Here is a 144,179-nt window from a genome sequence, read left to right on the forward strand (position 1 = left end):
CACGCCCATAATGGCGTCCGCTCTTCCAAGGCGGGAAATCTTCTGGAAATGGCGGGAATCGTCTCCCAGTGGCGGGAAACTCCGTGGATGGCGGGAATCTTCACCGATGGCGGGAAGAAGGCTGAAGATGGCGCCGGATGGCGGGAAAACTTCACGGATGGTAAGTTTTAAAAGTCTCTTTTTCAGGCACGCAGTACCCGGTGGTTGCGGGCACGTGATCCTGCCGACTACGCCAAAGTTGACGCGCCCCCTGGGCCAGTGCTGTTTGGGGATACCCGGAACCGGATCAGATGGGGGTTGTAGTCTCCGAGTGGCGGCGACCCGGTCCATGCCCAGGGTGTCAAACTCAGTGTATGGCAGTCTTGATAGATGTTATTGATGTTCTTAGTGTCGACTACGCCACCCGTTGATTTGCGGTCAAAAGGCCGCCGCTGCAGAAGGGTCCGCTGAGGCTGGTGGTGTGTGTGCAGCTGTGATAGTATAACCCCCAACGGGAGGGGTATAGCCTCAGGGGGTCAGATGTAGAGGATGGTGGTTGTGCAGGTGCAGGAGAGCTAAGCAAGAAGACTCAGAGTCGGGCTGTGTAGTTCAGGGGTTTTTACTTACGGGTGTTCTTATGGTCACTCTGGCCTGAAGCGACCACCCGAGCCGTGCTGCGTCCACCAGGTCCTGGACTCGGCCAACCCCCCAAGTAATTCTGGAGCGTGGTCCTGAGCTCCTGTCTGACTTTCCCTCTCTTCTGGCCGTTCTCACTAGGGATCCACTTATGTCCGGCTCCCTCGGGTCTCTTGGTGGGTGCACCTCTTCTGGGTTCCCTGACCCTATACTTGGTATGCCCTCCTAGTGGATTTAGTGAGGGTCGTGGCAGATTCTGCCCACGACCTCCGGTCTCTGGCTGAGGATTAGTGGCCTCCACCAGCTTGGGATCCGGTACCCTGGGTGCCAACCCTTCACCCTTCTGTTTGTATTCTGGGGTCTTGGGGTTCCTTCTTCTTCTCTCTGGGTCCTTCTGACTCCTCTCTCTCTCTCTCAGACTTGGCCTTGGAGCTGGGCCCAGCCGGAACCACAACTCCCTGTCAGCCCTTCTGGCTGAGCTTCTCTGCTCTGCTCCTCAGGCTAAACTCTGACAGACTGACCCTGATCTAAGATGGTGCCCACCTTATATACTCCCTCTATGTGTGAGCTCAGGTGACCAGCACCCAATGAGCTCCTAGCCTTACCCAGACTGCTCCCCCTATCTGCCCCTACACTACTGGGATGTTCCACCCCCCTCCCACTCCAGCCAGGGACAGACACTATCGTACCTGCACATAAACTGGTGGGAGTACCGTCGATCTGTCCCCCGGAAATGGGATGTATGTAGTGTATGCAGCTAACTGAGCTCAGTTCCACACTCCATCCTTACCCGGGAGTGGAATACCACACCTCTGGCTTGAGGTGTAATACCCCTGTAGCAGCCGAATCCTCAGGGTGCTACAATAGCTTAATACTAATGAGCACTGGTAGACCCTCCTGGGTGTCCATAATTTGGAGAATAGAGAACTGGCCAAACTCGAATAGCAGAACAAGCAATGGTTGATAACTTTTGGCAAGTGGTTTTCTAAGGCCAATGGATGGTTTTAGATACAATTGTGGCACCCCAGGGGTCTGGTTTCCACAGCAACAGCAGTGTTATGTCTGAGAGCAGGTGGGAGGTCTCTTGGTCAGGAATCCTATGCATGCCACACCTCCTGCCCAGTCCTGGGAGGGGAAGGACTTCCCCTATATAAACCTGGGGCTGAGGCAGGGTTAAAGAAGAAGAGTAGAGAGAAGAAGAGAAGCAGTGATAGGAAAGAAAGATCAGGAGCTCTGTGGGAGTCGTGCTAAGAGGAGATCAGGGCTGGAAGCTGTAGAGCTCGCCCTGATTGAAGATTTCTTACCGGACCCGGAGTCCGAGGCTGTGGGGACTAACTCCTACCCAGCAGCAGAAACCGACCGGCAGGGGATTTCAGGTCCTCGGGCCCAGAAACCCGAAGGCTCGGTCGCACGTGTGGGACCAGCACCGCCGTCGTGGAGCGGAAGCTACTAGAAGGCCCCGAGTCACCGGCCATACGGGTGAGCACCACACGGTACACTCAGGGACGTGGGCTACCTTTACCCGCCTCTAGCAAGGTAGCCAGAAGAGTACAATTAGTTGGGGAGGCCTACAACTCCGCCTGGCCAAGGGGGATCCCATCTGCTCAAGGACTGACCAGGCCCCGACCGCTAGCCAGTACTCCGGGAGGGTCTATCTTTGTCACCAGTAAAGACCCTGAACTACACCGTGTAGTGCCGGCGTCCCTGCCCTCTGCTAGGCAGGGACGCTGCTCCCCTCACCGCTCTGCCCCGTGCCCGGCGTCCCTCTCCCGCTCTGCTGTCAGCGCGAGCTCCTTCCCGGCGTCCTCCTCCCGCTCTGCTCTCAGCGCGCGCTCCTTCCCGGCCCCTGTGCTTAGGGCGCGCGCGCGCGCGCTCCCCTCCTCTTAAAGGGGCCGCGCGCGCCGTCCTAAGGAGTCCCCGGCCAATGGCCGGAGGACTTCATCATATATAAGGCACCTCCTCCAAAATGGAGGTGTCCGAGCAATGTTGTTTGCACCTGTGTCTCACCTGTGCTTCAGCCCTCAGGTCCCGTTGCCAGTTACCTGCCAGTTACCTGTCAGACCCCCTGGTGTCCAACTTGCCTGCTTTTCTCACGGCTTTCTGGAAAGTCTTCGACGAACCCGGACGGAAGACTTCATCTGCATCATCGTTGCTACGCCTCCGTCAGGAGAGTCTCACCGTGGGCCAATATGCCATACGGTTCCGTACCCTTGCCTCGGAGCTGGCCTGGGATAACGACGCTCTGGTTTCCGTCTTCTGGGAGGGTCTGTCCGGCCGTATTAAAGATGAACTTGCCGGTCGGGACATTCCTACCACTCTCGATGACTTAATAACTCTTGCCACCCGGATTGACCTACGGTTCCAGGAGCGTGCCAGAGAGGTCACCCGTGAGAGGAGGTTACCACGTCTAGCTCCTACTTTTCAGAAACCCGTCACTCCTTCTGTCTCTAACCAGGTACACCCTCCTGAGCCTATGCAGGTCGACCAGACCAAGATGGTCAAGACCCGTCAGGACTTACGCCGTGCCGAGGGGACCTGCTTCTACTGTGGCAGTAAGGAGCACCGGATCCGTGCCTGCCCGGAGAGGTCGGGAAACGCCTGTGTCTAGGTTCGCTCAGAGAGGTCCACCTAGACAAGAATAAATCCTCTCCATCCCTGCTGTTGTCAGTTTCGATCGTCTACGGGGAGAACCGTTATTTCGAACTAGCCCAACTGGACTCTGGAGCAGCCGGGAATCTTATTTCACAGTCCCTGGTAGAGAAATACCGCATCCCCACCAAACCTCTGGCTGTACCCTTGTCTGTGGCTGCCGTGGATGGGGGGCTCTTACCACGCCCCATCCAACTCATCACCGAATCCATTACTCTGCAGGTGGGAATGCTGCATTCTGAAAGTATCTCCTTTCATGTTCTGCCTGGACTCTCTCACGCCCTCTTGCTAGGTCTGCCTTGGCTCCAGAGACATGCACCCGTGCTTGACTGGCAAACCGGAGAAGTCCTTCGCTGGGGACAAGACTGTCATAAGACCTGCCTGGTTCCCGTCCATCCCGTCCGTCCCTCTCCTACCCCAGCTAATCTACCTGGACTTCCAATTCCTTATTGGTCTTATACTGATGTCTTTAATAAAAAGGAGGCAGAGACATTACCCCCTCATAGACCATACGACTGTCCCATCGACCTGTTACCCGGTACTACTCCTCCCCGTGGGCGTATTTATCCTTTATCCGCTGCTGAGACCCGGTCGATGTCCGAATATATTGAGGAGAATCTGGCCAGGGGATTCATCCGGAAATCTACCTCCCCGGCGGGAGCAGGCTTCTTTTTCGTCAAAAAGAAGGACGGCTCTCTCCGTCCCTGTATAGACTATAGAGGCCTAAACCAGATCACGGTGAAGAATAAGTACCCCCTTCCGCTCATTCCAGAATTATTTGATCGTCTAAGGGGGGCTAGAATCTTCACCAAACTAGACCTCCGTGGGGCGTACAACCTGGTTCGTATCCGTCAAGGGGATGAATGGAAGACGGCATTCAACACCCGGGACGGCCACTATGAATACCTGGTAATGCCCTTTGGTCTCTGTAACGCTCCTGCCGTCTTTCAAGAGTTGGTCAATGACATCTTCCGGGACCTTCTCTACTCCTGCGTAGTGGTGTACCTGGACGACATCTTGGTCTTCTCTCCGGATCTCCAGACTCACCGGAGGGACGTTCGTCAGGTCCTGCTCAGGCTCAGGCAGAATCACCTCTTCGCCAGATACGAGAAGTGCCTCTTTGAGCAGACCTCGCTTCCGTTTTTGGGCTACATTATTTCTCAGACCGGCCTACGAATGGATCCAGAGAAACTGTCTGCCATCGAGAAATGGCCCCGACCGGAGGGGTTGAAGGCCATTCAGCGGTTCCTGGGCTTCGCCAACTACTACCGCCTCTTCATACCACACTTCTCTTCCCGGACTGCCCCAATTTCCGCGCTCACCCGTAAGGGTACTAATCCCAAAGAGTGGCCGCCCGAAGCAGAGGAGGCCTTTCTTTCCTTAAAACAGGCCTTCTCTTCCGCCCCGGTGCTGCATCGCCCGGACGGCAACAAGCAGTTCTTCCTGGAAGTGGACGCCTCCTCCTCTGGAGCTGGAGCGGTACTTACTCAAAAATCTTCTTCCGGGAGGATGGTAACTTGCGGCTTCTTCTCTAAACTCTTCTCCTCCTCTGAGCGCAATTATTCCATAGGAGATCGAGAGTTATTGGCCATCAAACTAGCATTGGAGGAGTGGCGTTACCTGCTTGAGGGGGCTCTTCACCCGGTAATAATTTACACTGACCACAAGAACTTGGCTTACCTCCAGCATGCCCAGAGACTTAACCCGCGCCAAGCCCGGTGGTCCTTGTTTTTTGCTCGTTTTGATTTTGTCCTTCATTTTCGCCCAGCTGACAAAAACGTCAAGGCGGACGCCTTGTCTCGATCCTTTCTGGTATCTGATCTCGAGGAAGATCCGAAACACATCATCGATCCCGCCAGAGTAATGCAGGTGGCTCCCGTGAGTCTAAATCGTCTCCCTCCCGGAAAGACGTTCGTATCAGTACCTGATCGGGAGAAGATCCTTCACTGGGGTCACTCGTCTAAACTGGCTGGCCACGCTGGTCAGAAGAAGACCCTCCAGCTTATTTCCCGGCACTACTGGTGGCCTACCCTGCACAAGCATGTAATAGACTTTGTTTCTGCCTGTGTGTCCTGCGCCCGCAACAAGGTTCCGAGACATCTGCCAGCCGGTCGCCTTCTTCCGCTCCCAGTACCTGCTGCCCCCTGGCAGCATATTGCAATGGACTTCATAACTGACCTCCCACTCTCTGCCGGTTGTACGGTCATTTGGGTGGTCGCTGACCGCTTCTCCAAGATGGCTCATTTCGTTCCCCTGCCAGGCCTCCCGTCTGCACCCGAGCTAGCTAGAGACTTTATTCGTCACATCTTCCGTCTTCATGGCCTGCCCCTCCACATCGTGTCGGATCGTGGGGTACAGTTCACCTCACGCTTCTGGAGAGCCACTTGTAAACTACTAGACGTCACCCTGGACTTCTCTTCCGCTTACCACCCACAGTCCAATGGTCAAGTGGAGCGGATCAATCAGAACCTGACCAGTTACCTCCGGCACTTCGTTAATGCCCACCATTCTGACTGGGTGGATCTCCTACCATGGGCCGAGTTCTCTTACAATAATCACGAGAGCGAATCCTCCTCCAAATCCCCGTTTTTTGTAGTCTTTGGTCAGCATCCTCGGATTCCTTTTCCTGTCTCCACCTCGGTGGACAACCCGGCTGTGGAATCTCTCGTTAGCAAATTTTCCTCCATTTGGGAGAGTACCCGATCCGCACTCCTTCAGTCGTCCGAGCGGATGAAAAGACACGCTGACAAAAAACGCCTGGATCCTCCTCAATTTCGTCCAGGAGATAAGGTCTGGCTCTCATCTAAATATGTTCGACTCAAGATACCCTCTTACAAGTTAGGGCCTCGGTTCATCGGACCTCTGGAGGTCACCAGTCAGATCAACCCGGTGGCCTATAAATTGAAACTCCCGGCCAACTTACGGATCCCTAACTCCTTCCATGTATCTCTCCTCAAACCTGTGGTACTTAACTCTTTTTCCAAGTCTACAGGTACGCCTCCTGCTCCGGTTTCTGCTGAGGACGAGTTTGAGGTAGAGAACATTCTTGCCACCAAAAGGGTAAGAGGAAAGACCTTTTTTCTGGTAGATTGGAAGGGGTTTGGTCCTGTGGAGAGAACGTGGGAGCCCCGGGAGAACACCTCTCATCCTAGCTAAATTTCTGTCTGGCCTAAAAAAGGGGGGGCCTAAAGGGGGGGGTACTGTAGTGCCGGCGTCCCTGCCCTCTGCTAGGCAGGGACGCTGCTCCCCTCACCGCTCTGCCCCGTGCCCGGCGTCCCTCTCCCGCTCTGCTGTCAGCGCGCGCTCCTTCCCGGCGTCCTCCTCCCGCTCTGCTCTCAGCGCGCGCTCCTTCCCGGCCCCTGTGCTTAGGGCGCGCGCGCGCGCGCTCCCCTCCTCTTAAAGGGGCCGCGCGCGCCGTCCTAAGGAGTCCCCGGCCAATGGCCGGAGGACTTCATCATATATAAGGCACCTCCTCCAAAATGGAGGTGCCCGAGCAATGTTGTTTGCACCTGTGTCTCACCTGTGCTTCAGCCCTCAGGTCCCGTTGCCAGTTACCTGCCAGTTACCTGTGAGATTCCTGCCTGATTACTTGCTACCTGCCTGCTAGTCTGAGGTCCGACGGTCTGCCTTACTACTCCTGTCAGTCTGTCTAAGGACCAGCCTGCCCGCTCACCTGGGAGCGCACCTCAGCTACCTGCCTGCTTGCCTGAGGTCCGACGGTCTGCCTTACAACTCCGGTCAGTCTGTCTATGGACCAGCTTGCCCGCTCACCTGGGAGCGCTTCTCCGTTACCTGCCTGCTTGCCAGCCCGGAGGCTCCGCTGTCACGTGCTGTGACCACCAGCTACTCCAGACTCTTGCCCGCTCACCTGGGAGCGCTTCTCCGCTACCTGCCTGCTTGCCAGCCCGGAGGCTCCGCTGTCACGTGCTGTGACCACCAGCTATTCCTGAGACTCTTGCCCGCTCACCTGGGAGCGCTTCTCCGTTACCTGCCTGCTTGCCTACCTGGAGGCTCCGCCGTCACGTGCTGTGACCACCTGCTATTCCAGAGACTCTCGCTTGCTCACCTGGGAGCGCACATCCTCCATCTGCCTTGCTAGCCTACCTGGAGGTTCAGCCATCACAGGTCGTACCTACCCTTTATCCAGAGACTGCCCCGATCACTTGCCGTGTCCTCCTGCCCGTACACCCAGAGACTGTCCTGGTCACCTCCTGTGACTACCTGCCTGGTCGCCACCCGCTCCCTTACAAGGACCGCCCCCTTGTATTGTAGCCCAGAGGTTCCGCCTCCCAGACCCGTTACACACCGTATCGTCTCTGAGTGATTCCTGCTACCCCCATCATCCACGTCGGCTGCCCTGAGGCCATACCCCTCCCGTTGGGGGTTATACCATCCATGCTGCACCATCCTCCCACCGGCCTCAGCGGTTTGCCCTGCAGCGGCAGCTCCATAGCTGCATTCAACGGGTGGCGTAGTCGTTCTACATCTACTGCTAATATACCGCCACTTATATTGCAGAAGATGTTATGCTATTATACTTTATTTTATTATTATTTTTGTGGCCCTTCTTTTCTTTGTTTCTAATAATTGTTGTTTTTTGCTTTTAACATCACTTGGTGTGTGCTTTTCACCCTATTTACTTTATTTTCTTCTTATTTTTATTTTTGTCAAGATACAATCCATAAAAGAAAACAATTTGTGACCCACGTGTTGACCAAGCTGGATCTTATGGGACTGATGTCATGCATCGGAATTTGGATGCCTGCTAGATATGTGACAGCACTGTTTGTTCTAATACAACTTCTACATTGGATTGAATCATTTCATGTTGTATTTTGTTGCACTATACTCGAGATGTATGATGCCTCTCCCCTTCTGCTCTGGTCCCTGTTTATTTCCTGTGGTTCGCTTTCTCTTTGCTAGTGGCAATCTCCATTTTTGTGCTCAGTTTGCGGTGCGCATGCGCCGGAGGCACGCCGTTCTCGGCCCGGGCACGGCCGTCTTGCTCCTCGCCACGTACTTCCGGGGCACATACCAGGTGCTTCCGCTATGTGCGTTGCCAGGTGACGGACGCTGCCCGCGCCGACGATGCCTGGCGTCCGGCGCATGCGCCGCTCGGCGCTGATCACTTCCGGACTTCCGGTCACGTGGCCTACGATGCGGTCACGTGACCTGTTACCAACCTTTAAAAAGGTCCTGATCTTTTACCCATCTATGCCTCTTGAGAAAGCCCTCTATCCAGGGGCGAAACGCGCGTCGAGGCTCCAATTAGGGCCACCTGGTATCTCTGTCTCTCCTGGTCCTTGACCTTTGATACCCGCACCTCAGCCGAGATCAAGCTTAGATTCTACGGGTGCAAGCAGCGAGCACAAGAGAGTATAAGGGACTATGCACTAAACCTACAAGAGGCCCTGAGAGCCATTAAGCAGACCGACCCTGACGGCGTGGGAGACGAGGACCGGCTGTTGACTGAACAATTTATAGAGGGTTTATATTGCAATGCCCACCGAACCCAGTTGCGGGCAATGGCCTTACAGGACCCTCATCTGGTATTTGCACAGTTCAAGGACAGAGCCATCCGGGTGCTCCGAGAACCGGCACCAGGTGGCGTTGTGACCCACAGACGCCCCACTACCACTTACCACCAAGAGGCGGCGCCCTTGTCGGCAGGGCCTGTGGGAGCTGATGCGCAGGCTTTGAACAATGACCCGGCTCCCGACCTGCACCATCAGGTCCAAGAGCTAGCTAAAAGCGTTGCTGCGCTAACCCGAACTGTGCAGTCTTTACAGGTTTCTACTCCAGGGAAGATCCAGCTGGCATCCGGACCGGAGGACATCCCGTGGCGCCGACCAAGGAGGACCCCACCGGCCAGAGGAAGACCCAGCGACCGATACAACGAGGACGGACAACCTATCTGCCGCCGCTGCAATCAACCCGGACATATGGCAAGGTACTGTCCTTTAAACTGGCACAACCTAGGGTAGAGGGCCAACCCCTAGGAAAAAGATCATCAGGCCCATCAAACTGGCGTGACAAATATGTGGGAGGACGTCCAGTCTTGCCTGTGGTACTGGATGGCATTCCTATGAGTGCCCTACTGGACACTGGGTCACAGGTCACCACCATCCCGTACGTGCTCTTCAAGCAGTACTGGAATGACTCGGATATAACCCGCTACCCTGACGACGACTTGAGTATCATCGCCAGCAATGGTCAGCCCGTGCCACAGATCGGATTTAAAGAGGTGACCATTAAAATCGGTAGAGTCGAGCTGGCAGCCCAGGGACTGATCATTGTGGACATTGATAAGCGCGAGAGTCACCCTAAGATAACTCTAGGAACTAATGTAATTGAAAATTGTCTTGCAGAGGTGATTTTTATTTTACAGCAGGTTGCCAAGAACGCCAGCTCCGGCCAGCAGCGAGTGCTCCAAAAAGAGATCCGGGCACTGATGCGACGGCAACAGGTGGAACTCTCCGGCGGTGAGATTGGTAGCGTGAGAATGTGTGACCCTTTCCCTATTGCCATGCCCCCAAAAAGTGAAATGATGATTTGGTGCCGGGCGGCTATTGGTCTGAGAGGTAGAGATTACCAGGCAATGGTAGAACCAGTTTACTCAGACAGTAGGCCCACCATTTTGACAGCACGGGGGGTGGTCAATGTACGCCATGGGAGGGTGCCCGTTCGCATAATAAATATCGGGAAGAGGGAAGTGTACCTGCCCCGGTATGCCACGCTAGCCAAATTGTATACCATCAATCAGAATTCTATACAGTCCGTAGAACCCTTGCCTCCATCTTCTCCGGAGGAAGGTAACGGCTCTAAACAACAAATGGAGGATTGGTGTCAGCAACTACATTTGGGTACTGACTCCACTCCCTCCCACCAGAAACAGGGAGTCTACCGGGTGGTTCAAGAGTACGAGAGAGTGTTTAGTAAACACCCGTTAGACTTCGGGCGAGTCAAGGGGGTAGAACATCACATCCCCACGGGAGACCATCCTCCCATAAAAGAGAGGTATCGACCCGTACCCCCTGCACACTACCAACACGCCAAGGGGATGCTTAGAGACATGAAGGAGGCTGGGGTAATCAGGGAAAGCTGTAGCCCTTGGGCAGCTCCACTAGTCTTGGTCAAAAAGAAAGACAACACCATGAGAATGTGTGTAGATTACCGGAAAATAAACCGTATCACACACAAAGATGCGTACCCCTTACCAAGAATAGAGGAGTCTTTGGCTGCTTTAAAATCTGCTAACTTCTTCTCCACCTTGGATCTCACTAGCGGGTACTGGCAGGTTCCTGTAGCAGAGGCGGATCGGGAAAAGACCGCATTCACCACCCCGATGGGACTTAGTGAGTTTACCTGCATGCCGTTTGGACTCTGCAACGCACCAGGAACCTTCCAGCGATTGATGGAGTGCTGTCTGGGACACCGGAACTTTGAGACGGTCCTGTTATACCTGGACGATGTCATCGTCTACTCCAAAACCTACGAGGACCACCTGAAGCACCTGGCGGAAGTGTTTGAAGCTCTGGCAAGTTACGGCCTAAAGGTGAAACCCCCCAAGTGTCACCTCCTGAAGCCAAAGGTGCAGTACCTGGGACACGTGGTGAGTGCTGACGGAGTGGCTCCCGACCCTGATAAGATCACCGCAATTAAGGAATGGCCAAGCCCCTCCAGTGTAAAGGAAGTGAGGCAGTTCCTCGGGTTGGTAGGCTACTAACGAAGGTTCATACCCGGTTTCACCAAAAAGGCAGCTCCTATGCAGGACCTCCTGATAGGCCAGTCCAGGAAGGCCAAGAACCAGAAGCCGCCCTTCAGATGGGAGAAGTTGGAAGAAGAGTCCTTCCGCCAGCTGAAGATGGCCCTCACGGGGGATGAAATCCTGGCGTACCCTGATTATAGCCAACCCTTTATCCTCTACACCGACGCCAGTAACATCGGGCTAGGAGCCGTACTATCCCAGATCCAGCAGGGGAAAGAAATGGTAATTGCTTACGCCAGCCGAAAACTGCGACCCACCGAAAGAAATCCTGAGAATTACAGCTCATTTAAGCTAGAGTTCCTGGCAGTGGTGTGGGCAGTCACCGAACGCTTTAAGCACTACCTCGCTTCTTCCCGGTTCACCGTGTACACGGATAACAACCCGTTGACACACCTGGACACTGCAAGACTCGGTGCCCTAGAGCAGAGATGGATGGCCCGCTTGTCCAACTATGAGTTTACAATCAAATACCGGGCAGGACGCTCCAATACCAACGCGGACGCCCTGTCCAGGATGCCAAACCTACCGGACGAGGGTGAGGATTCAGAAGATTTGGAAGAGGTCGAACTCCCTGCGTTCCACCGTCATGGGACTATCCAGTATTCCCACCGTGTAAGGGGTAAGCAAGCCGCTACGTTCAACCCCTTACCTCACTACAACTGGGCGGAAACGCAAGACAGTGACCCTGCCGTCCGGCTGGTGAAGGAGATGCTGACTCAGCCAGAAGCTCGCCTTGACCCAGACGCTCCGGAGGAGGCCAAGCAACTGTGGGCAGAGAAGAGTCGACTGTTCCTTTACAAGGGGAAGTTGTGCCGCAGAATGGTTAACTCCCGGACGCATGAACTGATCTGGCAAGTAGTGGTGCCAAGAAGGGACGCAGCTATGGTGATGGAGGCATACCACGACGGGGCTGGGCACTTCGGATGGAAGAAGCTGGAGTTCCTGCTGCGCGGGCGGTTCCATTGGGTAGGCATGAGAGGAACCATCGAGAGGTGGTGCAGAGACTGTGGCCCATGCAACCTAAGAAGGAAGGACCGTGCCAGCCAGAAGACCCCCCTTCAGTCCATCGTCACCCGGCAGCCGTTGGAACTGGTAGCCTTGGATCATGTAAAACTGACCCCAAGCAGAAGTGGCTACGTCTACGCATTAACCATCGTGGATCACTACTCCCGGTTGTCGTCCCCGTCAAGGACTTAACGGCTCAAACAGCAGCTAGAGCCTTCCAGCAGCACTTCTGCCGTCCACACGGCTACCCAGAGCAGGTGCTGACGGACCAGGGACCTGCCTTTGAAGCGGAGGTCTTCCAAGAGTTCTGTACTCTGTATGGCTGCCGGAAGATCAGGACGACACCCTATCATCCGCAAACTAATGGACTTTGTGAGAAAATGAACCAGGTGGTGATAGATATTCTAAAAACATTGCCCCTGGAAGAACGCAGTCTGTGGCCTGAGAAGCTGCCCGACCTGGTGGACCTATACAACTACATCCCTGTAGGTTCCACCAACTGTACCCCGGCTTACCTAATGAGGGCAAGACCCGGTAAGCTACCTGTTGACCTGGAGATGGGAGTCCTGACACCCGAGGACACTTCACCGGAAGCAGACTGGGACACAGAGAGGCAGCAGCAGTACCGGAAAGTACAGGAGAGCGTGGAGCGAAGTCTCTGTCAAGCTAGGGAAAGACAAGAGAAAACTTACAACCAGTATGCTCCCGCTGTTCCCTTGGTACCCGGAGAGCAGGTCTTGAAGAGGAAAAGACGGCTCCACAAGTTGGACGACCAGTGGGAGAAGGACCCGTACATCGTACTGCCCTCAAGCCACGACAACCCGAAGGTCTGTACCATCAGTAAAGACGGAGGGGAAACCACAACCATTGTATCCCGGGATCACCTGAAGAAGTGTCCCGAACAGCTACGGAATCCTGAAGAGGAACAAGAAGACCCTCGACCCGTAGAGGAAAGGGAAGATGTGGTTAGTACTGTGCTCGGAGACTTCCCTCGGTCCTGGACTCAAGTCAATGGTGTAGTTGTGGTACCCGTCCTCACGTTCCTCCAACCAGCATCCCAAGTACTCACGGAGCAACCGGTAGAGCTGGAAGAACAGCCGGTCCAGGAGGCAGAAGACTCCACACAAGCAGATCAGGAGGATCAACCCTCTGCTTATAGTGAGCCTGCCATACCCCTAGTGAGCCAAAGAGCCTGTAGACAGCTGCCCAGTTTACCCTTGACAGCTCCTACACCCTGTAGTTCAGGGCCAGACAGTCAGCTCCGTAGGTCCACTAGGGCCACTAAAGGCCAGTTACCCGCACGTTGGAGAATTTGAAGTGTTTAAATTGTTTTATTTGTGGTCACCTGTCTGTTACTTGTAAATAATTATGTGTTTCTAGTTATTTTTAGGAGTCCTTGGTGGATTTACCGGGAATCCTTGTACAATTGGTTGGAGCGTAACTTAGGAATGGACTAAAGACTGTTAAGGACTCGGGGCAGGACAGACCCCTACCTGGTTACGTCTCCCTGTTTTGGTGAAATGGACACCTTGCTTTTCTTCAAAAACTGCACCCGGTTGCGGACACGCCGTGACCATTCTAATATGTTTTTTTTCTATTGTACCCTTTCTGTTTGTATTGGTTATGTTTTTCTAAAATATGTTTAGTCCCGGAGTACTAAATTTCACTAGGGGGGAATGTGGCACCCCAGGGGTCTGGTTTCCACAGTAACAGCAGTGTTATGTCTGAGAGCAGGTGGGAGGTCTCTTGGTCAGGAATCCTATGCATGCCACACCTCCTGTCCAGTCCTGGGAGGGGAAGGACTTCCCCTATATAAACCTGGGGCTGAGGCAGGGTTAAAGAAGAAGAGTAGAGAGAAGAAGAGAAGCAGTGATAGGAAAGAAAGATCAGGAGCTCTGTGGGAGTCGTGCTAAGAGGAGATCAGGGCTGGAAGCTGTAGAGCTCGCCCTGATTGAAGATTTCTTACCGGACCCGGAGTCCGAGGCTGTGGGGACTAACTCCTACCCAGCAGCAGAAACCGACCGGCAGGGGATTTCAGGTCCTCTGGCCCAGAAACCCGCCGTCGTGGAGCGGAAGCTACTAGAAGGCCCCGAGTCACCGGCCATACGGGTGAGCACCACACGGTACTCTAGCAAGGTAGCCAGAAGAGTACAATTAGTTGGGGAGGCCTACAACTCCGCCTGGCCAAGGGGGATTCCATCTGCTCAAGGACTGACCAGGCCCCGACCGCTAGCCAGTACTCCGGGAGGGTCTATCTTTGTCACCAGTAAAGACCCTGAACTACACCGTATCGTCTCTGAGTGATTCCTGCTACCCCCATCATCCACGTCGGCTGCCCTGAGGCCATACCCCTCCCGTTGGGGGTTATACCATCCACGCTGCACCATCCTCCCACCGGCCTCAGCGGTTTGCCCTGCAGCGGCAGCTCCATAGCTGCATTCAACGGGTGGCGTAGTCGTTCTACATCTACTGCTAATATACCGCCACTTAGTCTGACTCCCTGGGCACGGACCGGGTCACCGCCACGAGACTACTACCCCTATCAGATCCGGCTCCGGGTAGTCCCTGCGTGCGCAACGCTGCATCACATAGGCCCAGGGCGCGTCACAATCATGTTCTTGACAGTTTTTCTTAAAAAAAAAAAAAAGTGTATCAACTTTTTAGTGCAAGCTGTTGTGTTGAGTGTGAATAACTTACCCAGGGGTTCTACTCGCTCTCCCAATTATTTTAACCCATGAATAATTGCACAGATGTGTGCGCTCATCACAATGAACAGAGAAAAGGACTGAGGGGGGCTGGTAAACCAATGATTAATTGTCTGCACTCAGAGCTCGCTTGTGTTTTCTTTTTTTTTTTTTCTCTTTTCCAGGGATTTCTAAGAAAGAAACATTGTTTTCTGTCACTTTCCTTCCAGCTTTGGCTGAGACGCTGACAGATCTGAGATGCCCCTCCCATAGACATTGGCTTTAGGGAGGTAGAAAACTGAGAGAGAATGGGAGGAGGAGATAGAAAGTAGGGTAAACTGGGGAGAGGAAGGAAGAGAATGGAACTAAGAGGGAGTTGAGAGAAGTTACATCGAGAGTATTATATTATTTTATTATGGGAGGCATGTGTTGGTCTCATCATGGCAGTAAAAGTAGATTGAAAGGGGTTGTCCAGGCTTGGGGTACAAGTCTTCTCTTCAGTCGCTCTAGGTCTCTGCTGTTCCTCTGTATGCATCTGATTTCTGTTTTGTCTCAATCCCTAGGATCTGATAAACAACAAATTCAGTCTGGAGTTATGTAGGAAACCTAATTAACTTCATTTTCTACTTCCAGTTTAAAAAGTTTTAAAAAAAAGTTTAAAACAAAAAAATCACAATCCATGTCCACGCGTTTTGCTTGGCTTTGTGGCTCAGCCCCATTGAAGTTAAACTGCATGCCACACACAGCCCCTGGACAGGTGCGGGGTTGTTTTTTAGGAAGAAAGCAGACATGTTTTTCTAATCCTGGACAACCCCTTTAAATAAAAGTCACCGCAACAACAAAAGGCAGAGAAATGAAAGGAAGACTGTGAAGAGCACATCACTCAGCTGAAGTGATTTCCTATTCTCTCTGTACTAGGACTATGCCTTGAAATCCCCCTGAATATCTCCTTTACTTCCCATTATTCCCTATGCATACAGTATTTACCACATTCTTATAATCCCCCACCGATTCTCCGCTCTTCCACGTCTCTCATTTCTGAAAACATTGACCGGTGTCATTATCGTAGTTCGAACGTTACGATGTTAATCACTTCACAAACAATATTTCCAAGTCACTGTCCATCGTTAGTCATGGATTGGAGCACATCTCTACTATATTTTATGCCACTTTTGTGGTGTAAATTATAAAATAAGTCCAAACATGGAGGAACATAGGGGGAGACCGCCATGACAAGGTTTTGGTGTGACTTGTAACGTTTAGGGGCACTTTAAGGGAGTTGGGGGGTCAGAGGGAAAGCAAAGTTTAAAGAGAACCTGTGATATAAAAAAAAATTCCATTAACCTTCAGATATGGGGTTAATCTGCAGGTTAATAGCGTTCTGAAGCTGCCCGGCGCCCGCACTGAGAGTCCCACTGCCAGGAGGTAATAAACTTAAAGTCTCCTGGCAGCCTTGGGCTTTCAGTCATAGAGGCAGCGCTGGCGCGCCTTCAGTCACCGCTCAGTGCATAGTTATAAGCAAGTGTAACCGGTTACAGCCACCGCTTTCTATACACTGAGCAGTGACTGAAGCCAATCAGTGGTGGGGGCGGGTTACACAGATTAGCTGGACTGCCTGGCATGAGACACCTAGTCCTCTAATGATAATATCCAGCTGATAAAACACTGATTGTATTGAAACTACAACAAGCTCCTGAGCAAGTGACAGATCACTGAAATCAAGCTCTCTGCCACTACATCACCTGTTTACAAGGAGCAATGTGATGCCGATAATTACTTTAATGCTGGCTGAAAACCATCACCTGTTCGTCATGTGATTACCGGCCAGTTTCGAATTCTCGTTCCTACAAAAGCTCGTTCCCCGATGATCGAATCGTCTAAATGGACCCATAGACTCTTACATGGCAACAGTGAACATATTCAGGATGCTGTTTTATTGAATTCATATATTTTCATTAAAAATCAGAAGCATGGTGGCTCAGTGGTTAGCACTGCAGCTTTGCAGCACTGGGGTCCTGGGTTCATATCCTGGATGAGAAGATGAAAATACCCCTTTAAATATTCCTGATAAAGAGCTATTCCCATCTTTTGACATTATCACTATCCATACCATAGCTTATAACTTTCTGATTGTTGGGGGTCCAAGCACTGGGACCCCCACAGATCCCAAGGATGAGGCTTTGCCAAGCCAATCTGAATAAAACAGTAGCTGGCTACCGCTCGTTACCTAATGGACTGCTGGAGTTATTTAATACAGAGCTCACCTTTTTCGAACAGTCCCATAAGAATAAAGGAATGTGCACTCCTGCGATCACTCTATGACAACTACCACTCTGCTGAGCCACGTTTTCAAGATCCGTGGGGTGCAAGTAGTCATACCCCCACTGATCAGCAAGTTATCACAATGGATAGGTGATGATAACTTCTAAATATAGGAATAAACCTTTAAAGGGGTTCAATGAAATTACAAAAACACAGATTCTTTCTTCCAAAAAGTGTGCCACCCTACACCACAGACAGTGTCTTGTACTGTCGATAGGTCTAAGCTGCAATAGCAGAAATAGCCAATGTGTGTTTTTCTGAAAAAAAGCAGATGTGTTTTTATGATAATTTAGCTCTTCTGAGATCATCAGATTATTCAGACAATGGAACTACATGGCCCTTATATATAAATAAAAAGAATATGTATGCTTTCTAGCAGTCCTATTTGCTGGCACTGTGACGCAAAAAGGACTGAAAAAGGACAGGGATGAAGCTGCGTTCACATTTGCGTTGGGAGGTGTTATGCGCTTTGCAGAGGGACCCAGCAAGACTGGCAGCAATCCAGCAAAGGCACAGTCACAGACGCACTTGGCGCAAGCTGCCCAGCTAGGTGAGCCATTGATGGTCGAGAATACTCTTCACCCAGCTCCCAGTAAAGGGAAGGGGGACTTTGTTAGAGCCCTTCCCGTGCCCACTGTCACCGGACAGCTGGCACCTGGTGACGCAGCTGGTGCCTAGTCTAGAAACAGGTGAGTACCTCTGCAAGAACCCCATGGAGTAAAACCAGAAGAGAAAATGAGAAAACACCAGAAAACATACCAACACTTTGCTAGCACCACTCAAAGCAAAGCACATAGGAACTGCAATAAACAGCAAAGGACTGAGTAGGGAGCAGGATTAAATAGCCTGCCTAATGATCAGGTGTTGAACACCTCCCAATCATCCATAGACAGCTACTCCCTGATAGTTTGAAAAGCAGAATGGACAACATCCCACCACTGCATAGTGCCAAAACGCGATGCTCCATAAGATTGGAACAGTCTCAGTGCACGCGTGGTAGCTCCGCCTGCAGGGTCAGGACAATGGCGGCGCCTGCGACTGGAGTAGCGTAGCACCGGACCTGCTCTATTCCCAGGTGGAAGCACAGAACCACAATTTTTAACAGGAGGCACCATTTGAGATTCTGTTATATTTTCCAGGAAAGAAAACAGAGCAACATGCTGCAATTTGCTTCATGGTAACATGACCGATACCATTACTGAAACTGAACGGACCCCATTATAGTCAATAGGGTCCACCTTGTGACACGTGAAAAAATGTCAGTAGATATCATTGTGCAATAATCCTCAATTTTACAGTCTTGGTCAACTAGGATAATATGAATCAGCCATGCTGACCTTGTGCATTTATGACAATCAGTATTTTATATGATGAATATAACTTCCACATGATGATTCACATGGAGCTTTACTGACTTTATCAGACTCTTAATCCATTTTTATGGTACCTGCATTTGCTAAAGCTGCCTAGTCATTGAATGATAAGTTTAGATTTCGTGCTTCTTTTCACATTATGTTTACAGGATCAGCAATCAACTAAGCAAAACTTACTACTAATACCACTGTCCAGAAGAAAAAGAAGAAATCAGCGCCGAAGTGGTGACCATACACTTTAGACAGCTGATCATTCAGTCGACAGCTACAAGTACCTCTCCCAACACCCCCATACACAAGAACTGCTTCCAAACCTTTCTGGCAGCCCCTTATCTCCCCGCCAAACAAAAGGATCGGGCGATCGAATTCCAGCTGCCTGATTCTTATTTCGGAAGTCTCACACTTCTGGTATTTATGGTATGTTCACACGTAGGGTTTTTTATGTTGTTTTTTTAAGCTGCAACATTTTACAGTACCAGCAAAGCGAATGAGATTTTAAAAATCCCATGCACACTCTTGTTTTTTTTTATCTTGCGTTTTTTGAGCTCCTGGGCCTTTTTTTTTTATAAAAGCCACAGCATGTCAATTTTTTTCAGCATTGTTCACCAATTTTAATGAATGGCAAAAAAACACAAGCAAAAATACACTTATTTTACTCAGCATTTTTCTTGCCAACAGAAAAAAATGCTGCAAAAACACTGTATGTGAACGTAGCCTTAGATGATCAGTCAATCCTGCTAAAATCTTAACGCTTGGTCTTGGTTGACTCTTATGTAATGTGTATGGGGGCTTCTAAAGGATGCCTAAGCTTGTAGGGTGCCCACAAATGCATGTACAGTCATGGCCAAAAGTTTTGAGAATGACACCAAAATTATATTTTCACATGATCTGCTGGCCTCTGGTTTTTATTAGTGTTTGTCTGATGTTTATATCACATACAGAAATATAATTGCAATCATATTATGAGTACCAATAGGTTATATTGACAGTTAGAATGAGTTAATGCAGCAAGTCAATATTTGCAGTGTTGCCCCTTCTTCTTCAAGACCTCTGTAATTCTCCCTGGCATGCTCTCAATCAACTTTTGGACCAAATCCTGACTGATAGCAGTCCATTCTTGCATAATCAATGCTTGCATTTTGCCAGAATTTGTTGGTTTTTGTTTGTCCACCCATCTCTTGATGATTGACCACAAGTTCTCAATGGGATTAAGATCTGGGGAGTTTCCAGGCCATGGACCCAAAATCTCTATGTTTTGTTCCATGAGCCATTTAGTTATCACCTTTGCTTTATGGCAAGGTGCTCCATCATGCTGGAAAAGGCATTGTTGGGCGCCAAACTGCTCTTGGACGGTTGGGAGAAGTTGCTCTTGGAGGACATTCTGGTACCATTCTTTATTCATGGCTGTGTTTTTAGGCAAGAGTGTGAGTGAGCCGATTCCCTTGGCTGAGAAGCAACCCCACACATGAATGGTATCAGGATGCTTTACAGTTGGCATGAGACAAGACTGGTGGTAGCGCTCACCTCTTCTTCTCCGAATAAGCTGTTTTCCAGAGGTCCCAAACAATCGAAAAGGGGATTCATCAGAGAAAATGACTTTGCCCCAGTCCTCAGCAGTCCACTCCCTGTACCTTTTGCAGAATATCAGTCGGTCCCTGATGTTTTTTCTGGAGAGAAGTGGCTTCTTTGCTGCTCTCCTTGAAACCAGCCCTTGCTCAAAGAGTCTCCGCCTCACAGTGCGTGCAGAAGCACTCACACCAGCCTGCTGCCATTCCTGAGCAAGCTCGGCACTGCTGGTAGTCCGATCCCGCAGCTGAAACAGTTTTAAGATACGATCCTGGCGCTTGCTGGTCTTTCTTGGGCGCCCTGGAGCCTTTTTGACAACAATGGAAGCTCTCTCATTGAAGTTCTTGATGATGCGATAGATTGTTGACTGAGATGCAATCTTTGTAGCTGCGATACTCTTCCCTGTTAGGCCATTTTTGTGCAGTGCAATGATGGCTGCACGTGTTTCTTTAGAGATAACCATGGTTAACTGAAGAGAAACAATGATACCAAGAACCAGCCTCCTTTTAAAGTGTCCAGTGATGTCATTCTTACTTAATCATGACTGATTGATCGCCAGCCCAGTCCTCATCAACACCCACACCTGTGTTAATGGATCAATCACTAAAACGATGTTAGCTGCTCCTTTTAAGGCAGGACTGCAATGATGTTGAAATGTGTTTTGGGGGTTAAAGTTCATTTTCTGGGCAAATATTGACTTTGCAAGTACAGTAATTGTTGTTAAGCTGATCACTCTTTGACATTCAGGAGTATATGCAAATAGCCATTACAAAAAATGAAGCAGTAAACTTTGGAAAAATTACTATTTGTCTCATTCTCAATACTTTTGGCCATGACTGTAGAGCCCATGTTAGGCCACGGTCCCGCTATCAGTATTTAGTCAGTATTTTTCTCAGGAGTGGGAGCCAAAACCAGGTGAGGAACAATCAGAGAAAAGGTATAATAGAATCAAGTCACCAATTCTGCATTTATCACCCACTCTTGAGAAAAAATACTGGCCAAATACTGACTAAATACTGATGGTGGGACCGTGGCCTTATAGAGGAAATTGAGGACAGAAACTGAAGATGGAAGACCAAAGCGAGTCAAAGATGGACACAGACAAAAGTCAAAGATGTGACTGAAGGAACAAGATAAGCACAATAGAGTGTTGTCCAGATAACAATATTGTTACAACGCGGATCCGCTCACCTCATTTTGTTGCGAAAGACACAACACAAAAAGGCAGAAAACTATGTTCCAGCTGCGGCAGCCCTACAGGTTGGAGGATCCAACACAGTATTATGGGTTATTGGAATGTAACGGGTCTTCTGCGCTGCTCGTGTACTCATGTATAATTATCCAATCAAGGAGTCAAATCAAACAAGAGTAGTAACAGTGCGGTTTATTCTCTAGACGTTTCGAAGTAATCCAACTTCTTCAGGAGAACCACAGAGATATTGTGGTAACGAGTCTCCTGCGTTGCTCGTGTACTCATGTATATCCAATCAAGGAGTCAAATCAAATGAGAGTAGTAACAGTGCGGTTTATTCTCTAGACGTTTCGAAGTAATCCAACTTCTTCAGGAGAACCACAGAGATGCTGTGGTATTTCTGTTGTTCTCCTGAAGAAGTTGGATTACTTCGAAACGTCTAGAGAAGAAACCGCACTGTTACTACTCACGTTTGATTAGACTCCTTGATTGGATATATACGAGCAATGCAGGAGACCCATTACCTTCCAATAACCCATAAAGTCAAAGATGGACACAGGCAAAAAAAGACGAATGTTTTGACTCCCCAATTCTTAAAGTGTCCATACACATGAGATAACTGCACGATCGGCAGACAGCTATCTCTCACAGCTACACAAAGCATATACCAGTAAATGTTTGGCTCACCCAGTAAAAATATTATATATTACTGTAATGGTATAATAATTTATTAGATGCATAGCTTATTGCATATTTACTGTTTACATGTTGATGATGAAAAACGTGATGGCATCATTTTCCTGTAAGAAAAAGTATTACTTTTATGCCTAAGCTACTTAAAAGTATAGGAGCCAGAGACAGGAGTGTGGACAAATAGAGTCAGAAGTTTGGTTTACTGTCTCCACAGTCCTGGTTTGTAGTTCTATGATAGTAAGAATAATTTCAATCTATAAAAAATAATGATTGCAACAATAACACGCCCCTAGCGAAGCTTGGGCCAAACGTGCGTTGGGGCACACAGGACCACAGCTCTTGTCAACGTAAGTACTAGTTCGCACTTTTTTTGCTTTGCAATTATGGTCAAACAGTTTATTAATGAAGAGTATGAGTTAGTTTAAGCCCAGAGCTAAAGAGCAACAAAAACATTGACAGTATAGGTAATAACCAACAGTAAGATTATGTCATGTGGTCCTCCATAAGATTACTCTGTTACTGTATCTACTGTATGTTATCTATTTATTTTTGCAATAAAGGTCATATTTTATGAGATGTTATGCACCTGTTTGTTTTCTTGATGGTAATTTCTATTGGAGGTGTGTCTCAGAGTACATAACATTTTTTTTCATTATGCTCTTTAGTGTTTGGTTTAAAAAATAAGGATCGCAACTATAAGTATTGCAAGATTCAATTATTAGAATTTTTTAGCCACCTTCTTGGGCGCAAAGGTCCAAGCATGATATTTTTCTACTTCTGATCCTTCCACGATCACTAGCATGATGGGCCGCCTGGCTCTGTCGACCACTGCACCATTTTCCAGCAAGGTAATGTGCACAATATTGGAGCTCAGCTGCAGTACCTGCATTTACCTGTGACAGGAGTGGCACTGTTCATGATAAAAGAAAATCTTCAGTCAAGTCATTAGGGTTCCCATTAATTTCTTTGGTGGGGAAAGCTTTTTTAAAGCCTGGCCGTAGTCCATAGAGGTTAGTCAGCTGCATCATGGACAATGGTTGTGTGGAGTGGACAGCCGCTCATTGTGGGAGATTCATTACTGAAATTGCTCTAGGTTTACAATGCTTTGTTACAGAACATCACATTTATAGAAGCCCCCACCGTCTCTTTTACTGCCCAATAAACAGTTGACATTTGGGTTGGTATAAGTTGGCACAACTTTCAACGTGCATTATTTTTTTAAGTTAGAAAATTGGCAAACAACCTGGTATGGTTCAGGCCCCCACATCTTATTCATGAAGTTACAAGCCATACTGTAAATACTAACTGGCGTAACTTGCGTGCGGTATTCTAGATTTTTAACAGGAGGCACATTCATGTCATCCATCATCATCATCGTCCATAGTGTAGTGATATTCTTGCTGTCAGATATGACCGACCAGTCATTGGAACATCTGACACGTATGTTTATAGCCTTTGAGCTCGTTCGGACGAGCGTATTATACAGACGTGTGCTGTTTGTGCGAAAATTGGACAGCACACTTATCAAAGTAATTCCAGCCCTATGAACTGATGACCGATTGCCCATGTGAAAAAAATTGCAGCGTGCAGAATTCTCTTCCGCATATCAGGTGAGACTCACCTATACAAGTCTATGGGTACGGAAAAAAAGATCCCATACACAACATCTGTACTGCCTCCGATTTTTATAGATAAATTGTCATTATTAGGGCTGGCGCAGACCAGCGTATATTCTCTTGTTCAGAGAATCGGGCCAGTTATGCAAATCACACTCTGATCAGAGTCTGATCAGAGTGTGATCACGGTGGGATCCGATTCTCTCGGATGAGTAAGAAGATGGAGAAAAAAAATGTCTCCATCTTCTCCATTATGTCAGTCTGTAGAAATCGGACTGCGCTCAGATGTCATCCACAGACTCATGTCAATGTTTTCCACGGACTCATTGACTTGCATGACTGAATGCAATCCGAATAGCAGATGCTGCAATTTTTTTCCCCTGACCGGCTTGACCATAGGAAAAAATGCTGTCCAATAGCATAACATTGGTCCGGGTGCGATCTGATGTTTTGTCAGATCGCACTTGGACCGAAAATACGCTCATCTGCACCTGCCCCAAACCTAGGAAATTGTGTTTGATCATGTACATTGTGAAATGTTGCTGCATGGATATGAAAAAGGGACACACGGATGGCACATGGGTGACAATATGGATGAAATTCGTACAAGCTTTCTGGATGAAAATCAGACTATTTTTTTATACTCTGAACTTTGCAAACCAGTTATATTGGCAAATTTCGGCCATGACTGGCTCTCTGTGCTTGTCCGCAGAGCAGATGGGTGCAGAAACTGCCTGTTTACCTGCACTGGTTTGGTCCATTAATCTGGCCAGAATAGCGCATGCTGCAATTTTTTTTCCATGGACCAGAGGGCTGTGTGGAAAATAGCTCATAGGCTAACATGGATCCGTGCGCGGTCTGTTGCACCTATAGACAACACACGGACCGAATATACGCTCGTTTTAGCATCCCCCGGGGTGTTTACACATGCAACAGATACGCAGAATATTTTCCAGGTGGATGCATTTTGGATGAGATTTTACAGATTAAATATTTATAATATGTCAATTATTGCTACAGATTTTGCCGCACATTTGAATACGTACGGTAAAACGAAACCCGCTACAGTTTTTGCTGCTGATTTACGTCTGCGGGAATTCCACAGAGAATTAGTCCTGTCTGCAAATATCCTTACATAATCCCCGAGGAATAGGACAGATCTGCTTATATACATGCACAATAGTGCTACAGGGTCCACTATTCTGCCACCACGTGCAAAAAATGAAACCAAGATACCAATATGGACATAAAATTAGCGCTTGTCCAATAAAGGTTGACACTGTATAAATGTAAAAAAAAATACTGTCCAATTTTTTTATTTGAGGGGTTCAGTTCATACACACCCTTAGTCAATCAAAAACACAGATTTACTAATTGCGACTGATTTTCACCTGTAGTCTACAGTCAGATTAAGGGCTCATGCAGACGACTGTACTTTCGGTCAGAGTGAAATCCGAAAAAATATTGCTATTATATAAGGCCGTGCACATGTCAGAATGTTAAAAATTTCAAAAATTGCTGAATACCAGAGTTTGAACCGATATTTGGAAGTCAATGAGTCCATGGAAACCATTGGACTGCACTTGGAGGACATCTGAGTGCAGTTCGATTTTCATGGACTGACAGAATGGAGACGATGGAGAACATTTTTTTTACCATCTTCTTCTCATCCAAGAGAATCGCATCACACTCTGATCACACTCTTATCAGAAATTGATTAACATAATCGGCCCGATTCTATCGGATGAGAGAAAATACGCTGGCGTGCATCTAGGATTAGTGGCATTTATAGGTTATGTGCCCACGATGAGTTTTTGACTCTCCGTATTTTCGCTGCGTCAAAAATGCACATCAAGATCAAGATGAAAACACATGTAAAAAAAAACTCAAAAAAGTAATAATAGGTGCAGAAAATATGCAACATCAAAAACTATCGTGGGAACGGAGCCATATAGTCAACTATCTGCAATACATCACCAAGCATATAGAATAAAAAAAATAAGAAAGAATCTTCCGTATAGCCGGAGACTTCTAGGAATACAAGAAAAATAAAATGGGAACATTGTAAATTCCACTAAGAGCCGGATAAACATTTGTAATACAATGAAAATTATTTATGGATTCTCCATTAACATTGGATTGCAGCTCTGCATTAAATTGCCGGAGACATACTGTACGTGCCAAAACCCTGCATATACCTACTAGGCTTGAGCTTAAAAAAAATGTAAAAAAAATTAAAATAAATTGTAATGGCAGTAAGGGAGTTAATGTACACCCCCACTCAAGAGGCAGAAGGGTTAATCTTGGCCCCATTCCCTCAATTGTCCATTGAGCAGTTCTTTTTAAATAAGTGTCAGTTTGCATGTGCAGACTCCTCCCCTGGATTCTGGCTGGGGATCCTGCTCTTGCAGGTCCTCATTATAGTTTACCCAGGGAAAGGAGCAGGATCTCGACCAGATCCTACAGGCTTGGGGGGGCATATGTAGTGCCCCCTCCCATCTACTAAAAAGCCAAAGACACAGGAGACCCTGATAAGAAGACTGGAGCTGGCTGGGAGGAAGCTGGAAATCTCTGCACTTCTTCTGGAGCTGTGATTTGCTTTTTTTTTTTTTTTCTTCTTCTTTGTTTATGCAACTTTCAAGGAACTTCACAGTACCCCTGGATCGTAGAGGGAGGTGGCAGAGCACACAAGGGGCTTCTTAGCTTTATTTTAGGGGCTCAACTTGTTGCCAAGACTGAGGAGTTTGGATTTTTAGGGGGTCTGGGCTTGCAGATTTTTTTCTTTTTGGGTCTGAGTCTTTTGTTTGCAATGCTGAGCAGATTGTAACATACAAAGACATTCTGTTAGGGAAAGAAAACATCTCATTCCTTAGGAGGCTGCAGGAAGTTTGCTCTGAGAAGGAGGGGGAGGCTGGCTGTGCATTGTAGTGGGGGGGAGGGAGGCTGTGCAGTGTAATGGGGGGAGAGGCTGCTTGTGCACTGGGGTGGGGGGGCTGAGACCCTGCTTCTGCATAGAGGGGGGCTTGTATGATTGTATAAGGGCCTGCTTAGGAAGAAGTTGCTGCAGCTAGAAAGTTTCTCTGCGAAGTTTGTTCCCCCCTGATTATGTTTTTATAGCAGCCTGGTGCATTAGGGAAAAGTTAGCTGGTTGTGACTTAGGAAGGGGGCTCGGTGTTATTGGGCATTTTCTGTCTAGGGGGGTCTAGCAAACATGCCTCAACTAAACAGCGGTGGGGGCGATGAGTTGGGGGCTAACGATGAGCTGATCCGGTTTAAGGATGAGGGGGAGCAAGAGGAGAAAAGTCCCGGGGAGGGCTCTGCGGAGGGGGATCTGGCCGATGTCAAGTCCTCCCTGGTCAATGAATCGGAGAATCACAGCAGCGACTCAGACTCCGAGGTAAGAATCACATTCCCAGACTCTCCTAGGGGTTGGATGACCATTGGATACGATTTTCATACGATCGAATGTTGCATTCCAGTGTTAAACATGCCCGAACTATGTTGCAAACCTTGCCCGACAAATGTTGCAATTTGTCACTAGACTTACTGATAATTTGTAGTGATTGGTTACTTGTTTATAGTCTTATATTTGAGTATTTTCTGCATGTGTAAGACTCTGTACTCTCCATGAGTATTTGATGTTGCAGATTTTCTCCACCTATTGCGTTTTTGTTTTTTTCTCGAAAATCTGCAACATCAAATACTCATTGTGGGAACGTAGCCTTAGTTTGCTCCATTGACTATTACTTTTAGGACACGTTCAGTATTTGGTCAGTATTTCACATCAGTATTTGTAAGCCAAAACCCAGGAGTGGGTGAAAAATCCCAAATTTGTGTACGTTACTGTTATTCTTTTTTCCTCTGATTGCTCCACTCCTAATTTTGGCTTACAAATACTGAGTGTATGAACGTGGTCTTATGTTAATGATCAGTTGTGGTCACTCCAACCATAGTCTACATATCTATGGTGACAATTGGTCCAAGTGATCTGTACCTCTTCTGCCAATCATCTCTTATTGTAAGATGTTCCATATGTTCTCAGCACTCAAAGGGGGGCCCTAACAGAAGTAAGGAGCCCATGCCCTGGTGAACTCTTGCCAATATGTTATCTCATCAGAACAAATGTCTCACTGAACTTTACTTCATCTTCCCTCCCTTGAAATAAACATGGGGCAGGATGTCCATCTAGTCTTGGCCAAAAATAAACTGTCTCTTCTTCAATTTTCCAGGTGGAGAGACGTCCACCTCCTAGAGAGAGTTTTGAGAAACCCAGGGATTACCTGTCTGAAGGTGAGGCATCTTGTTCTTCCTTTTTTTTTCTGTTGCATATTTGGAATTATTGTATGTATTTTCTTTGACATATTTCCTTTTTTTAGGTCATGATGTAACTACTTGAAATAGTTTCGGTAGTTTAACTCTTATTAACCTGAAATTGCATTATAATTGGTGAAGAAAAAGGAATTGTAAGCTTTTGTGACCCCTACATAATTCCAGTCTCTAATGGATCTGTGTATACTCTGTTACTTTGCACTTTGTGTTTGTCTTACTCTGGTTTTGTTTTGTTTTTGTTTCTCATTATTTGTAAACATCAGTTGACCTATGGAATTTCTTTGTCAATTTTAATGTTTTTATGCCACATTTTGACAAAATATATAGAGCATGAAAAAAAATTCTATATGTTTTTTTTTTTCTGTATTGTATATCCCGATTAAAACAGCTATACTATCTGTGCCAAGCCCGAACATGTTAGAATTTTTAGATGATACATTCTCATTTAGTCCTTATTTCTTGGGATGTTATGAATGTATTTGATACATATTGACTATTTTTTACAAATCCTTGTATAGTGCAATCTATAGTTTGCTGTAATAAATACTTTGTACTCCCCCCTATATCTGGGTAAAATGTTCATTTTCGGTTGTGGTCCGTTGTAGGGTTAAGACCTAATTCTGTACATGAGGTCTCAAATGTTATTTTCTTCTACCATAATAACGTGATTATCTTCACAAGAACCATTGTATAATAAAAAGGATGTTCTTGTGTGCACTTGTTCCAGTGTACCTACTATGTGAGTGCAGCCATGTTGTAAGCCATTACCTCCATAAAAAATAAAAAAAAATAATGAAGTAAGGTTGGGCATGCTCTCCATACAATTGGCAGTCAAAAATATTGAAAGGATTAAAAATGTAATATTAAGGATGGATGGGTATACTGGTGTGAAATATGGCCTGTACATTTTTTTATTTTTTTTCTGGAATAAACTGGCCCTTTAAATTCTGTACTGGCCCAAAAGAAAAACAGGTTTAAGAATAATTAGGCATCCAGTTTTACTGTCAAGAACGTGCATCCGGTCATGTGGTGGAAACTCCATAATCACTGTCAGAAGTCATAATTTTAGATATATTGCTAACACTTTCTCCTCTTTTACCCCCCCCCCCCCCCCCCCTCAGCATTTAGGAGGCAGCACCAGGATGCGGCTTTCTTTAAAAGCTCACCCTATGCAGGCTACCCATTCTTGATGATCCCTGACCTTGGAGGCCATTACTTGCCCAATGGTGCCCTATCGCCCAGTGCCCGCACGGTAAGCATTTCTCCAGATATATTATGCATGTGTCTTGTGGTGACTTCTTATTGGAATCTAGTTTTTGGAAACCACATGTTGTGATTGGCATGGCATTGTGAGGGTTGGCTTGTAAGGGTCACACAAGGGCTGAATTGTTGTGCCTGCAGGAACGTCAGTCTCTGACTTGATATATAGTCTTGTGTTGACCCAGTCTGTGGCTGCCATAGTAGAAAAGTGACTCCAATGTTGTGTTCTTCGCTGCCCTGTGGTGTGACTGGTACAGGGTTGCTGTTCGTACTATGGGATGGGGGCGCACTTTAAATAGTGCGGTCACCTGTCACCATCTGTATACCAGTGGAGTGTCCACATTCCCCCTTAGGTAAACATCTAACTATTTATAGTTCTGCCCTACAAGGGTGTGCAGTTGGATCTTGAATTCAATCTTTTATGTGTATATTTTTATTTATTTTTTAATCCACCATCTTGGAATATTCTGAGTGGTAGAATTACTGCTGTTTGTTTGTTTTTTTATATCTGGTGGCACTAAACGAAAAGTTGACAGGTAGACGCCATCTATATAAGGCTGGGTTCGCATTGCGTTTGGCACGCGTCAGTGGCTCCATTAGGGCTTCCGCCTGAAAAAAGCAAAAAAACTGGAATGACTGATCCATTGACAGGGTCATTGACTTTAATGACACAGACTGAAACAGTCTGTGCTCTCTGAGCTAATTTTTCACCTTTTTCCAGGGGGCACAAAATAAAAGTGCAGTCGACCACTTTTTTTCTGCCCACCTGATAAAGGCCCATACTGCTGAAAAATGAGGTCAGCTCAGAAAGGGACTGGCTACTTCGTTAAAGCCAATGGGCCCATCAGCCGATCTTACTAGGTCACGTTTTTTAGAGAAGCCCTGACTGAGCCACTGATACATGATGTGAACATAGCCTTACACACAAGACCTACCAAGCTGATTAATTTCTACCTAAGAGTAGAGGTGACTTTACCCTATAGCAACTATGGTATTGCCAAAAATGGAAAAATGGATCCAGACTAGCTGGAGTTGATGTTGGTTGCTACTATTTAACTTTTCTTTTTTTTTTTTTTTTTTTTTAACATCTAAATTGATCTGTTCACTCTATCGTGGCCTACAATCTCGAGTTACAAAACCAGCTGTAAAGTGTATCCTTGTGTGCATATTTGCCCTGTCATATCTATTGTGAGCGCTGTTTACAGACAAGGTACAGAATGTTGTGCCATTCTATAGAATTAAAATGGCACATTTCAGACGTGTAATCTGATTGTGAAACCACTAATAGGCTTGTGTGCAGGCAGCGTGGAATTCTTCTGTTTGACTTACGGGTACTTTATGGTTTTTGTTTCTGGATGGGGCTTCCAGGGAAGAGTTCTGCGAACTCCATGTTACCGACTACTAATTGTGTTCCTTCTCCATTTGCCAAATGTAACCATCACGAAAACGAATTAAAAAAGAAAAATAATAACAAAAATATTTTGTATATCCATGACAAAGGAAAATAAAAATATATATATATATATATATATATATATATATATATATATATATATATATATATATATATATATATATATATATATATATATATATATATATATATATATATATATATATATAATATATCTTAAATCCATCTCAATGTTTGTAGCGTCAGAGACGATACTTGTTGTTGTGGTTGTTATTGTGGGCAAAAAAAATTTGCTGTTTGTACAGATACTCAGTGCTTCAATTATGGTAAAGTTACTCCAATCATCCCTATATTTTTGGTTGGGTAAAAAAAATGATTTGAGTCATTCTCTCTGGTTACAGCATTCAACAATCTGTAGGTTTTTTTTTTTCCATTCTTAGTAAACCATAATACTTTGGTTGGAATAACTTTTCCTTCATCATTCTGACCATTATTTCTTAAAAAAAAAAAAAAAAAAATTTGCCTTCAATTATTAGCGCAGTGGCTTAGTTCTGGAAGTGTTTTGTTCCAAATCAATGTAGACTTTTTTTTTTTTTTTTTTTTTTTTTTCTATTTGCACCTAAAAAATGTGCCAGATTTATTTTCGGGGCATGCACTAATTAAAGGTAGAGAAAACGAAGGCAACTAATTAAAATTGACAAAAATTTTCTAACTTGTGCGAAGATGCGCTTAATCTTTCACATGTGCAAAATTTGGCGCATCTGCAGACTTGTCAATGTGGGCCATTATTTAGCTACGTATGGCCATTTTTTTTTTTCCTGCGTTAGGCCACGTGCACACGGAGTATTTGAGTTTTTAACCTCAGTATCTGAAAGCTAAAACCAGGAGTGGAACAATCAGAAGAAAAGTATAATAGAAACACGTCACCACTTCTGGATTTATCACCCACTCCTGGTTTTGGCTACAAATACTGAGGTAAAAATCTCAAATACTCGAGGTGTGCACGTGGCCTAATTGGACATCGGCCTACATGTTGCCTACCAATGTGCTCTGACTTGGTGATGCCACAACTCCACGTGAAATTAATAGGTTGTATATGACTTCCCTCACGTGGTCTTTACTGTACGTGGACAATGGAGCCACCAGACGTTCTAAAATTGAAATTGCCCCTTTAAAATCCAGATGAAGGCCTGAATAAGGCTGTTTCTTGGTGTTTGCCTGGGGGCTGTGCCCACTTGGAGCCCAGCAGCGCAGGGCTAGGTGTTTCGCTCAATGCACAGACCAGGCTTTGTTACTCTACTCTTGGGCCTGTGTTTGTTTTTGTGCGTGAATAGTGAATTATCTCCATGCAATGGATCTGGTACCCCAACATGGGGGGAGGTGGGGGACAAATGGGGGTTTGTCTTGTGATTCAAGTCCTTTAAAATGGATGCTTTATTATGAAACGTGTGGATGAGCACATGGCTTAGTTGAGGTTGGTAAATCTAAAATTTTAAATTTTTTTTTCGCCATGGGGGTGGGGGGAATTGTATGGTTTCATTACATTTTTACTTATTCTGTTTTTTTGGGGTGGAATGTTTGAAATTCTGATACTTCAGGCATGACTAAACGATATTGAGAATGATTCGCGCATGAGCGATGACTCGATCGACCAGATGGATTGGAACTTGTTCCGATGTTTTGTCTGTTCGAGCCACGTTCTTATTGGATGTGATGGCGAAATACGGCGTAGTTTTCATTTCTATAAACTAGAGAGAAGGATTTAGATCACATCTGACAAATCTGGTGATGAGCGACCCCTTTTTAAGGCTATGTTCACACAATGCATTTTTTTTTCTCTTGCGCTTTTTTTATGCAAATTTTAAAACTGAGATTTCATCTCATGCACGCTTGTTTTGTTTATTTTTTAAATTTTTTTTTTGCTGATTGGATTGAAAAACTACAGCGTGTCAATATTTTAAGCTTTTTTTTTTTTTTCTTTCCAGCATTTTTTCACCAATGAGTGCAAATAATGTAATCATGCGTATCTGGTGAATAAAATTTAACTAACTGATAAACATGTACTGCAGACAAATGACAGAAATAATCCGTACCAAAAAAATAAGCTGCAAGGTGTGAACGTAGCCTAGGTGTTGGCTGTGGTAAGTAAATTGCTGATGGTTTATGTGCATGTGTAATTGGTGTAGATGTGTTATGGAAATGACCCTTTTTTAGTAGTGTCACGTCTCTGATTGCTATAATGGGTTACGACAAGTATTTGCGGACATATAAGTTTGTTCTATGAGGATCCTTTCTGCAAATCACTTTTTCTGTGTGTTCCTCCATTTGAATGTTATATGGTGGTTACCAGACAATGGAGCTGTTGGTGGGATTATTGGACCCTCTGCTTTTGTCAGTCTTTCTTTATTATTCAGATGCCCCCTTAGCTACCCCCGAGTGCTGTTAATGAGCTGGCATTGTGTGCTCTGTTTTGGGAGGTGATCAGGGTGAATTGTCTGGTTGCAAATTAAATTCCTCTACAGACACAAATGATGCATTCCCCTCCCTGTGTGCATTGCAAATTGCCTCGCCCCGAGGGACAGGAGGAGGGCCTATAAGTCATCTCAAATCTACCCCAAACAAGACTCCATTACAACACACGGCTGGGAGCTAATTAAAACCTCATACCTGTCTCAATTAACTGAAATGTGTCCCACATCAGCAGGGGAGGTCAAGTCACTTCTGTCATTGTTATAGGGAACTTGACAATGTAACAACGGTCCATCCCATACAAGGATACCTTACATGCTGTGTTCTAGTTATACGGGGTACGGGCTGGTGGGGGGTCTACAGAAACATCGCCTCATGATGGTGACTTGATCTCACGGATCATTCGGATGCATTGAGGTGAGGGTCACGCAATCAAGATGTGGGTGCGAGCTTCTATAATGGGGGACGCGGCACTGCCTTATCTATCCGCGCATGCGGAGAAGTGACTGTGCCAGACCAACTTTTATCCTGGGCCTAAACCAAGAGAGATTAGTTTTTGTACTGCATTTTCAGTATTTTGACAGATTTCACTTTTACATTGTTTTGTATGTTATAGCCCATTGAAAACTTTTAAAATGGAAAGCCACACAAAAATATGCTGCTAATATTTTTTGTTTGTCAATTTCTCTGTAAAAGGCTTTTGGTGGCACACAAAAATACATGCTGACCTACAAAACAACTAGTAGAAAACCACTTAAAGGGACTCTCGGAACAAAATGACTGTTCAAACCAAGCACAGATGTTCAGTGCACCTCTTCATGTGGCCAAGCAGTTCAGTGCACTTTTCTACTAACCTGTTTTGCCGCTCTTCCTTGACTGACTGCTCTGGCCTATTCAGGAGCCAAAGGACGGATGAGATGGATGGAAAATATAAGTGGTGGACTCAATGGTTCAGCCATGCCAATGCTGCACAGAGCACCTTGGCTTGGTTTGAACAGTCATTTGTGCTTTTATACTTTGTAAAATGGCACATTTTTGAAGGTAATCGCGTTTTATATGAATACAGCCCAAAGGTAAAGCCATGCATAGACTGTGTGTAGATATGAGTAGAAGGGTAACAGTCTCGTCTGGGACTTAAGACTCCTATACCATTTTAAGACCTCGGTATTATAAATGTCCCTGCTACAGACCTTTCTTTGGGGTCCAGGAGATTCGTCTTGCGCTTTCTGCATACAAACACAAAACTCTGAAGTGGACCTCATAAAGAAATAATAAGGTGAAAAGGGCATCAGCTGCCACACAAAGACTCATGTATCTATTAAAGGGCATAATATGGTATGAAATGGGGGTGGGAGGATAATTCAAAACGCAGTGTAACCAGAGTACTGTCACATTAGGAAACTTTTATACGAACTAGAGCATGGGTTACTGAAACTATAGTGGAACATGTTTGCTTTCTTTGGTATAGCACACTGGTATGTAATATTATGGACCCCAGAGACTGGTTGGGTACCATGCCAGCTGACACATTGGATGGGTGGAGCATGCTGTTTTTACAAATGTCACGACTTTAATACCCGTGGGTGTTTTTTTTTGTTTGTTTTTTTTTGGGAGTAGATTAGTCTTTTAAATATGCAAAGTTTTTTGATTTGTGATTTATTTATTTTTCTTAAGTTGTGATGAAGCAGAATGGTGTGGCAAGGGTTAACACTTGACGCTATAGCCTTTCCTCCTTGCAAGCAGATATCACAATTCCTCTGTACATGTAAAAGAACTTTGTTTAAGGCCCAAAGCAGTGCTGGATTTACTCCCCCATGAATCTGTGCCAAGTCAAACCCCAACCCTCACTCCGGTTACATTCTCAGCCTTACAATTGTACAAGCCCTGCCATTTTCCTCACCTCCTGTCCTGCTCCGATAGCAGCTGTCCTCTGTCTCTCACCATGTGTTCTGTTTCTTCCTTTCATAAGTGGTAAGCTCTAACAAGCAGTCCTGGGGTATTGACCTTCTCGTATACACCACTGCTGAATATATTTGTGTTGTATGGGGAACGCTGTGGTGCTTTTGCATCATGGAGGCGGGTAGGGGGCCACTACTAAAATCACTTTTCTGTACCTTTTTGATTATATTTATGTAACTCCCATACCATACCCTGACCAAAATGAGCTAGAATCTATCTGACATAGGGGTTGTCACAGCCTAGGCTACCAATGTCCTCTATGATAAATGGGCCTAGTAATGCAACCATATTAGCTATCCATAGCTTTCCAGAGTAAGGTATAACGATGATATATAAATGTTAGGAGCACATTTCATGCTACAGTGGATTATGACACTATTTTGGATCTAACGAGGGCTATTTAATAAGTTTAATTCCTATACTAAATATGTAGACAAGCCTAAGAGGAGAGCATTGTATTCCTCAGCGCTGTCCTATTTTTCATAAAGGGCAGCGTGTGTGTTGCCGGTTGTCCTGCATGTTTTTTATCTAACTCTTCCTTCCCAGAGCCCAGTTTCCTTCCCGCTTTCCTTCCTACAAGTCATTTTTTTTTCTCCGTGTGGGTCCAGTTGACACTCCATGTATAAACAGACATGTAAACTCTGCCTGTGCGGCCTGTAGTCCGCGACATTGTATTGTGGCATATCCCCTTTGTCTGTGTCTTATCCTTTCAGCTCTGGTTGGGTTGGGCAGTATGAGACCTGTCTCCAGAAATGGTGTTTATTTTCTTCTAAGCTGTTAGCTCTTGGGTCCACCCCTTCCATAAAGTCTGTATTTGGCGCCTCTTATCTGCTTTAGTTTCCTGCGTGCGTGTCCTGGGCACAGGCCTCCATGTATCTACAGAAATTACATCTCAACTAATTGGGAGATGGAGGGGCGGTGGTAAAACGTAGACCTCCTGTTCTGGGATTAACAATAGGTGTTAAGTGAATGAGAGCAGGGGGTGGCTGAGTATACAGGGTCTAAATTTTACGCAAACGGCACCTTTTGTTACCTACCATTTACAAATCTGAGCGGGGATTTAGAGAGGTTGCACCTGTTTTTTTTTTTTTTTTTTCCCCTTGTGACAACTATATTTGTATTAACTTTTTACATTTTATATAAAAAATCAACTAAGCTGTGTAAATTGTTTTTTTTTTTTAACTGACCACTTGAGCGATCTTATGGCGGGAAACCATTGATGGTTATCCAACTTTTCCAGAAAAGATGGAAAGTATGAATGCAAATCAAGGATTTTTTTTTTTTTTTTCTTCTCGTGGATAGAGGACAGATGTAACTTATTATCCGTCTGTTTCCATGTACTCTACAAAGAATGCATTGTGGTTATGTGGTTCTCTTCCAGCCATGGAGTTATGCTTTACCTTTAAAGGAATTAATGACTCTAAGAATATTTGGCATCCCATGGTAGTGCCAGTATTTTGGTGTATTTTTATAGGTTTCAGTCAATGAGAAATGATTCTACAAGAGTCTTAACACTTTTTTTTTTTTTTTCCTTATACTTTTCATATGAGTGCCAAGAAAAGGATTGTCCATATGGTCATCTTAATATGCTCTTCTTGAGATCTCAACAAAATCATGGTTTCAGGATGAAGTCCATTGTTGATTATGGGAGGCAACTCAACTACTCAACCATGGTTGATAATGTGTATGTGTGTGTGTGCCAGCAATGTTGAAGGCTCTGAAGTGAACATAAGGTCTTTGGATCTTCTAGTTTGGGCTTGTATCATTCTAAGACCACTTATTCGAAAACCATAATTTAGGGACAAATCCTAGAATAAGAATACTAATTTATCGTTCTCCCTTTCATAGATTTATTTGTGCACTCTAACAATACTGGCATTGTATGATGCCACCGGTTCAAGCTCAACAATCGCCATGTTGGAAAACCTAAAACTGTTCTTTGATACTATCAGAATTTATAAGGTATAATGGAGGGCTCCAAAGGATTTCTCCATATGGGATGAATACATTGCAAAAGGGAAAAATCTGGTTATGAAGGTGTGCGTCGTAATAAAATCTTGAAGATCTGGGTGGTGCAAATGTTCTTGGATAGGGCAGTACTTGAGGCTCAAGAAAGGGGTGAGGGTGATGGCAGCACTCACCTGTCAAGGTTGTGTAAGGACACCATGGATTAGAGTATCGTTCAGAAAACAGTTTGGCAAAGTGGAGACTATCACTATGTGGGCTGCGCTCACGGAAAGTATGAGATTCGGAGAGTATAGACAAGGTGGTTTTTTATTTATTTATTTTTTTCCCCAACATGTTTTGGCGCCGGACTGGAGCCTTTCTCAACGTAAAGAACCAAGTGTGATAACATAATCTTAGACTCTGTATAGATCATTGAGTTTTTTGTTTTTTCTTTTTTTTTTTTTTTCCATTCGGGAATGCAAACTACTTGGTTATGGTTCATAAATATCCAAATGGCTGTATAGGAAATTGAGATCCTCCAAATGTTGATTAATATGGTAAATGTATATGTAGTTTCCCTGTGCAGGATGTCCTATTGTAATCTGGAATGACAGTTTATTGGAGTGAATTCCTTCGGGGCTTTTCATTCAGTGCACACCTGTTTGGAGATCATTTTACTTTCTTAACTGTTTAATATATATATATATTTTTACCCTTCATTTACCAATGGTACACTGAAATATTTTATACTTGTCATGTGGTTCAGGATGTGGGTACTGACTGCTGTGGAATGGAGAAGAAGAATAATTAAGGATAATTCCAAAACAGGAAAGTTAACCCTAAAGGCATTCTGGGATTTTTTTTTTTTTTTTGTTAATGACCACCCCTCCACACAATAAGCTGACCTAGCATTGTCCAAAAAGACTTTGCCAGATAATCTAATCATTGATTGCATCCTAAATGACACTTAATTCCACCCTTGAGACTAGCTGTAATTTGGGCCGTTGTCAGAAAACTTGCCTTGTGCAAACATTTCAGAATAAATAGATCTCAGCAAGTATGTGTGTTTTGCACATCGGTAAATGAGATCTGTCTGTAATATTTAATTAACACTTTAGTTTGTAAAAGCAACACACACAAAAACCTAATTTAAATTTTGGAGGGCTGGGCTCCTTAGTAAAATGTGCATGAGGCATTAGTGCGCAAGTTCACTTAAATGTTCTGGTCGATGACTGGTAATAAAGCAACACCCACTAGCAACTGTTGCTTTATCTGTGCTGATCCATAGGAGCAAGGCACCAATATTGTCCCCATGGATGTTCCCATTTCTTGGGTATATACATAAACTATTTTGTTTTTTTAATTCCTTGGCCTAAAACTTTTGCATTTGGGAGCCAAATTTTAAAGAGTGCTAGAAATTGTGCATATTCTTTTTGATCACCTTCAGGAGTATCTAATTTACTTGTACATATTTTAGAAAACAAAACATTACAAAGTCGTGTGTGTATTATTATATTATCATTTTTTTTTTAAATTTATTTATTTATTTTTTTGCATTTAGACATTCGGACAATATTGTCGGGGCTCTCCTGCAATAAAAAAAACTTGGAAAAAAAGACATTTCGGTGCCTGTGAGCATGTGCAGTAGGAAGCTCCTTTGCTTATGACCGGGTGCTAATCTACAGGTCAAAGCTGCATTACTACTGCACATGCTCAGACAACCGATATGTCCAAACACTCCTGTAATTTAGCGATTTATCTCCCTAGACAAAATTAATGTGATTTTGCTAATTATAGATTTGTAGGAATTCATAAATGCACTTTGTGTTTTTTTTTATTTCTCTCCCCATGGATCCATTTTTAATGCTTTTTCAGTTATTCATAGATAGTAGTGCAACACCTTCTTGCCATTGTTGAAACTGTTTTCTGGGGTGAGAGGTGGGAACAAGTCTTAACTGGAGTGGCGCCCTGAGGCAAAATGCAGAAAAACACATCCTAATCCTTTCCCAGAAGAACCTAGCATTACCTCTCCAGACAGGCCTGGGATACAAAGGTATAGGTATAGGACAACATAATGGCTTCATTAATTACTTCTCCAAAAATCTTATCTCTGGCCACTGTCCCTCTGGTTTAGGAAAGTGCAGAACTAGGTCAGTTAAGATAGTGGGAGGTAGTGAGGGGTTTTTACACTAGTGACCACCTGTGACGCTCTGTAAGCAAAGAGCTTACGTGAGGTGAAACACTGGCATGATTACAATACCTTAAATTTTCTTTTATATACCTCCATCTAATGCTTTATTAGGTGGAAATCCACAGTAAATGATAGTATATTATATATGCAAGTGTGCTGGCAAGACCATAATTTTACTCGTATAGTGCCATTAATTCCACAGCGCTTTACATACATTATCATCACTGTCCCCATTGTGACTCTCAATCTAGATTCCTTATCAGTGGGTCTTTGCCCTGTGTTTGCGTGTGTTTCCTCCCACACCACAATCTCCTTACAGATGTTTTCCTTGATGGGATTTGAACCCAGGACCCCAGCGCTGCAAAGCAACAGTGCTAACCACTGAGCCGTCCGTACAACTCTTTGACAATCACTTGCGGCCTAGGTTGTGCTCAGCCACGTTTTTCATGGTGACCCATCAATTTTATCGGCCTCCATGTAATTCTTTTTCTTTTGTACTGCTACATTAAGAAAGTGGATAATTCCGATAAAGGCCACAATTTTTTTTTTTTCATGTTTATTTGGATTCAAAACCAATATGGCTGCCCTTACAACACCTATGGTTATTGTAACTAGGTTTCCAGACTTATGATTGGCATTGTTGCTTAGATATATGGCTTCGTTGTTACTGAGCAATTTTATTGATGTGTGACTTCATTACACTGACTTATGAGAAACTTTTGATTCAGGATTTACTATATTTCTAAGTAAGTTGACCTAATGGGCCTCATGTAAACAGTCGTGTTGGACAAAGTGGGAGCATTGCCCATAGCAACCATTCATATGTCTAGTGTCGATTTATCAATAAAGCTGTGATTTGAGTGGTTGCTATGGACACAGCATCCAATATGTCTACTCTAGTTTTATATAAGGGCTCATGCAGGTGGGCGTATAAATCAGACATGGACTATCTGATTTTTTACCGGATGGCATACTGACCAATGTTATTCAGTAGGGCTGTTCGAACGATTTTTCACCCTGGTGAGGAGGGAAACCACATCATGCCCTACTGTCTTACTGTCTTCCAAGTCTCGGATGAGACTCGACCATTCAAGTCTAATGGTGCATTGAGAAAAAAAAAATCTCACAGAACATCCAATTTATACAGATTAATTTAGATTTTAAACCTAGAAAACTGGATTTGATCATTTTACAATTTTTTTTTTTTAAACGTAGATGTATAAAAACGGATCACCTGGACATCAAAAAAAACAATGAAGATTTTCAATAAATTTTCGTCCTTGTGTCTAACTTTTCAGGATGAAACTTTTTTTTTTTTTTTATACACTCGTCTGCAGCCAGCCGTAGGCCCATATTTTGGAAGGATAGATATGGTCAGCCATTTTGTGTTTTAAAAGGAAGGGACTGTCGGCACAGAATGACTGTTCAAACTAAGTGTCATTGCTTCATGGCGGAGCCAATCCTTTTAAATGCACCTTCCCACCTGTTTGTTTCCCCTCTATCTCAACCCTCCTCCTCTTGACAGCTCTGGCTTCATGGAGCCAGAGAATCGCAGAGATGGAGGGGAAACAAGCAGGTGCAAGGGTGCGCTTAAATGATTGGCCCCGTCATAACGCACAGAGCGCCTGTACTTGGTTTGAACGGTCATTCTGTGCTGACAGTGCCAGAATCCTTATTAAACTGGTTTAATTTGTCTGTTCATCGGACTGGCATCAATGGCCATCTCCTTCTTGCTTCCCTTTTGCCTGCATTATCTGGTATAACGAAGGGGGAGCGGATGCTTGCCATTCCAAGAGGGTGGGCGCCACACAGGGCAATGCTTACATTTTTTTTTTTTTTTTTTACATTGTGAAAGGCAACTGGCTAATAATATAGAAGCTTTTTCTTCAGTATCTGAAACTGGCACCATTCTTAGATATTTATGGAGCAGATGGGCTCTGCATATTTTCAGGCTGGCAAGTGACTTGGCCCCATTATAATATATGGGTCTACCTAGAAGTTTTGAAAATTTACATTGTCTAGTTGGCTTTGGAGTGTGCAAGGTAGTTTCCAAGCCTTGTAACTGCAGCAGGGAGACACTTTTAAAGGAGAGGAGTAAGCATTCTTTGCCTAGGAGGTTTTTTGAGGTTTATTTTTAACTTTTTCAGCAGCGTAACATAAATGCCTTATACCTATTAATCATATGCCCGACGGCTACAATGGTAGCTGATTCTGTCTACAAACCCCCTAATAACTTTATTTTTGAGATATGTATATGGTCAGAAGAATGGAAGGAACAAGGTGAGTAGAAAAGACCAGCAACCCTATGGCTTGATACTGTCAAGATAATGGCGGAGTAGACCCTGGTGGACCTATCTAGGTTTGCAAAAGATCGATCTTCCTACAAAATGTTCATCAAGTCGCCCTGGCTCAAGATCGAGCCAATGGCCGTTAAATAAAATTTTGTGTGTATATATTTTTTTTCTCTCAAAATCAAGCTATTATACACGTGTGTGTGTGTGTGTGTATTCTTTTTATAGTTGTGTTTTCTTTTTTTTTAACACTAACATCAGTCTGTAATGTCTTATTTTACTAATTTTATCATCTCCACACAAACGCCTGGTTCTTGCCCCTAGAAGCCTAGCCATCGGAGCTTGCAATCTGAGTGGACTGGGACGTATCCAGACGTGGCTGGTTATTGAGTGCAGATGGAGAGTATGTATGTTTTGTCCTTGCTATCCCCCCTACTGTGCCTCCCCTTCTTTGCTCCATTGCTAGGCTGTGCTCCTGGTTTGTGTTTTTTACAAACTGAAAGGGGTCTGTGTTCTTGCACCCTCCGCCCTCTCCTTTCCCTGACATGTGGAATTTCACAGCACTGCACGGCCTAAAATGAGTGTGTCACTTCTGCATCCTGTGCATGGCTGTCCAAAGTTATGTATGTGCGTGCTATTAAAATGGCGGTCAGGCAGAACGCCACAAACTACTTCTTTATTAGCTGCAGGGTTATTTACGTGTTGTCTTTTCCATCGTCAGTGAGGCCATATTTATGGGAACATGAGAAATTTTTTATTTCTCCCATTGTCTGTTCTAACTTTTTAACTTTCTGGTCTTCATTATGGAGGGGAGCAGTGTTTTACCCCCAATACCTGCACTACAGGAGTTTAGCCAATGAAAGGTTAATGGGGCAATGCTCTGCAGTGTACCCCCCTCTCTCCCTCCCCAGGCTGTGCACACAGCTTCTTGTCTCACAGGCTGAAAGGACCTATTCATTCTCACAATACACAGGGCAGACCATGAAACCAGCTGAGCAGGATTCAGAAGCTGCAAGAGAACTCCCCCCTTCTACCCTGACCCCTCCCAGACAGCCCCTCAAAACCCGAGCATTCACAACGCTCACAATGACAATCCCTGACCATGTGCCTTTTTGCCCAGGTACACGCTGGCATTCGGTGAAAGTTTATTGCTTTCGGCATGGTCAGGAAAATGTATTCTGCAAAATCATTTGTGGTCCTTTTTTAAAGTATAGGATCACTAACTGTACATAAAATACAACTAAAGATCAACTTTAGGTCTAGTGTCCCTAAATATTCAGGCAATTATTAACAATCTACTTTTTTTTTTTTCTAAAATTTTGGGAAATTGGAAATGATCTAGTGGCAGAGAGGTGACAACCTGTGTCATTTCTGTCACTAGCTCGTTCTCAATTTTGTTTTATTGAAGGTTTTTCTAATAAAACACATCTGAAATGTTGCACCAATGTTTCATTGCAGTGGCTAATTTTTATTTATTTACTTTTTTGTTGTATTATTGTGTTTAATGTGAACACAGATCTGGTAGATAAGGGGTTAATCCCCCTTCATATTTGGTCACTGCTACACGCTCACAGACAGCTGCAAGGGCACATCTGGCTCGTATTATTTTGGGGAATGAGCGTCTTGGAGGGGGGCTGTGAGCGTATGCGCGAGGTGGGGGCTGTATGAGAGGGGGGGGGGTCCTTAATTATGATTCCCATGCAGTAAAATCCAGCTGCGCTCATAACTTTCTCTGCTTTGTTTAACCCTCTCTGAGTGCTACCTTTTTTACTGAGAAGTATTGTCGGGATTGTACAATGGAGATAATATATGCGCAAGATGCGGAACAGCGCCACATTTGCCTACTTTTATATTATCGTATTGCATGGCGAATTCCTAAAGTTGGCTTGATAAACCATATGGCACAGAAGTGTAAATACTAATTAAATGTGTTCTTAAAAAAGGCAAATCCCCAATATTGGGATATAATCTATATAGGCTGCGCTTGTATGGAAAAACTTGGCGGTACACCTTTTTCTGAGTTTTTACGAAGCTCATTAGGATTGGGTTGTGATCTTTGCTCTGCACTACTCTTGTAGAGCGTCAGCTCTGTAGTTCAGCACAGCTGTATAATTCACATTCTGCATGGGTACAGGTTTCCATATGGCATCCAGTTGGCGCAGGAAGTATGCCTATGAGCCCTGTGTAATTTCACACCAGTTGGTGATGGGAGGTGGAGTGTAGGCTTTTGACACTTTAGGGGCAGCTGTGAAACTGCTCTCCCTTCCTCGTACTTCTGCCCCACTCTGAACCCCATCAGCTCATCGTTTTAATATTGTAGACCAGAAGCATTTGGCTGCAGAATACCCCCCCACCCCTTTCCTCGTCACCCTCCTCTACTCGCCCTTAGACCAGCTGTGTCCGATGTAGGGGTGATGAGGACAGGAATCTTGTTCCTGAGCAGTGGACATATAAACTGATTTATTAAGTGACAAGAGGAAGTGGTGAACATTACTTACCATGGACCCAAGTTCCAGGTGACCATAAATAGGCCAGGGCTGGAGTGAATTGCAAGACTCAAAGATATTTGACCTTTGCTGGTAACCTTTTATTTTCTCTTTACTGCTTTTTTAGATGAAGAACCTAAGACTAATAACTTTACAAATCCCGTTTAACCATTTCGGTCTTTCCATGGTGGTACAACTGAAGCTCCGATTTATTATCTTCTTGATCAAATTAGATAATTGCAGCCACACTTAACGTTGAACTTCTTGGTTAGGTTTGGAATATTTTATTTATTTTTAACAATGGTTTCTAACATACTTTGGAAATGAAGAACATTTTTGGTGTTTTGGAAGTTCAAGAGGTCCATAAAATCTCTGGTAGTTGGATGGACTTTACCCTCTATCTCATTAGCATAAAGGGGGGGGGGGTAAGAACAACATTGGGGTAATGGGTTGGCTATGGGAAGGGGGTGGGTGATTTGGGTGACACAATTGATTCAGTGTTAGAAGGCTGAAGGGTTATGGAGTATATTGCAGAGATGCAGATGGAAGAGTTAGCGGAGTACAGGAAGCGGGGATATTGGAGGGAAGCATTAAATAGCGTGAACAGCTACGGGGCATTTCAGAATGATGGGGTTCAGATTTCAGTATTGAGAGAGAACACCAGAGCGGAAGTAGAGCCCCCACCTCTCCTTCTCAATAGACCCTACTAATAACTTCTAGGAGTCTAAAGGCCTCCATACATACTAGACTCGGGTCTAAGTGGTCTGCATTTTATATTGTGAAGGCAATTAACCGCTGCAGAGCTGGGGTTAAAGGGTTAATTTTTGCCTTGTCGAGATGCTAAACATACTGAGAGAAGTGAGTTGCATGGTTAAAAAGTTCTCTTTATTCTGTGCATGTATTTACATTAATATTTCACCTTTTGGTGAAAGACTTGTCCACAGAGCTTGAAGATAACTAATTTACCATAGTGGAGAAATTGTATTAGCCAGTGTATACAGTACAGACCAAAAGTTTGGACACATTTAAAGAAATTTCTGTATTTTCATGACTATGAAAATTGTACATTCACACTGAAGGCATCAAAACTATGAATTAACACATGTGGAATTATATACTTCACAAAAAGGTGTGAAACAACTGAAAATTTGTCTTATATTCTAGTTCTTCAAAGTAGCCACCTTTTGCTTTGATGACTGCTTTGCACACTCTCTGCATTCTCTTGATGAGCTTCAAGAGGTAGTCACCGGAAATGGTCTTCCAACAATCTTGAAGGAGTTCCCAGAGATGCTTAGCACTTGTTGGCCCTTTTGCCTTCACTCTGCGGTCCAGCTCACCCCAAACCATCTTGATTGGGTTCAGGTCTGGTGACTATGGTGGCCAGGTCATCTGGCGTAGCACCCCATCACTCTCCTTCTTGGTCAAATAGCCCTTACACAGCCTGGAGGTGTGTTTGGGGTCATTGTCCTGTTGAAAAATAAATGATGGTCCAACTAAACGCAAACCGGATGGAATAGCATGCCGCTGCAAGATGCTGTGCTAGCCATGTTGGTTCAGTATGCCTTCAATTTTGAATAAATCCCCAACTGTGTCACCAGCAAAGCACCCCCACACCATCACACCTCCTCCTCCATGCTTCACGGTGGGAACCAGGCATGTAGAGTCCATCCTTTCACCTTTTCTGCGTCGCACAAAGACATGGTGGTTGGAACCAAAGATCTCAAATTTGGACTCATCAGACCAAAGCACAGATTTCCACTGGTCTAATGTCCATTCCTTGTGTTCTTTAGCCCAAACTTGTCTATTCTGCTTGTTGCCTGTCCTTAGCAGTGGTTTCCTAGCAGCTATTTTACCATGAAGGCCTGCTTCACAAAGTCTCCTCTTAACAGTTGTTGTAGAGATGTGTCTGCTGCTAGAACTCTGTGTGGCATTGACCTGGTCTCTAATCTGAGCTGCTGTTAACCTGCGATTTCTGAGGCTGGTGACTCGGATAAACTTATCCTCAGAAGCAGAGGTGACTCTTGGTCTTCCTTTCCTGGGGCGGTCCTCATGTGAGCCAGTTTCTTTGTAGCGCTTGATGGTTTTTGCAACTGCACTTGGGGACACTTTCAAAGTTTGCCCAATTTTTTGCACTGACTGACCTTCATTTCTTAAAGTAATGATGGCCACTCGTTTTTCTTTACTTAGCTGCTTTTTTCTTGCCATAATACAAATTCTAACAGTCTATTCAGTAGGACTATCAGCTGTGTATCCACCAGACTTCTGCACAACAGAACTGATGGTCCCAACCCCATTTATAAGGCAAGAAATCCCACTTATTAAACCTGACAGGGCACACCTGTGAAGTGAAAACCATTTCCGGTGACTACCTCTTGAAGCTCATCAAGAGAATGCCAAGAGTGTGCAAAGCAGTCATCAAAGCAAAAGGTGGCTACTTTGAAGAACCTAGAATATAAGACCTATTTTCAGTTGTTTCACACTTTTTTGTTAAGTATATAATTCCACATGTGTTAATTCATAGTTTTGATTCCTTCAGTGTGAATGTACAATTTTCATAGTCATGAAAATACAGAAATTTCTTTAAATGAGAAGGTGTCCAAACTTTTGGTCTGTACTGTACAAGTAGAGGAGAGCAATTCTTTCCTCATGATTTTGGCTCCACGTCCAGTCTGGTCCTCCGAGGAAGCCTTTCTTCACTTCTGCAACCAGCATCTTAGGTGCCTCTGATGCTTTTACTAGGTAACATAATGTCATGGGTCAGAGTGAGCACCAGGGCTGTGGAGTCGGTATAAAATGGACCGACTCCAACTCCTAAAATATATACTAAATTGGGTACAGTAATTCAATGCAGTTTGTGGGGAATATTTTTTCATAAGAATTTGGGAAAGTTATGAAATGTCCTATAAATGTCTGTCGTATTCCTGATCTAAGGGTCTAGACATTTAGCTGACATGAATCTGTGCTACAGTAAATTTATCACTTAAACATGAGCCATGTACGAGGGAGTGGGAGTCGTGGAAATTGAGACGTCTGAGTCGGAGGTTTGGCTTATCGACTCCACAGCCCTGGTGAACACGAGGCGCTGAGTGTGCTGGTCGAAGTGAAGAAGGGCTACCCTGGGCCTTCCTCTATGGCAGCCAATCAAGTTGCTCATCTCTACATACAAGCATTTTGTTTTTACCATCCTTTACGTACAATTTGCACTAAATTCATGAAACAGGTAGTCTTAAGCTGTCCTTAGACGTTGAATAGATGTCGGCTGAGCTCTGAGAGGTCTAGTCCTAATGACACATCCATCATTGACTTCAACAGAAAAGAATCAAAAAGCTATACGGGTAGTACATTTTGAGGTGCATTGGCTAGTGTTCGGCCATGTTTTTATACCGTACATATCATCATACTGTTGGCTTTTTATGTTACTCAAGTTTGGGAGAATACAAAATCAAAATGAGCACCTTCTCGAGCACTCCTTGCCCTCCCTTGCGTGCACACTATTTCTTCCTTTTACTAATGGTTCCTATTGTGTCTCAACGAAGTGTCTGCTTCTCTTGTGAATAGGCCTCGTTTCCATGGGAACCCAAGCCAAAGGCCTGGTTGACCTATAACCCACTGATTGCAATCACCCCCCCCCCCTCCCCTCCCCTCCCCTTTCCCCATTTGATTGTGCAGAGAATTGTGCATGTCATTTAACGCTCTGTGCGCCTTACATTTATAGGCCTCCTACATATATCAGGCCAATTCAAAATGGCTTCTGTGTGTGGAGGGGCTTATAAACTATGCCGTCAAAGTTTTCATCCCTTTTTAAACGCTCTTCGCGAATAGAGAACGAGTTAAATTCCGTTTTTGACCCACTTCTGTGATTTTTCTTACTCCTAAGGCATGTTGCCCTGGTGCCCCCTCCCCATCCTTGGGGCCCCCATGAGCTCAGCCTGTACATTCCTCCCTATAACTGGATTTGCAGCTGTTTTTAAGAAGGGAGAAAAAGGGAAAAAAAAACTTGCATGAGAAATCCTAAACAGCTTGTCCTGCTGTCAGGAGAGAAAGGAGGGGGGAACAATATGGAGAAGGAAGGGATACAAGTGAGGCAGGGAGAGGGATGAAGTAACCTGGGGCTAGGAGTGGAGATGACAAGTGTGGGATCTGTCCATAAAGTGGGTCTCCTTTAGGTACTAGTAGACTGTGAGCTCTGCTACAGCTCAAGCTTTCAGCTTCTTGGGTCTCGGACGTCCTTTCTGGTTTATTTCCTTCCATTTCGATCCCTCTCCCTCCTCTTCTCTGCAGCTGCGCTCTGTCCTTTTCCAACTCGAGGAATGCTGCAGATATTTCATCTCAGACATGTTTTATTTCCAACGGAGAACCTTCACGGAGCACAGAAAAGGAGGATCCCAATGAAACATGAATTGGACTAAGATAATATCTTAATTTATGGCCATATACAATGTCTTAAGATGTGTTGGGGGAGGGATTGCTCATGGCGTGTCGAGGTATATCTGCACAGCTAAGTCTGCCTGGTAAAATGACTACGTCCTAATTTACACCCACTGGATTGGAGTGAGCGCCATCTAATTCAAGCTTTGAGAATAAACTTGTACAATAGCGGGTTGCATGAGATTTATCTGTCTGTGGGTCACTTTTTTGGGAACAGCATATATGATATGGACTCAGTTTGTTCATACAGAGCCCATATAGAGTATTTGCTTATATTTAAAGGGGCACTGTAGTGTCTTGCATATCAGAAAGGCCATACTGATGGAGGCCTGGAAGATGGGACCCCATTTTCTGAATGTACGTGTTTCAGTACTTTCAATGTATATTAGAATTCTAAAAAAAAAAATACAAATTGGGCTTAATTCATTGAACAGTTATCTTTTTTTCGTGCCTGGAGAAAAAAAAACACAGCTTTAACCCGCTTGAATCCATGGTGTCCATTTTTACCATCCATGTGTCATATTTTTCCTTGTAACGCACAAAAATTTAAATGAAATTGAATTGATGTTTAAGTCTCTCAACACACTTTCTCAATTTTCACTCCACACAACCGTGAGGGCATACCCTCATCTTATGGCTAGACTACTGAAATATTGTTCCCTGTGGCCTCCCATTTAGTCCTCTCATACCAGTTCTTTCCATCCTGATCTCTGCTACCTGATTTAATCCAACTCTCCCCTCGTTACTCATCTCTCCCCTAGCTTCCCACTGCTTGGAGAATACAGTCCAGAAGAATACGAACCATCACTTCCAAGGCAATCCTTAAATTTTTTTTCCATTTCACTTTTAGGTTTTAAAAGTAGAAGCTCCTGCTATCTACCTACCTACATGTATAATCCCCCATGAACACAGAATGTAATTTTCCCCTCTTGTCTCCTTCTCGCATCCAAGATCTCTCCCGTGCTCTCCCTGTACTTTGAAACTTGCCACCCCAGCTGATCAGACTCTCCTGGACCTTTTGAAGTCTTCAAACCTGACCGAAAAAGCCATCTCCTCAAGAACGGGTGCGATAACCCCACCATTACCAAATTAGCAGCTCCTACCCTCACTTACGGTCTCCCCCCCCCCCCCCCCCCCCCCTTTTTTTTCTTTTTAGACGGTAAGCCCTTGTGGGCAGGGTCCTCTCTCCAATTAGCCATGTAAAGCCTAAAGTTTTGTAATATAATTATAAGTGAAATGAAATCTGCAAATACAAGTGAATCGGTGGTGGTATGGGTCCTCAAGAGGTGTGACTCTAAGAAGACTGGAACGTGCATACAGACCAGAGTATGGATTTGATAAGTTTAGGCTATTAAGTTTATCCTTCTCTATCAAATCTGTACGCTGTTTTGTCTATTCCTGTCTCCTGAGCTGAGCAATCAGTAGGGGTGTCAGGGCCCTCACCCCCCCACCCACGTGACCCACCTATAATTCTAACTTGTTTTTTGTACCTTTTTTCTTTGTAATGATAAGTGATTGTTTACAAAACAATGTTTTTGTAGGTTCAGCACCATGGAATTAAGAGGGCTAGAATAGTAGTAGCTGGAATGTAAGAAAAGGGCGACAAAGCAATGCAATGCCATGCCATATATTTTTATTTTTTCCCAGACCCATTCACTTTTGTGCCATAAATAACAAGAGTAGGACGTGTCTCCGCTTTTTTTCTCTTAGGCCACAGCCCCACTATCAGTATTTGGTCAGTATTTTTTCTCAGGAGTGGGTGATATAAACAAGTCACCAATTCTGCATTTATTATACCTTTTCTCTGTTCCTCACCTTGTTTGTTGCTCCTTCTCCTGACAAAATACTGTCCAAATACGGATAATGGGGCCGTGGCCTTATGTGGACTATTGAGCCACAACAATAGTCATGTGAATCGCACCATAGAATATTATTTATTATTATGCCATTAATTCCATGGCGCTTTACATGTTTAAAAGGGGTATACAGTTAGGTCCATATATATTTGGACAGAGACAACATTTTTCTAATTTTGGTTCTAGACATTACCACAATGAATTTTAAACAAAACAATTCAGATGCAGTTGAAGTTCAGACTTTCAGCTTTCATTTGAGGGTATCCACATTAAAATTGGATGAAGGGTTTAGGAGTTTCAGCTCCTTTAACATGTGCCACCCTGTTTTTAAAGGGACCAAAAGTAATTGGATAGATTAAATAATTGTAAATAAAATGTTCATTTCTAGTACTTGGTTGAAAACCCTTTGTTGGCAATGACTGCCTGAAGTCTTGAACTCATGGACATCACCAGACGCTGTTTCCTCCTTTTTGATGCTCTGCCAAGCCTTTACTGTGGTGGTTTTGAGTTGCAGTTTGTTTTTGGGCCTTTCTGTCTGAAGTTTAGTCTTTAACAAGTGAAATGCATGCTCAATTGGGTTGAGATCAGGTGACTGACTTGGCCATTCAAGAATATTCCACTTCTTTGCTTTAATAAACTCCTGGGTTGCTTTGGCTTTATGTTTTGGGTCATTGTCCAGCTGTAGTATGAAACGACGACCAATCAGTTTGGCTGCATTTGGCTGGATCTGAGCACACAGTATGGCTCTGAATACATCAGAATTCATTCGGCTGCTTCTGTCCTGTGTCACATCATCAATAAACACTAGTGACCCTGTGCCACTTTCAGCCATGCATGCCCGCGCCATCACACTGCCTCTGCCGTGTTTTACAGTGATGTGGTATGCTTTGGATCATGAGCTGTACCACGACTTCGCCATACTTTTCTCTTTCCATCATTCTGGTAGAGGTTGATCTTGGTTTCATCTGTCCAAAGAATGTTCTTCCAGAACTGTGCTGGCTTTTTTAGATGTTTTTTTTAGCAAAGTCCAGTCTAGCCTTTTTATTCTTGATGCTTATGAGTGGCTTGCACCGTGCAGTGAACCCTCTGTATTTACTTTCATGCAGTCTTCTCTTTATGGTAGATTTGGATATTGATACGCCTACCTCCTGGAGAGTGTTGTTCACTTGGTTGGCTGTTGTGAAGGGGTTTCTCTTCACCATGGAGATTATTCTGCGATCATCCACCACTGTTGTCTTCCGTGGGCGCCCAAGTCTTTTTTGCATTGATGAGTTCACCAGTGCTTTCTTTCTCAGGATGTACCAAACTGTAGATTTTGCCACTCCTAATATTGTAGCAATTTCTAGGATGGTTTTTTTATGTTTTTGCAGCTTAAGGATGGCTTGTTTCAACTGCATGGAGAGCTCCTTTGACCGCATGTTTACTTCACAGCAAAACCTTCCAAATGCAAGCACCACACCTCAAATCAACTCCAGGCCTTTTATCTGCTTAATTGAGAATGACATAACGAAGGGATTGTCCATACCTGTCCATGAAATAGCCTTGGAGTCAATTGTCCAATTACTTTTGGTCCCTTTAAAAACAGGGTGGCACATGTTAAGGAGCTGAAACTCCTAAACCCTTCATCCAATTTTAATATGGATACCCTCAAATGAAAGCTGAAAGTCTGAACTTCAACTGCATCTGAATTGTTTTGTTTAAAATTCATTGTGGTAATGTCTAGAACCAAAATTAGAAAAATGTTCTCTGTCCAAATATATATGGACCTAACTGTACATGGCAAACAACAAGTACAATAATTTGAACAAAAACGAGTCGCCGACTGGTCCAGGAGGAGCGAGGACCCTGGCCGCAAGGGCTCAGTCTATAAGGGATGGGTGAGGATACAGTAGGTGAGGGTAGAGCTGGTCGTGGAGCGGTGGTTACTGCAGGTTGTAGATTTGTCGGAAGAGGTGGGTCTTCAGGTTCCTTTTGAAGGTTTCCACGGTAGGGTTGTGTGCTAAAAAACACCACACTGCACGTATGACAAACGCGGACATGTGGTGTGGCCTAAGAATAAGGCTATGTTTACACATGTTGTGTTTTTCATTGTTTTTTTTGCTGCAGATTTTTATGCAAATTTTCGGCTGCGTTTTGCATTACCAGCAAAGTCTACGAGAAACCAGAATTCTCTGTTCACACCATGTTTGTTTTACTTTTTCTTTTTTTGTGTATCTTGTGCCTTGGTTGGGTTTTTGGAAAATAGAGCATGTCACTTTCATCATTTTTTCACACATAGAAAGTAATGGGTGGTGAAAAATACAAATTTTGCTGCATTTATTTTATCAGCATTTTTGATGGCAAGAGAATGTTTTTTGTTTTTTTTTCACAGAACTTTATGTACATACATAACTAGAGACAGAAGGACAGTGAAAAAAATAAACGCACCAAAACATGCTTTTTTGACGCAGCTGATTTCCTGCCACAGATCAGTTTTGCTGCAGATTTGTGACATAAAAATAAAAACCTAGCCTAATCGCTTGGCCTACTTGTTAAAAACTTCCCCCTACTCCCACATAAACCTCTGTACAAATATAACTGCTTAAATGACCCTACAGGTCAATGGTTTCTGGGTCCTCATTAAAAACTGGTTGTCTATGATCATGTGTTTTGAGGATTACTTGCTTTTTTTGCCAAGGACCGTTCTGTGAAGGAATAAATAATGGGATACTAGTCATACAATGAAATGGAGCCAATTTGTATTCACACTCTGCTGAGCCAACTCTGAGTTATTGCTGCCTTCATGTTACAGCCTGTTGCATGAACTCGCATGTCCGTGTAATTTTGAGAAGACTGAGCTGCTCTAATTTTTATTTCTATAGCGCCAACATATTCTTCAGCACTTTACATTTCAGTGGGGACCGACAATAAAAGACATTACAGAGTAACACATTCAACAGATACCAAGAGGAGTGAGGGCCCTGATCACAACCTACTATCTATGAGGCAATAGGGGAGGCACAAAAGGTAAATTACAAAAAGTGCTTGTGGTGTTTGCTCCAGCCATCAATATAATAAATGGGGTCTTCACATAACACTGCATGAACCGGTCACCAGCCAGTATCTGAATTCGTACAGAGTGCTATTAAGTGCATGGAGGGTGGGTAAACAGATGCTATGAGGGATCGGATTTGGAAGAAAATTTTGGAAGGGCAGAACTGGAATGGTTAAATAAGTGAGGTGAGGCGATAGGCCATTCTAAAGAAGTGCATTTTTAGGCCATGCTTAAAACTGGGGGTATTGGGAATTAATCGAATTGTCCTGGGTAGTGCATTCCAGAGAAGTGGCGAAGCTCGCAAGTAGTCGTTGGACACTGGAACAGGAGGTTCGAACGAAGGAGGATGTTAGTCTTGGGCTGTTAGTGTAACAGACGGCATGGGTAGGGCAGTAGACCGATGAGGGAGGAGATGTAGGGCGGTGCAGAAGTGTGGAGAGCTATATGGGTTAAAGTGATAAGTTTATATTGGACTCTGTAGCAGATGGGCAACCAGTGCAATGGCTGGCACAGGGTAGAGGCATCACTGTAACGGCCGGGGAGGAATATGACCCTGGCTGCCGCATTCAGGATGGATTGGAGAGGGGTAGAGTTTAGTAGAGTTGCAGTAATCCAGATGATGAGTAAGAGCAACAGAGTTTTTGCAGAGTCAAATGTAACAAAAGGTCGAATTCTAGAGATGTTTTTGAGGTGTAGGTGACATGAGCAAATGATTGGATGTAGGGAGTGAAGGAAAGATCTGAGTCAAATATAACCCCAACACTGCGGGCGTGCTGCAGGGGAGTAATGGTAGAACCACACACAAATGGCAAGATGTGGTTTCGGAAGGTTGGTAGAGGGAGGAAACCCAAGGAGTTCAGTTTTGGACAGTGAGGACATATTAGACAGCAGAAAGACAATCACTGGTATTTTGTAGTAATGCAGGAGTGATGTTGGGAGACTGTATATAATTGAGTGTCATCAGCATAGAGATGGTGCTGAAAGTCTCATGAGCAGCAGTGCTTTAAGAGTTGTGTTACAAGCATGCATACAACAGCGTTTTGGGTTTCCATATATTACGTTCTGTGTAGCGATTCCGCCATTAATGGGGTTTCGGGGAAATTCTGTCCTGTTGCGGGGTTGTTTTAGCAGTTTGATTTATATAGATTTCCTTTCTATCAAAGTTGTAAATTCATCTAGAGTTCTGTAATTTCATTGCACAGAATTTCTAATACATGTGGTTGTGTTATGATTGAACACTGCTTTTTCCGGGTTAAAGGTTTGTGTTTACTTTCATAGTTTTGTTAAATTGCTGGGATCCGTCCATTCCTTGCGATTTTTGCCTGAGAATTTGGGAAAACTGTGTGACCCGTGTATTTAGCTGAAGAGGAGGCTACTTTCCCTCAGGTCATTTTTGTGAATGTGGGTCGACTAGTTACATCAGACAGATTATATTCATGGGATGGTATCTCTATCACTGCGTGTATAGCTCCCTGGCTTCTTGACTGCAGGGCGACTTGATCAATTGATATCTTGGGAACATAGAATCATAGAATGGTAAAGTTGGAGGGGACCTCCTGGGTCATCTCGTCCAACCCCCTGCTCAAAGCAGGATTCACTAAACCATCTCACAGATGTCTGTCCAGCCTCTGTTTGAAGACGTCCATTGAAGGGGAACTCACCACCTCTCGTGGCCGCCTGTTCCACTCATTAATCACCCTAACTGTCAAAAAGTTAGGGACTTGCCTGTATCTCTGAAAATTTCAAGACTTCTAGTCTTGGTCTACGTTGATGTTTCAGCCTGAAAAATGGAATTCGTATGGAACCACCTGGAGCGAGCATTGACTTGGTCACTTTATGCTCTGTGGTGTGTTTTGGCAGGGTCATCCTTCTTGAAGCGGGCAGTAGTAGCCTGCCTCAAGAAGCTGGACAGTGCCAAAACAGAGGCCAAACAGAGCATAAAGTGACTCTTCAATCTCCAAGATCCTATCCCAATATGTAGTGGGTGTAGTAGTAATATTAGCAAATATCTCCAATTAAAAATGTAGTATGGTTCTTATGTTTACCCCATGTGCGGGGCATTGCAGTAGCTTGGGTATCCATGGTTACTCATATAGTGACAGTTGTTAGTGGTCATAACCATGGATATCTAATCTCCTGCAATGCCCTGCACATGGGGTAAGTGACGTAGTTCTTCTGTTTCACTATATTATATTTCTAATCAGCGGTGTTTGCTAATGTAATAAGAATACTTACTACATATTGGGATAGGATCTTGGAGATGGAAATACTGATTTTGAAAGTCAATAGTCCCATTTTGGGGGCCGCTCAGACCATTTCTTTTATTTCCAAAGCTCTGACTGAGCCTCTAACGTGTGGCAAAGATCCAATAAGAACTAGGTCTTACGGTGACGTTATGTTCCGACATTTCATCTAATGGCGCTAGAAAACCAATACTTTTGTCTAGACCTTGGCCTCAATGGATGGATGTTGCTGCACTTTCTAATAGTTATTTTCTGTTGCCATTGTTTTTTTGTTTTTTTTGTTCTGTTTATTTAATGAAGCACAATCGCAAGATTATCACAGAGCAGACCAGATGACCCTTTACACCAATTCTATCACACTATATGTGAATGCTGCTTGTGTGAGGAACCCACCAGACGTCCCCCTGCTCGTATGACCCGCTTATGTAATCCTACAATAAATGTCCCTAGTTGTCTGTCCAAGATTGGATTCTAAAAGTTGAAACTGGTGGAGCTGTCGGATTCTCACCCGTCCCTATGTGCCTCTAGGCTCCTCTGCTACATAAGATTATACACACCTACAAATTTTAATTGCGTCACACTAGCCAATGAGTAAAAATAAATCACAATCTTTATTAAAAACTATTAATCATAATAACCACAAGGTATAATAAAAAAAGAAATGAGTCACTCAGGATAAGGCGGCATCACTGGAACGACGTGTGCAGGGTTAAATATAATGTCATACAGATATAGCATGTGTTGTAACACACAGAACTGTTTGCAATGAATAATGAAGTGTGCCGGTGCCAGCAAGAATTGCAGCATAAACTGTCAAGTGGTCAACACTGTTGCTTTACAGCACTGGGGTCTTGGGTTTAAATCCCACCAAGGACAACATGTGCAAGGAGTTTTGCATGGATTTCCTCCAGGTGCTCTTGGTTCATCCCTCTCTCCAAAGACCTACTTAGAGAATTTTAGATTGAGCCCCAATGGGGACAGAGATGAAGTCAGTGAAGTTATGTGGTATACAAGAGTGTAGTTTCTCAGAGTACTGGATAGTGGGCATGTGCTTTGTGGAGGTAAACATCCACGTGTGCCCAAGGGTATAATGTTTTTTTGGAGTGCCGATGACCTGTCAAACTGCCCACACTCCCCATCCGCACATGGTAATAAATGTCATACATTACCTCCATTCCTCTCATACTTAACACAGATGTGCAAAAGTAAATTATTCTCCATATGTCTCAGGAGCCCATGTTTTAGTTGGGGTGTGTGGCTTTAACATGAGCATCCATTTGTGCGTGGTTGTGGGGGGAGTGTGCGCTAATCTTCCTGAAGGTGTAATTCCTCTGGAATGAGTTCTGTTTGCTCACCTTGTTTTCTTAGTGGAGAGGGGGGTGGGAGGAAACTCAAGTAGGGGGATATACAACTAGATTATTGGGCCTTGTCCCACCCTCCCAGTACTACTTTACACTGTTTTTTTTCTTCCTGGGAATGTGGGGTTGAGGCGCTATGTGCGTTGACCCTTAAAGTAAAAGTCCATGTGACCTCATGTGCATTGTTGATATCTCACGATTTAGACATGTTCATTCAGGTACAAAAACCAAGTCTGGGAAAGAAGCCATTGTCGTGGGCTCTTAATAAAGAGCTACGGCTCGGGATAGTCCTAATTATGGCAGCTGAAGTTACTGACAGATATATCGACGATGTGATGGACGTTGCGCACTTGTCACACATGGTTTGGCTACAGTGTAGATTGGCAGACTGGATTGTGACTTTGGTCAGACCTACAACCTAATGTTCTGTAAATGCGTGAAAAAGAGCCTTCATCCTAAAGTCCTGAAGTCATTAGTGACATCTCTAATTAATCCCATGTATGTATGGAAGGGTTTCTGAAGGATCCCAGAACTTGAGACGTTTCAGATAAAGTAGTGATCATGAGAAGACTTCTTCTTCGTGGAAGCTCCTATTCAAGGTCCTGGTGACTATTTTTTGAGTTGGTTCTTCCCTAACCTGAAATGGCTGCTTACAGGGAAGGAGCAAGAACTTGTATCCAGCTACACAACAAGTGGAGTGAAGATAGACATTACATTTAGTCTCCTTTTAATCCACACTGCATTGTGGTGGTCTTCATAGCAGCCTGCAGACTCCCTCCAGGGCCTGCTGGAGTGAGGGTTAACACTCGCCTCGTCTATTGGAGTCGTAAGGAGGGGTCTGGGGTTCCCTGTTTGTATTTTTGTCTCTTTGCCAGATTTGGGGACTCCCCCTCTCTACCCGGTTCTCTTTCATCCAGCGCTCTGTAAGCCGCATCAAAGGCTGTGCCGGAGGAAACATCACCATGAGTGGGGTCAGGGGAAGGCTGTCTGCAATCCCAAATACAGCCGCTCCACCTTGCACTTGGCTTGTACGGAGAGTATGCTGCTTTTTATAGCTTAGGGGGGAAAAAATAGATGAGAACATTTCTAGTAGTTATTTCAGTGCCTGAATTAACGTTAGCCTGTGACCCCCCCCCCAGCCCACCCCTCAGCTATTGATTTCTGACTCTTTTAGTTCTCATATGTATAGCGCTGTGGTCAGATTTGCTTGCATAGGCTTTCATGTCATTTTCCCTGTGGGAAATGCTATCCAGTACAACATATTACTACCATAAAGACCCCTGTAGGGCAATATGAAGGCAAAAATTGGTGGTGCTTTTTCAGTTTATAATTGGACAAGGATGCACAATCCCCAAATTCCCCTTAACTCTCGAATCCCTAAAGAAGTAGGAAGACTGGACATCCTGGGAGCTGTAGTTTTTGTGCCGTTATAGGTGACCTACAACAATGCCCATCATACTTTATACTTGTACTTTGGTTTATGTCAGTCTCATGGGGGTTCTCGTTAGTTCAGCTGGGTCAATTGTGAATAATCGTGATTGAGCACATTACCCTTATTTCAGTTTGGTGCAAATTACTTGTACGGTTTAACTTCACACGGAATATGTTGGCCCAAGAAGAAAGGTAAGGGAAAAAAACAACCAAGAGGTGCGAGGTAACAGCTTTGAAAAATGACTTCCTAATACTGATGGGAGTTGTTTATGCCTTGTGGTTTCGATGGGAACAGCAGCAAAACCTTTAACAAACTGCAATGTTATGAGACTGTATTAAATTTTTACTGAGACATTGGAGGCACATAAGGGGTGAGTCTGAAAAGGTAAAGGGTTTTGCCACTACTTTATTGATGGCCTATCTTTATCATCTACTTTCAGCAATTGGTAAGTTCTTCCCTATTCAATGGATAAAGACTGACAGAGGGTTGGCCACTACTTTACTGATGGCCTATTCTTAGGATCAGGGCTGTGCAGTCGGTAAGCCAAACCACCATCTCTAACTTCTCAATTTCCCTGACTTCCAACTCCACAGCACTGCCTCACTACTGCGCGTGTATGTAAAGTGCCGCACAGATTCATCTCCACTAAAAGCCGAGATCCTTAAATCAGGAACAGACATTTATAAGACATTTCATAACTTCACTAAATTCTTATGAAAACATTTACATCACATCCTGGACTGAACCACTGTACCCAATTTATTATATATTTTAGGAGTCTGAGTTGGTCCATTTTATACCGACACGACTCCGACTTTACAGTCCTGCTTAGGATAGGCTATGGATATTTGATCCGTGAGGGATGGGAGTGTGACACTGGGCAACCCCTCCAATCTGCTGTTACCAGCGCTGGTGGCGTCTAGAAGTTCTTGAATGTTACCGGAACACAACAGCTCTGTCATTACTATAGTGGCCACGGTAAAGTACTGCAGATCCACCCCCTATGCAAATGATCTGAAGTACACAGCCGTGGTCTGGCAGCATTCAAGAACTTCGGCCGCTGCTGGTAACAGGTGATCAGCTGGGGTGTTGGGTGTTGCACCCCCACCGATCAGATATTGATAGCTTGTCCAAAGGATAGGCCATAAACAACAACAACAAAAAAAAAATGTTGGCCAACCTCTTTTATTGTTCTTTATCCATTGTATAGGGTATGTCTTGCCAATTGCTGTAGGTAGGTGGGTACCTCTAGGTTTCTGGAACCCAGAAACCATTCAGAGCCTGGTCTCGTATGGAGTGGAGGTTCAGATGCTCTACCTTCATTTCATTCTTTGACTATTGGACTGCTGTGCCCTGCTTACTTTGGTTAGACAATGAATGGAATGGGGATGGGGCATACGCACCTCCACTCCATTCACGACTGGGCACTGCCCCCAGCAATCAGTAAGTTATTCTCTATCCTCTGGATAGGGAATAACAAAATTTTGTTAAAGGGTTATTCCCAAAATAAACGGGATATTATGTGGGTACATCTTCTCGTATGCTTTGGTACAATGACCTAGAATTGCCAATAATCTGTACAGTAAGGTTGTGGCCTTTATCAGAAGTCCCATTTATTTACCTGGATGACCTGTTGACTGTTTTGAAATCCAAACATCTGAACCTAAAGAGCAAATAAGAGGGCCTTAAGCTGGCCATACACATTAAATGGTTGTCGGTCTAACGATGCTTTGGCCGATTGTTCGGCCAGCAGTAATCGCGGCTGACTCTCATACATAGGAGCACGTATTCTGTTAGTCTGAGACATGTCTCAATCGACCTCTCTCCCACATATTGGCCCTTCAGCTGAACCTGTTGATATCTGCAGGTTCTGTGTATGGGGGGGCCCTTAGGCTGCTTGAGCTGAAGTCCCCCCATCGTATGGTCAAATTAAACACTTAATGATGTGTCGAAAGATATGAGGTCAAACCTTCACGGAGACCTGTCTTGACAATTTTGGCCACCATCAGTCCACTGAATGGCCAACCTGTTAACCTGAAATGAGACTTTAGCTAGGCCCAGCCTATTATGAAGGCAGTCTTCCTTCCCGTTGCTCGCTCCGTCTACTGAAGTTGGTTCCATGGATGGTGACTGGAGGACTCGTCTTTCTGTGGCCTGCCCCTCTAGGGAGTATACACCATTACAACTTTTAGGAAGACTTAGAAGCATATAGCAGCTTTGTGTAACTGCATCCCCTCCCTGGGTCTCCCTCACTCTCTCCTTTTTCCACAGCTATAGGTCTAAGCCCAGCCAAAGTAAACATCCCCAGGGCAGCAGTGACTGGGAGACTGTGCCACCAATGGGGGGTGGGGGTGAGGAGGCGGGCAGAGAGCAGGGGATAGAGGGGGAGGGTGGGAGGGGAAGCATTCCTGCAGGCTATAGCAAAGAAAACAATTCAGCATTAAGAAATCTGTCTGCATGTTACTGTCTGTATAGCTGTGTCTGTTTACGCGCAGAGCACTACTGGTTCCTGTGTGCAAATATCCACCGGTGCACGGGAAAAAGTGCAAATGTATTGAGCTTTGTTTGCAGTTTCGCTTAATATTTACACAATTTCTACATGGGACAAGTTTGCACTGCTTGCATTTTTTGGCACTCTGGATAGATTCTTGTGAGCCCTCATTAAGTTACTTGCATTACTTTCAGGTCAGTGCTTATGAGTGTTGCTGACTTAGAACAGGGAGTTTTCACAAGTTAACTAACACTACAAACTTAACCGCAGTCCTATGTAAAGGAGGAAAAAAAATTGGATTGAGAAGTTCTACTCTATGACAATCACCGATTCAAGAAATATAGAAGAATTTCAGAGGAAAAGCATTGTCGCGATGGCAGACTGATCTATTGAAAATAAAGGCACTTTGTCCTAGGAAAGAAACTTTTTAATAAAGGAGAAATATTGACATATGGAAAATGGATAAATCTGATTTAGTTGTAGCCAATGACGGTCAACTCTGCCACGTCCGTATCAATGGCAGAAATGTGTTGGGTACATTTAAAGGGGGCTTGTTGTCAAGTCAGTTTGTACTCTTATTTCCACTGCTCCTCTTAAGTGTTTTGTTTTTTTGTTATATTAAAATCCACCATATGGTTCCAGAGATATGGGCCTTTTATTTTAGTGCTATTTTCATGGTCTTTGCTAAAGGGGTGTTGCCCACAGGATTCTCTGGGGGTGTGTCTTTAGGCTGCTTTGCATAATTATTGTGAGCCCCCCCCCCCCCGTGTAAAGCTAATTAAAAATGGAACCAAATAAAAGGCCCATATCTCTGGCACCGTACGGCGGATTTTAAAAAAAAAATAAATAAATAAAAAACTTGGGGAAACACCGGGTCAATATGGTGACCAGTTTTTGCCCTTCTTTTATTCCCGCTAACAGGTCCTCTTTAAAATGAAATTGGTGCAGGTTTTTGCTCTAGGGCAGTGTTCTCCAGCCTGTGCCTCTCCAGCTGTGAAACTACAACTTCCCTCATGCCCTGATAGCCACAACTTGGGGAAAAAAGCTGGAGAGCAGTTCTGTAGGGATTACAAAGGGTGTCGTAAACATGACCTTGTGTAATAATAATTTTTATTTCTATAGCACCAACATATTCTGCAGCACTTTACGTTACAGAGGGGACCTGTACAGACATTAGAGTAACACATAATTCAACAGAGATGCCAAGAGAAGGGAGGGTCCTGCTCGCAAGCTTAGGCTATGAACACAAGTTCACTATTTTTTTGAAAATCATCTCTTTAAATTAGCACTGTACTCATATTGCTTACTTGAGTCAGTGGCATACTTAGGCGTCTTGGTGTTCGTGTCAAGATCATGTCCATATCTCGCTGCTTGACATCCTATCAGGTTTTGCCGAAATCCTTCTCACATGCCACTTGTGCTCTGAGAATGTACTTGGGCTTGATTGTTTCCCTGATCCTGCCGACAAGCTGCTCTACTGCATCACCATAAGCTCTAGGCAAACGCAAAGGCCAAATGATGCCAAGGAGGGCACAACTGAATCACCATGGGATCTCCGGCACACACACCATGGACAAATGATGCCAAGGAGGGCATGACTGAATCACCCTGGGATCTGAGTCACACATCATGGCCAAATGATGCCAAGGAGGGCACAAGTGAATCTCCATTGGATCTGGGGCATACATGATGCAAAGGAGGGCACAACTGAATCACCATGGGATCTGGGGCACACACCATGGCCTAATGATGCCAAGGAGGGCACAACTGAATCGCCATTGAATCTGGGGCACACACCATGGCCTAATGATGCAAGGAGGGCACAACTGAATCGCCATTGGATCTGGGGCACACACCATGGCCAAATGATGCCAAGGAGGGCACAATTGAATCGCCATTGGATCTGGGGCATACATGATGCAAGGAGGGCACAACTGAATCGCCATTGGATCTGGGGCATACATGATGCAAGGAGGGCACAACTGAATCACCATTGGATCTGGGGCATACATGATGCCAAGGAGGGCGCAACTGAATCACCATGGGATCTGGGGCACACACCATGGCCAAATGATGCCAAGGAGGGCAGAACTGAATCGCCATAGGATCTGGGGCACACACCATAGCCAAATGATGCCAAGGAGGGCACGACTGATTCACCATAGGGTCTGGGGCACACACCATGGCCAAATGATGCCAAGGAGGGCACGACTGAATCACCATAGGATCTAGGGCATATCTAGGGCATACACGATGGCCAAGGAGGGCACGATTGAATCACCATAGGATCTGAGGCACTCACCATGGGATCTGGGGCACACACCATGGCCAAATGATGCCAAGGAGGACACGACTGAATCACCATAGGATCTAGGGCATACACGATGGCCAAGGAGGGCACAATTGAATCACCATAGGATCTGGGGCATACATGATGGCCAAGGAGGGCACGACTGAATTGCCCTGAGATCTGGGGCATACAAAATCCCGAGTTGTCGATATGCATGCACAGGATCTCCGTTCACTTAGTGGTGATGTCAGAAGCACAGGAAGTCAGTTGGAGAAATATGGGACCCCAGGACTCTCCATGACTTGGATCCGCCCAGTTAGTTACCTGGAGCATTCTAGTGATACCTTAATAACTGAAGCTGACAAGTTCCTTTTATTAAAACGGCCATAGATGCATAAATTAAAATTGTACCATACAACCACAGAGGAGCCGCTGTGGCACCGATCTATCTGATATGATCAACAGGCAAGGTGTGAATAATAACTTATTGTACTCTGTAGTTATTTGCCACCGGCTAGACATGGCCGGCTCTACGATAACGAGCCAACTACTCCTTTATCACAGGAACCATTCCATTAAGCTTTTTTAGCCCTTTGCGTTCTGGAGATATTTGCTTATCTGTCTGTATGGAAGAGGGTTTAAAATTGGAAATCTGTTTTTAGTAAGGGGAGAGGGGGAGGCATGTCCGAGGGGGTCTGATGGGGGGCGACAATGCCATTTGTCTGCTCAAGTTCTGGAAATTGTCATCGGGAACAATAAGGACATTTCCTGCTGGATTCCAGTCACTCGGCGGGGCCTGCAGAACCCTCACCCTTCCCCCAAAACACCCACACAGCACTCTCCGGAGTGGGGGCAGGCCTGGCACTATGCATGCCTAGTCTTCGCTGGGCATGAGCCCTTTTTTAAGGTTCCAGCATGGAAAGGTTAATAAACTTTAGCAGCTTGTGCTGGAAGGAGGCAGTAATGTGGTGGCTGCTGTGAGGAGAACAAGGTCTCCAGTCACTTAGGATGAAGTGGAATCTCACAGCTGGACCTTGTCTTGCTCTCTGTTGGTTTTACTGCCCCAGTTTTCTTTCTCCCATGTAAACATTCCCGGGATCCTCCAGGATTTATATCTGCCCAGGCCGGCAGTTTCCTGCTACCCCCCTGCCCTACACCAAATCCCTAAATCCTCCCCAGCACTGGAGCATCTGTGGGAGGAGGGCGGCTCACATTTCCTCCATAGACCGAGCTTTACAGGCAGCTAATTTCTCAAATGGACTCTATCATTACCTCATTTTTATTCCATTTTGACAAGAAGACTTTTTTTTTTTTTTTTTTCTGTGAAAACTTAAAAGAAAAAAAAATAAATCAGCTCATACTACTATGGACTGCGGTCATTGTATGGTTAAGCGAAAATTAGGGAAAAAATGTGTTTTCTGATTACTTCCCATTGGGATGTGCCTCCCGGTAAGCCGCGGCTGATGTCATCGCACGTATACCTAGCACATGGTGATCAAATGTGGGGTCTGAGTTATTCCCAGGAACTTTTTAAGAAACCTATGACTAATGCGCTTATTCTCATTTTTATGCTGCTTTACACATGCCCACCGCACCCATAGACTTCTATGGGCCTATACTCCAGATTTCTCCACCATGCAGATTCCTACGACTCTGACACCAGTTCAGGCTATTTAATGTTCATAGATGAAGTTGTGCATGTGAGGGGTCTGCGTTGACCATGGCTACCCTGATATTTTAAGATTTTCTAGCAACTTTTTCCTATATAAGTCTGCTAAAACAGCGCCATCTAGATGGTCTTCAGGACAATTACAACTATCAGGAATGTTCAGCTGCACATCTTTTCTATTCTCATTGTCTAGATATATTTTAAATAACTTTTCTATTTTGTCTTTTATAGTATTTACAGATGAAATGGCCTCTATTAGATGCCCCCAGTACTGCCGGCTTGAAGGATGCCAGGTCGCCGTCACCTGCGCACCTGGTGAGTATCTCCTAGTGGCGTGATGCCATAGAGGTGAATATATTTGTTTGGATAGGTCCATATCATTTATGCTGTTAGTTTTAAGTATGAACACTGTAGGGTGTGTTATGGTACCACTGCACTAACTAGGTGTTTTGGAAGGTCCTTGGACCTACTATACAGCACTGACCCATACAAGTCCGATTTACCCCAATTATGTGAGTTGAGAAGGTCTATGAAACAAATCTTTTTATTACTTTCTCTCCAATCACGTGTACAATGATACCTTGCTGATCTCTCCCTACATGGACCCATTGACTCATTTGATCAGATGAGGTTGTACGTTCTGACAATGTATGATTCGGTCATGGGATATTGGTAATTGGCGTGTCATATCTGTAGAGAGCTGACATTGGAGTACAAGGGTTGATCTAACAGAGGGCTTTATATCTTTGGCAGCTCTCACGAGTCTTATAGTGCCAGCAATCTTTGATCCTTTCTTTTGAGATCTTATAAATGTCACATGTAAAAAGACAGATTTTAGGTGCATATCCACTTTTAAAGAGGTTGTCCCATAAACACGTATTGCACATAAAATGGGTGATCATTGAGTGATTGGTGAGGGTCTGACCATTGAAACCCTTACAATTTTGAAACATTTGTCCCAAAGTCCTTTTGTAGGAGTTGTGGTAGTGAGCATGTGAGACCACTGCTCCATTCACTGTCGTTGGAGAAGTGGTTACACATCCTCACTAATACTTCCATCACATGGAAGAGCTTGGGGTGCTCATTTTCAGAAATCTGACCACCCCATTATCACAAACTTATTTATCGTTCTTTGGATAGGTGATTTACAGTGTTTGAAGGTTTGATAACTTCAGAATTTTCCATATTTCTGCATAAATGGGACCTAAAATTACATGAGATTTTAATAAGTCCTAAAGGTAAAGAGAACCAAATAATCAAACATAAGATTATTTATTTTTAAAGGGAATACTATTCAGCTGTACTTATTAGTGTAATCTGCAGGTAAATGGTGTTAAATGGAACCTGCAGATGGAAATGCACAACATTTTTGGTCCAAGGTCCACATTACCATACTGAACCAATTCCAAGGGCCGCAAATTTTTTTTAAAGGGGTTCTTGCGTTAATACATCACCACATCCAAATTTTGAGTATTTGAGAAGGATTTGGAGAGTTTCTGCTCTAGTATGAACACATGCTAACTAAAACTGAGGGGTTTTTTTTAGCCTAAACTCTCCAAATCCTCCTCATCTCAAATCTCGTAAGTTTTGACACTTAAGTTATAACAAAGCCATGAAATATGTTATGGATTGCTACATGTGTACAAGATCAGAACCACTGTTATCACATAAGTGCAGTGCCAGAACCACCGTCAATACATGAATCCAACGGAAGAAACAGTCGGTACATGAATGTAGAACTAATGTACAGTGACCAATTGAATTGTCAGGTCAGACCCATATACATTTGTATTGCATGAATCTACAAGTCCTAGTATGTCCATAACAATGGTTGCTGGGAGTTATTGTTACCAGCCGTCATCAAACTTCGGACCATACAGAAACCACAGCACTGATGAAATGCAAGCAGTATCACAAATAAACCTTTACATCCAGGTACCTTATGAGTGACATCTTCTCTGATTTGGCGTAATTGCCATCCCTTTTGTCTCCATGTAGCATGGATGCCATGAGATTTCATGGAGCTTCTCTCTCCAGACTTGCCTTTTCTCAGTCTTCTGCATCACATCCCGACACTATGCCTTTAAAAATAAAAGCATCATACTGCTCCATATATTAAAAATACCTCCCATGCTCTGCCCCTGAATAAATAATTTCCCCTCACTGAGCTTCCTGCCCAAAATAACACACACACACACACACACACACACACACACACACACACACACACACACACACTGCCCTTCTCCAATTGTCCCCTCGACACTGCCCCTCTCCATAATGTCCCCCCACATTCTGCCCCTTTTAAAGTCCCCCACCTCACTGTCTCTCACTAAACGATGCCCCCATTAATGCTCCAAATTGCCACATTACGTGCCCTTGTAGCAACACTACCCTTTCATTCCCCGGCCCCTCATCAAAAATAGCATGACACTTAATCTTCGGCTACTTCACGGAGCGCTTACCAGTGCCCGACTTCTTCTCTGCCTGTGCTGACATCACGCTGCTGTACGTCGGGCGGGGGCTGATAAGCGTTTGCTTTGTCTTGGCGCCGTAGTGTTCAAATGTATTCGCATTTGAAAAACGCGAATACATTTGAATTTGGCAAGAAGAAGCCGGTGCATCCCGGACAGCTCTGCGGGCCTCACAACATTGTTCGGCGGGCCGCATGTTGTACAGGCCTGCTTTACATCCTGTTCAGGGTACATGCATATGGCGTCTTTTTAGGCGGATTCCGCCTGGAGTCCACCTGCAAAAGTGCCCCATAAAAACATAATGCACAATAAATATTGCTGTACACATGTGCCGCTATTTTATTTTCATAAAAAATTTTCACATTTTCATAGCCGCGTCCGTGTTAAAAAGTGGCATGCAGCAGGTTCAGGGAGAAAATGAAGTTATATTCCTCCTGCAGCCACTCTTTCAGACATCTGGACTGCAACAGTGACCGCTCACTACACGGTGAGCGCAGCTGTAATCTCTCCCTGCCGCGTTGATTTGCAGCCTGTTCTGCTCACATACTGTATATGCCACAAAGTGCTGGGCAGTCATTACAGCCACTCTCTGTATAGTCCATTATTACATGTCAGTGAATGGCAAAAGTATGTGAACCTTTACTTTGTGTCTGCACATTCACATTAGCTAATGTGAGAAAGGCCTTTAGTTGCTTAGCGTTTTACCTTTGTGACTTTGCGGACTATTATACAACTTGCTCTTGGAGTGATTTTTATTGGTTGGCTATTCCTGTGGAGGGTAATAATGTTCTTGAGTTTCTTCCATTGGAACATAACATATCTAAAAGCGTTTGGACGCCATCAATCCACAGTCAGAGATGTGTGGGTTTTTTTTTTGTTTGTTTGTTTTTTAATCTTTTGCAGCCAAATGAGAATCAACCACTCTTCTGTGGTCCTCCTAAATGTTCTTTGTTCATATTATGATACATTTCCACAAACGTGTATTGTCAAGATGAGACTGACAGATCCATATATATTTATATTATATGTCGCCCACTCACAGCTGATGTTTATCCCATTGATTAAAAAACGCCAGACTTAAATTTCACTTTCAAATTATCTGCTATTCTTAAAGGTTCAAAAACTTTTGCCACTTAGACATGTGATATTGGATCATGTTTCTCGTTTAAAAAAAGTAATGTCTTTGACTCCTTTGTTTGATTTTAATTGTTTATCGACTTTTCGAATCTGTGTGAAAATCTGTCATTTTTAAATCAAATTTATCTAGAAATATGGAGGCAGCACGTTGGCTCGGTGGTTAGCACTGTTGCCTTGTAGAGCTGGGGTTCTCGTTTGACATACCACTAAGGACAACATCTGCAAGGAGTTTTTGTTCTTTGTTTGCATGGGTTTCATCCAGATTCCTCAACTTTTAAGCATCACTGTAGGTAGTTTTTAAAGTTTTTTTTTTTTTAAATTAAAATTTCAAAATGGTTGTAAAAAAAAAAAAAAAAAAACATTTCTTTGTTTTTCTTTTTTGCTCGTTACCCAGTGGCACAATCATGCCGATGGACTGAACTGTCACTCATTTGAAAGTGCACTGCCACTGGTGAGCAAGAACTCAGGAGACGGGAAAGGTGCACTACTGAAGATTAGATTCCACCCCCCCCTCCCACTAAGTTGTGCGCATGTTTTAAAAAATCTCCCCCCATTGTGATCCTTGACAATGTCCCGTAACTTTGGCCTTTTCAGCTATGTTTGTCGAGCTTTATTTAGATTGTAAATGGGAAAAGTATTTTAATTATAGCAGGCAGTGCTGAATATAAATCAATTGTCAGAAAATGATGGATCATTATGAGGCAGGACGATATATAATTGAGGCTGAGTATGTTCGCTGATTGTATGCACTGACAAGGCAGACATATATTCATGCTCAGTCTTGCTGCACACCATGCACACACATACACGCATGCTTGCATAGCTTTACACGCTAGCTCATGCTTGCATCTATGTGTGTAAAATGTTTCTCGTCACACACGAGGCCCCTTTTGTTCCTCCTTTGTCTACCTGTATTAGCACCTGGATTCCTGTCTATTCTTTAGGCATTAAGCTTTCAGCAGAGTGCTGAGCTACTACTTAATGTAGGAGAGGGGGTAGAAGAATGGTTGTAGGGTGAGGCCCGACCTGCTCAGTGTCTGCCTCGAAAAATACTAATGGAACCGTAATGGGGCTCCGCTAAGGGGGAAAGTCCTGCAGATGGAGTAGATTAAACTCGCTTGTTACAGGACTGCTCTCAGTTTCTTGTGTTAAGTTAATTTTTACTAGCCCAAGTTAACATTTTTAGCCTAATATTTAGGTCCATCTACGCGTTGTATGGACACAGATGGAGTAGCCATTTAGGACTCCAAATAGGTATGCAGTCCTTGCTTCCATTCTGGAATCTAGAGAACTGATTAGTTCTAACCTCTGAGCCACTGGGAAGCCCTGCAGTTCAATGAATGGTCCTGCATCCACGTTGGAAGTTTGTGACCACCAAACAAAAGCCCTATGAACTTCCCCTTGCGCCTTTTCGAATTAGTAGGCCTAGTGTGACATTATCATCGTTGCAATGTGACACACATATGACATGGCGCCCAGCCTACTAATCAGAAGAGGTGCTAGGGATGCTGGCAGGTAGGAGGAGGTTGACATGGCTCTGTTCAACTGCCATGCACTATTGACGTGGCCGTTGGACCAGGTTCCTGCAAATCTTCTTCTTTTTTTTTTTTTTCTCCACTCTAGTGCCATTCCAATCATTCTGTATGGGACTGCCAGAGATGGACTAAAATGGTGCCCTTTAATCAGTGTGTATAATATATTTTTAGTAGTATGTGTCCTGTAGTCACTAGTGTATTGCAGATCCCCACCTCATCCTTCTGAAATTTTTACCTTTTTTTTTTTTTCCCCTTTAGTCAAACAAGGTGCCAGTTGTCCAGCATCCCCATCATATGCACCCTCTAACGCCCCTCATCACCTACAGCAACGACCGCTTCTCACCAGTGACCCCTCCTGGACATTTATCACCTGAAATAGATCCAAAGACTGGTAAGACTTTGGTTACTTTACAGTCTATTGAAATGTGTAGTTTTTGACTTTTTTCTTTGTTTAGTATGTCCCATTTAAGCTTTCATGTTTACAGGCATCCCGCGCCCGCCTCACCCGTCAGAGCTTTCACCATACTACCCGCTGTCCCCAGGAGCTGTAGGACAGATTCCCCATCCGCTGGGCTGGCTGGTCCCACAGTAAGTGTCTCCTCTGTATTGGGATTATATGGCTTTGTATTGTTCCTGTAGGGCAGTTCGTTTCATAGACCTTTTGTCTCAGACAGGGCCAACCTATGTATTCTATCCCTCCCGGTGGATTCAGGCACCCATATCCCGCGCTGGCAATGAACGCCTCCATGTCCAGGTATTCTACTTTCCTGTCATACCTTTTCTCACTTATCTACTGTTTCGTAGAAAACAAAGGGCCCGACTCATCATTTGCGGTTTATTTATTCTTTTTTTTTTTTTTTTTTACTTTTTAGCACAAAAAGTCACATGTTCCACTAAAATGTCGGAAAATTTGCGCCAAAATATCTGCCATACATGAAAATCACTCTAGGGTGGACTGTAGTACATTTGTGCAAAAATCTTGAAACTTTTTAAATAATCGCAATTGACGATCAGCTAAAAATATCTGGAAACAGAATACCCTGCCCGCAATGGCATAAAAGCAAAAACAGACGAACACATATAAAATAGAATTTAAAAGACTCAAATGAAAAAGAGGCGAAAAACACCCAATAAATGAAAATTAAAGGGTAAATGCAATAATGAATTGGCCTCTAACTTTTTTTTGTTCCTCAGATATTAAATGAATTTTGTTCCTGCAGTTTGGTTTCCAGCCGCTTCTCTCCGCACATGGTGCCCCCTCCTCACCACGGCTTGCATACCTCAGGGATACCTCACCCTGCCATTGTCTCGCCAGTTGTTAAGCAGGAGCCGTCCTCTGGAAACCTCAGTCCCAATCTGAACACGTAAGTCACTTTTGGGTGCTTTTACACTGGCCAATAATTTTGATGTTCCTAGGATCACTCATTTCCTGATTATCTGACGGTTTAATCAGGTCGGCGATCACCTGATGAACTGGCAAAATGCTCGTTTGTTGATAGGAATACCTCTTTAAGCAATTTCAATCTCCAAGATCCTATCCTAATATATAGTAGGTGTAGTAATTATAATATTAGCAAATGCCTCCAATTAGAAATGTAGTATAGTTCTTCAGATTCTCTGTGTCTCATCTCATACAAGGCATTGCAGTAGCTTGGGTATCCAGGGTTACGACCACTAAGAGCTAACTAACTCACTATGATTGATCGTAATCATGGATACCTAAGCTACTGCAATGTCCTACATGGAGTAAGCAACATAGCAAATCAGAAGAACTATACTAAATTTCTAATTGGAGGCATTTGCTAATATTACACCACCTACATATTCGGATAGGAGCTTGGAGATGGGAATACCCCTTTAAGTTTTAAAAATGATTGTTCCCAGCAGCCCAGCTGATACATGCTGCCTGATCCGTGGACACCATGTATCCGGCGCTTAGTTTGTGCATGGTTTTTAGCCGTGCATGTCAATGTGAAATACTGTGGTGATTCTTAGCTAAATGGCTGCTGGGGACTGAGCCGCAGAGGGGAGTAATTGGACAGGGGGGTCCCCGGTGACGTGTATAGGGAGAGACCGATCACTCAAGGGGAGCGGGCAGGGAGAAGCAGCCAGTGACCTTCCTGTCCAACTAGGTTCCCGTGCAGCTTATTCCTCGGTGGCTATATATTTACATATAATGTATATATTTATATTGCTGAAATCATACACCCAGTGTCTGATGCATGCTGCCCATGGATCGGGTTCCCTTTTTAAAGGGTCCTCCAATGATAAAATGAATATATAGTTCAGGGGCCCAGGAATAGGACACCATAAACTGTAATCTGTGCAGGAACCTAGCGGCAATTATAAAATTTCCCTGCAGAACCTCTACAGGGGAGTGTTGATCACGCTACAGTGAGCAGCCTGTATGGGCTAAACGTGCTACCATGGCCTGCAGTGTCTCCGGACTAATCTCCTATCGCACACGTCTGGGATCTCATTGGTCGGCAATTACAAAAGGAGCTGCCAGCAGCGGATCTTGATAAGTTGCCCAAGTGCATTCAGCGCGGCAGAATATTTCTCAGACAACCATTTATAACCACTTTGATGGCAACCAAGGCATGTAAGTGCTGGGATTTATGCTAATAGCGCTAATGAAAAATGGAAACTGAATAAATTAAGATGTTTTTGAAATTTTTGCTTCAATTTTATCACGAGTGCCACGATCATAAATCACTGCACTTGCACACCTCGGCTGCTATCAATGAGGTTATAAATGGCTGTCTGAGGAATGTTCTGAATGCACTTGGTCAGCAAATCATCAAGATCCTCTGCTGGCAGCTCCTGTGTAATTGCCGACTAATGACATCTCCCATCGAGCACATCTGGGACAAATCCATTTTTTTCCAGAATTTGCATATCATTACCATTTCTATCCATCCCGTGTTTTCCTTAACTCCTCAACTCTTCTTTCTTGCTGTTGCAACTTCAGTGTTGATGAATGTAAATGGGTTGTCCATGTACTGCAGGACAACACTGACCCTTCAGAGAAGGAATCCCTTCATCTTGCCAATCTCTATACAAATAGATGAAGTAAAGCAAGTCCTGTAATTCCTACCATTCCCACTCAGATTACTGGTTCCTATTTTCATTGATTATACAGCAGGCATGGGTCTTTTTGCAGGCTTCATTCATGTATTGGATTTTTATTGACCCTCTTGTCCTTTAGGAAATCCAGCATGTCAATTAAAAAGGAAGAAGAGAAGAAGCCACATGTTAAAAAGCCGCTGAATGCCTTTATGCTGTACATGAAAGAGATGAGAGCCAAGGTCGTAGCAGAGTGCACACTTAAGGAGAGTGCAGCCATCAATCAGATCCTTGGTCGTAGGGTAGGTGTTTCTTCGGGTGGTTCGTGAAACGTGAATGTCGTGGTAGGGTAGGTAAAGTCTGACTGTCATTTCTCCACAGTGGCACTCTTTATCTCGAGAAGAACAGGCCAAGTACTATGAGCTGGCCAGGAAAGAGAGGCAGCTTCACTCCCAGCTCTACCCAACCTGGTCTGCAAGAGACAACTATGTAAGTATGCCCTCCCACATGGACACTGCGTCTCTACCAGGGCTTGCTAGGTATTATCTATCAAAATTCAGTTTTTTACACAATAACTTGACTCGGTCACCGAGTCACATTGTATGAACCTGACAATTTTTGGCAGGACCTACCAACCATCCAATATGTATGGGAAGTGCAGACTTTCCCCAGACCCCGTGTCTGCAGATATTTGGGAAAATCACGGTCTGCCATGTTGAATTTCAACATGTCAGAACATGACTTCTGGATATGACCTCATTTATTAGCACGTGACACAAACTACACTATATGGTCAAACACACTATATGGCAAGAACAGTAAATCGCAGCAAAGACTACGCCGTGTTTTTGGTCAGAGTTCTGTCTTTGGAAAAATCTGACAGCATTCGGACCAGTGTTATTCAATAAGGCTGTTCAGATGTCAGGGTTTTTTCTTTTCTTTTCACGGACAGAACACCAACTAAACTTAAAAAAATAAAAAAATAAAATAAAATGCACCATACACTAGTCTCCTGTATTTTGGAGGAGACTCTCCTATTCAAGTCTATGGGTGCACAAAAAAAATCCAATAAACAGTATAGCTTCCAATTTGATGTATAAGATTGGATGCCATACGGATGAAAGATTAATAATATAATATAAAAAATATATTCAATATATATCATATTTAATATGTATCAAAATAAATATGTAGTTATATTTTTTTTATATTAGATTTCATTTTTTATACATCAAATCGGATTTATAATTTGATTTTTATATAATTTTTTGGGGGTTTTAAATACTTTGTGAACTTTAATGCCACAAATGCCATGAGCCTCCCTAGCTGCCTTACATACAAGGGGCAGCACGCTCTAACTTGCCACACTAGCAAAGCCAGTCCGCTTCCAGCCCTCCAATGTCCCTACCAAATATCCTCATTCCTGTGCTTCCTGCTAGGCCGCCCCTGGATGCCCTACAGGCTAGTCACCAAAGCTAAGGCTATTCACCACCATTGTTCTCCAGCTTTTTTAATTTAAAATTGGTCCTTAACTGTAGGGAACCATGGCTGCTGGTTTACCCTTCTGTTGGGCTTAGAATTATCAGATAGCGTCTTTTTACAAAGAAGATAAAGGGATACAGTGATGCATAAATCAACTTAAACATGGTAAACTGTTAAGTAAAATATCAAATATACTGTTCCACAGTTATACAAGAGAAAAGGTCGGGCGGGAGATGAGAGCAAGCAGGAGACGGTGAGACGGGAAGTTGCATCTCTTCATAAACCCGTCCCTCCTCAGTAAAATGCCAAGCGCACAGACGGACTCCTTATCGCCTATATCCTTTTACTTATATTCCATAAAAACAAAATGATCCCCGCAGTACTAACCGCTCTTGAGGTCATGGGTCAGGAAGCTAATTGCTTGTCTGGACATCAACCCTACTTTTTTTTAATTTTTTTTTTTTTAATCAAATAATTTTTAATGAACATTTTCCAAACACAGAAAAAAAGAATAAAATACAAAAACAACTTCCAAAACCCAATCCCACCCTATCCCAGCCCTCCTCGTCCAACCCTCAGGTTCAAGAAAGACATTTCAGTTGGTGGTTCCCTATTTCTTCAAAGAAATGTCCATTGCTTATTGTGATGAGGTAATCCTTCAGGTCCCATTTTTCCCTCGCCTTTCCCACCCTCAAAGCAATGTTCATTCCGTAGTGTAAAATAAAACATTATTGTACAGAGCTGTCCCCCCACCCCCCCCCCCACCCCTTATATAAACAATACAATTTGTCCAGAATATCCCCTATATTCAAGCACACCCTTGGATGTCTCATTGTATCTCTCTGCTGTACACTAGTTATTATATTCCAGCTCTAACTTTCCTACCTATTTTTAACCCGTTATTGTTCTTGAGAAATGTTGTCTAAGGCACCTGTTCATATACAGTGGGGAAAAGAAGTATTTGATACACTGCCGAATTTTGCAAGGTGTCCCACCTGCAAAGAATGGAGAGGTCTGTAATTTTTATGGTAGGTACAATTCACCTGTGAGACAGAATGTAAAAAAAAAATAATCCAGAAAATCTCATTGTATGATTTTTACATAATTGGCATTTTATTGCATGACATAAGTATTTGATACAATAGAAAAACAGAACTTAATATTTGGTACATAAACCTTTGTTTGTGCAAACTTGGTCAAGAACCTACAGGAAACATCTGACCTCTGTGATTGCACACTGCAGCAGGGATTTTGGCCGACTTCTCCATACAGATCTTCTCCAGATCTTTTAGGTTTCGGGGCTGTCGCTGGGCAACATTGAGTTTCAGCTCCCTCCCTCCAAAGATTTTGTATTGGGCTCAGGTCTGGAGACTGGCTAGGCCACTCCAGGACCTTGAAATGCTTCTTACGGAGCCATTCCTTAATTGCCCTGGCTGTGGGTTTCGGGTCATTGTCATGCTGGAAGACCCAGCCATCTTCAGTGCTCTTACTGAGGGAATAGGTGGTTGGCCAAAATCTCACAATACTTGACCCCATCCATCCTCCTTTCAATACGGTTCAGTCTTCCTGTCCCCTTTGCTGAAAAGCACCCCCAAAGTATAATGATTCCCCCACCATGCTTCACGGTTGGCACAGTGTTCCTGGGAATGTACTCCTACTTCTTCCTCTAAACACGGGAGTTGATACAAAAAAAAGTTATATTTTGGTCTCAAATAAACACATGACCTTCTCCCATGCCTCCTCTGGATCATCCAGATGGTTATTGGCGAACTTCAGATGGGCCTGGACATGTGCTGGCGTGACCAGGGTAACCTTGCGTGCCCTGCAGGATTTTAATCCATGTCGTAGTGTTACTAATGGTAATGTTTGAGACTGTGGTCCCAGCTCTCTTCAGGTTATTGACCAGTTCATCCCGTGTAGTCCTGAGCTGATTCCTGACCTTTCTCAGAATCATCCCCTCACAAGGCGAGATCTTACATGGAGCCCCAGACTGAGGAAGATTGACAGTCCTCTTGTGTTTCTTCCATTTTCTAATTGACCAATCAGTCTTAACAAGCTGCTTGCCTATTGTCCTGTAGTCCATCCCAGCCTTGTGCAGGTCTACAATTGTGTCCCTGGTGTCCTTAGACAGCTCTTTGATCATAGCCATGGTGGAGAGGTTGGAGTGTGATTGAGTGTGTGGACAGGTGTCTTTTATACAGGTAACCAGTTCAATCAGGTGCAATTAGTACAGGTAGTGAGTGCAAGTAGGAGGTCTTCTTAAAGAAAAACTAACAGGTCTGTGAGAGCCAGAATTCTTGCTGATTGTTCGGTGATCAAATACTTATTTCATGCAATTTAATTATTTAAAAAATCATACAATGTGATTTTTCTGTTTTTTTATTTTTAGATTCTGTCTCTCACAGTTGAAGTGTACCTACAATAAAAATTACAGACCTCTCCATTCCTTGTAGGTGTGAAAACTTGCAAAATCAAATACTTATTTTCCCCACTGTATTGCATTGCAGTTTGGATCTAAATTTTATTAATGAGCATTCTTGGCCAGGTTAATGTTAAGGGGGCTAGGCCTGGAAAATCCAACCATGGGACCCACAGTTTTTTTCAAATTTAAGAGTAGTTCCTCTCTTCTGAAACACAAATCTCTCAAGACGAAGCATACAGTTAATTTTGGGAATGTATTCTTGTATATTAGGGGGTTCAGTGTCCTTCCAATGAAAGGCAACTCGCTGTCTAGCTTGGTACAGCAGACGCAGAATAGATAATTGGTGGGCTTCCTCCGTTGGCAAGCCACCAACATAACCCAGTAGGTAGACATTGGGATCTGATGGAACCTCACACTCAAACAACCTGGATATGGCCCTACATTTTATTCATTTAGTGAATATTGGTTGTATATATGAATAAAAATTATTTTCTTTTCCAGGGCAAGAGAAAGAAGCGGAAGAGAGAGAAACAGTCGCAGGAAGCAGAAGGTATGACGCAGCGATAAAGCTCTATAGATAACCTATACAACATGTGGCCCCCCATGGTGGTCTGACTCGGTGGTAGTAGTAGTGGACATTAACTTTAGGGTAGAGGAGCCTTTGTTACCCTTAGCTCTGCATTATTAGAGGGACTCTAAAGAAGTATTTGTAACTAATCTCTGCCATACTCTCAGTACTTTGTAATCATGCACAGCTCTACAGTGAGATCGGTGAGGAGAGCAGACAGTCTGTTTCAAGCTGTTGTGGGGACATGTACACGCCCCCAATCATAAATGGGAAGCGTCATGCAGGGGGGAAAAAGATCACACCCCCACAATGGCTTAGAACAGGCTTTTTCCTGTATGAAATGTGTAATCACGCACTGCTCTCATCACTGATCTCACTTCAGAGCTAAGTGCTGGAAGTTGAGAGGAGTGTGAATACGAACACTTATTTTTTTCCTCATAGCAGCCAGCTTAGGAGGTTAGGGGACACAGGACAGCAGAGCTAAGCTTTGTCTCATTACAAACACTTCTATCAGCTTTCCTGTCACACTGCTGTCAGCTCTGCTGTACTGTTAACCCCACACTGGCTTCCATGAGATGAAGAGTTAGTAGTTAAAAGAAAAGATTTTGTTTTCTCACTGCAGAGTGATTAAAAGTGCTGGGAGTAGAAATGAATGTGGTCAGTGAGGAGAGTAGACTGTAATTAAATGTCTCACACAGGAGAGAGCCTATTCTAAGCTATTGCGGAGGCGGATTCTTGTTTTGTTCACCTGCAAGATGCTTCCTACTTAATCTCTGCAACTGAGAGGAGAAATTAAAATAAAAATAAACTAAGTTTTACTCAGCTCTGCAGTCGCTGTTCCAACATGCTCAAACCGATGAAAGGTCCTATTTAATGAGTACACTCTGTGAACTTTAACCTAATGTATAAATATAGGGGTAATATAAGCGCTGTCAAGAGACAAGGAGATTAATATCCTACCATGATGCTACACTTAGTTTTGGGCAGGAATGGCCACTATAAACTTGACTGACCTGTTTCTAAATAGGGGTCAAGAACAACACTGACCCTTTTGGTCAACTATGTATTCCCATTGTGATTGTATAATTACCTGTCTGTACAAAACAGTCTTCTCTGTGTACAGAATTGAATCATGGCTTTTGCTAAGGTGTATATGGTATAGTTAAACTAGTCTTTTTTTTTAGGGGTATTCACTAAGCAATTGCTTGTTCATTGGATATACCATCACTATATGATCGCTGGGGGTCTGACCTCTTGATCCGCCACTAATCCTGAGAATGAAGAGGCTGCAGCTCTGTTTTAGGGCTGTGTCCTCTTCAGTTTTTCCTCTGCACAGTGGCGATTCTGGCCAACATGACAGTGAAGGGAGGGCAGCTGCAATTCCCTGCACGGCCAGGTGACCGTCGGCATTGTGAAGGGGGACTCGGTGCTAAGCCTTTTTTTCAGAATCATTTGCAATCCCACCCCTGTCCGGCCTTGCAATCATTAAAGGGGTTTCCAGGGAATGTAACTAAAATGAAGGAAATAGAATTACATTCTGAATAAATGCTGAAATTTCTTCGTAATTAGCAAATCACATTCCCTTTGCCTATAGAGGTAATTGCTATATTACACGGTCAGAAACCTGTCCTAGCCTCAGCTGCCAGTGAGCATGTGCAGTAGGGAGCCCGCCACTGTGACCCAGAGGAACTTCTACTCCATAATGTCAAGCATCTCTAGGTCACTGAGCTTCCTGTTACTCATGCTCAATAGAGGGTCCTAGCCATCGGACCCTAGTTAGTGTCAGCAGCGATTATCCATTGGACACCTACCTGGAGAAAATCTCTAAAATTTTCAATTGTCTAAACTGTTCCCCCTTTTTGGATTTGCAGTTTCGAAACCGAAGAAGATTTGTGTTCAGCATCTTCCTGTAGAGAAGACCTGTGACAGCCCAGCTTCTTCCCATGGCAGTATGTTGGACTCGCCAGCCACACCCTCCGCTGCTCTCGCGTCTCCGGCAGCGCCTGCTGCCACCCACTCGGAGCAAGCTCAACCGCTGTCCCTCACCACCAAACCAGAATCAAGAGCACAGTTATCTCTCAGCCACTCCGCAGCCTTCCTGGCCTCCAAGTCTCCTCCGTCCTCCATTCTATCCGGGCACTTGTCTTCTGTTGGATCGCCGTTGCTCTCTCGGCCCATCCCGCTCACATCCTCTATGTTGTCTCCACCCGGTGTCTTTCCGTTACCCCTATTGCAGGCACAACCCCTCTCTTTGGTGACCAAATCCAGTGACTGACATGGGAAAAAAAAATCTAAATTCTATGGCTGGGATCGTTTCACATAAAGGAGTTGTACTCTGCAGATCGGCACCTACTCTGCTCTGCACTAGTATATGTATACTGCTTTGCAGATATGGATTTTGCTCTGCACGGATTGGTGTGTGTACATATATATAAATATATATAACGCTCTACCAGCGGGACCACTTTTTTTTTTCCTGCAACTCTTCAGGCACAGACTGTACTCTGTGGATATGGACACCCCCATATAATGGTGCAGATATTTCAAGACGTTGGCCACACAGGGTGCGCATCACTTGACAAGAGACTTGTCTTCTGCGGAGAGTCGGAGCGCTGTGGTCTACTAAAGGGACCCCTTCATCAGGATATGGGGCCGCCCGGCTCACGTGTTCTCTTTAGGTGGATTGTACCTCCCCTCCAGCGCGCAGCCACTGATCGCATTGGGCCACAAGTACACGAACCGCATGCATTATTGGTCAATATTTGATCTTGCGGTTTTACGCTTAACTATCGTTTTCTTCTTCTTTTCTAATTTTTTTTTTGTTGTTTTTCTTTAATGAAGTAAAAGTGGAAATAGGAAAAAAATCCATGTATATTGTACATACAAACGTGCCCGAGTAGGGGAAATGGGGTGTGCATGTTTCTATTTTGTATGTCCTAAGGAAAAGTTAGGAGGAACAAAAAATAATTCAGTCCCTTTTTTTTTTTTTTTTTTTTTTTTTTAAGTGCTGGTCTAAGGGCAGCAAACTTTTTTTTTTTTTTTTTTTTTTAACCTGTCTGGCATTCCCTGGGTTACTATCGCCTATACATGTATTTTTCTCTCCCACTTATTGAGGATTTTGTCTGTTTTTCCTTTCCTCTCCACCTTTTCTCCATTCCATTCTTCTATACAGTTTTATGTATTTTTTTTTTTTTTTTTTTTTTTTTATGGAAAAGAAAATTCTTGAAAAATGTGACTTTTTGTAACAAAATAGAAAATATATTGTGTTTTTAAAATATAAGGGTTTGTTCTTGTGTTTTTGGTACAGTGTGCGGAGGCTGCGAGCAGTGAATCAAATGTTGGGTTGTGCCCTCAGTGTTCAGCTTCATGACAAAGACCTGTGTTCAATGGAGACAATTGAAACCAAATAAAAGCACATGAGACTCTCTGAATCCTCAGTATTTGCACTATTGTGTATGTGTATGATGAAATAAATGTATAAAACTTACACTTTATTCTGTAATGAAAGGCTCAACAAGAGAACCGGAAGCCTCCAGATCCATCTTATTCTAGCACGTGCCGTCTATCTTGTGATTGACCACAAGAAGGTTTACTAGCCATACACTATACATTTGATTGAGAATCCTATTAATGGATTTTCTGAATCAAAATTACATGTGGATTTATCTTTTTTTTTTTTGCAAATTTTTGCTGAGGATTTAACCAAGACTTCATTTCATAGAGCGCAAAGAATTGATATGCTGCAGGTGAATTTATGTGCAGAAAAGTTGTGCGACGTGTAGATAACTTTATTAAAAAATCTGATTAACTTTGCTGCTATTGTTTTGCACTAAGGATTTTCTGAATGCAAATCTGCATGGAAAATTTGTATCCTTAGGCCACGGTCACACTTTTTTTTTTTTTTTTTCCCTTGCCATTATTTTAGAGAAAATGATTTTTGTTTAATGAGTTTTAGAAAAATAAGGCAAAAAACCCAGCCTTAAGGTGCTTATACCAAACTGATACAGAATACTGTTTGCAGTTGGTAGAAGCCCCCCACTTCATACCTCCCATTTAGTGATCAGTGGAGGGTCTAAACTAGTCATTCCCCTACCACACCAGTGGTAGCCCATGCTGCTATTTTAATGAAGCCACAAATATTTTTTTTGCTTTTAATTCTTTGCTGGATTTAAAAACCTTTTTCATTAATTTTACACTAAAGTTGCTTGATGCCTCAAAAGCTATGTATGAGCTTGGAAATTGCACCTTTTTATTTCAGGAACTTTATTTTTATATAGCGCTAACATATTCTACAGCGCTTTACATACATTGCCATCGCTGTCCCCATCGGGGCTCACAATCTACATTCCCTATCAGTATGTCTTTGGAGTGTGGGAGGAAACCGAAGAACGAGGAAACGCACGCAAACATAGAACATAGAAAATTATTGCAGATGTTGTCCTTGGTGGGATTTGAACCCAGGACCCCAGAGCTGCAAGACTGCAGTGCTAACCACTGAGCCACCGTGCTGCCCACATGAGCTGAGCTGCATTATTGGACAGACAATGAGCAAAAGTGATGCTGTTTCTATTGAAGAACAGCAGCCAAATATTTGTAATTTTCTTTAACAAATCTAGATCTTTGTTGTACCCAAAATACTATATACTTTGGGCATGGAATAGAACCTTTATTTATTTTTGCTCACATTACAAAGAAGTACTGCGGGTTGGTTTTTTTTTTTTTTTTCTTTGACACACACTAACTCACTCACTCACTCACTACACTGATTTACCACCCAGTTGATTTTAAGAGGCTTGCATGATAGAGATATGTATTAATTAGTTTCTCATCCTTGTGAGAGAGAATACATGCCTCCTTTTTAAAACACTCAAACTTCTTGGGTGTTGGCAGTATTAAAGTGTTTTTGATACATAGGAGGTGCTGTCCCTGGCGGGTTCTTCAGGATTGACTTACCAAGTTTCTCTGGTTACAACAATTGATGCATGAGGCCATTGTCTGTGATGCCGGAAAGCTTTGCTGGGACCCGGGCTCTGGAATTCCAGTCTACTGAGAATAGTATTAAATTCTATAGTGTTCGTCATAGAAGTTATTGCCAGCAACACCCTGGAACGTTAGGTATTCTGGAAGTACTAGGTCGAATGATCACAACTTGAATACATCTCCGCTAGTGATGAGCAAGCATGCTCACCACTTGGGTGACTTCCGGATGCACGGGTATGCATAGGGTATTGTGGGTGCTCGAGACCCCGCCCTGCATGTTTTGTGGCTGTTGGCCAATAAACGTGGTGATGGCTCCGGCATTACCATGTATGGCAGGCAATATTGGCTAAAGCATTACCATGTATGGCAGGCAATCCACGGAGACTCAAGCATGGTGCTCGATCACCCGTGATATTTCATGCACCCTGGTGTCACTCAAGTGGCAAACATGCTCGCTCATCACTAATCGATAGATTTGTTTCGTAAGTACTCGGTGGTCCTACAACTTACAATGGCCTCCGGTTATAATGTCTCAAGATACAATAGTCTCTCTTGGGTCATTGTGATTTGAAACCACATTTAATATACAATGTCCTAAAATTTAGGGTCTAAATGGTTCAGATCTGCAGCCTGTGGGATGACTCCAGCTATTTTGGCATTTCACTGCTAAAACACCCAGTGTTGCCTCCCGATTGGCTGTCTGGTGGCGATCAACCTTGTTTTTGTGGTTCACTGTGGCACCGATGAATTGTTTTTGCTCTTTTTCTTTTTGTTACGGTTTTATATATATATATATATATATATCTCTATATATATATATCTATCTATATCGTCTTATCCCGTCTGTCTTGGAAATCTCGCGTCGCTCATTGGTCCGGCAGCGGCCAATCAGCGGCGCGGGATTTCTGAAAAAAGATGGCGTCCGTTAGCGGCTCATCTGCGGGACGGAGCTCAGCGGCGATGCAGCCGGGAGATGACCGGCGCGAGGCGCTCATCTCCCGGCCGGTACCAGCAGAAGGACCTCGACAGCCGGACCCATCGGTGGGACGGAGATGCAGCCGGGAGATGAGCGGCGCAAGGCGCTCATCTCCTGGCCGGTAGCAGCGGAAGGACCGCCGGCGTCGCTGACCTCCATGCGGAAGGGAGGACCGGGGAGCGGCGCTGCGGGTCAGGATACTTCTGCTGCGAGCGCCCGCTCATGTCCCGGGTTCTCGCTGCGGAAGTACCCGCACAGGCAGCGCCGCTCCCTGGTCCTCACCAAGGCGATTCGATGATTGGTCGCGGTCTTCGGACCCGACCAATCACTGATCTTACCGCAAAAGTTAAACACTACTGTGCTGATTGGTTGCGGACGCTGCCCGCGACCAATCACCGATTTGGGTGCCAAATTTAAATATCTGCCGCGACCAATCACCGATCTTGGCTCCACATTTAAACACCGCTGTGCTGATTGGTCGCCGACGCTATTTAAATGTGGCGCCAAAATTGGTGATTGGTCGCAGGCAGCGTCGGCGACCAATCAGCACAGCGGTGTTTAAATGTGGAGCCAAGATCTGTGATTGGTCGCGGCCGATATTTAAATTTGGCGCCCAAATCGGTGATTGGTCGCGGGCGCTGCCCGCGACCAATCAGCAATTTTTAACACGAATGTCCGGACCTTTGTAACACCATGCGGATACTGTGGGGACATCAGCGGCTAGGGTGTCAAGGGAGGACCGGGGAGCGGCGCTGCGAGTCAGGATACTTCTGCTGCGAGCAGTCGCTCAGCTCCCGGCTTCTCGCAGCGGAAGTAGCCGCACAGGCAGCGGCGCTCCCCGGTCCTCACTAATACGATTCCACTCCCCGGTCCTCACCAATACGATTTGCTGATTGGTCGCGCTCTCCGCACGCGACCAATCGGTGATCTTGGCGCTAAAGTTAAACACCGCACTGCTGATTGGTCGCGGCCGCTGCCCGCGACCAATCACCGATTTGGGCGCCACATTTAAATAGCGGCAGCGACCAATCACCGATCTTGCCGCCACATTTAAACACTGCTGTGCTGATTGGTCGTGGACACCAGACGCGACCAATCAGCGAGCTTGGCGCCAAATTTAAACAACGCTCTGCTGATTGGACGCTGGCTGAGATCAATCAGCATTGTTGGTGCCAAATTGCCGGCCACAACTAATAAGCATTATTGGCGCAAAATTTAAACCCCGCTCTGCTGATTGGTCGCGACCGCCGGCCGTGACCAATTAGCGATTTTGGCGCCAAATTTAAACACCGCTCTGCTGATTGCGCCCGGTCTGCCGCATACATATTCTAGAATACCCGATGCGTTAGAATCGGGCCACCATCTAGTAGTTTATAAGGTGCATGACTATTAAGCTAAAATGTTGCATGAAAGGCTTCAATTGCTTTTAAAAAAAATAAAAAGAATATTGTACTCTACTAAGGTACTGGAGTACAATTGTGGAAAAACTTCGCAACTTTTTAAAAAGTCACAAATGAAGAGTTTAGGCTAAAACATCTGGAGTTGACTAATCACACCCATATTGATGAACAAAAAGACAAGTGGCCAAGAGCTTTAAAGTGTGAAATGGATAACAAATTAGGCAGGTAAAAAAAAAAAAATAAATCAGAGATGAATCCCCGATGTGCTGTACAAGGAAGGAATCTGAAAATGTTCTCTACATAGAAAGTGATTTACAATTGTATTTATAAACCTGCGGTAGATGTACCCTAATGGGCACATGCCGCATGTCCAGGGGGTATACAGCAGACACTCAGTGATGAGTCAAGCAGTCTGCACATCATGGTTTTATTGTGGTTTTGCTCCAATTTTCTGAAAATCCCAGCAAAACCACGATCGTGTTGTGTGCAGACAGTCTGAGTGTTCAGCATAGCTTTATGCCGTCCTCCCTCCTCTCATGCAATGGATTCTTGATCCAAGATCTTCCAGAGGAAGAAACAGATTTTTAATTAAGCCTGTGTGAGGCTCAACCTTATTAATTTCAGCATTATGGTTTATTCTCACATTGCGGATTGCCCAGCTTTATTTTGGCACAATTTTTTGCAAAACCACAGCTCAGGATTCAGCCCTAATGCTGATTTTTTTTATTTTTTTTTTCTTCTTTTTTTAAGGCTTTGAAGACGTCTTCCTGCAATTGACTATTAAGGCGGATCTATGGGATAAGTGGAAAAATATATGGCTTATTCTGATTAGGAGGGGCCTCCATATCCTCAATTGTCAAGGGGTTCATTGTTTTCTGTCACTGATTTAAGTCTGCAAAGAAAGGACAGAGAATTTTTGTAACAAATTATTGGGGAGTGACAAGCTGATAAATGAGTGTTTCCATCATTCATCATTGACTTCAATAGGAAACACCATGCATGTGTTTGTGACAATCATGGGGTCCCCAATGTTAAATTACATAATTACTAAATCAATTATGGAATTTCCTGGGGACTGATTGTAATGTGTATGATGACGCGCCCCCTGGGACATATTCCTTTTTGAGGGGAATACCCGGCACCGGATCAGATGGGGGGTTGTAGTCTCCGAGCGGCTGTGACCCGGCCCGTGCCCAGGGCGTCAAGCTCAGTGTTATGTGGCAGTCCTACAGATGTTATTAAGAGTTCTTTTGTGTCGACTACGCCACCCGTTGTGATGCGGTCACTGTGGCCGCCGCTGCAGCAGGGTCCGCTGAGGCTGATGGTGGGTGCGCAGCTTGGTGGGATAACCCCCAACGGGAGGGGTATAGCCTCAGAGGGGACAGGCGCAGAGGATGGGGGTTGTGGTGGTGTAGTGCAGACGGCAGTGAAGACAGAGTCGGGTTGTGCAGTTAAGGGTGTTTACTTACTGCAGATGTTGTACTGGTCACTCCAGCTGCTAGTGACCACCCGAGCCGTGCTGCGTCCACCAGGTCCTGGATCCAGCCAACCCCCAAACAAGTCCGGAGCGTGGCCCTGAGCTCTCTTTCTGTCCCGTTCTCTGGCCGTCCCCACCAGTAATCCACCTAGGTCCAGCTCCCTCGGGCCTTCTGTTGGGACACCCTTGGCCCTGGGTTCCCTGACCCTTCATGTGGTGTGCCTTCGGGGTGGATGTGATGGGTGACCGTGGCAGACGCTGCCCACGGTCTCCGGTCTCTGGCTGGGGAATGTTTTTACCCCCACCAGCTTGGGTTCCGGTACCCTGATGCCGACTCTTCACCCGGTGCTTTTAGTTGGGATCTCAGAGTCCTTCTCTGCTGTGCTCTGGGTCTCTCTCTTTTCTCCTCTCTCACTCTGGGTCTTGGTCTTTCTTCTCTCCTCTGCTCCTGACTTGTTCTCTGCAGCTGACTCTCTGCATCTGACCCTGATCTTTGTTGGTGCCCACCTTATATACACCCTCTATGTGTGAGCTCAGGTGACCAGCACCCAATGAGCTCCTATCTTTACCCAGGCTGCTCCCCCTATCTGCCCCTACACTACATGGGATGTACCACCCCCCTCCCACTCCAGCCAGGAACAGACTCGGTCGTACCTGCACATTTCTAAGTGGGAGTACCGTCGGCCTGTTCCCCGGAAATGGGATGTGTGTAGTGCATGCAGCCTACCGAGCTCAGGTCCACACTCCATCCTTACCCGGGAGTGGAATATCACACCTCTGGGTTGAGGTGCAATACCCCTGTAGCAGCCGAATCCTCAGGGTGCTACATATGACATTAATGGGGGTTGGAAGGTGTGAGGGGCAATGTTGATTGTATGGTGTGAGGGCAGTGGAATCAATTGTACAAGGAACACGGTGGATAGGATTCAAATGTTTAATAATCGGTCCCCTGATTATGTCAGCGAGGCTATACCCCTCTTTCAGACCTCACCCAGGTGCATGCCTCTTCCTCACCCAAAAGATAAAAGTAATGGTGAGCAAAATTAAAGATGTTCCCTGCAGTCCTATGCAACACCACAAATAGTACATTGATACTTCATTATCAGTACTTAAAGAAGTAGGTGCTATAGAATTATGCTATAAGATTACAGAATTTACACAGATGTATAATACATCTATCAGATTACACAGAACACCAAGGCAAGACACCCATTTCTTGCATCTCTCCCCTACCACACCAAATGCAAAAGTTTAATGATCCTATCATACATACTGATGTAGTAATCCTTAATTTGTCAGACAGCACAATACTTTGTCAAAGTAGCCATGTAGTACATCATCTGGCAAGTTAAGAATTGCTACATCTGTGCACAATCAGATAAAATATCAGTACATGAACACAGCACCAGGATCATAATCAGTACATGACTACAGCACCAGAACCACCATCATTATATGTATACCTCATCAGCGCCATCATCAGTACATGAATACAAGTACATGTACCAAAGACCTACGCATAGAGAATTTATGTTGCGAGCCCCAATAGGGCCAGTAATAATAATGTTTGTAATGAGCTGTGTAATATGTATGTGCTATATTAGCAAGCATAATAAATAATACAGCACCAGAGCCATCATCAGTATTTATATCACTCACTTAAATAGCACAATTAATTCCACAGCCCCTTCCAGGCATCACCATTGCTATCTCCTATGGGGATTTAGTTTGTGAGCCCCAATCAGTATCTCTTTGGAGTATGGGATGAAACCGGAGTACCTGGAGGAAACCCATGCGAATACGAGGAGAACATACAAACTTTTTGCAGATGTTGTCTTTGGTGGGATTTCAACCGAGGACATCAGGGCCGTAAAGCAATACTGAGCCACAGTGCTTCTCACAGTATGTGATTACATCGCTAGAGCAATCATCAATGTATAAATACAGCATTAGAACCACCGTCAGTACAAGAATACATAACCAAGTGTAGAACAGTGATTCTTTAAAATGTCAAGTCAGTCCCCATCATATAGATTTGTATCATGAACCTACAACTCCCAGGATGACCTTGAAGGGAACCTGTCATGTCCCCAAATGCCATTAACCTGCAAATATTGGATTAATCTGCAGGCAATGATGTGAAATTGCTGTCTGTCCACTTTACTGAAAGTGTGGCTACCGGGAGAAAACTAACTTTATTCCTCCTGGGAGTTGCTGGCTTTCAGTCACAGAGATGTGCAAGGAGAGGCTAAAGTCACCATTCAGTACGCAATTAGCGGTGGCTGTCAGAACCTTGGCCGGCACTTTGACGGACAGCTCACTCTGCAGTGCATCTGTGCAGCGCGTTCCTATAGCTGCCGCTCACAATACTGTGAATAAAAACTGTAACCGCGTTGGGCACACCTCTATGACTGAAATCATAGCTGAAATCTGGCAGCTCCCGGGTGAAGTAAACTTAATTTTCACCCTGTAGCCACAACTGTAGAAAGGCGGTTGAGCAGCATTATAACACTGTTAACCTGTAGGTTAACCCTATATCTGCAGGTTTATAGCATTTGGGGACATGACAGGTTCCCTTTAACAATGGTAAGGTGTTTCTAGGAATTGTTTCCAGCCATCATCAGGTTGTGGACCACATCATTTACATCCAGATACCTCATAGGTGACATCTCTGATTGGAGTCTTCCATTAGTTTTCTTCTCAATCTGGTCCAGACACCATGATGACTTTTCACATCCACAACTCGTCTCTTCAGACTATTCTCTTTTACGGCTTTTTGTACACTTCTCAACACGGTGCCCTTAAAATTAACAGTGTCATTATAGTGTCCCCTAAATAATAATGTCTGCCCTACACTATGCCCTAAATAAGCTCTATGCTCTGCCACTGAATAAATAATTGTTCCTCGCTTTATTGCATGCAGAAAATATGACCTCCACATTCACACACCTCTTATGAATGATATATGGCCTCCACACTATCCTTTCCAATAAAATATTGTCTTCACATTGTCCCACCCATGAAAAGTCAAACAAACATACTATAGGGTTTTTACAGGATGAAAAGGGTGAAGTGGTCAAAAATGATGTTTAGAAGACCGAACTTTTAAATTCCTATTTTGCATCTGTGTTCTCTAACAAAGCAAATGTAACAACAACTGATCTTCACTGTGCTATCGAAGGAATAAAATAATCCAGACTATCTATAAAGAGAGAGGTAGTGAGGAAACACTTAACTAGTTTAAATCTCCTGGTCCAGATTAATTACATCCTAGGGTACTGAAAAAGCAGAGGAAATTGCAGAACCACTAGCCAAAATCTTTGAAAATTCCTGGAGAACAGGTAAAGTCTCAGAAGATTGGAGATGGGAAAATGTTGACCCTATCTTCAAAAAAGGAAAGAAGATGGAGCCAGGAAATTATAGGCCAGTGAGCCTTGCTTCTATACCAGGAAAGATCTTTGAACAAATTATTAAACAGCATGTATCTAAGTACTTGGATAAGAATACAGTAATTAACCAGAACCAGCATGGGTTCTTCATAGCAAACAAGTCATGCCAGACGTGATATCAGTGACTGGGGGGTATCATGGGAAATGTGGTAGATATAGTATATCTCGTGTGGTAGATCGGCTCACTTGGTTGCACATAGAGGAAGACACAGGAACACTGTCTCTTTAAATCTTCTGTGGTTTATTAAAGGAACTGCATAAACCACGGCAACATTAGCAAAACAAACTCGGACTTCCCGGCCTAACGGGAAAAACAAAACATAACGTATGGCAGCGTCCTTGTTGCTACGGATAACCGCCCGCTTCAGGAACAAACAATCCAAGGTTTAACTTTCCTTCGCATGACAAACACAGCTCCAGAGCTTGTGTTTCCAGACCCACCCCACACCAAATGCTCTAAAAGGCTGGGAATTTATCCTCTGACCTCCTCCCTCTCCCTCTCCACAGGTGTTTAATCACCCTAGCACTAAAGATGTCTTATTAACCCTCTCTATACTTCGTGTGCTGGAACCTTTTTCCTATGTTTAATTACGGAAGCTAACAATCTCAGTTCTACATATCTCCCCTTCAGTAGTTTGCCGGTGACTTTGTCACACTCAACTTCAGCAAAGCATTTGATAAAGTATTTCATACTATCCTTATTGGAAAAATGACCAAGTATGGAATTGACAAGGGTACGGTTAGGTGGATTCATAACTGGCTCAGTGGTAATAAATGGTTGCACATCCAATTGGAAGAGTATTTCAGGTGGGGTACCACAAGGCACTGTCTTGGCCCCAGTGTTGTTCAACATTTTTCAAAATGATCTAGATAAGGGAACTGAAGGTCAACTAATCACATTTGCAGATGATGCAAAGCTAGGAGGAATAGCTAACACTAGAGAAGACAGAGAAAGGATTCAGAAGGATCTAGAGAAGCTTGAACAATGGGCAGTGACTACAGTAATAGAATGGTATTTTATCAGGGAGAAATGCAAGATTCTACATCTGGGCAACATATACAAAAATTGCATCTAAGAATGAGAGGAATAGAATTAAGCAACAAATGTGTGAAAAACACTTGGGTATATTAATAGATCACAGACTGCACATGAGTCAACAGTGTGATGCAGCAGCAAAAAAGGCAAACACAATTCTGGGTTGTATTAAGAGAAGCATAGAGTCTGGATCAGGTGAAATAATTTTTCCCCTCTACTCCTCTTTGGTCAGACCTCACCTGGAATAGTGTGTCCAGTTCTGAGAACCAAATTTTAAAAAAGACATAAAACAACTGGAGCAAGTTCAGAGAAGAGCTACCAGGATGGTGAACCAACTGCAAACTATGTCCTACGAGGAATAGTTAAAGGATCTGGGAATGTTTAGCTTGCAAAAAAGCCTTAGTTACATACCGGTAACGGGATTTTTTCGGAGCCCATGACAGCACCACGTGAGAGAGAGGATCCGCCCATCAAGGACAGGAAACCTACAGGTTAAAAAGGGCGGCCCTCTCCTCCCGCCTCAGTTTAGTTAACAGAGCATGAGAGTACCGCCAAGGTTAGTTATGACAAAACATAATCACATTAAGTACATTACTTTTCATCAATTTCCCGCAAATGTGCACAAAAAGAAATCAAATCTACGGGAGTGCACAACACCAGTGAAGGGAGGGAATATAAAGGTGCTGTCATGGGCTCCGAAAAATCCCGTTACCGGTAAGTAACTAAGGCTTTATTCAGTCGCCCATGACAGCACCACGTGAGAGAATTACAGAGACGAAGGAAATTAGGGAGGGACCACAGCTTGAAGTACCCTTCTCCCGAAAGTGAGATCTGCAGAGCCACCCAGATCCAATCTATAGTGCCTATACAAAGTAGAGGGAGAAGACCAAGTGGCAGCCTTACAAATTTCCTCAATGGAAAGCCCCGTCTTCTCCGCCCAGGAGGTTGATACCGCTCTGGTAGAATGCACCCTCAATCCCTCCGGTATCTCTTTATCCCCTGAGGAGTATGCGAGGGAAATGGCCTCCTTGATCCATCTAGAGATTGTAGCCTTTGAGGCCTTACAACCCTTTCTAGCCCCCTGATAGCATACAAATAGGGACTTATCCTTTCTAAAGCCGCGTGATACTTCTAAGTACTTTAGTACGCACCTCCTAACGTCTAAAGTGTGAAGTCTCTCCTCCTTTTGATTTTTGGGCGGGAAGCAAAAAGTCGGGAGAACTATTTCCTGGGTTCTATGGAATCGAGTGGCCACTTTAGGAAGAAAGGCTGGATCAGGTTTCAATATAATCCTATCGTCCAGAATTTGCATAAATGGAGGGCATATTGAAATGGCCTGTAGGTCACTAACTCTCCTGGCTGAAGTTAGGGCTACTAACAGGACCGTCTTTAGGAAAATAATTTTGGGGGAGACTAAATCTAGTGGCTCAAAAGGAGGACTGGTCAAGGCATCTAATACAAAATTCAAATCCCAGGGAGACATCTTTACTTTGGTAATGGGTCTACACCTAAAGGAAGCTTTTATAAAACGGGCTATCCAATAGTTATCTGCAATATTGGAAGAAAATAAAGCCCCCAACGCCAATACCTGTACTTTCAAGGTACTGGTAGAGAGACCCAATTCTAAGCCCCACTGCAGAAATTCCAGAATTTTCCCAATAGGGGGACCCTCCTCCACCTTAACTTCTGCAAAGGACAGAAACTTCCTCCAGGTCCTGGCATAAATACGGGTGGTAACAGGTTTTCTGCTAGCCAGGAGAGTATTCACTACATTTGCGGGGAATCCTTTGTTGGTCAATAACACCCTCTCAAATTCCACGCCGTCAAATGTAGACTCGGGGTTGGAGGATGGGAAAGTGGCCCCTGAGTGAGGAGGTCTGGAATCTCCGGAAGAACCCAGGGATCTGATTTGGACATCTTCCGGAGACAAGGGAACCACGGTCTTTTGGGCCAAAAGGGGCATATGAGTATCACTCTGGCCCGGTCTGCCCTGATCTTTCTTATTACCGCCGGGAGCAGGATCATGGGAGGGAAGGTATATGCCAGAGGAAATCTCCAGGGAACCATGAAGGCGTCCACTGCCAGGGGTCCTTCTCTGGGGTCTAAGGAACAAAAATTTCCCACTTTCCGATTGGCTCTTGTTGCGAATAAGTCCACAGTCAGAAGGCCCCACATTTCTACGATTCTGGAGAATATTTGTGTATTTAGGGACCACTCGCCCTCTTTTACAGAAGTACGGCTGAGGAAATTCGCTGTGATGTTTTCCTTCCCTTTTAGATGAGTAGCCGAAAGAGAGAGACAATGATCTTCGGCTTTCAGCAGAAGTGCGTTCGCTACCCTCATCAAGTTTCTTGAGCGGGTTCCCCCTTGGTGGTTTATGTAAGCTACCGTGACTTGATTGTCCGAGAGTATACGGACATGCTGGCCCTGTAAATATATAAGGAACTCGTTGAACGCATGCTGCACCGCCAGAAGCTCCTTAACATTTGATGACAACTGTCGCTCACTGCTTGACCAGGTTCCCTGCACAAATTTTCCTTCAAAGTGAGCTTCCCAACCTGTAGCACTTGCATCAGTGGACAAGACTGCAGTTGGACTACATTACCAGGGAACCCCTTTAGCAAGATTGTCTTGTCGTAACCACCAACGAAGGGACCATATGGTACGAGGACCTAGCGTAAACTTACGGTCTAGATGCCCCTCTAAAGCTGAGTTATTGTACAACACATCCCACTGAAAAGCTCTTGAATGCAATTGTGACCAACGAACCGCAGGAAAGGTGGAGGTGAAGGTTCCCAATAGTGACATGGCCTTACGGAGTGACATAGAAGGTTTACGCATACATTGTGCTACCAACTCCCGGATTCTATCAATTTTTTCTTCTGGAAGACAACATAGCTGTTTCCTGGAATCTAATATGACCCCTAGATATTGTTGTACCTTGAGTGGAGATAGTCTAGACTTTTCTAAATTTAGAAACCACCCCAAGCTCTTTAAGACCGACATGGTCTCCTGCAGGTGGGTCTCGCACTGAACCAACGAGTTCCCCACTATCAGGAGATCATCCAGGTAAGGGATAATTAGAATGTCCCTTTCTCTTACATGGGCCATAACTTCCGCCATTACTTTAGTAAAAACCCGCGGGGCTATAGCTAAACCGAAGGGGAGTGCAGTGTATTGAAAATGTTTAACCACCCCGTCGATTTCAATGGCCAGCCTCAAGTATTTCTGATAATCACTATGAATTGGGATATGGTAATACGCATCTTTTAGATCGAGCACTACCATATAGCAGTGGGGAAAAAGTAACTTTATTACGGATTTTAAAGACTCCATTTTAAATGTGTGTATTTTAAGGAAATTATTCAGGGATTTCAGATTTATGATTGTCCTGAAACTTCCATCCGGTTTCGGTACCAAGAAGGGCGGGGAGTTGAAACCAAGACCCTTTTCAGCCTCCGGAACCTCAATCAGGACGTGCTTTCTTATTAGGGTTTGTACTTCCGAAACGAGGGCAGCCTGGCGTTCTGGGGAAGAACTGGAGGGAACAACCATGAACCTTTTGTGAGGCAATGCTTTAAATTGAAATTTAAGACCATACTTAATCAGGCTCAAAATCCAATTACTATGAGAAATCTGTTCCCAAGCTGGGACAAAAAATGACAATCTCCCTCCCACCTGGGCTGATTGTGTATCCCCTGGCTTCTGCTCAATTTTTGGAGATGGACCAAAGAGTAGACATCTACCTTTTCGACCCCTTTCGTCAGACTTGTCTTGCTCCCTGAAATATCTCTTCCGGAAAAATTTCCTCTTCCGGAACGATCTCTTAAAGGAGGGTAGAGGTACTGATGGAAACCTCCTCTTAGGGTCCCCCGCTTTCTCCAATAAGTCGTCCATGGTCTGACCAAAGAGGTATTCCCCTTCGCACGGGATTGTGCACAGTCTGGACTTAGTCTGTAAATCCCCTGGCCAGCTTTTAATCCACAAGGCTCGCCGAGCCGCATTTGACAGTGCTGCTGACTTTGCTGCCAACCTCACCGAGTCCACAGATGGATCAGCAAGAAAAGCTGCCGCCCCCTGAACCAGTGGAAGGGAAGAAATAATGTCTTTCCTAGAAGTCCCATCCTTCAACTGACTGTCTAGCTGTTCAAGCCACACCATCAGGGCTCTGGACGTGCAGGTAGCTGCTACTGTTGGTCTCAGTGCTCCCGCAGCTGTCTCCCATGCCCCTTTCAGGAAAGTATCAGCCCGTCTGTCTAGGGGGTCTCTCAATGCACCCATATCATCGAATGGGAGGGAAGTTCTTTTCGCTGCTTTGGTAACAGCAACATCCAGCTTGGGTGCTTTTAACCAGGAGGAACACATAGCATCCTCAAATGGATATTTCCTTTTAAAGGATGGAGGAACACTACCCTTCTTGTCAGGCTTTCTCCACTCCTTATCAATAAGGTCTTTCAACTTTGAATTTACTGGAAAGACCCTTCTTTTCTTTAGCCCCAGACCACCAAACATAACATCCTCAGCTGACTTCTCAATCCTCGTGTCCACTATCCCCATTATAGATCGGACGGCTTTTACTAGGGCATCGACCTCCTTCAGGGGGAAGCACTGTCTATCTGGCTCACTGTCAGAGGAAGAGAAGGCGGAGGAGGAAGCGACCGATAGCTCAGAGTCTGAACCCGGCTGGGTTTCTTGAGGAATATGCCCAGACTCTGAACCCTGCAATGCTTTGCCTATTTCTTCCCTTATTAAAGTTCTTAGGCCTAGGGAAAAATCTGGGGTTTCCTCCGACATCATTTTGCTGATACAAAGCTGACATAACCTTTTGCTATATGAATCAGGGAGTGGACAGCAGCATAAGGCACACTCTCTGTGCTTGGATTTCGCGGAACATTTCTTGCTCTAAAAGAAAGTTATAGATAGAAAGAAGGAGGAAACATTAGTAGAACTTTCACGAAGATTCCACTCACCCCACAGAACCTTCGGTACCGTAGAAGCAGAAGAATCCAACATGCATGGCGATGAATCACGCCGCACCGGACCGTCCTTCCTGCTCTTAGTGGTAGCTCTTCTAGCTGACCAGACCCTAGCTGGGAATGACGCTGCGCCACTAGTTGTGAGGGCTCCCCAGAGGGCTGCTCCTGCAGCAGATGTTGTTGCCTAGGTGACAGCTCTTGTGAATCTTCCATAGCTTACAGTGTAAGAATGGGCTGGGAATCACCTCTGTATGTTACCAGACACTTTATATACTGGCTATACCGGTACCATGTGTGGGTGTGTGCTCTTTTTTTTTTTTTTTTTTTCAGGAGGGCGTTACCTGCTCCTTGGTCTTCCTCCCCAGGTGGCCAGGTGGGTTCCAGGTGGGCTCCTCGTCGCCAGGTCCTTAATCCCCCGGCGTTCAGCTGCTCGCGCGCAAAATTCAAACGAGCTCCGCCCCTTCCGGTGACGTCACAGGGACTTCCTGCCCGGCGCACCGGAAGTCACGTCAGAAGGTCGCGCCTGACACGTGCCCCGCCGGCGCGACCTGGATCTCCTGCAAGCTGTAGCGGGGGGAGGAAGCCCGCTAGCGGCCCCACACCTGGCGGACATCTACCTCCCCGTGAGGCGATGTCGCGCCCGCCGCAACGCTCACGGAAGCCCCCCACTGAGCCCTACCGTGGCGTCTCCAGAGGACCGGGACGGACCGGCTCCAACCACCTGCTGTGGCCCTCTCTGGGACAGGAGTCCATCTTCTGCAGGTAAGCCTGCGAGGTCCCCCATCATGGACAGGAAACCTAAACTGAGGCAGGAGGAGAGGGCCACCCTTTTTAACCTGTAGGTTTCCTGTCCTTGATGGGCGGATCCTCTCTCTCACGTGGTGCTGTCATGGGCGACCGAATAAAGAAGGCTAAGAGGAGACTTAATAGAGGTCTACAAATATCTGAAGGGCTGTCACAGTGTAGAGGGATCATCCTTATTCTCATTTGCACATGAAAACATGAGAACCAATGGAATCAAACTGATAGTGAGAAGATACAGATTAGATATTAGAAAAAATCTTTGACAGTGAGGTGATCAATGAGTGGAACAGGCGGCCACAAGAGGTGGTGAGTTCTCCTTCAATGGAAGTCTTCACACAGAGGCTGGACAGACATCTGTCTGAGATGGTTTAGTGAATCCTGCATTGAGCAGGGGGTTGGACACGATGACCCCGGAGGTCCCCTCCAACTCTAACATTCTATGATTCTATGAACTATAATCACCGCACCATCCTGACTTATAAACTACAGCCACCAGAACATCCTTCCTTATGTTATTAACAATAACCACCAAAACATCCTGCCTTGTAAACTATAACCACCAAACCATTCTCCCTTCTGAACTATGGCATCTACCCTGTCCCCCAGACAAACATAAGGCGCAGAATAGGGTGAAAATACATGAGAAACTTATAGTTACTTTTTTATCCCAGGATGTTGGATCGCTTTTAGGGCTTGTGTATACAACCAATTTTCTTGCACGATTGCTATCCGCAGTTTTCTGTATATGTACCTATGATATTCTATGGGGCTGTGCATGTTTTGATTTTTTCCTCGAACCGAGTGGCTCAAAAATCGGCAATGCAAGTCAATGGGTCTATGAAGAAAATCAGACCGCACTCGGATGATATCAGTGTACAGTCGGATTTTCACGGGCTGACAGAATGGAGAAGGTGGAGAAACTTTTTTTTTTCTGCTTTCCACGTCTGAGAAAAACTGATGTCACTCTGATCAAACTCTGATCAGAATAATCAAACCGCTTTTCTCAGATGGTGAGAAATCGGTTGTGTGAACCTACCGTAAGGATCATACAGACCTTTGTATAATACCCCACCCCCATTATAGGAGGACATCAAGTTAATTAAATTATGCGTAAAACAATTTTTTAATGCATAAATTAGTTTATTATACTGGCAGAAGTATGTATTTCCATGTGTGTGACATTCAGAAAAAAATGTGAACACCTGACCATCACATCTTTATGAGCATGTTGGATGCCACAATCCAATAGTATGGGCATTAATATGGAGTTTGGTGTTTTATAATAGCCTCTAAACTTCTGGAAAGGCTTTCCATGAAAGTTTGATGTTTGTCCCTGGGTCAAAATAGCATTTGTGAGGTCATGTCCTGCTGATGGACAAGAAGGTCTTTCAAAATCGACATTCCAATTCATGAGGGATTAAAGGTCAGGGATCTATGCAGACTTTAGCGTTCCACACGAAACTCATCACGCCCTGTCTTTATGGCCCTCAATTTCAGCATATGGGCAATGTCATGCTTTACACCACCTTAGCTGATAGTTAGCATTGCATACAGTACATCTAAATAACAGACTCCATAATTTTTGGAAACACCATACAATAAGAGTCACCCAAGTCAAATGTAAAAAAATAAATCAATACATTTTATTAATTATATCACAAGATAAAACACATATAAAAACAGAAGTAAAAGAACATCGCTCCAATGTTACATAAACCACCATGCTGTCACGCAAGGTGCGGGAAAGACTTAGTGCAACACAAAAGGAAGAGGGGAAGGAAGCCCAGACACTAGGGAAAGAGGGGGAAGTGAAGACCTCCTAGGTTGATCTAGCATCACCATGTCTCCCCTAACGTCCCTGTATTGGCTCTTCACCAATCACCGCACGCGTACCTCTCTTTCCCTGGCGTTTGGCTCAGTCTATGGAAGGGAGGAGATGAGCACTAGTCAATCTCCACTAAACACTATAGACAACAAGGAAGGACAAACAGGGGTAAATTGCTTAGCTTTAGATGACTCCAGACAAAAGCGCATGTGTCCTCAAGCTCCAGAGAGGACAAAGTACTGCTCTTGCTAAAGCCTTCACCAGTAGTAATGAATATCGCTGACACCTCCCTCTAGAACACACCAGGTATTTATACACCCAGGTCAGGGAATTAATTAGCCAGAGGGAGGTAGATGCTGGGTCCTAGAGACAGCCTCTAAGAAGATGTCTGCAATGCCAAATGTAGAGATCTCCTGCAACCAACTGCAGGGCGACTGTCTGTCACCTCTGACACACCCGTGACACATGCCTAAGGTCACATGCATATATAATTAGAATGCCACTTAGCTGCAGGGCACTTAAAATGCATTAATGATAGCTATTGTGAAGTGCAAAGCATTGAGTATAAAATTACACAAGGTGCATACAAACCAGAGATGGCAAATGTACAGATGCCTTAAGTATGTTTTGCATTTGCTTCTTCTTGGGCACTTGCCCCAGAAGAAGCGTCAGCGAAACGTGCATTGAGCATTATTATACAGTCACCACCAGTGTATTGATTTATGAGTTATATTTGAGTCCTTTTATATTCGTGGTATATTCACATTATAGTCACACAACTGGTGAGTGTATTTCATGGTTTGTTATTGCTATATAGCTATGACTAGTGAAATGATGGATATGAAGTAAAGTCCATTTCACAATGATTAGTGAAAGTAAAGTGTTTGAACAAAACCACTCTCCCGCCTACACTGTGTAAAGCCATCTTGCAGACATATATTGTTTTGCTGTCAGTCTTGACGCTATGAGCCCATTGCTCCTACTGAAAAGATCTTATCACTCAGGTGCCATCAATGTAAGATGCCATCAAGGAGAGGAAATCACTAAAAGCCTAAATGGTTTCTATTGTTCTGTGGCATTGTAAGCATGTGACACGGTGGAAAAAGAATACAATGCAAATCTGGTTCTGCTGCACTCGGGGGAAGTTAATGGATGAGGTTGTGGTTTCAATTTCAGGAGTTGAGCAAATATTTTTTTTTTCAGTTAGTTCCATCTTAATAATGCGTACATGATAGTACTAACGAAGAGACAGCCCTGTGCAAAACGATATGGGAAGACTGTCGACAAAACAACCCCAATTGAATGAATATAACTGATTTTCAGTTACCAAAATGTATACAACAATATCTGAAACATGTGAACATTCCCCTAAGACCACAGCCCCACTATCAGTATTCGGTCAGTATTTTTTCTCAGGAGTGGGAGCCAAAACCAGGAGTGGGTGATACATGCAGAATTGGTGACTTGTTTCTATTATACCTTTTCTCTGATTGTTCCTCCCCTGGTTTTGGCTCCCACTCCTGAGAAAAAATACTGACCGAACACTGACCAAATACTGATAGTGGGGCCATGGCCTAAGATGTAAGATTCTTGACAGTGTCATCATTCAATGAATGGTACTCGTATATACAAAGAACAAGAACAAAGCTATAAAAATACATCTGCATAATGGAACAGGGAAAGAATCAAGCACCTAGTAAATTACATTGCACCCCATGCTCTCCCCTCTCTTCCCAAAGTTACCAGTGAGTGGGTGAGTCTGTGGGTAAAATAGAGTATGAAGTGCATCCTGTGTTATTCTTATTCGTTGTGTTTTTTACTGCTAACTTTTCTCTGGCAGGAAAACAGCTGCGTTTTTTGTTGCATTTTGGCCACCCATTACTTCCTATAGGTGAAAAAACGCAGCAAATATGCAGCAAAAACGCTGAAAGAAGTGACCTGCTCTATTTTCCAAATGTGCAAGCAAAGCAGAAAATATGTGACGCGCCCCTGGGCCTGTGTCGCGCTGCGTTGCGCACGCGGGAGCTTACCCGGAGCCGGATCTCTTGAGGGTTGTAGTCTCGTGGCGGTGATCCGGTCCGTGCCCAGGGAGTCAGACTAAGTGGCGCTGTATAAGCGGTAGATGATGGATGACTACGCCACCCGTTGAATGCAGCTATGGAGCTGCCGCTGCAGGGCAGACCGCTGAGGCCGGTGGAAGGATGGTGCAGCGTGGATGGTATAACCCCCAACGGGAGGGGTATGGCCTCAGGGCAGCCGACGTGGATGATGGGGGTAGCAGGAACCACTCAGAGACGATGCGATGTAGTTCAGGGTCTTTACTGGTGACAAAGATAGACCCTCCCGGAGTACTGGCTAGCGGTTGGGGCCTGGTCAGTCCTTGAGCAGATGGGATCTCCCCTGGCCAGGCGGAGTTGTAGGCCTCCCAAACTAACGATACTCTTCTGGCTACCTTGCTAGAGGCGGATATAAGTAGCCCACGTCCCTGAGTGTACCGTGTGGTGCTCACCCGTATGGCCGGTGACTCGGGGCCTTCTAGTAGCTTCCGCTCCACGACGGCGGTGCTGGTCCCATGCGTGTGACCGTGCCTTCGGGTTTCTTGGCCAGAGGACCTGAAATCCCCTGCCTGACGGATTCTGCTGCTGGGTAGGAGTTAGTCCCCACAGCCTCGGACTCCGGGTCCGGTAAGAAATCTTCTCAGTCAGGGCGAGCTCTGCAGCTGCCAGCCCCTGACTCCTTGTAACACTGCTCCCACAGAGCTCCTGTTGTTCTTTTCCCATAGCTGCTTCTCTTCTCTGTCTCTACTTCTGGCATGGCCCAGGAGCTGGGCCCAGCCGGAGCCACAGCTCCCTGTCAGCCCTCCTGGCTGAACTCTCCCTCTCAACTCTCTAACCCTGCCTCAGCCCCAGGTTTATATAGGGGAAGTCCTTCCCCTCCCAGGACTGGGCAGGAGGTGTGGCATGCATAGGATTCCTGACCAAGAGACCTCCCACCTGCTCTCAGACGTAATATCTCTATCACTGTGGCAACCAGACCCCTGGGGTGTCACATTCCCCCCTAGTGAAATTTAGTACTCCGGGACTAAACATATTTTTAGAAAAACATAACAAGGTATAAACAATAATAATACAATAAGAAAAACACATAAAGATTGTTACGGCGTGTCCGCAACCGGGTGCAGTTTTGAAGAAAACAAAGGTGTCCATTTCACCAAAACAGGGAGACGTAACCAGGTAGGGGTCTGTCCTGCCCCGAGTCCTTAACAGTCTTTTAGTCCATCCTGGGTTACGCTCCACTAATTGTACAAGGATTCCCGGTAAATCCACCAAGGACTCCTATAAATTACTAGAAACACATAATTATTTACAGGATATGGCCGCTCTCAGTCCTCGGCCAGTGGGGATAAGGATTGGCTGCTCACAGTCCTCAGCCTGGTAAGGGATAGGGGATGGCTGCTCACAGTCCTCAGCCTGGTAAGGGATAGGGACACACGGGGAACAATTCACTAATCCCAACGGGGACCATATTTTAATTAGCAGCAGTCCTTGTACCCTAACGGGTAACTATGTACAGCTCTTTATTCACGCTACTTCCCTTCAGTAGCTATGTCCTCTTTGTGCTCCCTCCTGAGGGTAGTCCTCAGACCCGTCCGGGTCCTCTTGGCTTTCCTCGTATTGGTAGTACTGCAGCTCCTCCTCGGTTAGCTGGGTTAGTATCTCTGCGACAGTCCTCCTCCCAGGTGGCCAGGACTTTACCTCCCTTTGGGCTGCCCCGGTTAATTGGGCCACCAGGATGCTCACTTTTTGCTCCTCTGTGAGGGGGTACACCTGGAAGAGGCTATCCAGCTTTTCTCTAAAGTCATGCAGGGTATGTGACTCCCCTGAGTACTGGGGTAGCCAGGCTGCCCCCGGGATATAGGGCATGGTGAAAGGCATGACCGCAACAGCGGTGGCGCTGGCGGGGGTTGAAGCGGTGAAGCTCTCCTCCGTATCCGACATCCTTCTCCCCCCTAGTGGACCGTGGCCTACCTTGCGATGATCCTCTTCCGTAGGCCGCGGCTCCGCAGTGGATCGTCAGGGTTGAGGACCTTCCGCAGCGCTCCTGTGACGTCAGCGTCTGCTGGGCTCCTTCCAGGACCTTACGCGACGTCTGGACGTGAGGCGGGGCTTCAGTTCTCGCGCGCTTTTGGAGTCCACGCCCCTCTTTTTCCCGTGCGGCGTCTTTAAGATGGCGTCCAACGGCGGGAAAACTCCACGGAAGGCGGGAAGAAGGCTGAAAATGACGCCGGATGGCGGGAATCTTCACCACTGGTAAGTTTGAACAGTCTTTTTCAGGCACGCAGTACCCGGTGGTTGCGGGCATGAAATCCTGCCGACTACGCCAAAAGTTGACGCGCCCCTGGGCCTGTGTCGCGCTGCGTTGCGCACGCGGGAGCTTACTTGGAACCGGATCTCTTGAGGGTTGTAGTCTCGTGGCGGTGATCCGGTCCGTGCCCAGGGAGTCAGACTAAGTGGCGCTGTATCAGCGGTAGATGATGGACGACTACGCCACCCGTTGAATGCAGCTATGGAGCTGCCGCTGCAGGGCAGACCGCTGAGGCCGGTGGAAGGATGGTGCAGCGTGGATGGTATAACCCCCAACGGGAGGGGTATGGCCTCAGGGCAGCCGACGTGGATGATGGGGGTAGCAGGAACCACTCAGAGACGATGCGGTGTAGTTCAGGGTCTTTACTGGTGACAAAGATAGACCCTCCCGGAGTACTGGCTAGCGGTTGGGGCCTGGTCAGTCCTTGAGCAGATGGGATCTCCCCTGGCCAGGCGGAGTTGTAGGCCTCCCAAACTAACGATACTCTTCTGGCTACCTTGCTAGAGGCGGATATAAGTAGCCCACGTCCCTGAGTGTACCGTGTGGTGCTCACCCGTATGGCCGGTGACTCGGGGCCTTCTAGTAGCTTCCGCTCCACGACGGCGGTGCTGGTCCCATGCGTGTGACCATGCCTTCGGGTTTCTTGGCCAGAGGACCTGAAATCCCCTGCCTGACGGATTCTGCTGCTGGGTAGGAGTTAGTCCCCACAGCCTCGGACTCCGGGTCCGGTAAGAAATCTTCTCAGTCAGGGCGAGCTCTGCAGCTGCCAGCCCCTGACTCCTTGTAACACTGCTCCCACAGAGCTCCTGTTGTTCTTTTCCCATAGCTGCTTCTCTTCTCTGTCTCTACTTCTGGCATGGCCCAGGAGCTGGGCCCAGCCGGAGCCACAGCTCCCTGTCAGCCCTCCTGGCTGAACTCTCCCTCTCAACTCTCTAACCCTGCCTCAGCCCCAGGTTTATATAGGGGAAGTCCTTCCCCTCCCAGGACTGGGCAGGAGGTGTGGCATGCATAGGATTCCTGACCAAGAGACCTCCCACCTGCTCTCAGACGTAATATCTCTATCACTGTGGCAACCAGACCCCTGGGGTGTCACATATGCAGCAAACAAAAAGCAACGTGTGTGACCAGAGAATTCTGGTTTCTCATAGACTTTGCTGGTACTGCAAGACGCAGCTGAAAATTTCCATAAAAATCTGCTGCAAAATACAATGTGTGTGAACATAGCTTTAAGCCCCCGTCTCACATAGCGATATCGCTAGCGATATCGCTGCTGTGTCACGGTTTTGGTGACGCAACAGCGACCTCACCAGCAATGTCGCTATGTGTGACACTTTGCAACGATCAGGCCCCTGCTGTGAGGTCGCTGATCGTTGCAAAGTGTCCTGGACCATTTTTTGGTCGTTGGCCTCCCGCTGGCCAGCACACATCACTGTGTGTGACCAGCGGGACCAACGATCTGGCTGGTAACTATGGTAAACATCGGGTTACTAGGGGCACGCGCGCACTTAGTAACCCGCTGTTTACCATGGATACCACTCTGCTACTGTGCGCGGAAGCTCCCGCGCACCGTAGCAGAGTGGTATCCATGGTAAACAGCGGGTTACAAGGGGCACACGCGCACTTAGTAACCCGATGTTTACCATAGTTACCAGCCTGCTCCTGCTTGCAGCAGGCTGGTAACGGGAGCAGGACATCGTGGAACGATTCTTTCCACAATATCGCTGCTCCCCTGATCGCTGGTGAGCCTGCCTGTTTGACAGCTCACCAGCGATGTATTAGCGATGCAGCAACGATCCCTGACAGGTCGTATCGTTGTCGGGATCGCTGCTGCATCGCTTAGTGTGACGGGGCCCTTAGAGTATGGGGCAACATGTGCAGTATTTATTTGCTTTGCTCTAGTTGTGTGTTTTTTTTCTTTGTTAGTAAAGGATTGTTGAACTGCCTGTCAAAAGTTCCAACTATACGTAACCACAGGAGGCCTAAGGAAATATCACTTTAACCCTTTAGGGCCCAAACACTTTTAATTTTCATTTTTTCCCTCTCCTTGTTCATCTTTTTAGTCTTCCCTTGACATCGCTACATGAGGGCTTCTTTTTGCGGGACATGAAAAACAGTAAACTACGAAAACAAAAAAATTTACCAGCACCTCCAAACAGAATAATCCAAGTGTGAACAGGAACAAGCTGCCATGACAGCATAACATACGAACAAGAGAATATAGCACACTCTGTAAGGGTGCTTTCACATAGCGTTCTGTGTCCCCGTCGGGGCATACGTCCTAAAATTCCCCGCAAAACGGGGTCTGGACGTATACTCTGACAGGGCCATAGACTGCAATGGTGACGGCAGAGCGAACGTGCGCTGTGCCGTGCACTTTTTTCGGGAGTGTACGTCCACAGGAGGCAGACACTCAGACGCAGCAGCCTATGTCTGAAGCGGGGACACAGGACGCTATGTGAAAGCACCCTAAGCAATAAGATGTATGCAAACATTGAATATATTAAATCTGGATTTCATTACTGCTATATAGAATATATACAGGGTGGTCCAAAAGTAGGTGGCCAGAAAATAATAACATTTATTTTGATTTATATCTAAAATGATATTTACTAACACAAGCATAACATTGACAACTACATTTTATTCTGAACAAAAATACAAAAGCCCTTAAATTTTATCAGCGCCGGTGCTCAAACTGTTTTCCATTGCAATTTGCACAGCTTTGAAGTCTGCCTCTTACGCTTCGACAAACTTTTTTGCACAAGTCTCTTTGGGTATTAATTTCTTGAAATGCATCTCTTATGTAATTTTTCAAATCACTGACACTTTTTGGTTTTCGACTATAAACTTTGTCCTTGAGTACTCCCCAAAAGAAAAAATCCATTGGGGTCAAGTCTGGTGAACATGCCGGCCAATCAATTGGACCTCTTCAGCCAATCCATTTATTAGGAAATGTTTCATCAAGATACTCGCGGACTACTCTTGAATAATGTGGAGTGGCCCCATCTTGTTGGAAATAAAGGTCATTTGAATTAGGCTGTTGCTGTAACTGGGGAACAACTTGATTCATTAGAATTTCGAGATACTTATCTCCTGTGACTGTTCCATCAAAAAATATTGGTCCTAAAACACCAAAACTTGAAATACCACCCCAAACATTGACACCAGGCTCATTTAGTTGTTGCTCTAATGTTAAATGCATGTTCTCATTATACCAGTAAATACAATTATGTCTGTTAATATGGCCGGATAATTTGAAAGAAGCTTCATCACTCCACATAATCTTATCTAAAATTACTGGATTTTCTTCAATTTGGTTAAGCACAATCTTACTAAATTGCAGCCGCCCGTCTGGATCATCCTCCAATAAACCATAAATTAGACGTGGACGATAAGCTTTCCACCCAATAGATTCTATCGCATGATAGAAGCTCTTGAAATTCCCAATTCCAAAGAGGCTCTTCTGTGGACTTTTTTGGACTCTGAACAAATGTTTCAGCAACAAGTTGTTTATTATCTTCTGTACAGACTGTTTTGGGTCGAGCAGTTTTTGGAGCATTAAGGATTGAGCCAGTGGCATTGAATTTGTCACGAATGCGGTAAATGGTTTGTCTCTTTGGGGCTTGAGTACCAAATGTTTCAACCCAATTTGCTCTAACGGTTTCAGCATTTTGAGATTTCCCATACTCTGTTAAAATCCATTTTCTTTGATCTGTATTTAAATTATTTGCCATTATGTGTTATCTGAATTATCTGAAAAGAAAACAGATTTGGGGGAGATCTATCTGTGAAAACTAGATCTGTGAAACTGGCTCAGTTACCCTTAGCAACCAATCAGATTCCACCTTTCATTTTCCAAAGAGTCTGTGAGAAATGAAAAGTGGAATCTGGTTGGTTGCCAAGGGCAACTGAGCCAGTTTCACTTTACACCATGTTTGATAAATCTCCCCCTTCATAACCTTTTACACTTTCTGTCCACCTACTTTTGGACCACCCTGTATATAAAAATTAAGGTACTTAGCGCATAAATTGGCCAATTCATGAGAGTTCATCAGCCACAACAAGGTGACTTTTCTTTGATGGGATCCTAAACCTAATATTTATCAAATATGCCTTTCCTGGGCTATAAGCCTATAAATTTAAGGGGTAGGTAGGATCCAGCATTAATTAAAAACATCCTTAGGGCTTGCTCACGCTGCTATATACATCGAACGAGTGCTACCCGATTTTTTATCAGATAGCACTCGGACCAATGTTATTCAGTGTGGCAGTGCTGATGACCGATTTTTTTCACGGACAGATCCTGCCGGTAAAAAAAATCACAGCATGCTGCTATTTCACTCTGAAATCGGATGCCACTCACCCATTCAAGTCTATGGGTGCATGGAACACATAGGACTGCACGGAATTTGATCGGAGTGTCGTTAGCATAATTGACCCGATTCTCTCAGATGAGAGATGTTAGAACCCTCCTGTTTGTTTATGTTTCTATCTGCCATCTATATATGCCATCTGCCTATATATTCCAGCTCCGCCCTTCTGGCTTTGCTGGACTTCAGTGTTGCTTTGACTGTCTCTCTAGCCAGGTGCTTTTGTGCCTATCTATCTCTAGTTTGCTTGGTCCTCTGGGACCTCTAGTACTTTTGTCAGTTTATCTTTTGCTCTGCAACAACTTCTGTTTAGGAGGTGTCCCATTTTTGTCCCAGTCCTTAGTTCTTTTAGGGACCCCTCCCTTTCTCTATAGGTCTCCGTTCAGACTAGCCGAGGACGAAGGCGGGTCTGTTCACAAGGAACAGGTTGCCCGCTACAACGTAGGGACTCAGCTTAGTCTTACTGTAGGGACAGCTCTCCCCATCTTTCCCTAGTTTATGTTGCAGATCATAACAAGAGAATCTACACCTTCGGCTGATGGGAGGGGGAGCACAGTCAGAAAAGGCGATAGTTACAACCTCCAATAGTATACTACACTAGCCTCCAATCATACTGTATGTATTCTACAGTGCACTATCTGTATGGTTACTCTATACACTGTAGGGATTCACGCTCTCAGATAGGCATTAGGTAGCGTTCACACAGGCACTGGATTCTTGTGTCAAAACAATGTGACGTTTATTTCCACAGGTTGCACAGCACCGAAAAACAAAACCAAAAACACAAAATTCCTAGCCTTGTCCAGGCAGTTTGGTGCACACGGCCTGTGCAGAGTCTTCTCAGAGAGGGATTCTGGTTTGTCTCTCTCTCTCCAGTTCCAATACAATCCCCTCTGGTCAGCTTCCCCCATCTGACTCATAAGTGAGCACACAGCCTGGCTCTCTAGACAAAGCAAGCCAGGTGCATCTAATTAGGACCTGCAGTGCTAGAAATTAGTCCAGTCCTACCTGGCTTTTTTACATACCTTCCCCCTTTGCTCAAAGCTGCCAACCCACGGTGCCTACAGGGGGCCACTTTACCAAAACTGATTTTGCGAGGAGGCGTGACCAGTTCTGTATTTCCTTCTCTGAGACTGCCTCCCGGTGGGATTCAGGAATTCAGGCTTTACATTGACCCAAGCGGAAGGCACATGTTTGATGACATGAGTGTGACCTAGTAACTCCAAAAACCTACCCCTACTTTTGGGTACCAATTTCCAGCTGTGTCGTCTTTGGGAAGGTGACAAATTTGCTGCTACTTTGACAACTGGAATGTCACTAGGAAGGTGAGTTTTTTTCTCCGTTCACTTTCTTTTGGTGCTGTTTGGCGGCCATTGTTGCTGTGGTTATGTGCCTGTGGCGCGTTGTGGCCTGGAGTCATGGGGACTCAGCCTTGCAGCATGGGTGCTGTGAGGCACCAGGTGGCCTGCCATACTGGTTCACTGCCAACGAGGTGGTGGTTGACCCATTACTCACCATTAACCCCTTTAAAGCCTGGGGCGTATTATTACGCCCCAGGCCATCACCCCCGGTTCAATGAGGGCTCCGGCACTGAGCCCGCACTGAACCGCGCACATGTCAGGTTATTTATACCAGTTGAATGCCGCTATCAATCTCTGACAGCGGCATTTAACATCGCTGCGCCAGAAGCGCGGCATTAGCCCTGCCCATCGGTGACCCCGTTACATGATCGCAGGTCACCGATGCGTGGGCTTGACAACCCAGGGTCTGCAGCAGACCCCTGTGGTTGTCATGTAAAGATCGCTATGAGCGCCACTTTGTGGTCGGCGCTCATAGCACATGAGCATTTTTGCTACACAGAGGTGATCTGCTCATCGCCTCTATGTAGCCGAGGCAATCAGACAAATGCTGCTTCTAGTTTCCTATGGAGACTATAGAAGCATGCAAAAAGTGTAAAAACAATGTTTTTAAAAATATTAAAAAAATATGAAAGTTTAAATCACCCCCCTTTTGCCCCATTCAAAATAAAATAATTAAAAAAAAAACCCACATACACATTTTTGGTATCGCTGCGTTCAGAATTGCCCGATCTATCAATATAAAAAAAGAATTAATCCGATCGGTAAACGGTGTAACGAGAAAAAAATAGGAACGCCAGAATTACGTTTTTTTGGTCACCGCAACAGTGCAATAAAATGCAATAACGGGCCATCAAAACATCTGATCTATCCCAAAATGGTATCATTAAAAACGTCAGCTCAGCGCGCAAAAAATAAGCCCTCACCCGGCCCCAGATCCCAAAAATGGAGACGCTACAGGTCTCGGAAAATAGCACCATTTATTTATTTATTTTTTAGAAAACTTTGGATTTTTTTTTCGCCACTTAAATAAAAAAGAACCTATACATGTTTGATATACATGTTTTAGCATCCAGTGAACGTGGTAAAAAAAAAAAAAAAAAAAAAAACAACTGTGGTATTGCACTTTTTTTGCAATTTCACCGCACTTGGAATTTTTTTCCCGTTTTCCTGTACACGATATGGTAAAACCAGTGATGTCGTTCAAAAGTACAACTTGTCCCGCAAAAAATAAGCCCTCATACGGCCATATTGACCTAAAAATAAAAACGCTATGGCTCTGGAAACAAGGGGAGAAAAAAACAAAAACGCAAAAACGGAAAATCCCAAGGTCCTTACGGGGTTAAGGCTATAAAAAGTTAGGGACCCACTGAGAGCTTCGCTGTAATGTGGCAGTGGGCTTCATACAGTCTGATCAGAATGTTAAAATAAGAACCTTTATATTCTGTTAATTTTTGCCTAGCGGCATTAGATCAATGTATGATTTTTGGATGTGGGATCCATGTCTTCTTTCTATAGTTCAGCATAAAATAAACCCAATCAGTAAACGCTATAACGAGATAGCAGAAATGAAAATGGCAGGATTATACTTTTTCAGTCATCACTCCTCTTTAAAAATTATAATAAAAACAGATTAAAACTTTGTATCTACTTCAAATTGGTATCAATAAAGCCATCAGTTTATCTTGCAAATAACAAACCCTCACTTACCTCAATAGATGGCAAAATAAAATCTTTACGGGTCTCGTAAAATGGCGACAATCAAAATAGATACATATATTTTTCTTTACAAATTTCTGATTTTTTTTCTCCATTTAAATGAAAAAAAAAAAAACTATACAAGTTTGGTATCACCATAATCATACTGACCTTGATGATTATGATTCAGAGTCATTTGTAGCATATAATGTATACTGTAATGAATGCAGGAGAGGGAAAGCGCGCGGTGGATACTGGGCTGTGACGTGCGGTGAAATCCCACCCACAGCCCATCAATCAGCGGGGAACGCGTCACCGGGTCACCCCCGGCCGCAGCCGGAACTTGACGTGACATCAGCGGATGCCAGAGCCGGCTGCAGCCAGGGGTCACATGATGCCTGTGAGCGGTCAGCGATAGCGCCGCTCACAGGCAATAAAGACCACACAAGGTATTTACAAAAATACTTATCTCCACCGCTTACATTTTATATAGTAGTGGACAACCTCTTTAATATGTGCTCATAGAATATCATTGTTCTCTGGAGCCCTGTTTACACACAGAAAACTTAAAAGTCATCTCACCTGACGATCAACCATTTTGCTGTTTGGACAGGCTGATAATCATGAGACAACCAATCTTAGCAATGCTTCTTAACGATTATCCAACAATTTAAGTGCACCTTAATCTGACTTTACAGCTACACTGCTCAGTACAGCTGTATAATGTTCTTTGTGCTGTTACTGAACATGTACTAGATAGAGATAGGAGAGCAGAGATTCCTTATGGCTATGTGTGCAGTGTATGGAAAACATCATAGCAGATCATCTCCACCCACCAGCTCAGAGATAACTGAAAATTAGAGATAGAGAATGCAGAGGGAAAACTGATGAAAAATGCAGAATGCAAGTAATATACTAGGTACAAATAGTGTTATTCTTCATGTACCTGTATATAATTGACAGACCCTATGTGTCTGTAGTATGCAACCATAGGCACTCTGTGTAGTGGAGTATAATCAATTACACCGTGTGCACAATTATTAGGCAATTTGTATGTTTGATGATTAATTTTATTATTGAAAAACTACTGTGCTGTCTGTCAATCCAAAAGATTAATAAACCTGAATATTTAAGAAAGTAAAAGTGAGGTTCCGTTTGTTTTAGGAGAATATCTAAGTGTACAGAATTATCAGGCAACAATTAGTGTGCAAAAATATTATGTAACTAAATGAAAAATGTAAATTTTTCCATCTCAATTGTTTATTTTCATCTATTAACGTGAGAATAAAAACCAAACAACTCAAAATGTAGAAAAATTAATTTCTGATGAAGGGGCCGTGCCATTATTCTGTCATCTTTATAGCCTTTACTGGCAGCTGAGCAGTGGAGACTTCCATGCTATGATGGAGCATTGTCCTGCATAAAGAGCATAGCTTCCTTGAAAAATGCACACTTTTCCCTACACCACTGCTTGAAGAAAGTGTCTTCTAAAAACATGCAGTAGGTTAGGGAGCTGATTTTAAATCCAACTAGCCACCTAAATTTTAATCCCTTCAGCCCCCAAACCTGTTTCCACCTTCCTGACCAAGCCAAATTTTACAATTCTGACCAGTGTCACTTTATGTGGTAATAACTCTGGAACTCTTCATTCCAGTGATTCTGAGACTGATTTTCCGTGACATATTTACTTCATATTATTGGTAAATAAGGGCATTATCTTTTGCGAAAAAACATCATTTTTTACCATTTGTGAAAATTTCTCTATTTTCAAACTTTTAATTTTTATGCCCTTAACCCCATTCTGACGTGAGGCATAATAACACGAACCTGTACCCTGGGCCTTATTGACCAGGTACATATTATTACGCACCGGTGATCACCGGGTGTCAGCTAATTCTAACAGCTGATACCCTGTACTATGTGCCAGGAGCGGTCCGGCACCGCTCCCGGCACATTAACCCCCGAAATGCTGCGATCTAAGTCGATCGCAGGATTTCTGGAGCAATCAGAGGTAAGAGCGCCCCTCTTACCTTGGATCGGAGACCGTGCGTTGTGTGCGCAGGTCCCGATCATTGCCATGGTGACTCAATGGCATCATGACGACATCGGGTCACCAGGCATCAGGAAGTTAGATAGATTGTGCACAGTGCACGATCTATCTAACTTGTTACAGTGCAGCGCTGACAGCCTGCATAGCATAAGGATGCTGCTGCATCCCTATGCTATGCAAGCGATCAGCCTGCAAAAAATGTAGTGGGACAAAGTATAAAAGTGAAAGAAAGTGTCAGAAAGTGAAAACAAATTTTAAAAAATGTATATAAAAAAAAAAAGAAAATAAAAAATAAAAAAATATATATATATATACTGTACCCATAAATAAATATTATTATGAAAAATAAAAAATAAAAAATAAATAAAAGTACACATATTTGGTATTGCCGCGTCTGGAACGACCTGACCTATAAAACTTTCCCACTAATTAACCCCTTTAGTGAGTATGGTAAAAGAAAAATTTAAAAACTAAGCAAAAAACAATGCTTTATCATCATACCGCCAAACAAAAAATGGAATAAAACGCGATAAAAAAGACAAATATAAATAAAAATGGTACCGCTGAAAATGTCATCTTGTCCAACAAAAAACAAGCTGCAATACATCTCCATCAGTCGAAAAATAAAAAAAGTTATAGCTCTCAGAATAAAGTGATGCAAAAAAAATTCCTTTTTCAATAAAATAATTTTTATTGTGTAAAAGTACCAAAACATAAAAAAACTATATATATGTAGTATCACTGTAAATGTACTGACCCGCAGAATAAAGCTGCCCTATCAATTTTACCACATGCGGAACAGCATAAAGAAAAAACAAAAAACAATTCCTGAATTGTTGGTTTTTGTTTATTCTGCCTCTCAAAAATCGTAATACAAATTGATCAAAAAATGTCACATGCCCGAAATAAAAACGTAAATTTGTCCCACAAAAAACAAGCACTTACATTACTCTGTCGGCCGAAATATGGAAAAATGATTGCAAAAACTAGTCTTTGCAAAAAAAAGCTGCCAAACATTAAAACCCAATATGAATCTGGTATCGCTGTACTCACACTGACCCAAAGAATAAAATTGTCGAAACACTTATACTGCACAAGGAACGGCGTAAAAAATAAACTCTAGGGTTGAGCTATGGTTAGGGTTGCGTAAGGGTTGTGCTAGGGTTAGGATTGTATTAGGGTTGGGGTTAGGGTTGTGTTGGGGTTGGGATTTTTTCAAAAGTAAAGAAACAAAAATGATGACGATATGGCGACTAGTTTTAAGCGCAATTGCTCGCTACTTGAGTTTGCACCGAGTATTGTGGGTGCTCGAGTGATATGCTCGAGTCTCCGCTCCATATGTTTTGCGGCTGTTACACAGCCAAAGAAAACACGTGGGGATTGCCTACCATGTTTTTTTTTGGGTGTCTAACAACCGTGAAACATGCGGGGCGGGGACTCGAGCATATCACTCGAGCAGCCGCGATATATGATGCATACCCGAGTATCCGATGCAAACTCAAGTAGCGAGCACTTCCGCTCAAGACTAATGACAACTTATTCAATATGATGACCTAATGTTATCAAATTCTGTGTCGTACCTCTGGGTTCAAAATGTTCACTATACCCCTTTATAAAATCCTTGAGGGGTCTAGTTTCCAAAATGGGGTCACTTGTGGGGGGTTTCCACTGTTTAGGCACATCAGGAGCTCTCCAAACGCGACATGGTGTCCGCTCTCGATTCCAACCAATTTTGCCTTCAAAAAGTCACACAGTGCTCCTTCCCTTCTGAACCCTGCTGTGCACCCAAACAGTGTATTTTCCCCACATATGGGGTATCGGTGTACTTAGGAGAAATTGTACTAGCGTTAATTCATCACACTCTCTTAGTTGTGATTAAGTGTAATTTATTGATACAGCATAAATCAGATTAATCAGACCAGTGATGGGTGGCGACAATATATTGGGACGTTTCGGCCTAAATTGGCCTTATTCAATCCAGTCGCTATTGTTGCTGGCTGATATAGGGGTCGAGGATTTAGGCTATTCTTAAGACCAGGAGTGAGATCCCTGTAGGGATAGACTCTTGGTGATCCAGGTAATGCTGGTTTCAGTAGTTTAGTAGAAGTCAGTGACTGGCCGACGGCAGGGCTGAGCTGGTAGTGGTGAGTAGCGGCGCAGGCTGCTTATGGGAGGCCGTGCACGCTAGTACATTGTCTTGGGCTCACCAGTCCATTGCATCTGCACCTCGCCTAATGACAGAGTGCACGCCAATTTAACTACTTATCTTAGGAGAAATTGCACAACAATTTTTGGGGTCCATTTTCTCCTCTTACCCTTGTGAAAATAAAAAACTTGGGGCTAAAAGATAATTTTTGTAGAAAAAGTTAGATTTTTTTTCTATTCACGGCTCTACGTTATAAACTTCTGTGAAGCACCTTGGGGGTTCAGGGTGCTCACCACACATCTAGAGAAGTTTATTGACGGGTCTAATTTCCAAAATGTTGGGTGGTTTCCACTGTTTAGGCACATCAGGGGCTCTCCAAATGCGACATGGCATCCGCTAATTATTCAAGCAAATTTTACATTCAAAAAGTCAAATGGCGCTCCTTCCCTTCCGAACTCTGCCGTGCGCCCAAACAGTGGTTTTCCCCCACATATGGAGTATTGGCTTACTCAGGAGAAATAGCACAACAAATGGTATGGTGCAATTTCTCCTGTTACCCTTATGAAAATGCAAAATTGGGGGATGAAAAACATTTTTGTGGGAAAAATGTGAAAATGTTATTGTTATGGCTCCATGTTATAAACTTCTGTGAAGCACCTGGGAGTTCAAGGTGCTCACCACACATCTAGATAAGTTCCCTGAGGGGTCTAGTTTCCAAAATGGTGTCACATGTGGGTGGTTTCTACTGTTTAGGCACATCAGGGGCTCTCCAAATGCTACATGGCGTCCGCTAATTATTCAAGCAAATTTTACATTCAAAAAGTCAAATGGCACTCCTTCCCTTCTGAACCCTGCCGTGCACCCAAACAGTAGGTTTCCCCCACATATGGGGTATTGGATTACTCAGGAGAAATAGCACAACAAATGGTATGGTGCAATTTCTCCTGTTACCCTCATGAGAATGCAAAATTGTGGGCTGAAAAACATTTTTGTGGTAAAAATGTGAAAATGTTATTTTTACAGTTCAATGTTATAAACTTCTGTGAAGCACCTGGGGGTTCAAGGTGCTCACCACACATCTAGATAAGTTCCCTGAGGGGTCTAGTTTCCAGAATGGTGTCAGTTGTGGGGGGTTTCCACTGTTTAGGCACTTCAGGGGCTCCCCAAATGCGACATGGCATCCGCTAATTATTCAAGCAAATTTTATATTCAAAAAGTCAAATGGAAAATTACCATTTTTTTCCACTAAAATGTTGCTTTGGCCCCAAGTTTTTTATTTTCAAAAGGGATAATAGAAGAACTTGAATGGTACAATTTGTTACATAATTTCTCCTAAGTGCGCGAATACTCCATATATGGTCGAAAACTACTTTTGAGGCACAGTGCAAAACTCAGAAGGGAAGATGCGCCATACTGGAGTTGAATTAATCTAAGGGTGCAGTGAGCATGTTGACACCACATGTGCCATACAGAATTTATACCATTGGGGGGGGGGTGAAGAAAGAATAATTAAAATTTTTACCACTAAAATGTTGTTGTAGTCCCAAAGTTTTAATTTTTTAAGGGCTAATAGGAAAAAATTAACATCTCAGTTGGTTGTGCAATTTCTCCTGAATACGCCAACACCCTACATGCCTACATGTAATCAGGAAATACTTTTCAAAAACAGTGCAAAGAAGGGAAGGAGCGCCTTATTATAGTGCGGATTTTACTATTATGGTTTGCCATGACCCACTGAAAGAGCCCCTGAGGTACCAGAACAGCAAAACCCCCCCATAGGTGACCCCATTTTACAAACTACATCTTTCAATGAATTCATCTAAGGGTGCAGTGATCATATTGACACCACAAGTGTGTCACAAAATTTTACACCATTGGGCAGTGAAGAAAAAATAATTAAATTTTTACCACAAAAAGTTAGTTTTAGTCCCAGATTTTACATTTTCATACTGGGAAATGGGGAAAAATGGCACCAAAATGTGTCACACAATTTCTGCTTTTCCAGAGCATATGTACTACAAGTAACAGACCTGAGTGGGGACTTGCCTTTTTGTGGATTGATTTGAAGCTTTTGTTGGGAACATTTTACATATCTTTTGGGATCGCATTTATCCAGAGCTCTACACTGAGCACTTATATCAGGGTTTCCATCTAAATTTCTGAATGACGTGATTCAGATGAAATCCCTGAGAGATCCATTCATTATAATGATGCAGTAGAGTTTCTCTGGACTCATTCTGGCCTCTGTTCAGTGGTGCCCTTCTTTTCAGAAGTGCACAAAACTGTGGCCATTTTATGCACGTTTAAAAAGACGAACACTGCCGGATTATAGGCCAGATGGCGTCCACAGTGTCTCCATCTGATCATTATGGGAATCTTCTGTAGGGGGTTCCATCTGAATCACATATTTCAGAGATTTACACGGAAACCCCGATGTAAGCGCTCAGTGCAGAGCACCGTACTGCGATCTTTGGGTGACAAAATGAACAAATCAACAGCAGGTGAAGAATTGGTTTTATTTATTTTTTTACGCCATTCCTCGTGTGGTATAAGTGATTAGATGACTTTATTCTTCAGGTCGGTGCGATTACAGCGATACCAGATTTATATCGGGGTTTTGTGTTTGGCTGCTGTCACATACTAAAATATGCTTTTTTTGCAAAAACAAGTTTTTCATTGCCATATTTAAGAACTATAATTTTTCTATATTTGTGCCAACAGTCATGTGAGGGCTTGCTTTTTGCGGGACGAGTTGATGTTTTTATTGGTAACATTTTCGGTCACATAACATTTTTTGATCGCTTTCTATTCCGATTTTTGGGAGTCAGAATGAACAAAACCCAGCAATTCAGGAATTGTTTTTTTTTTATGCCATTCTGCATGTGGTAAAATTGATACAGCAGCTTTATTCTTTAGGTAAGTACAATTACAGCGATACCACATTTATATAAGTTTTTTATGTTTTGTCGCTTTTACTCAATGAAAACTATTTTATAGAAAAAATAATTATTTTTTGCATCGTTGTATTCTGAGAGCTATAACTTTTTTATTTTTCCACTGATGGATCTGATTGCCAGCTTCAGAGATACCATTTTTATTTAGATTTGTTTTTTCATCGCATTTTACTCCACTTTTTGTTCGATGGTATGATGAAAAAGCATTTTTTTTTTTGCCCCGTTTTTTATTTTTATTCTTTACGGTGTTTACTGAAGGGGTTAACTAGCGTGACAGTTTTATAGGTCGGGTAGTTCCGGATCATTACGGATGCAGTGATACCAAATATGTGTTGGTTATTTTACATAAAAATACGTATTTATGGGTACAATATTTTTTAATTTTTTTTTATTATTTTGTGATTTTTTTAAAAGATATTTTTGCAATTTTTTTTCTTTCTTTTTTTTTCACTTTTTTACTTATTCCCTCTATGGGACTTTAACTTTTATCACTCTGATCGCTGGTATAATGCATTGCACTGACAGAAGCCTCTTAGACCATGCACTGAGCATGGTCTAACAGGCTTTCTATAGCTGGGTGACCCGACCCCCGGGTCATGATGACCTTGGATTGCCATGGCAATGATCAGGCCCTTGCGATGACGTCGCAGGGGCGCCGATCAAACGGGAGAGGGAGCCCGCTAACTCTCCCAGCCTCCTAAATGTTCCCATTAATATTGATCACAGCATTAAGGGTTAAACATCGGGAGCGGTACTGGCACCGCTTCTAGCAGTGAGAGCCGGGTCTCGGCCATCATGTAAGCTGAGCGCCTGGCGGTGATCATGCGGGCGCCCGCATGATTGTCATGATGTACCCGTACGTCAAAAGTCAGGAACCCCTTCCCTTCTATAACGTTTGGGGATGTCAAAGGTCGTGAAGTGGTTAAAAAGGTCAGTCTAGCTAATCTATAAAAAGACCAGCTCGTAGTAGTCCACTTCCCCCTTGCTGGTGTCTGAGTTGAACTGGAGGTCTGTGCCTGTTCCAGATCAAGCCACGAGCACATCCATCCAGTCTGCCAAGAGTCACTCTCATCTCATCAGTCCATAAAGCCTTTGAAAAAACTATCATCAGATATTTCTTGGCTCAGTCTCGACGTTTCCACTTCTTTGTCTTGCTCAATGGTGGTCGGGTTTCAGCCTTCCTTCCCTCAGTCATGTTTTTGAGCACTGAACACATTGTACTTCTGTGCTCTCCTTGGCACATCTTGTACTTCTTGAATATGACAGTACCGGAGGATAATGGCTTCCTGGTTGCATCACGTTTCTTTCTTCTGAAATCTTTGGCAGTTAATGTGCGTCTTTTTATCTCAACCCTTTTTTTTGCGACCCTGTTGTGTTGACCAGAGTTGGGCAAACTGCAGCCCATGGGCCACATCTGGCCCTCTGGCTGTTTATACTGTATATATGAGGCTATATGGGAGTCATACTGTATACAGGGGGCTATTTGTGGTCTTATACTGTATATAGAGAGGGTATGTGGGTGCTCACACTGTATACAGCGGGTTATGTAGAGGCTCATACTGTATATAGAAGGGCTATGTGGGGGCTTATATTGTATGTAGGGGGCTGTGTGTGGGCTCTTACAGTATATTGGGGGCTGTGTGCGCTCAGACGGCATATTGGGGGGCTGTGTGGGCTCATATTGTATAAAGCGGGGCTGTGTACTGTATATAGGGGCATGTTAGCATACTTAATTCTGATCAATATTATGTGATACAAATATAATTAATATAAAATAATTATAATTAATATGTTAATATTAATATTGAGCAGAATTAATTTTAGCTTACTTGTTTGGCTCTGCGCAACAGTCACAATCTCTCATGTCGACGCTTGGGAAAATTAATTGTCTGCCCTTGCTGTTGACTGTTTGCAACAAAACTTTTTATGGTTATATGATCATGCCTCAAAATTTTAGCAACTTCAAGAGTGCTGCATCCCTTTGTAAGAGTTTTAACAATATTTGACTTAACTGTCAGTTGAATGAAGATTTTGGGCACTCACCGTAAAATCTCTCTCTGAGCCTTCATTGGGGGACTCAGGAAACCATGGGCTTATGCCACTGCCAATAGCAAGCTGACACTATGCAAAAAAGTTAGCTCTTACCCAGGAGTGTACACCCACCAACTGGCACAAAGCTAATCAGTTAGTGAGAAAACAGTAGGAGAAGCAATATACCAACACAACTGGCGGGTGCTGTGTCTACCAATGAAGGCTCCGAGAAAGAGATTTTATGGTGAGTACCCAAAATGTTAATTTTTCTATCACTTCATTGGGAGACACAGGAAACCATAGGATGTTCAAAAGTAGTCCCAAGGGTGGGTTAAAGGACAGTACCCCCAAGTCTGAGCTCGGGCCACTGCGGCATGCAGGTCCTTTCAATCGAGGTTTGCTTCCGACCTAGCGGAGATGTGAACCCTGTAGAACTTTGCAAAGATATGAATGGAAGACCATGTAGTAGCTTTGCAAAGCTGCAAGGTCGACGTCTGGTGGCAGACGGCCCACTGCGCGAGCGGTGTGAGCTGTGAGCCTGAGTGGACGTGCTCTGTCCCTCATCCAATAGGCTTTATGAATGGCAGAATGGACCCAACAGGCAATGGTAGAAGTGGAAGCAGGAGGCCTCTTTGAGGACCTTCGGGAATTATGAACAGGGAGTCCGCTTGTCTGAAGTGTGCCGTTCTGGAAATGCAGAGATGAAGGGCTCTCACCAGGTCCAGTTTGTTTAAGGATTAGAGGGAGAAGGACAAAAGGAAGAAAGTGCAATGTTTTAATTGAAGTGAAACGAGGAAACCACCTAAGGAAGAAACGATGGAATCGGATGCAGGACCACCTTGTCCTGGTGAAACATCAGGTATGGGGAACGGCAAGAAAGAGCCATGAGTCAAGAAAGTCATCTTATTGAGGTAATGGCTACCAGGAGAGAAAGGCAAGAGAGAGCTCTCGTAGTGGTTCAAATAAGGACTCCTGAAGGATGTCCAGAACTAAGTTAAGGTCTCAAGATTCTACCGGGTGCTGGCAAGGGGGAACAGAGTGTGCGACCCCCTGAAGGAAGGTCCTGATCTGAAGATGAGATGCCAGATTCTTCTGAAAAAGAATGGAAAGCGTCGATACCTGCCCCTTAAGGGAACTTCAAGATTCAAGGTCCGACTGCAAAAATGACAAAATGGATGGCAGAGCAAAAACCATGGAGACGGCCTAGTTGGCTTCACACCAACGGAAAAAGGCTTTCCATGTACAGTGGTAAATGCGAGATGAAGAAGATTTCCTTGTCTTGATCATGGTCTGAATAACTTGATCAGAGTAACCGGTGGATATCAGTACCACAGCCTCAATAGCCATGCCATTAAATTGAGCAACTGAGAATTCTGGTGAAAGAGGGCCCTGCGAGAGAAGATGTGGAAGATCTGGAAGTTTCCATGAAGTGTTCGTGAGGAGATTGATTACTTCTGTGTACCAAGATCTGCTGGACCAGTCTGGAGCGACGAGTGTGACGAGCACTCCCTCCGCCTTGATCTTCTTGACCACCCTGGGAATCAGCGGTAGAGGTGGAAATAGGAATTGGAAGATAAAACTGAGACCAGGGAATTGGCATCGCGATAGAGCTGATCGCTAGAGGATCACAAGATCTGGTTACAAACTGAGGAACCTTGTGGCTCAATCTGGACGACATCAGATTGATGTTGGGAACTCCCCATCTGAGACAAATCTTGTCGAAAACCGACGGATTCAGGTACCATTTAACGGCGGCATGCACCTTCTCTTCTGAGAAAGTCTGCAGTGTATTTGTCCACTTCCGGGATGTGTACCGTTGAGATTGCCGGTACATTCCGTTCAGCCCATGAAAGGATTTGAGTCAGTTCTGACATCACTGATCGTCTTCGAGTTCCTCCTTGGTGGTTGATGTATGCCACCGCCGTGGTATTGTTGGATTGGACTTGTATCAGACGGCTGGAGAGAAGGTTCTGCCAGTGAAGCAGAACAAGGAAGATTGCTCTGAGTTCCAGAATGTTGATGGGAAAAGACGATTCCTGAGCATTCCTTTGGCCCTGGACTGTTAGGTCTTGAAAAAACTTCTCCCCAACCGAGCAGACTGGCATCCGTTGTTACGACCTTCCAACTTATTGGCAGAAACAATCTTCCGAGACAGATGAGGGGAGAGCATCTCCACCATTCCAGAGACTACTTAATCTGGGAGGGGAGTGTGACAAGCCGATCTATGGAGCGAGTCGACTTGTCCCATCTTGATAGGAGAAAGCGCTGTAGAGGGCATGTGTGGAACTGAGTGAATGGAACTGCTTCCATTCAGGCTACCATCTTGCCCAGTATGCTCATGCAGAACTGGAGCATGGGGAGTAACCTCTTAGAGAGCAATTCCCATGTAGAGCTTTTCTTCGGGTAGAAAAACCTTTTCCCGCCTGGTGTCAAACAGCCTTCATAGGAAATCAATGTGATGGGCTGGGATCAGAGACTCCTCGGCTCCATGAAGGCTATCACTGTTTGAAGAGGCTCCATTTTGAAGTGACGCAGACCGATATGTCTGTTCAATAATTTGAGGTTCAGGATGGAGCCATCCTTCTTTGGGACCATAAACAGGTTTGAATAAAAACCTGTAAAGCGTTCCTGGGGGGAACAGGAATTATGAAGCCTGTCTTGAAGAGCAAATCGACAGCCTTGAAAAAAACGGGAATGAGGGAAGGGTTCTTGGGGGACGGGACTTGAAAAAACTAAATATGGGAGAGTGGAAAATTCTATTTTGCAGCCATAGGAGACGATTTCCAGGACCCAATCATTATAGAATACTGAGAGCCACCCGTCCCAGAGCCACCCACCCTGAGAGGCTTCCCAGTGGGGGCACCCCATCATGCTGAAGAGAATCTGTTAGATCCGGGCCTGGAGGACCAGTGCTGGTGGGTTCATGGGCGCCAAGAGGGGGCTGGCCTGAAGGAAGATCTCTTCTTTTACTGGTGGAATGGCAAACTTATCCTGGCGGTTGCTGCTTCAGACTGAAAAGTTCCGAAAGGAACGAAGCTGGATCGTGCATCTCTTGAGAGGTTGGCGTTTGGCCCTCTGTTGCAGAAGTGAAGTACTCTTACCCCCCGTGGCATCCGAAATCATCTTATCTACCTCTTCTCCAAAAAGCCAGGAGCCCTGAAAAGGGAGACTGGGGAGGGACTTCTTGGATGCTGAGTCCGCATTTCATGCCTTCTACAATAAGACCCTGCGGATGGTGACGATGTTGCTGGCCACCAGGGCTGAGCAGGCGACTGCATCAAGGGAAGCCGAAAGGAGATACTTCCCTGCGTGATCGATCTGGTCCGCTAAATCCACCAATTTGGAAGAGGGAGTGGCCGACAGAATACCTTGGCGAAAGAGCTTCGCTCAGACCAAAACCGACTTGGATACACATGTTGCAGCGAAGGACGGCCAGAGGGCCGAACCCGCGACCTCGAAGGCCGATTTGGCAAAAGCCTTGGTGTGCCTGTTGGAGGCATCCTTTAGCGAGGTTCCATGAGAAAGAAGGAGGATGGTGTTAGTGGAGAGCCGGGAGCATGGGGGAACCACTGAGGGAGACTCTTCCAATTTCTCTAACAAGTCGACCGCAAATGGATACAAGACCTTCTTGCGTTTTCTTCTCTGCGGGCCAATCGTGTGCGCACTCTCAAGGCTCCTGGGGTAATAGCATGGTGGGTGGGCTGCAATCCAGGCAGAAGGACAAGGTCTGACCAGAGGGAAACCTTTTGTTATAGGTAAAACATGCAAAGTGCAGGACAGGTGGAGGCTGGGAGCGAGCCTCCCTGGGGTTAGGCATAAGGAAATAAAAATGTGGCAGAGGGAGTGATGCTGGGGATACAGAGCTGCCCCCCGATAGCAGAGGTTAATCAGACCCTGCATCCTGTGGTCCTGGGGAAATTGATGGCGACGGTGGTTCAGCAGAACCTGGCAGTAAGAGAAGGGCAGAGAGAAGTGTGCTTGTGCAGAAGCGAGATTTGGGGACACTGTGTGAATGACGTAGGAAGAGTCATCCACATGAAGCAAGAAGGAGAACAGCGATCGCAAGAAGAGAGGAAGCGCCAGGCCAAGACCAGGTACACCCATCGGACTGGATCACGCTGTCTGTAAGTATAATAAATATTCTTTTTTGGGATCTGCAGAGTGGATTGGGGACTTTTTTACAGCATTCTAGTATGCTGTTAAAGAGGTCTTAATGGTGGTGGCAGTACCTTTTATGGGGAAAACCTGGTGACATGTTCCCCTTAAACACGGATATGTGAATGAAGCCTAAAAATGATGTTATGGTCAAAATACTCACTTTCCTATTAATTCTGCACACACACAGTGTAGTATTAAGGAGGTATTTTGCCCAAGAAGCAATACTCCTAGCACATAACACGGCATCCATACAGTATGGCCCCACATCCTTGTACTAAGGTTTGGGACGTCTGTGAAGTAGTAATGAGACCTTTCCTACAATAAGTAAAGTAACCACCTTTTGTGAATGCAAAATCCTTCTGCTTGTAGGTCGCTCTGTATTTTTTCAATTTGATGTTCATCCATCCTAAACTTGCAGCACTATCCATGTATAAAACCCAGTACAATGATGAGTTGCCAGTCAACTCAATGCAAATTAAGAAGAGTAATGAACTGAAATGCACAATGCTTCCCAAAAACATTTATTTCAACTACATTTGTTTATTCCCTTTTTAAACACAGACTTGTCAGTAGATTAATAATGGCAGTTTTGGATTTTGGCTGATAATAATCCCAAGGGGAATCTTTTTTTTCTCTCTAGTGAAACCTGCACCCCCTCCCCCATGATAGGCCGCTTAATTCCTGCTAATTGAAATGGCTAATGATGTCCCTGGTGTCCTTTCTCACAGAGTAGGCTGGGGTTAATTGGGCTTATTCATTTATACACAAAACAGAATCATATAAGCAGCTGCTCCATGGGAAAGAGGAAGAGCTGGATTTCTGCATTACAATGCATTTTAGAAGAATATACGAGTATGTTGTACATATGCATATACCGTGCATACACATGGGCCACAGCAGAGGGACTAAGAAGGCAGCCGGGTGTTACTATTGGATTTCAATTAGAAATACAATTGGCAGTGATGTTATAACCATCATCATCTGAAGATTTTCATTCATATTGATTGTTTTTCAAAATATAAATTAATTATCCAATACTTTCAGTTTTATGGGTAACTGCTAAACTAGTGAACATCTAAGGACAATGGGGAGATACTGAGTCTATGAGGGCTCCCCTTTATTAGGAGATTTCCAGTCAATCTGCAAGGGAATGACGTAGTCAGATTATCAGTATAGGGTATTACAAAGATTCTCCCACAATACTAAGAGATGGCATATAAAATATGGCATATACAGTACTGTGCAAAAGTTTTAGGCAGGTGTGGAAAAATTCTGGAAAGTAAGAATGCTTTCAAATATAGAAGTGTTAATAGTTTATTTTAATCAATTGACAAAATGCAAAGTCAATAAAGAAAGTAAATATCTAAAATTAATATTTGGTGTGACCATTTGCCTTCAAAACAGTATAAATTCTTCTATTTGTACAAAGACCGTGATTTTTGTAAGATTATAGTCAGGTGTATGATTAACCAATTATACCAAACAGGCTATAATGACCATTATTTTCATATGTAGGTTGAAACACAGATACAGCTTTGTAGGAGGCTTAAAACTGGGTGAGGAACATTCAAACTCTGCTACAAAAATGAGGTGGAGGAAGACAGTTTCATGACATAAGTCATACACTATGTCAAGATTGTGCACCGAAAGAAGACACAGAGTACTTAAACGGCATCAGCAAGGCCTCTTCCAGACAATATCAAAGCGGACTGCTGCTCAGCTGTCTTGGTTTCTGGGTTAGGCTCCGCTTTCTTCCCTCATGGCTGTCACCCTATGCTGTGCTTTACAATTTGCCTGGCGTATCTGTGACATCTTCTCCCCTAGTTATTTTAAGTCCCAGATAGACACACCCCTGTGTCCCAAGTGTTAATACAGTACTCTACTCAGGTGCCATGTGTTTGGACTCCAACATCCAGCTTCTTCTGTTGCTATTACCTCCTCAGACCACTGTGATTTTTGCTATGGATTCTATAACTTTCATCTGCTCTGGTTAACCTATTGTTTGATGTAAGCCTCACAAACTGTTATCAGCGTTTGTTCACATTACTTGCATCTGCTGTTGATTGACCCATTGTGTGCTGCTAGATTCACAAGATGTTATTCAACACTGTTCTCACTGCATTACAATTAGCTGTGGATTCTATAACTTGCATCTGGTCTGGTTAACCTATCGTTTGCTGTTAGCATCCCAAACTGTTTTTAATGTCAATTCACATTAAATTGCTACCTGCTGTGAACTTGCTACCCAGCTGTGTGCTGCTGATACAGGCTGCTTACCTCTATAGCTGCCCACCAGTACAGGAATGGGAGCAAGAACATCCAACAAAGGTGAAGGAATGAGTGAAGTTGAGTTCAAGGTCTCCAAAAGCAATGCCTCCATTGGATGTTTTTTCACTCATACCTGTCCTGGAAATTGAGGGTACTCCTTCCACATCCCTCCATGCAACTGTTCATGCACCTGTTCATACTTGTCCTATTCTGTTTGGAGGTGCTGGACAGTCTTTTTGATATTTGTAGTACTCTCCTTCTAACTGAGCACTCCTCCCATCAGCCTAAGGTATTTTTAATTAGAGCTGGATCCTACCTGCCCTTAAAATTGTAGGCTTCTAGCACGGGAGAGGCATATAAGGTTAGGGTCCCAACAAAGGGATACGCCTTCTCGCTGGCTATTAGGCTCTCACGAATTTGCAAATGTGTGCGCTAAGTACCTTCATTTTTATCGTATTCTCTATAGCAGTACTCCAGTTGCAATTTCATATATTTAATGTTTGCATATTATAGCATTTCAGAGTGCAGCTCTTTTTTCTTGGCTTAAATGACTTGGTCGTCTCAGCTTGCACCTGTTCACACTTGTCTTGTTCTGTTTGGAGGTGCTGGTCAGTCTTTTGATACTGGAAACACAAGTCCGCGGTAACGCTGGTGGGTGTGGACTCACTGCGCCATGGGCTGGGCTTACCCTGAAGGAGCGTAACTAAGTGACTACTCGGTAGTCACTAGAGTCTCTGATAGTAAGGATAGGCTTTTCTGCCGAGAGTCGCCCGGTACCACTCCACAGTAGTCCCCGGGTCTGCAGCAGCTGACCAGGGGGTCAGAGGCACAGGTACGAGGTACACTTGGACGAGACAGAGGCACAGTCAAGTGGTCCGAGGTTGGAGCAGGCAGTACAGGAATAGTAAACGTAGCCGAGGTCAGGAGGAGAGGTCAGACAGGATAGGTAAATATGCCGGATCGTTAGCGGGAAGCGGAATATGGATGAATGCATAAACGGGTGCTATCAAAATAGGAACCAACTAGTGATGAGCGAGCATACTCGCAAGTACTTAGTACTCGCCCGAGCATCTCAGTACTCGAGATGCTCGGAGCTCGCTGAGTACTTGCGAGATGCTCGGGTGGATGCTCGAGTCCCCTCCCTGCATGTTTGGCGCTCTTTAGAGCGCCAATCAACATGCAGGGATTGCCTGCCACTCATTGTAATGCCGCAGCCATGGTGGTTGTGGCATTACAGTACTTGGCTGGCCGCACAGCATCATCAGATCTATATCAGACCTGGCGCCGCCATGCTCGTCACAGTCACTCCGGAATCAGGCAGAGTAGGAGAGGTGCCGCTGCGTCAGGGAGAGATTTGCTTGTGAATTAGGTAGTGTAGGGAGAAAAACCGTACATTACACATATCCATCTCAACAAACAGTCCTTCTGAGGACTAATCCATCTGCAGAGATATCAAGCAGGCAGGGTATATAGGCAGGCAGTGTATATAGCAGACTGCAGTGCATATAGCACAAGAGGCTCCATTCCAATTCTGCCTTCTGCTGCTGTTAGATATTTCTATACAAAGGCCCAGGTCTCAGGGGCCAGGGATACTTTTTTTTGGATCTTAATCCTCATTATTTGCTTAAAAAGCAATCCAGAGAACACAGTTTTTCTGCCCCATTTGCTTGTTGGTGTGGCGCCCCTGCGGGTTCAGTCGTCACAGAGGTACTGCATCTCACCCAGAGGTGTGGTATCCCACTCTCAGGTAAGGATAGAGTGCTGCCCGGGACCCTAACACCTGCATCCAACACATCTACTTCAGTAGGGCAGGGCGAGATTGCTCCTACGGGAGAGCACAGTCCCTGGTCCCTGGCTGGAGTGGGGGGGGGACCAACTGAGGGGGAACCATGTAGTGGGTGTGGGTGGAGGACGTAGATCAGGGGAGCACTTCAGTAGCTGTATAAAGAGGGGAGCCATCTTAGAAGGACAGATCAGTCAGAGGAGGAGTGTGTGTGGAGCAGAGGCTCTACAGGAGCTCTGCTCCAGAGGTGGGCCGAGTGAGAGGCCCAGGACTGAGAGAGGAGAGGGAGCAGGAGAAAGGCTCCAGGAACAGAAGGGATCCCAGGGCTACGGGAAGTGCTGGAGGCCACCCGTACGCCCGAATCTGCCAGGCGGTGGAGGGATCGAGCCGCAGAGGGGACCGGCCCCTTAACTAGTGGAGAACTACAAGGCTCAGCTAGGAACCGGAGGCTTCTGTACTTGCAAGGTGCAGTGGCCACATCCGCAACTATATCGCCGAGAAGGTTGCCACAGAGGGTCCAGGGGACTGCAGGTCGCCCGACAAGACCCGAGGCTACCAGATTGGGACACTGATTGCGAGGCACAGGGCAAGAGGGCGAGAGCCAGCGCAGGAAGCCGACTGAGGAAGGCACATAGAAAGGGGTCCTGTCAGGCACTCTTGAATTACCTGAGGGATTGCTGAACCCCCGCCTGGTGAACGCAGCACGACGTGGGAGGTTGTAACCTGAGGAACTTATCAACTGTGAGTAAACTCGGAAGACTGCACCCCACTGTCTCTGTGATTATTGTCTGCGCCATCACCCCCTGCACTTCAACGCCCAGCATAACCTATAACATCTACACTGCCCTGGAGCTAAGCTCTACCTGTGGAGAGCCACACCAGCTTTGCTGCACTAACATCAGCTCCAGAGGATCTGCACCGCAGAGGCGGCTCCACATAGCCTCATACCACAGGTGGCGTCACGAACTATATATAAAAACTATAAATCCCCTGTAAATAATACCCCTTTCGATTGACCACTCTGGGTCATGGACCAGGTCACCACCACTGTGACATCTCCTCTAGAATCATAGAATCATAGAATGGTAGAGTTGGAAGGGACCTCCTGGGTCATCTGGTCCAACCCCCTGCTCAAAGCAGGATTCAACAACCAGCAACAACCAGCCTGGCACTGAGTACCCCACGGCCCAGGGGGCGCTTCATTGGCATTGCAGAATACAGCCAGGTCCTTTCCATATTACAGCGCTAGAAATTCAGCTATTTAAAACTGTGTTTTCTCCGTCACACGGATCACATATATGTTTTCAGAAAATACTGCCAGTTTTGGCCTCCATTCCAATTTTTTTCACTGTGTCAGCGAAGTTTTTGACACCGGTTTGCTGTTCAAACTAGTTACCTACAGGCCAGGTATTTAAAACTCTGTTTTCTCCGTCACACGGATCACATATAAATTCGCTCCAAACTCAGTCATTTGTAGTGAGCGTGGAAGATACTGTCCTCCATTTAAAATGGGCAAAGCACGTGGCAAGGGACGGGGAACTGGACGTGATGGTGATGGTGCATGCAGAGGCCGAGGACAAGGCCGCAGGCAAGCTGAAATTGTGCCATAACAAACACCCATATCTTCTCGCCCGACCTTCCTGTCCCAATGACTTTGGGATCGCAGCACACCACTATTGAACCCAGAGCAGTGTCAAAAGGTTGTTGGTTGGATAGCGGATAATGCTTCCAGTCGCTTAGACACCACCACCACCCTGTTTTCCACACGGTCAAGTCTCAGTAGCCATGAGTCTGGACCGCATATTTCTTACCCTGATCCTCCTTCCTCCCACCATGCCGAGTGCCCAGAGACAACTGATCCCACACTTGGACACTCTGAAGTGTTGTTCACTTTTCCATTTATAGATTCGAGCCTCTCGCCCGGTCCACTTGAAGTGGGGCAAGAGGAGATCGCATGTAGTGATGCCCAAATATTTGAGCAGCCACAGTCACACGAAGGTGACTGTGGGAAAGTGTCACAAGAGGTGGACGATGATGAGACACAATTGCCAGAAAGTCAGGAGGAGGACCAGGGTGCGGAAGTGGAAGACAAGGTGGTGGATGATATAGTAACTGACCCAACCTGGCAGGAGGACATGCAGAGCGAGGACAGCAGCACACAGGGGGAGGGCGGCAGAGCACCCCAACAGGCAGGAAGAAGCAGTGTGGTGGCCGCAGACAGAAGGCAGGCAACCGTTCCCCATAACACCAACACGAAGGAAGTTGCCAGTACAACTGTTAGGTCTTCCCAAGTCTGGTTGTTTTTTAAAGACTCTGCCGATAACCTCAAAAAGGCCATTTGCACCACCTGCCAGCCAACATCAGCAGGGGTTGCAAAACGACCAGCCTGACCACAACCAGCATGATCAGGCACATGGCAGCAAAGCACCCGACATTGTGGGCTGAACCCCAGGGTCCATGAACAGTGTCTGCGGGTGGCACCATTGCTTCTTCCGCTGTTGTGCATGCAAGCCAATCCCCTGTCCATGGTGAATGCGAAGATGCCTCCTGCCCTGCACCTGTCATTGCACACTCTCAAGTAGCAGCATCAGGAAGCACGTCCATGTCCTTGTCCCAGGGCAGTGTTCAGTTGTCCATACCCAGTCCTTGGAACGCAAGCGCAAATATGCAGCCAACGCCCCACAGGCCACACTACTAAATTCGCACATTGCACAACTGCTTGCACTCGAAATGTTGCCTTTTAGACTCGTGGAGACAGAAGTATTCCGCAACCTGATGGCGGCGGCCGTCCCACGGTACTCGGTTCCCAGCCGCCACTATCTCTCCCGGTGTGCCGTCCCCGCATTACACAAGCACGTGTCCCAAAACATTACCGGGAAAGTCCACCTAACCACGGACACATGGACAAGTGCTTGTGGGCAGGGACGGTACATCTCGCTGACGGTACACTGGGTTAACATAGTGGAAGCTGGGACCCAGTCGGACGTTGGGATGGAACACGTCCTCCCGACGCCAAGGATTGCGGGCTCTAGGTCAATCAGGGTTGCCCCCATGGTCTACAGCTCCTGCACCTCATCCTCCTCAGCCTCCTCCTCCTCTTCAGCCTCCATCTCCGAAATGACCACATTAGTCACAAGCTGGAAGCACTGTGGCACTGCCTTGGCCAAGCGGCAACAGGCTGTGCTGAAGCTAATATGCTTAGGTAACAAACCGCACAATGCTGAAGAGTTGTGGACAGCTCTGAAAGAGCAGGCAGATCAGTGGCTCACACCGCTGAATCTACAGCCAGGCATGGTCGTGTGTGACAATGGCCAGAACCTGGTGGCGGCTCTGAGGAGAGGCGAGCTCACACACGTACCATGCCTGGCCCATGTGCTTAACCTTGTGGTTCAGCAGTTTCTCAAATCCTACCCGGAGCTGCTTGTTAAAGTACGCCACTTGTGTGCCCATTTTAGAAAGTCACCTACAGCTTCCGCCGCCTTTGCCATGTTTCAGCAGCGTTTGCAGCTTCCGGCTCACAAACTGTTGTGTGATGTCCCCACACGTTGGAACTCTACACTGCAGATGTTGGGAAGGATTTGTGAGCAGAAGAGGGCAGTTGTTGAGTACCAGCATCAACAAGGCCGTCGGTATTCAGTTCAGGCTCCACACATAAGACCTCAGGAGTGGACATGGATGTCAGACATATGTACCATGCTCCAAAACTTTGAGGACTCCACCAAGATGGTGAACGGCGATGACGCCATAATTAGAGTCACCATCCCGCTTCTCTGTCTTCTGAAACGCTCTCTGCTCACAATCAAAGAGGATGCATTGCAGGCGGAGCACGATGAGATGGAGCAAGGAACCATACATGGTGATTACACACAGCCCAGCCTCATCTCATCCCAACATGGATTGGGTGACAATAAGGAAGAGTTGGAGGAGGAGGAGTTTCATGCGCTATAGACGGTACTACCTGCACAGCTGTCATACCGTCTGTTCAGCGTGGATGGCCAGAGGACAGAGAGGAGGAGGAGGAGAGCATGGTCAGTCATCCTCTTGGTTAGGACACGGAAGTCTTGCCTGTTAACTGTTAGAACCCTCGTGTTTGTTTTTTCCGTCTTGTGTTTTGCGGTCACGTGACCATCTGCCTTTATATTCCAGCTTCGCCCTTATGGCTGTGCTGGACTTCAGTGTTTGACTGTTTCTCTAGCCTGGTGCTTCTGTGCCTTTCTCTGTCAAGTTCGCTTGGTCCTATGGGACCTCTAGTACATTTTTGTCAGTTTGTCTTTTTGTGTTCTGCAACAACTTCTCTATTTAGGAGGTGTCCCATTTTTGTCCCAGTCCTTAGTTCTTTAAGGGACCCCTCCCTTAATTCTATAGGTCTTCGCTCAGACTAGCCGAGGACTAAGGCGGGTCTGTTCACTAGGAACAGGCAGCCCGCTACATCGTAGGGATTCAGCTTAGTCTTACTGTAGGGACAGCTTTCCCCTATCTTTCCTTAGTACATGTTGCAGATCATAACAGTAAGTCCAGCCCAAAAAACTAAAAGGAAAGAAATTTGAGGATCAGTATGGTTTCCATCCAGGATTTGGCTCAACGCCTGCAGGGATTGTCTCTGGAGGTGGCCGAGCTTCAGTAACACGTGAGTAGCTGTTCTGGAGCGCATTTTGTCGAACCCAAAGTAGGAGTGCCTGATGTTTTTTAAGTAAAACAGCAAGATTTTTTTCCTTTAAAAATGCTTGTTTGTTATATTTTCGTTTGAGACCAAGGTCCTCTGGGAATGAATCACAGCGCATTGGTTTTATTATGTCACTTTTGCGCAATGAACCACAGGGGTGGGCCTTTTCTCTCCAACCTAATGATCCGTGTTTAAGGTCTTTTGAAGAATTTTTTTCTGCTATGGGGCTATTATATGACGATCCTGATCGAATCTCATCTGCTGAATCAGAACTCAAGCGATTGAATCAGGGGTCAGATGATGTTGAAAATTATTGCACACACTTCAGGAGATGGGCTTCAGAAGTTAAATGGAATGATCCTGCGTTGAGATGTTTATTTCTTGCTGGTCTGAGTGAAAGGGTTAAGGATTTGCTAATTGCATTCCCTGCACCTGAGACTCTGCAGGATGCCATGCAGTTAGCTGTTTGTGTAGACAGGAGACTGAGGTGCAGGCTTAATGAGGTAAAGACTCCTGTAATGCCAGGTCCTAGTCCCCAGAAAATCTGCTCTGATGGCAGAGAACCGATGGAGGTTGGGGCGATGTCACTCCGCTCTCAGGAAAGAGACCGGAGGTTTACCGAGGGATTGTGTCTTTATTGTGGTAAAGCTGACCATTTGATTAAGTATTGTGAGCGTCGTTTAAGTAAAGAAAAAAAAAAGGTCAGTTACGCCCGTAAAGCTTGTTTACGCTCTGCAGGAGTATTTCTTACTGGGAGTACTACTTTGCAGGGAGATTTGATTGAATTTCAGGTATTTGTGGATTGTGGTTCAACACTTAATGTGATTGATAAAGGGTTTTTGGAAAACCTTAAATTGAAATCCAAACCTTTGTCATTACCTATTTCTGTGATCGCAATTGATAACACTTAGTGTTGAGCGAGCACTAAAATGCTCGGGTGCTTGAAGCTCTGGCCGAGCTCACCGTGATACTCGGGTGCTCGACCCGAGCAACGAGCCCAATGTTAGTCTATGGGAGACCCGAGCATTTTTGCGGCGGCACCCCCGGCAGTGTGTAGAAAGCCTAAAAAGTGCCCAAAACGATAGTGACAGTGCTCAAATGACATGGGGACAGCATGGGGATCGCCCCAGGAAGCATTTCTGACCCCCAGGTCATTGCTGTCAACAACGTGGTCAGAGGTATTAAGCCACTTTTACAGGCCCACAATAAAACGTTCAGAAACTAAACTGAAACTGCTTTCCTGTGAAATATGTTAAGGAACATCCTTTCCAGGGTAAAGACTTGTGTATAAGGTAAAATAAATAACCAAAAACAAAAATACTCCTCCACACCTTGGGCTATGTTCACAAGTAGCATTTTTTATGCGTTTTTGCACTTTTGTATTGCTTTCAACCGTGACAAGTGCATTCACCGGGAAATGTCATTTTAACATTTTACAACCTTATCTGGCCATGTGCTGTGTGACACATGCATACAGTGCTGAAAAGACATGGGAACAGCATGGGGAAGACCCCTGGAAGCATCTCTGACACCCAGGTCACTGCCTAAAAGTGTACCCATCAGAAGTGATCCTTGCCACATCAGAAGATGCAGACTTGCAACTATCCCCGTGCAAGTCCTTGTCCCAGGGCAGTGTTCAATTGTACCTCCCCCATTCCTTGCAATGCAAGCGCAAGTGTGCAGCCTGCCACCCACCCACCCCCAGGCTGCAATACGATACTGCTTGCTTGCTTGCACTTGAAATTGGGCCTTTTAGGCATGTGGAGGCGGTATCTGGCCACCATATCATGGCTGCGTCGGCGGCCTGGTATCCATACTCAGTCCCCAGCCGCCCGGCGGCCGGGTGTCCACGCCTGGTCCTCAGCCGACAGGGGGCGGCCGGGTTTCCATACTCGGTCCCCAGCCGCCCCTACTTGAAGGACAGCCTAACCACAAACACGTGAACAATTGAATGTGGCCAGGGATGGTCCATCTCACTGACGCCTTCACACTGGGTTAATATTGTGGAAGACGGGACACAGTTGGACACTGGGATGCAACACGTCCTCCAGACATAGAGGATTGCGGGTCCTGGGTCAATCAGGCTTCAACACAAAGTTCAGAAGGTAGACAGCAGCAGAGGTCGGCCTCCTACACAACGAGTAAATTATTCATGATCATGAGGCCATCGATCTCCTTAGCTTTCTGTTCCTTGCAATGCAAGCGCATGTATGTAGTAGCGGCTAGACCTGAGGTGGTCAGCGTTTTGACGCATAACCTACCTCCTCCGAGGATTGCTGGATGTTTTCCTGCTACTATCCCAATTCTATGACTCCCGTTAAAACAAAGCTTCAGGTGATGATTGATGGATGAGGTGGTGGCAAAGGAGAAAGAGCAAGAAGAACAGGGACCATTCACATCAATATCAGGCCAGTCAACCACACATGTCTTGCAGGATATGTTTCTGTACCAAAAGGAGCGGTTCGGCTACACAGTAATAGGGCATACAATGAGTGCAATTCCTACCAAAAATTTCGAGGCACTCCAATGCCCCTTGGAAGTGACATGGAGGTCAGAAGGCCTTAACTAAACCGTTTTTTCCATTTATAGCAACTGGGTCTCCTGTACACTGTTGGCCTAAGCAGTGAATGGAAGGCTTTCCAAAAATTATGAGGAACTGCAATGCCCCTTGAAACAGACGTGGATTACAGCGTACTAAAAACCTTCTACCCATTATTGAGGAGTGGGTCTCCCTTAGTGTTCGCCTATGCATTGAAAAGCAAAAGCTGACTAAAATGAGGAGGAAATGCAATGCCCGTTGGAAGAGTCGTGGAGGTTAGAGTTAATTAAAAACAACATTTCAATGCCCCTTGGAAGAGCTGTGGAGTTCAGAGTGGTTTAACAAGACGGTTTAAATGCCCCTTGGAAGAGACGTAGAGGTCGCAGGAGCTTAACAAGATGGTTTTAATGCCCCTTGGAAGAGACGTGGAAGTCACAGTAGCTTAACAAGACAGTTTTAATGCCCCTTGGAAGAGTGGCGGAGGTCGCAGTGGAATAAAAAGACAATATCAATGCCCCTTGGAAGAGTGGTGAAGGTCGTAGTAGCTTAACAAGACGGATTTAATGCCCCTTGCAAGAGTGGTAGAGGTCGCAGTAGCATAACAAGACAGTTTTAATGCCCCTTGGAAGAGTGGTGGAGGACGCAGTGGAATAAAAAGACAATATCAATGCCTCTTTGAAGAGTGGTGGAGGTTGCAGTAGCTTAACAAGACGGTTTTAATGCCCCTTGGAAGAGACGTGGAGGTCACAGTAGCTTAACAAGATGGTTTTAATGCCCTTTGGAAGAGACGTAGAGGTCACAGTAGCTTAACAAGACGGTTTTAATGCCCCTTGGAAGAGACGTGGAGGTCACAGTGGAATAAAAAGACAATATCAATGCCCCTTTGAAGAGTGGTGGAGGTAGCAGTAGCTTAACAAGACGGTTTTAATGCCCCTTGGAAGAGACGTAGAGGTCACAGTAGCTTAACAAGACGGTTTTAATGCCCCTTGGAAGAGACGTGGAGGTCACAGTGGAATAAAAAGACAATATCAATGCCCCTTGGAAGAGTGGTGGAGGTCGCAGTAGCTTAACAAGACCGTTTTAATGCCCTTTGGAAGAGTGGTGAAGGACGCAGTGGAATAAAAAGACAATATCAATGCCTCTTTGAAGAGTGGTGGAGGTCGCAGTAGCTTAACAAGACGGTTTTAATGCCCCTTGGAAGAGTGGTGGAGGTCGCAGTAGCTTAACAAGACGGTTTTAACGCCCCTTGGAAGAGACGTGGAGGTCACAGTGGAATAAAAAGACAGTTTTAATGCCCATTGGAAGAGACGTGGAGGTCACAGTAGCTTAACAAGACGGTTTTAATGCCCCTTGGAAGAAACGTGGAGGTCACAGTAGCTTAACAAGACGGTTTTAATGCCCCTTGGAAGAGACGTGGAGGTCACAGTGGAATAAAAAGACAATATCAATGCCCCTTGGAAGAGTGGTGGAGGTCGCAGTAGCTTAACAAGATGGTTTTAATGCCCCTTGGAAGAGACGTGGAGGTCACAGTGGAATAAAAAGACAATATCAATGCCCCTTGGAAGAGTGGTGGAGGTCGCAGTAGCTTAACAAGACGGTTTTAATGCCCCTTGGAAGAGTGGTGGAGGTCGCAGGAGCTTAACAAGACGGTTTTAATGCCCCTTTGAAGAGACGTGGAAGTCACAGTAGCTTAACAAGACAGTTTTAATGCCCCTTGGAAAAGTGGTGGAGGTAGCAGTGGAATAAAAAGACAATAACAATGCCCCTTGGAAGAGACGTGGTGGTCACAGTAGTTTAACAAGACGATTTTAATGCCCCTTACAAGAGCCATGCAGTACAGCATATTAAAAACATTATTTCCATTATTGGGGAGTGGGTCTCTCATAGTCTTTGCCTATGCCTTACAAGCAAAAGCTGCCAAAAATTAGGATGGAGGAACTTGCAATACTGGCAACACGGACCACGGTCACGCTGGTGGTATAGTGGTGGTGGAGGCTGAGGATAAGGAGAAGAGCAAAAAACAGCCGAAATGAGGAAGCGTATACCCATGTGTGGGTGTGAAGCAGTGCATGGGAATACACCTCCCGAAATAACACAGTGGATTTGACTTTATGTTACTCTGCTGTCATTTGGTGGTGATAAGAAGTCTGGCCCAATCCAGCCCTTGTTCATTTTGATAAGGGTCAGCTTGTCAGCATTGTCAGTTGACAGGCGAGTGCGCTTATCAGTTATAATTCCCCCAGCGGCACTAAAAACACGCTCCGATAACACACTAGTGGCAGGGAATAATTAAAAGGCACAGAGGAATCACGGGGGAGGACGGTGGTACGGTCGGCAAGGTACTCTCTCTCCATCTTTTGAAACTTTCCACTCCTTGTGAGAGTACCCCGCGCCTCAGGGCCTGTAAGCTGGACGGGTCTCAGAAAACTGTCCCAGAACGTTGACAGTGTTCCCCTGCCTCTGCTGGATTGGAGTTGCGTCTGTCTCGCCTGTATGACTTGGTTGGTCAACGAACTGTGACCTCTGCCGCTAGTGTGTTCAGATGGGAATTTTTTTAACAGTTCTGCAGCAAGGGCCTTCTGGTACTGCCCCATTTTTGTAGACCTCTCCACCTCAGGAATAAGAGAGTGAAAGTTCTCCTTGTAGCGGGGGTCTAAAAGTGTCACCAACCAGTAATGACTGTCACCCAACATTTTGACAACGCGAGGGTCATGGTTAAGGCAGCGTGACATAAAGTCAGCCATGCGTGCCAGATTGGTAACGGGCAAGACTTCAGTGTCCTCACCAAGATGACGACTGACCATGCTCTCCTCCTCCTCCTCGTCCTCCTCTCCCTCATTGTCCCTCAATGCACGTTGGGATGAGATGAGGCTGGGCTGTGTGTAATCGCCCGCTACGGCTTCTTGATCCATCTCATCATACTCTGGCAGCAATGCCTCCTCTTTAATTCTCTGCAGAGACCGTTGCAAAAGACATACAAGTGGGATGCTGACGCTAATGACGGCATCATCGCCACTCACCATCTTGGTGGACTCCTCAAAGTTTGTCAGGATGGTACATATGTCAGACATCCAGGTCCACTCCTGAGGTCTTATGTGTGGAGTCTGACCTGAATATCGACGGCCTTGTTGCAGCTGGTACTCCACAACTGCTCTCTTCTGCTCACAAATCCTTTGCAACATGTCGAGGGTAGAGATCCAACGTGTGGGGACATCACACACCAGTCGGTGTGCCGGAAGCTGCAAATGCTGCTGCAACACAGAAAGGGCGGCGGAAGCTGTAGCCGACTTCCGAAAATGAGCTGACAGGCGATGTACTTTGACGAGCAGATCTGGCAACTCGGGGTACGATTTAAGAAACCACTGAACCACGAGGTTAAGCACATGAGCCAGGCATGGTACGTGTGTGATCTCGCTTCGCCTCAGAGCCGCCACCAGGTTACAGCCATTTGTCACAAACAACCATGCCTGGATGTAGGTTCAGCGGTCTCAGTCACAGATCTGCCTGCTTTTTCACAGCTGTCCACAACTCACAAGCAGTGTGAGGTTTATCACCTAAGCTTATGATTTTCAGCACAGCCTGTTGCCGCTTGGCTGAGGCAGTACTGCAGTGCTTCCAGCTTGTAACTGATGTGGTGATATCTGAGATGGAGGCTGAACGAGGAGGATGATGCGCAGGAGCTGTACACTGTGGGGGCAACTCTGACTGACATAGGGCCTGCAATCCTCGGTGTGGGGAGGATGTGCTCCGTCCCAAAGTCCGACTGCGTCCCGGCTTCCACTATGTTTACCCAGTGTGCCGTTAGGGAGATGTACCGTCCCTGGCCACAAGCAGTTGTCCACGTGTCCATTGTCAGGTGGACTCTCCCAGTAACTGCGTTGTTGAGGGCACGGCAGATGTTTTTGGACACGTGCTTGTGTAGTGCGGGGATGGCACACCGGGCAAAATAATGTCGGTTGGGGACCGAGTACCGAGGGACGGCCACCGCCATAAGGTTGCGGAAGGATTCCGTCTCCACCAGCCTAAAAGGCAGCATTTCCAATGCAAGCAGTCGTGAAATGTGCGAATTTAGGACTGTGGCCTGTGGTGGCGTTGGATGCGAATTTGCGCTTTCGTTCAAAGCTCTGGGATGTGGACAATTGAACGCTGCGGTGGGACGTGAACGTGGACGTTGATGCTGTTTCTTGAGAAACTGCCATAACTAGTGAAGACTGAGAGGAGGGGGCATCTTTACATGCAGTATGGACAGGGGATTGCCTTGCACACACAACAGGGGGTTCTCTTACAAGCACAACAGCGGAAGAAGCAGTGGTGACACCCGCTGACACTGGTCGTGGACCCTGGGGTTCGCCCCACAAAGTCGGGTGCTTTGCTGCCATGTGCCTGATCATGCTGGTGGTGGTCAGGCTGGTAGTTTTGTCACCCCTGCTGATGCTGGCCTGGCAGGTGGTACAAATGGCCTTTTTGGGGTTATCAGCAGAGTCTTTAAAAAAAATTCCAGACTCTGGAAAACCTATCGGTTGTACTGGCAACATCCCTCGTGTTGGTGTTACGGGAAACGGTTGCCCGCCTTCTGTCTGCGACCACCACACAGCTTCTTCCTGCCTGTTGGGGTACTCTGCCTCCCTCCCCCTGTGTGCTGCTGGCCCCGCTCTGCGTGTCCTCCTGCCACGTTGGGTCAGTTACTATATCATCCACCACCTCCTCCTCTTCCACTTCCGCACCACGGTCCTCCTCCTCACTTCGTGGCAATCGTGTCTCGTCATCGTCCACCTCTTGTGACAAATTGCCAGCGTCGCCTTCCTGTGGCCATTCAAATATTTGGCCAGCGCTACATGGGATCTCCTCTTACACCACTTCAAGTGGAGCAGGTGAGGGGCCCAAATATGGAAATGGACCAGTGAACAGCACTTCAGAGTGTCCAACTGTGGGATCAGTTGCTGTCTGACGACACTCGGCATGGTGGGAGGAAGGAGCATCAGGGTGAGGAGGAGTATGCAGTCGAGACTCACAGCTACTAACACTTGACCGTGTGGAAGACAGACCAGAGGTGGTGGTGCCTAGGTGACTGCAAGTATTATCTGCTATCCAATTAATAACCTGTTCACACTGATCAGTTCGCAATAGTGATGCTGTTGTGTGCTTCCCTAGTAATTCGGTCAAGAACTGGGAGCAAGAAGATGTGGCTGTTGGTTGTGGCACATTTTCACCTTGGCCATGGCCCCATCCTCTGCACGCACCATCACCAGAACGTCCAGTTCCACGTCCCTTGCCCTGCGCCTTGACCATTGTAAATTAAGTAAAATAGCTTACACTCACACTATCAATTGCAAAAGGGTAATAAAAAGGAGATTTGAACCGTGGAAGAGTAAAATCACAGTTCTAGTTCTCTGACCTACACCAGACTCTTTTAAACAGATATATTGGTGTCTGAACAGTCAGCGAGACACTGAAAATGTTTTTTTTTATGCAAAAAAGACAAAAAAGTGGATAATACAGAGATTTGAACCGTGGAACTGCAAAACCACAGTTATAATTTCCTGGTGTATACCAGACTTGTTAAAATAGATATATTTGTGTTTGAACAGTCAGCGACACATTCAAACTGTTTTTTTTTATGGAAAAAAAGGCAAGCAGGTTGATAACACACAGATTTGAACTGTGGAAGAGGAAAAACACAGTTCTAGTTCTCTGGCCTACACCAGACTCTTTTAAACAGATATATTTGTGTCTGAACACTCACAAACACACTTAATTTTTTATTTATTTTTTTTGGGGGGGGGGGGATACCAAAAGGTTAATAAGATGGGTATTTGTACAGTCTGGCTGAGGTAAAAAAACAAAACAGGATTTAGATGAAAAAAAAAGGATTTTTCCTGGCCCCTGAGACCTGGGGCTAAGTCTAGAAATTTGACCAACAGGAGCACACAGGACTGTAATGCAGTGTTTGTTGGTATAACCACTGCGTCTCCTATACAGCCTGCCTGCCTGATATCTGGGATGGATATTAGTCCTGAGAAGGACTGTTTGGTTGATTTTGCAGGCTTTAGAGACCCTACACTAACTATTTTGCAGTATAAATCTCTCCTTAGCTCAGCAGCACTCTCCCTACACTGTCTGATCCGGAGAGACCGTGTCCAAGATGGCGGCGCCCGGTTTTAAATACTCGAGGTGATGCTGTGTGGCCAGCTAATCACTGTAATGCCCACAACCAACATGGCTGCGGCATTACAGTGACTGGCTGGCAATCCCTGCATGTTCATTGGCTCTGTAAAGAGCGCCAAACATGCAGGGCGGAGACCCGAGCTCCCGCCCGAGTAACCCGAAAATGCTCGGTGCTCGCCGAACATCCCAAGTAGTGAGATGCTCGGGCGAGTACCGAGCAGTGTCGAGCATGCTCGCTCAACACTAATAACACTCCTTTGAAATGTATTACTCACAAGACTGCTGCATTTCCCCTCACTATCAATGGAGTTCATCAAGAAATTGTGGACTTGGTTGTTTTAGATAATTTACCCTCTCCAGTTGTTCTAGGATTGCCTTGGTTAAAACTGCACAATCCTTTATTGGACTGGTCTACTAATGTGATTAAGTCTTGGAGTCCGAAGTGCTATGATAAATGTTGTAATGGTCGCATTGCGGCTGTGGTAAAAGGGGAATTACCGGTACCTATTCAAGATTTTTGGAGGGTTTTTTCGGAGGAGGAGTCGCAAGTTTTACCTCCTCATAGGGATTATGATTGCGCCATTGAGTTTGTTCCGGGAGCTACTCTTCCCAAGAGTCGCTTGTTTAATCTGACTATCCCTGAAAGAAAGGCCTTGGAGGAGTACATAGAGGCTAGCCTGGCTGCTGGTCACATTAGACCTTCTAAGTCGCCTGTGGCAGTTGGATTTTTCTTTGTTAAAAAAAAGGACGGCGGTTTACGTCCAGGTCTGGATTTTCGTGAAATTAATAAGATTACAGCACGCAATTCCTACCCATTGCCGCTAATTCCTGACCTGTTTAACCAGTTAGTGGGGGCCAAATGGTTCTCCAAAATTGATCTCCGGGGGGCATACAATTTGTTACGAATGAAGGAGGGTGATGAATGGAAAACTGCTTTTAACACTCCGGTAGGTTATTTTGAGAATCTGGTGATGCCTTTTGGTCTTACCAATGCACCTGCATTTTTCCAGAGCCTTGTTGTGTATTTGGTTGACATTTTGATTTACTCATCAGATCTAGAGTCCCATTGGCAGAGTGTACGTGAAGTTTTGCAGTTATTGAGTGATAATTCACTCTTCGCTAAGGTGGAGAAATGTGAGTTCGCTGTGCAGAAAATTAGTTTTTTGGGCTACATTGTCTCCAGCGAGGGCTTTGAGATGGACCCTGTGAAGGTTCAGGCTGTGCAGTAATGGCCTAGGCCTATTGGTTTGAAATCTATACAGAGATTTTTGGGTTTTGCCAATTATTACAGGAAATTCATTAAGAATTTTTCTGTAATTGTTAAACCTCTAACCGATCTCAGCAGGAAAGGTGCGAATACGGCCCAGAGGACTACTGAGGTCATTGAAGCGTTTGAGTATCTCAAAGAGAGGTTCAGTTCTGCCCCTATCCTTATGCAGCCTGATGAGACCAAGCCTTTTTTGGTCGAGGTCGATGCTTCATCGGTGGGGGTCAGAGCAGTTTTGTCTCAGGAGAACAAGGGTGGAGTACATCCTTGTGCTTTCTTTTCGAAAAAAAATTCGGAAACCGAACTGAATTATGATGTTGGAAATCGGGAGTTGCTGGCTATTAAACTTGCGTTTGAACATTGGCGTCATTTTTTGGAAGGCACTAGATTTCCTATTCAGGTTTTCACAGATCATAAGAATTTGATCTATCTGGATGCTGCCAAGTGCTTGAATGCCCGTCAAGCTAAGTGGGCACTTTTTTTTTTCTCGGTTTCATTTTTCTGTTACCTATATTCTTGGTACTAAGAATGTTAAAGCCGATGCTTTATCTCGGAGCTTCTCTCCTACGGTCGGTGCCGAGGAGGAGGAGAGCATTTTACAGAAAGGAGTTGTGGTGGCGGCATTGGACTCCGTTTTGGAGAATGGGATTGTGAAAGCTCAAGATGATGCTCCATCTAACACTCCCCATGGGAGGTTGTTTGTGCCTAGAGCCTTTAGGAGAGATTTGTTTGTGGAGTCTCACGAGTCTCGGTTGGCAGGTCATCCAGGAATTTTGGAGACTAAGAGACTGATCAGTCGCAGTTTTTGGTGGCCTGGATGGCAGAAGGAAGTCATCAAGTGGGTGCGTTAGTGTACTGTGTGTGCTAGGACAAAGGCTTCACATACTCCTGCTGCGGGGTTGCTTTGCCCTCTGGAGGTTCCTAGTGCGCCTTGGACGCATCTCACAATGGATTTTATTACTGATCTTCCTGAGTCCGAGGGTTTTACTGTCATCTGGGTGGTCGTGGACCGTTTTAGTAAGATGTGTCATTTGGTTTCATTCATTAAGTTGCCCTGCGCCAAGACACTCGCTAAGGTGTTTGTTAAGGAGATTGTTAAGCTCCATGGCGTTCCCACGGATATTGTTTCTGATAGAGGACCTCAGTTTGTGGCTCGCTTTTGGCGTGCTTTTTGTGACAGTTGGGAGTCCATTTGTCATTTTCGTCTGGTTATCATCCTGAGTCTAATGGACAGACTCAAAGAAAGAACCAGGATGCTGAACAGTTTTTGCGTTGTTTTGTGGCGGACAATCAAGAGGTGTGGTCTGAGTTTCTGCCTCTCGCAGAATTTGCTCTTAACAATCATACATCCGCATCTGCTGGGTGTTCTCCTTTTTTTTGTTGTACTGGGAGATATCCGTCTTTGGTTCATTCCCCAAATTGGGATCGGCGGTGCCGGAGGAGGAGAATTTTTCCGGTGATTTGGAGAGAGTTTGGACTAATGTACGTTGCAACCTTCAAGAGGCTAACAAGAAGTCCAAGAAGTATTTTGACAGGAAGCGTAAGGAGGTTTTGTTTACTGTGGGTGACATGGTTTGGTTGTCCTCGAAGAACCTGCGGTTGAGGATTCCCTCTAAAAAACTGGGTCCTAAGTTTGTGGGTCTATTTAAAGTGCTTCAGGTTGTTAACCCATCAGCTGTTAGGTTGGATGTCCCTACTTCCTGGAAGATTAATCCTGTGTTTCATGTTTCCTTGTTGAAAAAGGCTGATGTATCTGATAGGGACGCCACTGTCACAGTTCCTCCTGTGGTAGAAGACGGCAAATATGAAATTTCTCGTATCTTGAATTCTAGATGGCATAGAGCGAAATTACAGTATCTTGTCTCCTGGAAGGGTTTCGGTCCCGAAGACAACTCCTGGGTAAGGACGGATGATGTCTCTGCTCCGAGGCTTGTTAGAGCTTTCCACAGGAAGTTTCCGGATAGGCCTGGGCCTGGAGGATCCTCATAAAAGAGGGGGTACTGTTAGAACCCTCCTGTTTGTTTTTTCCATCTTGTGTTTTGCGGTCACATGACCATCTGCCGTTATATTCCAGCTCCGCCCTTATGGCTGTGCTGGACTTCAGTGTTTGACTGTTTCTCTAGCCTG

The 144,179-nt window shown here is 44.9% G+C and overlaps 1 protein-coding gene across 4 annotated transcripts; it reads left to right on the forward strand.

Moving 5' to 3' along the window:
* Positions 1-25,834: 25,834 nt before the first annotated feature.
* On the forward strand, positions 25,835-80,702 carry TCF7L1 (transcription factor 7 like 1). 4 transcript variants are annotated; one of them, XM_073653744.1, is made up of 13 exons: positions 25,835-26,880; positions 27,713-27,773; positions 28,934-29,064; positions 64,862-64,945; positions 70,035-70,167; positions 70,247-70,364; positions 70,447-70,530; positions 70,997-71,140; positions 72,985-73,144; positions 73,224-73,331; positions 74,530-74,577; positions 77,248-77,296; positions 79,186-80,702. In XM_073653744.1, the coding sequence occupies exons 1-13, from the start codon at positions 26,695-26,697 to the stop codon at positions 79,587-79,589; spliced, it is 1,710 nt and encodes a 569-aa protein (XP_073509845.1). In that variant the 5' UTR covers positions 25,835-26,694; the 3' UTR covers positions 79,590-80,702. The 4 variants fall into 4 exon arrangements, with proteins under 4 accessions (XP_073509845.1, XP_073509846.1, XP_073509848.1 ...); XM_073653745.1 differs by having other exon boundaries at positions 25,836-26,880; positions 70,262-70,364; positions 79,186-80,700; XM_073653747.1 differs by lacking the exon at positions 74,530-74,577 and having other exon boundaries at positions 25,836-26,880; positions 79,186-80,700.
* The last annotated feature ends 63,477 nt before the right edge of the window (positions 80,703-144,179 follow it).

The sequence above is a fragment of the Phyllobates terribilis genome, unplaced genomic scaffold (assembly GCF_046119375.1).
Source record: "Phyllobates terribilis strain yellow unplaced genomic scaffold, ASM4611937v1 Scaffold_11__3_contigs__length_659146591, whole genome shotgun sequence".
NCBI lineage: Eukaryota > Metazoa > Chordata > Amphibia > Anura > Dendrobatidae > Phyllobates > Phyllobates terribilis.

Bases quoted from the DNA above. Each gene is read 5' to 3' on its own strand.
- TCF7L1 (XM_073653744.1), top strand. From the start codon at position 26,695: ATGCCTCAACTAAACAGCGGTGGGGGCGATGAGTTGGGGGCTAACGAT. The intron at 70,168-70,246 runs GTAAGACTTTGG...GTCCCATTTAAG, and splicing joins TGAAATAGATCCAAAGACTG to CTTTCATGTTTACAGGCATC. The intron at 70,531-70,996 runs GTATTCTACTTT...TTGTTCCTGCAG, and splicing joins ATGAACGCCTCCATGTCCAG to TTTGGTTTCCAGCCGCTTCT.